A 144,179-nucleotide genomic window follows, 5' to 3' on the forward strand; every position below is an offset into this window, starting at 1 on the left:
AATAAATACAATTTTCAAATCTTTTAATTTAATTTAATTTAGTTTTTTCTATATGGGATGCCTGTTGGCAGAAGCTTGGACACGGTCAGGGTGGTTGGGAGTGTGGGATTTTCCATGAATGTAAACAGGGCAAAAAGAAGGTCAATAAGATGCAGCTGGAGCCTGCAAAGTGTGTTATGTGGCTCCGGGCACGTTGGGGGAGAGTAAATGAGTCCTCATGGAGGGCAGGGAAAGGATAGGCTGGGATGATTTGAGCGCCATAGTGGCTCAGAGAATGGAGGAATCAGACCTGAGGCTTTGCCTCCATGACCACTCTTTCCAGAGGAAGGCCCATCTCCCAGGATCTTGGGAATTCTACAGGATGGTGGTACATCCTACTTGAAACACCTGGGTGACCAAACGCCAGACTCCTTGTGTCTGACACATTTGTAACAAGTCTGGCTCATGTCACCTCTCCAGCAAACTCCAATCTTTGTCACACCTAGCCCCCTAACCCACCTCTAGAGTCCCAATGCAGGGAAGCCTCCCTGTAGGGTGTATGTGTGGGAAGAAATAGTTACTATGATTTTATAAATGGCATGTGAGCTCTTCATGAAAAACTACCATTTCTGTTTCCGCTTTAAAATGTCCAACATAATCTAAACGAATGGCTGGAATACCATCTATTCTTGTCAAGTATATACATAATGAACCAACAAGTTCTAGATTCTCCTTTTTTTTTTTTTTTAATGTTTATTCACTTTTGAGAGAGACAGAGACAGAGCTTGAGCAGGGGAGGGGCAGAGAGAGAGAGACAGAATCCAAAGCAGGCTCCAGGCTCTGGAGCTGTCAACACAGAGCCCAAGGTGGGGCTCAGACTCATAGACCATGAGATCGTGATCTGAGCCAAAGTCAGACACCCAACCGACTGAGCCATCCAGGCGCCCCAGTTCTTGATTATTCTTAATGGACATTTTCGTTATTTGTCACTAACGTCGCCATATTTCCTGAGAAAAAATGCAGGCTAGAAAGTACTTGAAATTGCTCAAGAATTTAAGAGATGATAAGCCTTTCTAGCCACATTATGTTGTTTATCATCATAAAACCTCCTGAGTATTTAAGGCAAATGTCTATGTGTTGGTCATGCTTGCTTCATGATATACACACATAGGTTTTATTGCCCTATTTTGACAGTTGGCTTGCTCTAAGGTATAATGTAGCTGAATCAGAACTTTGTTTCTTGTCTCTTCTGGGGTCTGGTTTAACACAAAATGGAACATTAAGTCAAAATAAATTTCAATATAAGTCTAGAATTATGACAGCTAGGCTTTCTTACGGGGTGGATTTCAGAGAAAAAAAGCGCAGGAGATTCTAGCATACTGAAATGTCCAAAGCTATCTTTTGGCCAGAAGAGAAGTAGATTAAAAAAAATTCTTTGCGAGGATGGGCTTTTATTTTCAATACATATTTCTTAGTATTTTTTTTCCAGAGGATTTCAGAGCTTGATGCAGAAAGACACCTGCTATACCATCTGCAGTAAAACTCTTGCTGCTTCCCTTCCTCAGAATGGATTCACTTATTGACCAGGGCCAGGGAATTAAGTTTAAAAGGCTAAATTAAAAAGGTATCTAATTTATTGCTACCACTTCCAAAAAAGAAAGTGTGAAATTAATGGTAACGTGCCAAATTTTGAAAGCCAATTATGAGCAAAGAATTTCGAATTCAGAGATGGATGACACACAGCTCTTTCCTTCCAGAAAATACATTCTGGTGGAGAAGACAAACACTTCCATATCAATTAAGACCAAATGTGAAAAACTATAAGAACATGCTTATACGAAATAGACTAGGAAAGCACAAGGAAGACAGTGATTAATTTTGACTGGAAGAATGGGAAACTCTAAGAGATGGAGACTGAAATAGACTTTAACGAATGAATTCAAGGGGACCTTCCATTGTTTGAGGATAGAGAAGAAATTCAAGGTATAGGAAATCAGTAACCTGAAAAAGATAGGAAGGGTCTTCCTTATTTTAAATTTTAAAGAGTCAGAATTTTATACCTTGAAAAAGACACTGGACTTCATTTATTTTATGAGTCTTGAAATCACATTTCTTGTTACTCTAAATATAGATGTGTTTCTAGGAGGTGCAGATAGAGGAAAGAATATTTTGCTGCAAAAATTAAATTTTGGTGCTGGAAGTCCTTTCTAACTGCTCAATTTTACTGAAAAGGAAATAGCTGCTTGGAAGAGGCATTGATATCCACTTTGTCAGAAATAATTTTGCCTAAAAAATAAGATTCAGGAGTCCTGATTTGTATTCCAATAAACTCTACCTTACCTTACTATTACCATACATCTTTTCATCTAGAAGGATTGAGCCAATCTTTGAAAATTAAAAATAGAGCAACTAAGTTGTGATAGTAACAGACTTTCATTTTTTTGTCCAATCAGTTTAACATGTGATTAATGAGCCTCTACAGTATGGTAGACATGAGAATTACAAGAGGAATTACAAGAGGAAACAGAGCAGAGTCTTTGCATGAAGTGCATATTCTGTAAGAGGAATTTCTAACAACTTACTAATGTTTACATTATCATCATAATCATCAACACAAATGGCACAAATGTGTAATATATGCAATTAAGAGAAAATATAGGAAATTAAAAATGTATGTTCTAGTACTAAACTGTCAGTGTTTAAATATAGTATCTACTCTTTAATAGCTGAATGACCACATGCAAATTATTTAACCTCTCTGTGCCTCAATTTCCTCTTTTGTAAAATTAAGTAACTATAATACTGAGTTCATAATGTTGTTGTGAAGCATTAAATGAGCTAATACATGAAACACTGAAATTTACCTAAGATTCATTATTATTTTCTTTGTCACAGTCTTTTTTAAAATTTATTTTTGTTGTTATATGCCTTTTCTAGTCCTTTATTTTTAGATCCTTTAATCAAAGAGGTAAAATAGAGAAAAAATACAGATATTTAAAGTGTACAACTTGATAAATTTTGCTCTAAGTATATAGCAATGGAAAATTTTACTACAATAAAACATTGAATACCCTGAATCTATCACCCCTAAAAGTCTCCTCATGTAATTTATAATCCCTCCTTACTTTTCCTCCCATCCCCTACCTGTTCCTAGGCAACCACTAGAGATTACATTTGCATTTTCTCGATTTTTATGTAAATGGTACCATGCAGATGTTCTCCTCTTGTATGATTTCTTTCATTCAGCCTAATTATGTTGAGGTTCATTTATGTTGTTGCATGTAGCTGTCTGTTCCTCTATATTGCTAGAAGTATTTTATTATACCAATTATGCCAAAATTTGTTTATCCATTCACCTGTTGATAGGCAATTCTGCTGTCTACAGTTTTTGGCTAATGCAAATAAAGTTGCAATGAACATTCATATAACAGTCTTTGTAAGTACATAATGATATTGTACAACTTTTCATGAGCTTATTTGCCAGCCTCAGTCTTTTTTTATGAAGTGTCTCATCTAAACTTTTGCTTATTTTTTATTGAGTTTTTTTTTTCTTTTTCAGATTTAGGAGTTCTTTACATATTCTGGATACAATTTTTTTTATGGTTTGCAAATAGTTTTCCCAGCATGTGGCTTCTCTTCATTCTCTTGGGAATGCCTTTCGAAGAGTAGGCATTTAAAATTTTGATGCAGTCCAATTTATTAACATTTTTCCTTTATGAAATAAGATTTTTGTGTCAGCCTTAAGAAATCCAGAGTCATAAATAATTTTTCTATACTTTTATTGATCTTACCTTGAGGTTATACATTTAGATCCTTATTGAGTTAATCATTTTTTATATTTAAGGTATAGATCAAATTTCACTTTTCTCTGTAGGTAGATATCCTCTTTTTAAATTACCATTTGTTGAAAAGACTGTTCTTACTCCACTGAATTCTTTTGCATGTTCATTAAAAATCAATTAACCTTTTCTGTTTGGGTGTATTTCTAAACTATATATTCGTTCCCATGAGACCAATATAACACTGTGTCAAAAGTAGTTTTAGAAAGTCTTGAAATAAGGTATTATTAGTCTTCCATATTTGTACTTTTCCAAAGTTGTTTTGACTATACTAGGCTCTCTCCATTTCCATATGTATCCATATCCATAGAATCATTGTAAAAACGATTCTAAATTCATTGTCAAAAATTGTAAAAATTTTGACAATTTTTACAAAACAAACAGACAAAAAGCACTTCTGAGATTTTTATTTGATTAGATAAAATCTATAGATCAATATTGAGATAATTTATACCTTGATATCAAGTGACCTTACACATGACCACAGTTTATCACTCCATTAATTTAGATGTTCTTTATTTTTTTTTTCAAAAATGATTTTAATACACTATCTGTCTTGTGCATATTTAATCAAATTTATTCTGAAGGATTACATATTTTGTGATACTATCTGTATGGTTTATTTTTATTTCAATTTCTGAATTAGTCACCAGTACATAGAAATACAATTGATATTTTTGTCTACTGATCTATGCAGACTTGCCTACTGATACTCAGCAGACTTACTACACTGACTTTCTTGGTGGTGTTTTTTTTTGTTTTTTTTTGTTTTTTGTTTTTTTTTGTATGTGAGTTTTACAAAATTTTCTACATAAATGGCCATGTCTTCTAGGAACAGAGTTTTATTACTTCTTCTCTGTTCTGGATAACTTTTATTGCCCTTTTTGGCTTATTTCACTGCCTAAAATCTCATAATTTGAGATTTTGATAATGTTGACTAGAAATGAGGATCTTAGGAGGAAAGCATTCAGTGTTTCAGCACTCAGTTTGCTATTAATACTACCAGGCTTTTTATAGATGTACATTATAAAATTGAGGAAATTCCCTTCTATTTCATTGTTTATTTTGTCAAATGATTTTGTACACCTACTGCGATGTTTATATGTTTTCTATTTTCCTTTTTAGTGTTAATATGGTAGGTTTTATTAGTTGATTTTTGGATTTTAAGCCATCCTTGAATTTTAAGCCAGGGTTGAGATAAACCCCTATGATACACTGTTGGGTTCAACTTAATAAAACTTTAAAGATTTTTGTATCTATGTTCTGCAGCTTTCTTCTCTTGTAACATCTTTGTCTGCCTAGGAGGTATTCTCTCCTCATCAATTATCTGGCAATATGTGAAGTATTTTGATGTAGTTCTTTATTAAGTATTTCATAGAATTCATTAGTAAAGCCATTGAGGGCTGGGCTTTTGTTCTCATCTGTTTACCTTTTTAATCTTCACTGTAAACTCCATTAAGGAATATGTTCCTTTCATCTATGTTGTCAAGTTAATTTCATCTACATTGTCATTCATATGCCATGAATTTGTTAATAATATTCTCTGTTTATCCTTTAATGTCGGCAGAATCTCTGGTGATGTCAACTCTCATTTTTCACATTGGTAATTTCTGTCTTTTCTTGTTTTTTTTTCCCCTTGATCTGACAATTTATAAGTTTATCAATTCTGTTATCCTAAAAATTACTTTTAGATTATATCAATCTTTTTATTGATTTTACATTATCTATTACATTATTTTTTCACTTTAATATTTAGTATGTATTTTCTATGCTTACTTTGGATTCAGTTTACTCTTTGCTAGTTTCATAGGATGGAAACTGAGATGATTGATTTGAAAATATTTTTCTTTTGTAATGTAGGCACTACTGTTATACATTTCTTTAGTACTGCTTCAGTGGGCATTTGCAAATTAGGATTTTCTTTTCATTTTAATTCTCTTGAAATATGGTGCAATATTCATTTTGTTTCTCTTTTGATTTTTGGGCTACTTACAAATGTGTTTCATTTCCAAGTATTTGTGAATTTTATACATATCTTTCTTTTATTGACTTCAAACTAAATTCAACTGTGGTCAGAGAATATGTTTGCATGCTTTAAATCATTTTAAATTAGTTGACACTGTTTTATGGTCTATCTTGGTAAATATTCCATGTGCACTTGAAAAGAATGTTTTCTGTTTTCATTTTTGTTTGAGTGGGCAATTAACTTCTGTTGAAATGTGTGATCCAGAGTTTTCTGATCCCAAATCTTTGCTTTAAAATCTCCCAAACTATTTTTACATATAAAATACTATAAATAAATATATAACATATTATTTCTATTAATATCATGTATGAATATATAACTATAATTTATCTTTATATAAGTAATCTATAGATCTATAATTATATATATATACACACATATATATAGGAGTATATAATATACATAAGTAATCTATATCTATATATCTATAAGTATAGATATCTCTTATGGGTATAGATCTATAGTTAGAAAAATATGAATACATATGAACTTATTTTCACAGCATGAGATTCTTCCAGTGTGCAATCTTAAGACATGAAGTTTTCTTCAGTTGGTAACTATCACAGGAAAAGTTTTCTTTCATTATTGTCTTTAAAGGCGTATAATATAGCAAATTCAGGAGAAACATTCTGCCGTATCATTGAGAGTTGTATTTCCTTAGAATAATGAACAATTTTAACTTGGCTTGTGGATCATTACTTCTTTCTTGATATTGCTAGAATTCTAGTATTTTGAACTATGGCTGTCATATAGCAGATCTATGCATTTTGTAAAGTGACCCTGGATAATTAGTTTTCCCTTGTCTTACACAGAGAGGCATTTGATCTTGTATAACCTAAATGAGTTTTCTATGTTCTTCCTTGAGACATCTGGAGAAATATTTTTCCCTTCCCTGGATTTCTAGAATACTTAGAATTTTATTTAACTTTGGAATAATGGGTAATACTCTGCCACCCTTTATCATCGGTGTACATGAAAGATTTAGTTTTCTCAGCACACACTGAAATTTCTTGTTCTGTTCACAGAACATTTGATATAGAGAGACTGCTGGCTCCTTTCCAAAATATATCCTTTTCTTATTTCCTAATGAGAACTCTCACTTTGTTCTAATTTCCCTAGCAAAAAAAAAAAAAGTCTACATTTTCTATCCTTCCTTCATCTTTTCAACATTTCCTCCTCTTCCTGCACAAAATGGAAACAATATGTCTGGTGATAAAGCTGCCACCCCACACATCCATAAGGAAATGACCAAGTACATTGCTAAGACTTTAGATCTGATGTCTTAGGGCCTCTGAAACAATGATATTTTCTGCTCATCTTTATTTCTACTTGAAAATAGTAACACACCATGTTATTTTTCTATCATTATTTAGTTTTTCTTTAAATGCAACTGAACTTATTACTTCATGACCATGGCAGATATTATAAAGTTTCCTATTACGCTTGTTCCATATGACATATGATACATTTTATGTTGAATATTTTGATTGCTTTCATTCTTGGTTATCTAGCTTAAACACGAGAGACAATTGAGGAAGTGAGGGGAAAATAAACAATCTGGCTGTTATTATCAAAGGCTTGATATCAAATATCAAGGCTCTGCCTGTGTTGCTCTGAAACACTTTGTGGGAATTTGAACTTCAGGCTGACATCTAAAACACTACAGTTATTCTAGCCTGTACCTATTCACACTCAATTTACAAAAGAAAGGCAAAAAATCATTTCTAAAGCTTTTCTTCAAAGAGAGAAGGAAAGGTCATTTGTAAATCTTCTATAGTACTAATTTATGTATCCACAGGATTTCCAAGAAGTGATTGGTTTAAGTCTGCCCCGTTCTAAATGAATCTCTAGCAACAGAATTGGATTATTTACACTGGCTAGCTCAGGTAAGTGGATTTAAACTTATTTGGTGACCAACCTCTTCAAGCAAAAACAGGCATTTACATTGTGAATCATTAGGCATATATGTACATAACACAGCACAAACATGCTGCTGAAACCAATTTTTCAGATAATAAGATTCTCACATTTTATTTTATGTAAATGACAACTACCACACTATAAGTAGATTTGACAACCTACAAGTGGATTTGATTGTAAAATGAAGGCTTAGGCCAATTAGTTTCTAATCATATGGACAATATTACCAACTGCATTGTGATAATATAGTATAATAGAGTGGATAAAGAATTAAAATACTGCCATATCCACATTTGTCCTCAATACCCTCAAAATACCACAATGTCACAAACTCAAATATTTTTGTTTATTGACTCTAGGAGTTCATAAAAGTCCCTCAGAGTTCACAGAGCATGGGACCCTCATTATATTGTTCTAGAGAGAGGGAAAAAAAAATCTTTGATAGGAAAGGTGCCTGGTGGGTTATTTTAATTACAGGTTTACTATTTGTAGAAATTTCCATGATAATATATCTGTCAGAAGGTTTATGTCCAATGAAGGCTGTGATCAGCTTGTCTTAAATTTTAGAAATCTAACTAAAAAATAAGAAGAATTTGTTATCTACTTTAAAATGTAGTCTTACTTCTTTTGAAGCTTATTGATTTTCTCATGTATATAATAGAAGAAATGTTATTGAATAGTATGGAACTAATGATGGAAACTTATACGTTTGCCCTTTTAATTTTGGGATGGTTGTATCATGCACAGTCACTGAATATTGCAGGCATTGACTGAAGGAATTTGGAATAGAAATTAATGGTAACAGAACTTTTTTTTCTCAGTTTTTTTTTCTTTTAGCTGAAATAATTTATTTGTTATATTTATTCTGGCAGCATTTTCCTAAAATCCAGTAAGCAACAAAGAGTTAGATGAGTTGAGCTCATTATTTAAATAAGCATTGATAATTTTAGGGTCCCTTCTCCATTTTACACTTTTTTTTTGCATCTTTTACATACAAGAAAGTCTGTTCTTTGTTTTGTGTGAGAAAAGGAAAAGCTGGTTACACTGTGGTAATAAACAAGTCCATGATCTCAGCAAATACTTAAATTTTTTCTCATGTTGCATCATTACTGCCTCTCTTTTAGTAGTCAGCTCATCTTTCTGATTTTAGGATTAGGCTGGCTATCTGACATATTGCAAGTTGCTATTATAAAAAGAAAGGCAGGATGTGGTGAGTCATGCACTAATTCTTAAAACTTTACGCCAAAGTAATAACTCTCTCTTCCATTCATGTTTAAGACACTGAGTCACATAACCCTAATCCAAGGGTTAGTGAGAGCCACGCTACATGGTCCCATAGGGAAAATTTGCAATATTTGGCATTCTGTACTAATGTCTACTTCTTGTCTTTAAAAAAAAAAAAATCAAAAAAAAATTTAGTCAAAATGGCTATACACACTGCAAAATTAGACATATGTGATCCTTGTAGTAATAGACTCTTGGAGCAATTGGAATAATAGATAAACTATTCTGAGTAGGGTTATTTCAGAAGGCTCTATGGATATGACATATAAACTATACCCAAAGGGACAGGAAGTAACTGCAGAGGTATGTGAGTAGTCTGTGCTGAGGATAGTACATAATCATTGCAGCATGAAGGACAGATTTGAGCAGGGTGAAAACAGAAGAAATAAACTGTGAGAAGCCAAATGGCAATAGTTAAGATGAAGGGCAATGAAATAAAGAGAAAGTATAACATGTAAGATTGACTGAATTTGGTGTATAGTAGATGGACAAGTAAGCAAGGGACAAGAATTTCATTGATAAATGTGTGGGTATAGCTTAGGGAAGTGATTCAGAAACAGAGTTATATGGAACCCTAGATCAGTGACATGGCAATTGTTATACTAAGAAAAAAAAATTACCCATAGTCAAATGACATTAGAAAATATTTCACTGGGAGGGCTCCTGGGTAGCTCAGTTGGTTAAGAGTCCAACTTCCACTCAGGTCATGATCTCACGGTCCGTGAGTTCGAGCCCCGCGTCAGGCCCTGTGCTGCCAGCTCAGGGCCTGGAACCTTCTTCAGATTCTGTGTCACCCTCTCTCTCTGTCCCTTCCCTGCTCACGCTCTGTCTCTCTCTGTCTCTCAAAAAGTGAATAAACATTAAAAAAAATTTTTTTTAAAAAGAAAAAGATAATATTTCACTGGATGCCCGGCTATCTCAGTCAGTCAGGTATCTGACTTTGTATGGGGTCACGATCTCACAGTTGGTGGGTTCCAGCTCCAAACATCAGGTTCTCTGCCATCAGCATGCAGCCCGCTTCAGATCCTCTGTACCATTTCTCTCGGCCCCTCACTGCTTGTTCTCTTTCAAAATGGGTAAATAAGCTTTTCTAAAAGAAGAAAATATTTCGCCTATGTGGTTCCCCCTTATAATTTCACCGCATATATTTGCCTATTAAAGTCATGGGAGTTCCTCCAATAAAGAAACATGTTTTATTCAATATTCCAAACTTGATAATATTTTTTTTATAAACATCTGCTAACAGCCCATAATCACAATGAAAACAGTTTAGAGGTTCTGATTAGTACTGAATGTGAGTTGCACTTCCTGCTATGTTACTAGGAGTACTTTGCTTAATACAGTTATACCAATGAAATATCAATATCCAAGGGAGAAAGAAGAACATTAAAGATGTGAATATACACCACAGTCTTTATTAATTCACAAGTTACTTCAGGATATTGCAAAGTTTCAGAGTTCTTATCGTGTGCTATTATTTTAAAAGTAGAAAAATCATAGGGGCGCCTGGGTGGCGCAGTCGGTTAAGCGTCCGACTTCAGCCAGGTCACGATCTCGCGGTCCGTGAGTTCGAGCCCCGCGTCAGGCTCTGGGCTGATGGCTCGGAGCCTGGAGCCTGTTTCCGATTCTGTGTCTCCCTCTCTCTCTGCCCCTCCCCCGTTCATGCTCTGTCTCTCTCTGTCCCAAAAATAAATAAAAAACGTTGAAAAAAATTAAAAAAAATAAAATAAAATAAAAGTAGAAAAATCACAAAATTATTTTTAATCTTATTAATCTTACTATATGTCCTGGAAATAGCATGTTAAAATAGGCTCCTAAAATCAGCCTACTTCTTTGTCATTTTTGTTGACAAAAATGAAGAAAAAACTTTTGTATTATGGATTTTGACACTACTTTTTAAATATTTATTTATTTATTTAGTAAGTAAGTAATCACTATTTCCAATGTAGGGCTCAAACCCACAACTGCGAGGTCAAGAGTCATACGCTCCACGGACTGAGTCAGCCAGGCACCCCTGATTTTGACATTACTTTTTAATATCCAACTATATCTATACAGATATATTTAAGCTCTATCATCAGAAAACACGAATAACTTTGGATCTTTCAAATTCAATAATTTTTCTTCTTCCTCCTTCTGACTGTTGTTTATGAATGTGACAGACTGAATTCTGTTCCTAACTGTCAAGATTTCAGTTGTCTGCAAAAATAAAAAACTATTTTAATTATCAAAAGTAAGAAAAATCTCTGGTACTTTTTCTGATCCAGTCTTGGATATATTAGGTGATCTAATACAGGTTGAATGATTAATTTATTCCCTCACAAATGAGTATGCAGGTGTTGAAGTATAGAAGAGAATCATTTTATTTTCAAATCCATTCTATGCTATGTTATAAAAGGTAAATCTATATTAATGTGAATAGAATCTATTCTTGCGGTCATGTATATGATTATGCACACATATGCACTGAATATATTGGCTCAAAATGGGATTATATTTGATACACAAATTCATAATTAACTTATTTATGACAAGAGCACATTTATCACACATTTATCAGAAAGATAATAAATTAACAAATCCAACTACACCTATATTAATTCTTCTCATTACTCAAAACTTTCTTTTTGCAGATTTCCTTGGCCCTTCATCAATTACTACTTTGTATTTATTAGCTGATGTTCATGTTGATTCAACCTCTGCCCAATCAGATTTCTAGTTCCTTGTGGTCATGCACTGAGTCTCTATGTTTCTGTTTCAATATTCCATTAGATATACTTTCCCAGTACTAATGATTCTCATAGTCGCAATGTGGTCAATGTAAGACTTTGTAGACTGAAACCTCCTTCTGCTCATTGCCTTCCCTTCTACTCCCAGTACTAGCATATACATTTTGTTTAATTCTTTTCTTTCATTTCATAATTTTAAGTACCCAGCGAATATTTTGTAATAATCTAAAGAATACTGTGACTGAGTGTAAATGACCCTTGGGGGAAAAACATCAAATATAATTGCTATGTAAATTAGATCATAAAGAGTGTTTCTACGTATCTGAAAAGTTGTTTGGGGTACCAGATGATAGTGCTGTTTCTTTTTTCATATCTTTTATCATTTAGTACTCCTCTGAAGCCAAGTATTACTTTGTTTGCTTGACTCTGACCCAATAAAATAGAGTTCAAGTGAAAGAACTGAAGAATTATTTAGGAAACAATATGGGTGTATACATTTGCACTCAAACACACACACACACACACACACACACACACACACACCCCACATAAAACTATAATTTAAAGCATGCTCTCTTGAAAGTAAAATGGTGAGATCTAAAATACAATACTTTGTACCACAAAGATACCAGTTTTGAGCATCTAATTAGCCTTCTAATTTTGAACTTACTGTAATTGGGTCTCCTCTGTTATGAGAATTGAAATTGAAAACAAGTGTGTATTTCTTACATTTATATTTCTAAGTTGTCAAGCATAATTGTTTTTTTTATTTCTTCAGGTAATTGACTTGTAATTTTTATGTTATTGCTATATATTTCTGCCTTGGAATCTCTTTATAATCCATATCTCCTGCAAATTCTTCATTTCAAGGACTATAGAATGCTTTACAACATGTACTCACTTATATAGCTTCACAGAAATGGTATTGTCTAAAAAGGAGTAACTTTGTAAATCAACTAATAAAACATTTTAGCACATTTTCTTATGGTCTACAACCCTTTATTATAAACTCACTACAAAATTATAGAGTATCTGGAAATAAAAACAGAGAATATGTAATCATTTTAGTTTCTTGAGATGTTTATATATGTTTACATTGATATGTGTATAATTTAAATTGTTTTACATTTTCAAAAATAACACTTTGAAGGAACTAGCAAGTCTGAGAAAGGATGTTTATTTCCTGAAGACTGAAACTGAAAAATAAAACTTTCCTGAAGTTTGTGGATTTATTTAAGTTTGCCTAAGATTTCTTTAAGTATCAGATTGAATATGATTTATAATTATATTTTTAGTAATATAGAACAGTGGAGCTTTGGTTGGTTCATGCTACCAAATTGCAGATAAAGGAAGTAATTTGATACCACGATATTTGACTAATAATGAGTGAAGGGGAGCCTGAAAAATAAAGTATCTAGAAAGGAAACCTTGGTCATGGTAGGAAAGGGTATGCTACAGGAAAAAAAAAATCTTATTAGGCTCATTCTACAAAAACATTCACTGTTTCTCACTCACCCAACTATCCCATGCATGTTTGGCTGGTTTAGCTCCACAAAATCATGAAGCATTCAGGACAATGAAGGTGACATTTCCTTTTATGTTAATCCATTATCCGTAAAGATGAGGTCTCTGTATCAGGGAAAGAGAGAGAGAGAGTCTCATAAATGATTGAGTCTAGAAGTAAAAGTATATCACTCTGCTTACACTGCTATGACAAGAGTAAGTATGTTGTAATGCTCTGCCTTAATGAAAAGTGTAAGAAAATTTACTTTTCCCTGGGAGTCCAAAAGGAGAGCCAGATGGAGATGGGCACTAATTGTATCTACCATAGACAAATATTCAGTTCACCCCTGAACAACACAGGTTTGAAATGTGTGGGTTCATATATATGAGGATTTTTTTACAGTACTATAAATTATTTTCTCTTCCTTATGATTTTCTGGATATATTTCTTTTCTCTAGCTTACCTTAAGGTAAGGATATAGTATGTAATACATATATTATACACTACATAATATATACTATATGTATAATAACATACAAAATATGTGTTATTCAACTGTTTATTTTATAGGTAAGACTTCCAGTCAATAAGTAGTCTATTAGTAGTTAGATTTTTGGGAAGTCAAAAGTTATATGTAGGTTTTTGACTGTGTAGAGGGTCAGAGTCTCTAATCTCCATGTTGTTCAAAAGCATACTCTATTCTCATCATTCCATCTGACTAAATTATTGAAAAGATAACCCCACTAATTCAAATTATCTTTCTTCAGTGTATTTAGTGTGCTGACTAGTGTCACTCCAAAATTCATGCCCACGAGTAACCTCAAAATGTGACTTATTTGGAAATGGGTTTTTTTTTTAATTTTTTTTTCTTTTTTTCAACGTTTTTTATTTATTTTTGGGACAGAGAGAGACAGAGCATGAACGGGGGAGGGGCAGAGAGAGAGGGAGACACAGAATCGGAAACAGGCTCCAGGCTCCGAGCCATCAGCCCAGAGCCTGACGCGGGGCTCGAACTCAACGGACCGCGAGATCGTGACCTGGCTGAAGTCGGACGCTTAACCGACTGCGCCACCCAGGCGCCCCTGGAAATGGGGTTTTTACAGATGTTATTAATTAAGGTGATGTCATACTGAATCAACAATCCAATTACTGGTATCCCTATAAGAGGAGGAAATACACAGATACACAGAGAAAAAGGACATGTGAACATGGAGGCAGAGGGTGAGGTGACAGAGCTTCAAGCTGGGGATTACCCACAACCACATGGAACCTAAGAGGCAAAGGAGAATTCTTCATAGAGCCTTCAGAGTAAATGTGACCCTCCTGACATTTTTGACATCTATCTTCCAAAAGTGTGATAGAACAAGTTTCTGTTGTTTAAACCACCAACTTTGTGGTAATTTATTAAAGCAACTCTCAGATTAATACAGTATATTTAATCAAATTTCCAAAAACTCAATTTTATCTTGTTTTTCCTAAAAGCTGTATTAATTTATGGTGAAGCTTTTTTTGTTAGAAAGATTTACTTAAAATTGTACTAAAGACTTTAATTTGTATTTGACACTCCTTCAACTTTGGATTTTACTCAAAAAATTGTTGTACCTGCTTTTGGAAGGGAAAATTACTCTTGCAAGTTTAATTTTAATTTCAATTTGAGAGAGAGAGAGAGAGAATAAAAGCAGGGATGAGGGTCAGAGAAAGAGAGAGAATCTTAAGCAGGCTCCATGCTGAGCATGGAGTTTCTATCCCAAGACCCTAGGATCATGACCTGAGCTGGAATCAAGCCTCGGATGCTCAACTGACTGAGCCACCCAGATGTCCTTCCTCTTGAAGTTTAATTAAAATGACTATCTTAATAGGATGCAAAGAACTAAAGGGATAAAAACTTAGAATTACATTCTGCAGGTTTTTAATCCACACAATAGACCATATTTGGGATGGATTAAATTTTAAAATATATTTAAGGAAAGGTAATTGTGTAATATGAGGAAAGTACTAAATATTGCTAAAATGACAATTATATTACAATATATAAATGTATCAAATTAATATGTTGTAATCCTTAAATTTACACAATGTGTCAAATAGATTAAATTAAAAAAATTCTTTGCAGTGTTTCACACTGTTTAGGGGTTCAGAAAAGAGTAAACCATGTTTAAGTGTGATGTAACTAGTACAATTATATATGTTAATGATAATCATACAAAGTACTACTAGATTTAAAAAACCAGAGTTTTATTAGTATTTACCCCAAATTCCATATGTAATATATAGAGCTAAGTATACACACCCACACATACACACAGAGAGATTATACATAAAACTGGCACCATCTCAAATAAGAATGGTAGGTTGTATCAATATCAGTATTCTTGTTGTGATATTGAACTTTAATTTTACAAGATGTTACTACTAGAAGAAACTGTATAAATAGTACTTAAGGATCCTGTATTTTTTCTTTGACAGTATATGAATTGACAAATTCAAAATAATAATTATAAAATATAGTGATAGAGCTACATTAAAACATATAATATTAAAAACAAACAAACAAAATGTTCTACAGATGACTACCTTTGGGACGTAGGGAGTCTGTGTGTGTGTGTGTGTGTGTGTGTGTGTGTGTGTGTGTGTGTGTGTGAGTTTTGGCCAACATAGTAGTACTAACGCAAGAAAAGCATTAAGGAATTTTTATGACATCTATTAAACTACTAATAAAAACAGTTTTAACTGATAATAGTAAATTTACAATAATTTTATTCATTCCATCAAAATTCCCAGTTCTAGTTATGACTATAGGACATGATCAAGATGATTCTACTTAATTTTTTCCGTGTTATTGATAAAATGTGATTTTTCCTAGCTATGTTTCTTAGACTTTTAGTATTACCTTTTATGTTAATTAATAAAAATACCTTGCTGAAATTAATAATGAAGAAGAATATGGAGTGAAAAACCATTTCCACTAAGGAAAGATGAATCACTACATTTAATCAGTAGTTAACATAATTTGGTTGTTATTTTAGCATTCATATACAAAGCCTCAATTATTTTTCTTAATGGTAATTTTAAAATTAAGTATCAATTCCAACATTGAAAATTAAAATTACTGTAAAATTAAATACATGACTCTAAAAACTAACTGTGCATGAATTTCGGTTGAGTCAATTCCTATAGAAGGATGTATAACAAATAATAGCATCTTTCTTGCCCTGAGTCTGCTGCTCTCATCTAACCTCCAGAAACAAAAACTTTTGTTTATTTTTCCAAATTTTCATTTTTAGCTTCTATAACTAAATAATATATAAATGCAAAATGTTACCGATTTATTAACTTTAGTGAACAAAAGACAAGGAAGCTATGTCCATAGAAATTCTTTCATCCCAACTTTTCATGCCTCCTGGGGCACCTAGGTGGCTCAGTCAGTTAAGTATCTGGCTTCGGCTCTGGTAATGATCTCATGGTTCACGAGACAGAGCCCCACATTGGACTCTGCTGACAGTTCAGAGCCTGGAGCCTGCTTCAGATACTGTGTCTCCTTCTCTGCCCCTCCACTGCTGGTGCTCTATCTTTCTCTCTCAAAAATAAACATTAAAAAAAATGTTTTAATTTAAAAAAGTAAAGAAAAAAACTTTTCATGCCCCAACTTCTAATTTGGTATATTTGTACTATATACTTTGTGTATATATATATATATACATATATATATATATATGTATATATACATATATACATATTCATATATATACACATACATACATTTTTATACATATATATTTTTATATTTATATATTACATATGTAAATCTTTAATTCTCATTTTACTAGCCTAAAAGAATCTCATGGCTTATTATGTGACATGACCATCTTAGCATTACCATCTGCCATTACCTCCAACTGCCCAACCTATCAAACTTTTCCCTTCCAATATTTATCCTATTTAGTACTGTATTTTGAGGTACAATACCTCTAAAAGTTCTAATAGTTACAAATCAATAAATGAGGTACACTTTTTCAAACCTTGCAAATAATTTTTTGTTACAGAGCCATGAATGGGTTAGCATTATTTTTGTGTCTCTGATTCTAGTAGCACAATTTCTCTGTTATACAATGGAAATGAGTTCTAGAATGAATACTATTATTGTTCTTCATGTTCCAAAAGTAATACCATGTTTTATTTTGGGCTACTATTTGCGCTGTTTGGACTATTATTTTCTTATATTTGGGTTCCTCTCCCCTCCCCCTCCCCACATATTTATCAATCATTTTTTTTTCATTTTTTGAAAAGATGGATTTCTAAAGACAATTCCCTTCAAGACAAATACCATATAATTTCACTTATATGTGGAATTTAAGAAAACAGATGAACATATGGGAGGGGGTGGGAAGAGAAGAAAGGGAAACAAACCACAAGAGACTCTTAACAATAGACAACAAAGTGAATGTTGATGGAAGATGGGTGGGAGATGGGTTAAATTGGTGATGGCTTTTAAGAAGGGCACTTGTGATGGGCACTGGGTGTTGTATGTAAGTGATGTATCACTGAATTCTATTTCTGAATCCAATATTGCATTGTATATTAACTAAAATATATGTGCCAGCCTAATCCTAGAGTGAAAGATGAGCTGACTACTAAAAGAGATGCAGTAATGATGCAACATGAGAAAAAATTCAGTATTTGCTGAGATCATGGACTTGTTTATTACCACAGTGTAACTAAGTTTTTCCTTTCCCCACACAAAACAAAGAACAGACTGTCTTGTATGTAAAAGATGAAAAAAAAGTGTTAAATGGAGAAGAAGGGACGCTAAAATTATCAATGTTTATTTAAATGAGGAGATCAACTCATCTAACTTTTTGTTGCTTACTGGATTTTAGGAAAATGCTGCCAGAATAAATATAACAAATAAATTATTTTAACTAAAAGAAAAAAAAACCTGAAATAATATACAAAATAAATATATTTTTGTGCATCCATATCCATTTTGCATAACCAACCCTATTATATGAGTGGAAGTGGGGATAATATCAGTGGCGTGGTGGAAAGTTTGGGATTGATTAATACCGTTTCTCTATATAATAATGTATGGTCAGCCATATATGATTATCTGTAATATCAAATAACTTTTATGTCTCTTTATATCCTACTTATTGCAAGGCTGGATCCTCTGATATTTTTCTTGGAAGATGGGCCTACACACACAAAATATAGGTCAAAACCTTTTAACCCAATGATACTAATTATAAAGGTGATCTTCAAGAAATTGTGATGTCTGTGAAAAAAGAAAACACAGACTATTGTGTGAAAAACGACAGCTAAATATATCCCAAAATACAGTAACTTTCCAGATTTTATAAATAAGTCAAGATCTCTCTTTAAACTTTTATACTTTTTTATAATTTTCTGTTTATTTATTTATTAAAATAATACAGTTATGATTAAATTGAGTAATCAGTACTTATAGTCTATTTCCTCCCTAAAAGAATAGGTTGTCTCAATATTGCTTATCATAATATCTTCACATAACAATAGCACATTTTCAGCCATGATAATTACTTGGAGAATAAAAGGATGAATAACGAGGCAAGGAAGGGGCTGCCTGATGTTCAAGAAAATAATTATATATTGCAATTGCCAGAAAGTTCTGGTCACTAGGTAATCTTATTTCTTTTCTCTTTTAATACTAGAAAATCATCTAATAATGCATATTTCAATTAAATTATCACTTTTTACAATACCAACTTCATATGTATGCCTCTATTTTATGTTAATTCTCAATATAATTATTATCTCTCACATTTCCATAACTATGCAATATCTCAATGATTTTTTCCTCTACCTAAGTGGGTATGATACCCACTTAGGTAGATGGATTTAATGACACACTTATCACAAAATAAATAACAGTAGTCTGAGAGAATGGCAACTAACCTATATATATGATCACAAAACTCTAAGACACTTACATGAGGAAACGTTATAATCTAATTCAAATTATTTGGTAACTCATTCAATAAAAAAATAAGTTCTGGTTATAAGGTTTGAACTGAATTTACAGTGTGAATTTTAAAGAGAAAATATTCTATATTTAAAAAAAAAGATTTACCTTTTCTAGAAGAGGAGACAGATAAACTAGCATACATATTAGTAAGAAAAGAGATTGTTAGAATTCATACAAATCAAATAAATAAGGAAATATGTTATAAAACTGAGAAAACTTTTTGACAAGATGATCAAAAAAAGCCTTTTTTGGGGATGCCTTGGTTGCTCAGTCAGTTAAGCATCCAACTCTTGATTTAGGCTCAGGTCATGATTTCATGGTTTGTAGGGCTGAGTCCCATATCAGTCTCTGTGCTCACAGCATGGAGCATGCTTGAAAAAAAGCCTTTGGAAGAATGGACAAATATAGCTACAGTGATTCCTACAAAACTATTTTTTGAAACTGTTGCAAATCAACTATAACTAAACTTTGTCATATTCATCAGCAAAGTTATTATATAGTGTTTATATACATATATTTTTATGTTTTTAAGGAAAAAATAAGAAATTATCTATACTATATATCAAATTCTATACCAAAAAGCCAACACTCTTATGGCTCTGTTTTATGGAATTCAAATCACTGTACAGCAGCAAAGGCAATTAAATATTTTCAAAATGATTAAAAGGTGATTTGAGAGTGTTTAGTAGGGCATACATAAGGGAGAAATAATGTAGAGCTAATATTACAATAATCATGGGAGGAATTAATTTGGAACCACTACAGACTCTACCAACTGCTATCATAGGAGATGTGTTAAACGGGATAGTTACACATGAATTACCTCATACATATGGCGAAGTTACTACTTGTGGGATCTGTCATTTCTGTTAAATAAATATTATTGCTCTAACAAACATCTCTTCTTTCTCCCTGTTATAAGATTGTGTAGTAAATCAATGAAGTTACCCAATTTAATGGGAAATTTAGATTTTATTCCATATGCCATTCCAAGAGCTTAGCCAACAGGTTAAAAAAGAAAAACAACTAGAGGTGCCTGAGTGGCTCAGTCGGTTGAGTGTCTGACTTCAGCTCAAGTCATGATCTCATGGTTTGTAGGTTCCAGCCCAACATCAGGCTCTATGCTGACAGCTCAGAGCCTAGAGCCTGCTTTGGGTTCTGTGTCTCCTTCCATCTCTGCCCCTCCCCCACTCGTGCTCTGTCTCTCTTAACCAACATTAAACAAACGTTAAAAAATTAAAAAAAAATAAATAAAAACTAAAAGTTATCTCCAAGTCAGTACTTGAATGTAATGGTAATCTAGGAAAAAGCTGACAATTAGAAGAGCGATTCATTCAGTTTGAGGTGTACAATAATTTCAGACCAGTTCATAGAATTTCTATTGTAAAGCCTGCAGTCCAATTCAGCTTTTCATTTGTTGATACCTTTATTAAACCTCTATTAAAGAGGAATTAATTTGGGTGGTGATTAACTGGACAGGACTGGTACTGACCTAGGGACAGCTCCAACTAAGGCAAAAGTCAAAGATGGTATAGGATTGTGGATCTATCACAACAATCTCCACATATGGAAGGACCTTTATTATTTGATGCTGTGTCACATTTGCAAACAAGACTCTTCCAACACCAAAGCATCAGCTTTAGCTGTGATGATTTTCAACATAGTATTTTCAATTCTGTAAAATGTTTAACTTTCAATTAGAAGAAGTTGGATGGGGTACAGAGTTACTCATTTATTTTGGCAAAAATTCAACTCAGAGAAATACACACATGAAGTGTCCATCAATTGCTTCAGCACTTTGTGTCAATGCACACTGCATGGCAAGTGGATTTCTGGTAAAGTGGATACAGGTACCTCTTCCCATTTGTTACAACACCATCCCTGATGCTATGATACCAACATAACATCTGGTTCCAGTTAGACAATGAATAAAGATATAGCCACCTGTGTACATATCTTTCTATATTTCTTAATAACTCATCTTGAGTTCTCATTTAAATATTTAGAGGCAAGGGTCTTCTGTCAGTTGCTGTTATTCTGAAACAAAACATTAACTGAAATAAAATGAATTTATTTTGATATGTCAAGTTTGATGAGCTTTTCTTCTTATAACTTTGATCTTCCCCTGGCCATCACAGACCAAACATATTGTTGTGAGGTATTAGTAGAAATCTGGGAATCTTAAAAACTTCTTAGCACACACAGTCTTCATAACATTTTTTTTATCTGCATGCTTATACTTTTTGCAGTAAATTCAAATTAATTTTTTTAAAAAAAATTTAAGTTTATTTATTTATTTTGAGAGAGAAAAAGAGCGCAAGTGGGAGAAGGGGAGAGAGAGAGGGCGGGAGAGAGAATACCAAGCAGGCTCTTCACTTCCAGTGTGGAGTCTGATGCATGGCTTGAACTCATGATCCCTGATATCATTACCTGAGCTGAAGTCAGACCCTTGCCTTACTGAGCCACACAGGCGCCCCCAAACTACATTTTCATGTGTAGCTGAGTCAAGGAGGAAATTATGACTTAAAGATGGCAAATTTGGGTTACTCTAATAAGATTTAAAGAGAACGCAAGTGAAATACACCATTCCGCCCCTCCCATAAAAAAAGTAAAAATAAAATAACACAGGTCCTTGGGGAAAGCTATTAGATAAAAACGAGTTAACCAGTAAAGTCCATTTTCATGCATCACAACAACAGATTATATTTTTATAGGTTGGAACAACAAAAATATATGGAGTTATGGAACTTGACAAAGATATACAGTTTAGATAATGATTATAAAGGTTAACATTTTAAAAGTGCAAACTTTATTAACTTGATATCACTATTTTGGCCTGGATTTTAAAAGAATTATCAGCTACTAAGTCACCACCTGCTAATAAATCATTGGTTGCTTTTGAAACCAATTTATTTCCTTTCCAAAGCAATTTCAGACAAATTCATAGCTATTAAAATAATTAAATACAAGTGACATGCTGGGGAAAATCTGGAGGAAAGAAAACATTCTGAAATACTCATTATTTCTTAAAAGTGAAATCCCACAGAATGGACTACTGAATTATTGGTTTCCAAATCAGCCAAATAATCAGAAAACCTGGGAGTTTTTTTTTCTCCTGCATTTAATTTACCTCTTTAATTGAGGTATGTTGAGCATAAAGTAAACTGCACATAAAGTGTACAATTTGGTGTTTTGACATGTGTGTATACCCATGAAACCATCACCATAATCAAGATACTAAGCATATCTATCACCTTCAAAGTCTTCTTGTGCTGCTTTTTAATGCCTCCTTTTACCATTGCTGAAACCCATTTCCCCAGACACCACTTATCTGTATTCTGTCACTACTGTTTACTTTTCATTCTCTAGAACTTTATATAAATAAAACAATATGGTATGACATTTTCTGGGGGGGGTCTGGTCTTTTACACTCAGCATAACTAAAGACCACCCATACTGTACTCTATATTAATATTGCACTCATGTATTGCTGAGGAGTGTAACACTGTATTGCCATAGGACAATTTGTGTATCCATTTACTTATAGGTAAATAATTTTGGTTATTACAAATAAAGCTGCTAGGTATGTTGTATATACATCTCTGTATAGACTCATGCTTTCTTTTCCCTTGGGTAAATGCTCAGGTGTGCAATGATGGGATCATGTGGGAGATGCCTGTTTACATTTTAAGAAACTGGGGATTCTGGGCACCTGGGTGGTTCAGTTGGTTAAGTGTCCGACTTTGGCTCAGGTCATGAGCTCACAGGTTCCTGGGGTCGAGCCCTGTGTCAGGCTCTGTGCTGACAGCTCAGACCCTGGAACTGACTTCAGATTCTGTGCCTCCCTCTCTACCTGCTCTTCCCCCACTCACACTCTGTCTGTCTGTCTCTGTTTCTCTCTCAAAAATAAACATTAAAAAAAAACCTCTTGGGGATTCTGAAGTGTTGATAACATTTTATATTCTTATGACCAGGTTTGAGAGTTCCAGTTCCTTCGTATGACTCCGTATGAAACTTCATATTTTGGTTGAAGTTATTCTAACTGGTGTATAGATCATATACTATTATTTTAATTTGATTTAACTTGTACTTTGCTAATAATCAGTGATATTAAGTATCTTTTCCTATGCTTATTTGCCATTTATGTATCTTCTTTGATAAAATGCCTATTCAAATTTTTGGGCTTTTAAAAATATTTGGGTCTTTTGTTTTAATTCAGTTTTGAAGATTTTTTTAAATAATATGTGTAAACTGAATACAAATTATTAATCAGACAAATGATTCATAAATATTTCTCCTAGTCTCTAGCTCTCAAACTTATCTTTTTATTATCCATATGGTGTCTTTCAGAAAGCAGAAGTATATATGTAAGATACTATATACATATGTTTGAAATAGCAATGGGAGTCCATGGGAAGTTTTTAAATATACTGATTCTTGAGCTTTACTTCTAGTTATTATGGGTCTGAGGAAAAGGTTGGGGATATCCATTAGGTTGGGTGAAATGTTTATTATTGATTTAAAAAACCCACTGTTGGTTCATTTCTTGGTTAATCACCTTAATAATTTACATTAAATAAAGTTCAGTGATTTTAAGTTCAGAGTTCACTGTGTTTTGATAAATCTATATTCTTGGATAGCTAACATCAAAATCAAGATATAGGATTCCACCTCCCAAGAGTTCCTTCTTGCTTCTAGGTAATCAATACCTTCCTACCCACAGCCCAATGTCCTACAACCAATGTCTTACTTCAACTACAGATTTGACTTTTGAGAAAATGATACAAATATAATCATACTGTAGTATTTTGCGTCTAGCTTGTTTCATTTAGCATAATGCTTTTGAGATGCATTCATGTAGGTGGTGGTACCAGCAATCTTTCCTATTTTTGTTGCTGAGTAGTATAGTATCAGTATAAGATTCTGTATTCATCCATGATTAATAGGCATTTGGTTTACTTCCAGGTTTTGGTTATTATGAATAATGTAAAATATTTGCTTAGCCCATTTTTGTGTTGGCACATGTTTTCATTTCACCTCTATAATAACATAAACTAACTTCAAAAACCTTAAAATGCCTATACTCATGGTCAATCCCCTTTTAAAAACCAATTGTAATTAAATAAAAATATGAGGCAAATTATATACATAAAGATATTCATAGCTTCCTGAAATCAATAATAATAAGCATTGGGAAACAACCTAAATAAGCAATATGAAAATGTAAAATAAACTGTCATATAGTTACACAGTGAAACATTACACATATATTAAAATATCTTAAATATACAAAGGCCTAATAAACTATTCATATCATAAAATTTAGGTCAAAACCAAGAAATACAATATTAATACAAGCAATTATTTAAAAATATACATATATATAGAATAATACATTGAATACACAAAAATTTAGAATGGTTATATTTAGGTGGTGGCATTGTAGATGATTTATGTATTTTTTGTTGTTGCAAGTACCTTATGTTGAGGACCAGCTGGAACAGGTCATGCCTGTTTCATTGATGGGCAGACCAATATATGTGTATGGATGGGAATATGTAACTCATTTCATCTCATCTCAACTGATGATGAGAATAAAGCAGTGGTCCTCTCACTTGGTTTTATCAGCTGACCCACCCTCTATCTGTATGAATTTGGGAGATCTGAGATGAGCTACAAACTGAGAAACTGTTTAACAAACTAAAAACAAGAATTATGATGACAATTCTTGATGAGATTATGGGTCATGAGCTATGCTTTTGGGATTCTCCTAAGTGTACACAATAAATCCGATGAGAAAGAAAATCTTAACCACTTTGCCATAGAGATAAGATTTACCATCTTCGTGTGACTTCATTTGTATCCATGGGCTTAAAGGAAGGGCTTGAGTAAATTTAGCCTTCACCTTTTTTTTTCTCCTGTATTTTGAAAGTTTCTGTACTGTGCATGTAGTGGTTTTATATTCAGAAAAGAAATTATTTCATTTAAAAAAAAAGTATATGTTAAATCATTTTTGGACTGATGAAAAAATGACACAGTGGAAATTAAAGAATGGAACAAAAATTGCTTTACAATCTACATGTTTCATTCTTGATTAAATTCAACATATTTGGAGCTGCAGGGCTTTCTGTTAAGAAACGTAATCATTAAATTGTGTTAAAACTCAGGTTTTATGTATCTGCACAGTTCATGCTCTACTAAGCTGATGTTTCAAATCAAACAGTGATTTTCTCAAAATTAACAGATAAGCATAATGCAGACGAATATCTTGTAAATAGGATAGCCTCACACTTTTTTTTTTATTTAATTCAGAAGAATCTTTGAGAGTATGTCCTTATATGTGGGTGTATATGGATTTTCATCCTTCAGGTCTAAAGTAAAACTAATCCATTTCATTTCTTGTCAAGATGAATAACTTTTTTTCCCCTAGAATGTAATATCTGTCCACAAAGTGGAATTTTTATGGTGCAAATAAAATAGGCTTGAATCTGTCAAAATTTTCAATTTAGGTTCTCATATGTGATAGTTCTTATCTGCTGTGAACTCCTCTGTCTAGGCACTGAACTGCTTTCATCTGACACTCTCAGCAGATGCTCACTATTAGAGTTTTCCCACACTTGCCAACACATTGATTTTCTTAAAAATACCCATTGTTGCCACAGAGCCCTAAAATGAATAATACTTAGTTGTCCCACAATAAGACATGATCAAAATATAAATTTAAATATGTTAGACAATAAATGTCTTATCTAGTAAAATGAACATACTTTGGCTCGGATAGTGAAAAATGAAATAGAGGAAACACAGTATTCTGACAAGAGAAATTTAGGGGAACAGCCCTTTATAATGTACTATCAAGGATTCTTAAAACTAATTTTTCCTTTTTTTTCTTTGAAGCACTTCATATATTGATTTTATTCTATTTTACTATGAGAAGATCATTTAATAGCTTGGATTGACTCTTAGTTTTATTGAGAAAATAGGAAAACCAAAATCATAACAAAACCAAAATATCATGAAACTCCATCATTTCCTGGTGTGTGTGTGTGTGTGTGTGTGTGTGTGTGTGTTACAAAACTAGAAACAAAATACACAAATTTGGGGGACTGGTAGCTTATTAAAATGATCATTAAAAAGCTCCAAACCAAAGCACGGGATCCTAAAAGACACTACTTAGGAATACAAATTAAGGCAAACTTCTCTCATTCTTTCATCTGGATCCCCTTCCTTTTATTATTTTCTAAACCCAAAAGCTTAATTTCACAATTCATATATTATAAACAGACATTAACAATAATTTTAAACTTATGAAATATTTCCTATTGTCTCCAGCACCAAACACTGCCCCACCTGGAATATAGAAAATAAGTGGTTTTTTTTGGTTTAATATTGAAATTGACATCTAATATTTATTTTTTATTAATTCTGAGACAAGAATTATTATGTCTAGCATTTATACATATTCCAGCTTAGGAACCCAAGTTCATTGGAGATTGCTACAAGCCATTCAGGACTAATTCTAAACATAAATATTTGATTAAAAGAATCACCACCATACACTAAAACACAAGATCTGATGTCTGGCAACAGAATATGGTCACAGAAGGATAGGAAAACTAAGCTGAATTTGTCTTAAAGATGATTGTTTTAAAAATTACAGTATTAAAAAACACTACCCACAGTATCAGTTATTATAATAGACATTCATATAAATAGTTTTTTATATATATGATATGATCTGCAGGTATAGAAAGAAAATTTAGAGAGGAAATATTATCATTACTTCTGGACTAGAAACTAAACCTTGAGAGTTTAGGTGATTAACCCCTGTCACATTGCTTAAAAGGCTGTATGTAATCAAGATTCAATCACCTATGCCCTATTTTGCTAAATATCTCCACCCAACAACTGGAAATGTAGGGAAAAAAAAGAGAATATGGGTAAAAAAGAAAGTTCCTGATTATATGAACACTGCATTTCAGATTATGGCAGATCTTAAAATCCCCTAGCAATGAAAAGATACTTTATTGATTATGCTACAGTTCTATTATTTTCTTGTTTACTTTTTAAATTTTGTTTTTAAGTAATACAAACTGTTACATTACCCACTCACATCACTCTGACTCCTTTGTTGGAGGATAAGTAGGATATGTCTGTCCAAAATACCTCTGATTCACAAAGTAAAAATTGTTTCAAATCTAAATTTGCTCCTAAACTAGGTTAAAATAAAGAAAAAAAAATAGGTGCTTTGATCAACACCAATTCAGGAGAATCAAATTTGAAGCTTTAAACTTGATCCTTTAAATTTGAGGGCAAGAATTCCTCAAATTTGTAACAGCAAACGGCTGTTGCTTTAAAACTAAGGGCAATAAATCCACCCTCTATGATTTAGCCATTCTGTGAACAACCACAATGCCATGCACAAGTCAAATCTCATTATAGAACATGATCACTTGTATTGAAAGTCAAAATGAAGCAAGTCAATAAAATGGGAGAATATTAGTACCTGACTGTATCTTAAATGTAATTCATCATTGGATATATAAAATATGCATGAAAGAAAAGGTCTGAAAAGGTATGCTTGTAAAAACTTTAGAAAATTGTGATGCTGTTAATGGAATTGCCTTCATCCTACAGTTTCTTTTATCAATAGGCAGATGACTGGAGTACAAGATCAAGATAACATAGTGCTTTGAGGGCTTGCTTAACTTTGAGGTTTCTTGCCTTGATTTAAGCAACTATATTAGGAGATCAGATATCTTGAAGAAAAAAAAAAGTCCTCTCATCTGAGGCTAGTACTTTTTCTTTCATTCTTTTCTGCTCTGCAAAGAATGTGACATTTATTACTCCTATGTAAAATGCTATATTCCTAAGATCTATATACTCCCAGCTTCAAATTAAATAGCTACTACCATCAACTTCCTTCATTTTTAATAGCAAATTTCATTGGCCTAATGGAAAATAAAAGATAGGTATATATTACACTCAGACTGAGAGATGAAAAGCTAAAAATACTCATAAAATTCACAAAATCTCTTCCTTCAGAGCTTAACTCCAAACACCTTCAGAGAATGTATCTGCTACTATCCCAATTTACATGTTACATAAATCTCTAACCAATAGCTTTTTAACCACAAAGTCTTTGGAACAATTCTGCATAACAGCAGGGAGGTGACCAGTAGTGATTAACAACTTTCTTGTTCAATTTTCTTTCTAGAGAGAAAAAATCATTCAAATTCATCTTAGCCTCTTACCTTGATGTTTATTACAGCAGATGAGATTTCCCCCGCAAGAAATACTGTTACTGCTCTTTTCATACTAAACCCATTTGCTGTTACAGCTGTGTTAATTTTTTCCTTTCCTTTCCTTTCCTTTCCTTTCCTTTCCTTTCCTTTCCTTTCCTTTCCTTTCCTTTCCTTTCCTTTCCTTTCCTTTCCTTTCCTTTCCTTTCCTTTCCTTCCTCTCTCCCTCCCTCCCATTCTCTCTCTTTTTCTGCTAGCATTTTAAAATTTCATATTTTATATATCCCAAATCTCGATCAGGTATACAATTATGATGCATGAATTGATAATTAGTTCCTTTTTTAACAACTTAATGTCAATGTATCTGTACATCTTTCTGGATTTAAATTATGCTCTGAAACTGGTGAAAGGTGTTACAATTAATTGTGTACAGGACCAAACTTCTTGGAGTTCATGCCAGATGATTATGATATCGATACTGATTCCATAAATATTTTTATTGCATGAGTTTCATCATCAATGTTGGGCCTATAATTTTAGCAACGTCATAAAGTATAATTTTCTCACTTCAACGATCTTAACAGATAATGTGAATAGACATACACTTGATTTGAAATAGGATGTGATAGTTTTTTCCACCCCAGCTTGATTTGTACTTTTTATATTCATTGAATTAATCTTTCAATTTTTTTAAAATATCAGTTGTTATTTCCATAATTACAATACTTAAGTCCCTGAAATGATGTTTCTGATTCTTCCTCACATTTCTCATGAAATGAAGGAGTGGTGTGTGGAAAAAAGCCACATAAACTCAACAACAACAACTCCACAACAATAATGCTTTTAGAAGTGATATTTGTGCTTCTAATTGGAACAAAGGCTTATATCCAATGTGAATTCTGAACTTTGTTAAGTCTCTTTTGTTTGTTACTCAAGCAGCATTGAAAAAGAATGCCAAGGACATATAATCAAAAACATTAATATACTATTTTCAACAATTGATCTAGTGGAGGCATTTCTACATATCTGAGTAATCCTCCATAGTCTTTTATAAGTTTACTTTTTATTTTTCAATAAATATATGACTTTTATAAAAATAACAAGCAACTTGAAAAAAATGAAAAGGGAATTACAATATAACTTGAAATCTCTTCACTCACATACAATCATACTAAACCTTTTGTGAGTACCACTATAGACATTTCGCTCTACCTATAAAGAGTTACATATTAGTATAGTGTAATAAACCACATTTGGGTTATATTTGCTTATCAAAATGAAGAAGAAATTCAAATGCTTAACATTTCTTTGTGAGACAAAAAAGAATTTGGAGAAACTATTGAAATTCAGATAAGTACTTTTTTTGTAATTTTAGAGAGGAAGAGCTAAGAGGGGAGAGAGGCAGAGGGAGGGAGGGAGGGAGGGAGGGAGGGGAGAGAGAGAGAGAGAGAGAGAGAGAGAGAGAGAGAGAGAGAGAGAGAGAGAGTCTTAAGCAGGCTGTATACTTAGCAAGGAGTGCGACGTAGGACTTGATCTCATGACTTGCAGATCATGACCTGAACTGAAATCAAGAGTTGGATGCTCAACTGACTGAGCTACCCGAGTGCCCTTCAGATACATACTTTCTTAACAAGAAATATGTACATATTTTTAAAAATCCAAAATTTAAAGAGATTATAAAAATCAGACATTTTATTTCTCTAAGTGCTATCTGTTCCAAATTTAGCTGTATCTATAAATTTTATAGTATAAAATAGAAATTATTGCAGAGTTGACATCTCACACTATCGACTTACACTGTCCATTTCCCAAAATACATCATAACATCACTTTTATATTGTCAAAATGTGTAACATATTTTTATTTATATCTACAGTCATCACAATTAATATTAAATGAATTCAAAATTCAACATCTGTCTGTTGTGGTTGCTGCCTGCATGAAGATACACATGATTTTTGCTGCTGTTTACACAATTTACTAGAGTTTGTTGTCTAGTGACTACCAGACTATGTCATGGTGTTTATTTTTGTTATGTGCCTGAGAAATGAAGTGTCATTTCAGGATTTCAGAAGCATTTTTATTATACCTTCAAATACTTTTCTGTTTGTTATTTTTGTCAAGAAAAAAAAATGATGAATATGTTGAAAAAGTTTTGGGGCCTTCCAAAAAAGTACCTCAAGGAAAAAAATTAATCTGTTCTATTATTCTGTTGTGTCTGGTATTACATTGTCTGCCTAGGTTGGTCATTTTAATTCTTTTTTTTTTTATGTTACTTCTTTTATAACTGAACTTCATTTCTGTAATGTTTCTATTTTTCTGTTTTTAGTTATTGTTCATTAAAAATTTGCAACTTCACTTTATTTCTTTTGGTTTTCTTACAATTTTCTCAATACTATATTTAATATACATTTTTCTCTCTATAGGGTTTTTTTTTTTGAGAGAGAGAAAGAGAGAGAGAGAGAGAGAGAGAGAGAGAGAGAGAGAGAGAGAGAGGATGAGCAGGGGAGGAGCAGCAAGAGAGGGAGAATCCCAAGCAGGTTCTGTGCTGAGAACACGGAGCCCAACTCCACACCCCTGGGATCATGATCTGAGCTGAAATCAAGAGTCAAATGCTTATGGCATAGGCACCCCTATGGTTTTTGTTATTATTTTTTTTTTAGTTTTTTTTTTTTTTTTTGATTTGCTTATTTTTGAGAGACAGAGACAGAGCACCAGTTGGGGAGGGGCAGAGAGAGAATGAGACACAGAATCCAAAGCAGGCCTCAGGCTTTGAGCTGTGAACACAGCTCACAAAACGTGAACACACCAACTGCGAGATCATGACCTGAGCTGAAGTTGGAGGCTTAACCGACTGAGCCACCCAGGCACCTCTAGTTTTGTTATTTTTATAGTATTGTTTCCTTAGAAATATTTTTTCCTAAAATCTACATTTAGTTGGTTGATTTTTTTTTCTCTGAAGGATTATAATTATCTTTCATTAACTCATGTTCCTTTTCCCCCAAATATATGCAGAGAGTTTGTGTTGTTTTCTAATTATTGTCAATAATTTAATGGTGATAAGTATTTATTAAAAAATAGGTTATGGGGTGGTTGGATATTAAAAGTAAAAGAAACAATTTGAATTGAGTTCTTTTCTCAGACCTATTCTCAACCACTTGGTTATTTCTTCTATCTTTCTGAACAGACCTGTACTCAGTTTTGGTGCTTAAAGAGTCAGTGACTCCACCTAATCTTTACATCACAGGCTCTAGAAATGAAAGCTTTCTCTGCATCGCCTCTCTGATTCCACTTTGCCTCAACTCTGTCAGTGTCCTCATATAGGGATTCTAAGCTTTTGAAATTCAAAAGGAGAAAGATTTAGTATTTGACTCAATCCCCTCCTGTTGTGATATTGATCTATGTCTCTACAGGCTCAGCCTTTTCTTTTCCACTGTATTTGCTCTTCCCATAAAACAAATGTCATGTTGATGGCATCCATTTCCTTGTCCTATTATTTCTCACTCTCTCCTTTCTTTCGCTCCCTCCTTCCTTCCTCTCTCCCTTCCTCCTTTCCTTTCCTTTTTAAAATTTGTCTTCCCCATTTTCTTTGCCTCTTTGAAACAATACACCAGTATTTCAAAAGTATTATACTTACAAGAAAATAAGGTTAGCATTCTACTTTGCCTTCATAGAATTGCTCAAAATATCAACATATTTATCATATATTTAAAGAATACCATGTTATGGATGGTCTTAGATATGCTACAGTTTGTTAGGCAAAATTGTAACCATCTCCTTTCATTTCTAAAGACACACTTTTCCCCTTCTTAAACTTTTTTCTCCACTAGGTTTTGGAGAAATTGAGTAAAAATACTTCTACTATGTCATCTTTAAATGGGATTCTCTGCATAATTCATATGTAATGGCTTTTTTTAAAGACATTGTAGCACGTTATTTTTTTTTATCTTATGTGCAGTCATGCACTCAAGCATGTCCACTAAAAGAACTGTAATCAGTGAGATTGCTGAATGTTTACCTTTGGAAAGAAATGAGGTCTGTAGACATTTTTCTTACTTTAAATTATTTCCTCCTCTCTTCTTCTGTTCCCTTAGTTTTGCACATTCTTTCTCCTCTTTTAAAGTAAAATAAGGGTGGAGAATAAATAGAATTCCTTAAGGAAACGTATGCATATTTTTCATCTAAATGATTTGTGCTATATGTAGATTTGTACATGAATGGAAGCACTTTGAAACATTGTTCTCACAACATTGAATGTGAAAATTTATATTTTACACACATTTAAGATATAATTAGATTTAGTAATACTTTGAATTAAAATAGATTATTTCTACAATTAATTATTAGAGGTACAGAACAGCAATATTATCCGTATGGTAGGTCTACTTATGAGGCTATTTTGGTCATTGTTTTAGTATTCTAATGATTTGTTGTTATTAATGTAGGTGGTGATGGCAGAAATGTCGATTAGACTATCTGCCCTGATGAGTATTTGGATAAGATTATTATTTCATTATTATTAAAAGCATATTTCATTCTATAAATTTAAAAAGGGAATTTTTGACAATTTAGGACAAGTATCTATAACGCATTGCCTAAAAGCCAAACCTGGAGGGCAGTCTGCTTTGCAAATAAAGTTTTATTGGAACATAGTGACACTCATTCCCGTATGTGTTAGCAAAGACCGCTTTTGTGCTACAACACAAAGTTGAGTAGGCATAATGCTGCTACGTGACTGCCAAAGCTGAAAATACACAGCCTGTTACAGAAGAAGTTTGTCTTCTCCTGAATTAGGATGTTACATGCAGTACCAAGGATAATTCTTTGCTTTAAATTATATGTTCATTACTCTTTAAACTCATATGCATAATGTTAACAATTTTAACTATGTTTGCATATCATAATATTGCACCATGACAGTAACATGAGAAATAATGAAGACTCATTTCAGTAAGTGGGTATTTTTATATGAGTTAATAACTCATTTTTTAAATAGGAACCAAAGTCAGCAAAAATGCTGATACATCCTGATTTAGTGGTTCTCACCTTTGACCAAATTAATGTTTTTATCTATTAAATTAAATCATGAAAACAAACTTCTCTCACATTTATTTCATAATCCAGATAATGATCATTAAAATTTATCATTAATTAGTACATAGGCAAAATATTTTATATAAAAATATTGATTTATCAATTAGGGTTCTTTGGGTTATAAGCAATAGACAAGAACTAGGGTTTATTTAAGGAAAAAATGAGAAAATTATTCATAGATTCATAGAGCTAATCAGTAGATTAGCTCACATTATGGATTATTATACCAGGATATTTTGGCTAGGAAAAACATGAAAACCAAGACAGAAATCAGGCAAAGGCAAACATTTAGAGACAAAGAAATACTTAACCATATTTTCCAGGTATCATCACCAAAATAAATATATGAATCCCAGTTTTTCTTTTAACCTTAAACCATTTCTCTCATGATTCAAAAATACATTGGAGAGGGAATCAGTTGGCAGTTACAATATCTGCCCTCTGACGTACATGACAATATGAGAAAATATTTAATAGGAAGAATATCTGACAGGACTTTGGGTTTCATGGTGAAAAAACACAACACTTTGATTAATTATCCTACAAGGATGACAGAGAATGAATTAAATGTTGTACCTCACATTAAACACAAAAAGCAATTTTATAAGGAGAAATGGATGCTGGGTGATCAAAATAACAATATTTATTCACTCTCGTCACATTTGCTTAAGAAAAATCAACACAGGCAATGCTGTATGGTTTATTTCTTTCCTGGACATATAGGGAGACCCTATTTTCTTGCATCTATTTGCTACCTTACATCAAAGTAGCACCAAAAATGGAGGTAGAAATGTTGCACATTACAAGTCTAGATGCTGAGATATCCACCATGAATGTCCATCTCCTCTCTCTCTCCTCTAAGGAGCTGAAAGTAAAAAACCAGGAGATGACAGAGACAGAGTAAGGAAGAAACCTACATTGTGACTTCCCTCATGGAGCAAAACACTTAAGAGAGCAGTCTGACCCATATCAGGCTGTGATGCACTTTGAAACTCAACTTTGAGTTAAGCTCTTGGCTTCCTTCCATTACTTATTTTAACCCATACATGAAATTAATGGTAATTGGAATTTAAGTAATGAATGTGGACTATCACACACAGAGAAACTCTCTTATTCTCTTTTTTTTTCTTTCTCTCTAGAAAATATCAGTGAGACTTGACAATGTATGAAAAGGAAGATTTTAACACTAACTCCTACTCTATCTGAATTTTCATTGTTTAATATAAAGTGTGCTTCTTTATATTATAAATGTATTTGGGGGTTACAAATTATAACTTATTGTGCTTTATTGCTCTTGAGTGATATACTTTTTATCACTTTAAATGTATTTCTTTAAAATTATTTTATGGATTGTATCATTGTATCATTTTATGGATTGTATCAGGCCTTTAGAAGCCCTGATGCTATACTATTGATTTGGTATTTTCTAAGGAAGCAATATTACCTTCAACTCAAACCAGAATGTTCCGTCATTGCTTGTTTTCTTTGAGACTGCTTCAGTGTTTCATATGCAGGCCTACCAGCCCTTTTTCCCTTTCCGTTTCAATAGAAAATTTTTCTATCCTGCTCTTGACACTTATCTTATACTTCCCTGATTTGTAGTTTTGTTTGTTCAGGTCTTATCTGTTCAACCAGATTGTAAGTACTTTAAGACAGCAACCATGTTTAAAGAATCTGTGTGCCCTATGGCACTTAAGAGAGATATCTAGTAAATTTTTGCAAAATGGTAGTTGCTATATAGCTCCAAAGTGACTCACATGGTCCTGCAGCCTTGGTTTGATCATTTTCCTACAAGAATATTTTAAATGAACCTGTATTCTGGTATATCATCCTGCATCCTACAAAAATGGAATAAGCTTGTTTTTACTTTTCCTCCCTTCTAGATCATTGGTCTCACAGCTACTATACAGAACTTATTCAATTATTTAGCATTAACTTTTAAATACATTGGTTTGTATCTCATTTGTAGCATGACAAACTTTTACCTTCTTTGTGGACACTTCCTTTTCCTCTATACCCAGAGTTCCCCCAGAATAATTCATTGAGTTATGACATCAGCAGTCATTAAAAAGCGTTCTTTAAAATATTAAGGAAGAAAATTGTATACTTACTGTTATTACTGAGTAATTCTATTGCTTAGTTGTTTGTCTTGCTCTATCCTTAAGTATAAATAACAATAATTAAATATTTAATTTTATTAAGGATAACTATAAAGGCATATTGTTAGAAGTATTGGCACAATTTACCATTATGCTCTTGTGCTTTCATTGGCAAAAAAAAATACACAGAAAAGTTGTTTGAAGTAATATTTTAGATATGTCTGTAAGCAAATATATAAACAGTGGATTGAACTATCTTTGTTTTAATCAACATCTGCTAAAAACCAATCTGATATCTAAGTCTGGATTTATGTCTATATATATACAACAGATATCTAATATTTCTATTTGTATTTCTGATAATTTTGCTAAATTCAGAATGGATGATTAATTTTGAGCCTACATTTTACAAATGCAATGCAGGACATTGTCATATAATAGATTTTTGCACTTTCCGAATGACTCTAAAATTACACACTCACACACACACATACACATAATTCTTGGATATATCAGCATATAACATGGACAGCTAGGAGATGGATTCATTTTGAAATATAATTATACAAAGTTACATTATTAATTTTAGATAAAGAACAAGAATCATGTGCTTGAGATTGACAGCCTCATCAGAAACCTGAAATAGATTCTTTTCTTCCAAGGAATACAGTAGAGTATGACATACAGAGAATATGTGAGCATGTTTAAGACCTAGTTGTAGTCAAAACCATTAGTGTCATTTTGTAATTACATAGAATCATGTTTACATTTTCCTCCTATTAACACCATCCGAAGTTGGATCAGTAAGGGGAAAAAGAATATATAATAATTATTGTAGAAAGAGATTAGTGAGGTTAGCTTTAAAATTATGCTATCATTATTGTTGTTGTTATTATTATATATAATTATCATCATCATCACATGAGACATGAAAAAAATTTCATCATTACTGTAATTGTCATAAACTAGTCAATTCAGCAAAGTTGCCAAATTTAGGAATGAATAGTAATAGGGGTGATTAGTACCCACTGTACCACCATGCCATGCTGGCCAATTTAGATTTTCTAAACATACGTTAATTTTGTTTCTCTTTCTCATTTCTAGAGTATTCAGTTTAAAGAATTCACATTGCAGAAAATATTTTCCCCATCTTTTCAGTTCATCTATGGAACATAACAAATGCAAGAACAATATTAAGCAAGTGTATGTGAACAGATGCTACTATGCTAGGGCCACCGTCTTAAAAGTTGGGGAATTTCAGAGGTGATTCCAACTAGAAAATCTCAGGCAGCATGGATAACATTTAACCTCACCATAGTTCTTGCCATTTTTCTGCAGTATGCTTTGAGATTTATTAAAAACGTTTATAGTAACATGTGCAATACATTAGGAAAGACATCTACACACACACACACACACACACACACACACACACACACGCATGCACATATATTCCAAGAAACAGGTTTTAGAACAATTCAAATATAGAAAAATAAAATAATTCAATGTTTCCAATCCATAATATCTGGAACTTATATCTTCGAATGATTCAGGTATTTGTTTAAAAGTGGCAATTTGAAATAACATGCTACAAACTTTATATGTTACCTTATCCTGATCAACCAACTTGTAAAATTATTATCTAAAATTATGGGAAAGTTTCAGTGTTAGTAAATGTTGTCTACTCTGGCACAAAAGTAAGTCCAGTCATGATGCTTTATTTGGAAGATTCTGAATCAGTCACATGCACACACGTGTACACACAAAAACACACACACAGAAGAAAGGCTTTTGGGTTTGCTCAACGTGGGATTGGTGCAAACTATTGGCTTGTTCCTCGTATTGGAGAAGCATTGGTAGAAATAACACTGTGAGAAAGTTCAGTTTTTTTCTCTTTGACTATCACAGGATAAATTCCAGTGCCATTAAAGTATCCAGAGAGTATTTGACATTTCTCAGTACCTGAAGTGGAATATCATGGCTAGCTTCCTTCAGAACTCTTGATTCAGACTATCCTTTCTTTGATTTATACTATATCAGCAATCTGATTCAGAAAAACATTTTAAATATACAACCAAGTTAGCTTAACATAGAAATTTTAAAATATATGCCAAAAATTTGCCTTAATGTATACATTTTTTTCCTCTTATATAAACTGGTAGACATCAATGATCAAAGACAAGACAGATTTTGGCATAACCTTTAAATAATAGAAATGTAATTATAAATTATACTTTCCATAGGTTTTTTCTCTGCTTCAAATCCTATTATTAGTTTATGGAGCTTTTTTTTTTCTTTTTCTTAGGAGCAAGCATAGAGCCTTTCATTCTCATAATAATTTGGTCTGTCTTACTACTATATGGGAATAGAAAGCTCCAAATATAAAGTTAAAGAAGGACTCTGAGGTTTCTATAGCAGTAACATTGGACTCTTGGAAACAAACTGTAAATAACCTTCCTAAGTACTCTAACTTCTATTAATCTCTCCTAGGACAAACCACAAATTTGTACCCATTACTATGAAATTGTATCTGTATCCCTTGACTGTTAAATAGTCTATACAGTCTGGAATAACGTTTTGTCTTCAAATGCACAAATGTCAACATACAACATTGAAAAGTTACAGAAAATGTGCTTGAAATTTTAACAAATTAGTTGCTAAGACCCAGGGACTTGAGGCTCAGAGCTGAATGTCCTAGCTGTGTCATCTACTAGCAAACTACAGTAACGCTTTTCAGTTGTCCTACATCTTGGTCAATTTTTTTAAAAAAAGTGTTTACATCAGGTACTGAAGGAAAAGGGATATCTATGCCTCACATGGGATCCATGTTGGGGAGAAGGCAGTGAAACACAACAGAGAGTTGCCAAGTTTTCAGAAGTTACAGTGATGTAGCTCTGGAGGTGAAATCTTCTGTAGAGTATTTGTGATATTCAGCTGTGTCTTAATGTTGATGTAGATTTAGAGGCTAAATGACTGATAATATAAGAATAGAAAACTAGAACTTAAGAATGACTTTGTAATAAAGGGGAAAAATACTTATTTTCATTTGGGAAAAGTACTGAGTATGCTAATTTGTCATGGCATTATAATAAGAATGATTAATTATGACGTTTGACAGATTAATTTTAATAGATAAAATTTTTCAATTTAAAAAGTTATATGTAAATAATATGTAAATAATTAAATTTCCTATATTGCTAATTGATCTCAGTTGTCTGCTCAGAAATATTAAATAATCAGAAAATCATTGGTAGAAACCAAAGGAAAATATGATATGAAATTATACATTGATGAGATTTCTGCATATCATTACCCTGTGAATAACATCTTACATATAAAATTTATCATTTGTTAAGACTCACTGCAGTAAGAGATAGTGCCATGTTGACAGTCAGTATTATCTCAGAAGACAGAAACGGGAGGAGAATTTCATAGGGTTGGGGCCTGGGATTTAGTGATTTGAGGTGATTTGAGTGTGTAAAATTTGCGAAATAATAGTTAAGTATTGATAGTCATAGCAAGTGCAGTTCTTGTAGTGAACCTTGCAAGGTAAGCAGTTGTTTGATAAGCAAGCGGTTTGCTCGTGTTGGCCATTGCCCTAAATAAATTAATCTGAATGCATTTATAGAAGTAAAGAATGAAGTTATATAATTATTTACAGTTTTATCTGTAAAGGTTTTTTTTTTTTAAGTAAATGATCTTAGGTGGTCTAGTTCCCAACACAAATGGATTTTTTAAAAAGATAATTATGATTATATAAATATAAAAAGGTAACTAACCATAGATTTATTTAAAATATTATGTTACAATAGTAGATAACATTTACATTATTTTTCTGAAAGTATTAGTTTATTAAAAATGAGAAAATAAAGCAGTAATCCAAATAACATTTTCTTTTTATTTATTTTTTTTTAACGTTTATTTACTTTTGAGACAGAGAGAGACAGGTCATGAACAGGGGAGGGTCAGAGAGAGAGAGAGGGAGATGCAGAATCTGAAACAGGTTCCAGGCTCTGAGCTGTCAGCACAGAGCCCGACATGGGGCTCGAACCCACGAGCCGTGAGATCATGACCTGAGCTGAAGTCGGACACTCAACCGACTGAGCCACCCAGGCGCTCCTAACATTTTCTTTTTAAAATGTCATCATATATGTTCCTAATAACAATTGATGAAAAAATGTTAGTTTCAGGAAACTTGTTTTATGCCTCTCTTAACTGTTAATTCTATGCAAATGTGACTTTTGCCCTCTGAATTGTTGGCAAATATTCTCCATGCTTTCTTACACATATACCTAGGATAATTACCTCTGTTTCAGGGACAAAAGAAGACTGTATTTAAATATTAAAAGCTGCTTCAGGCACAAAAACAGACAGATAGATCAATGAAGCACAATAAAGACCAGGGAAATAAACCCACAATAATTATATGGTGAATTAATATATGACAAAGGAAGCAAGAATATACACTGGGCAAAATACATCTCTTCAATAAATGATGCTTGGAAAAATGTAGTTTACCACTATATGTAAAAGAACAAAACTGGACCACTTTCTAACACTATACACAAAAATAAACTCAAAATGAATTAAAGACCTAAACGTGAGACCTGAAACCATAAAAGTCCTGGAAGATAACACAGGCAGTAGTTTCTCTGACATTGGCCATATAAACATTTTTCTAGATGTCTCCAAAGGTGAGGGAAGCAAAAGGAAAATAAACAATTGAGATGATATCAAAATAAAAAGCTATTGCATGACAAAATAAACAACAAGACAAAAAGACAACCTACTGAATGGGAGAAGGTATTTGCAAATGACTTATCTGGTAAGGGGTTAATATCCAAAATACATAAAGAACTCATGCAATTCAACACCAAAAAAACAAACAATCCAATTAAAAATTGGGCAGAGGACCTGAATAGATATTTTTCCAAATAAGATATCCAGATAGCCAATAGACACATGAAAAGAAGCTAAACATCACTCATTTGCAGGGAAATGCAAGTCAAACCACAATAAGATATCACCTCACACCTGCAAGCATGGCTAAAATCATAATGACAAGAAATAATAAGTATTTGTTAGGATGTAGAGAAAAAGGAATCCTCATACACTGTAAGCAATAATATAAATTGGTACAGCCATTGCAGAAAACAGTATGGAGGTTCCTTATAAAATTAAAAATAGAAATACATATGATCCAATAATTCCACTACTGGGTATTTACCCCCCCCCCCAAAAAAAAAGAAAACACTTATTTGAAAGGATGTATGCAACCATAAGTTTATTTTAGCATTATTTACAACAGCCAAGGTATGGAAGCAACCTAAGTGTCCATCAATAGACAAATGGATAATATAATATTACAGAGCTATAAAAAAGAAAGAGATCATGCCATCTGAGACAAATGGATGGACATACATAGAGGGTATTTTTCTAAGTGAAATAATTAAGATTAAAAAAGACAAATACCATATGATTCCACTCATAAGTCTAATCTATAAAAACAACAAATGAATAAACAAATATAAAGCAGAATCAGAGCTATAAACCCAGAAAATAAACTGATGGTTGCCAGAGGGGAAGAGGGTAGGGGTGGCCAAAATGGGCAAAGGGGAGTGAGAGTTAGAGGCTTCCAGAATGGTATTAATAAATCATGGGTATAAAAGGCACAGCATAAGGTATACAGTCAATGATACTGTAATAGCAGTGTAACAGAACATATGGTATCTATATTGATTGTGAACATAGCATAATGTATAAACTTGTCAGATCACTAAGTTAAACACATGAAACAAATGCAACACTGTGTATCAACTGTACACAAATTAAAAAAAGTATTTAATTTTTTTAAAAAAGTTTAATAAGCTGCTTTGGATGTGATATCTAGTAAGCACCTACTAAAATAATTGTCAACAGTGATTTCTTTTAACAAAAAGCTGAGTATTTTGCTAAAATAATGTTTACAAATGGGTTAAATTTGGGAGTTGGAAAAATAAGCGACTAGTAATAGATCAAGGAGGTTTTACTCCAGTTTTCTAACTTTTAGTTTTACTGATTTGTATACACGTGTAGCACATGCAATTTATTTCTATTTGACAATGTTGTATTTTATACAGGTATTTGATTATTTTTTATCTCTGTTTACAAGTAAAGTCCTATAGAACAAGGGAACTTTTTTTTACCACCGATATTATAGTTAATATTAGTTTAAGATAAGGGAATTAGGGCTTAACAGCCACAGGAAAACAGGAAAATACATATTTTGATGTGTGAATTCCTCAAAATTCTGCTTGTGTATCCCCTAAAAAATTTTTGAAAAATCTACTCTGTCTCATCACCTCCCTTTAAACAATATAGGCATAAGCTCTTAAGAATGAGATATTTTTTATTCCTCTTTATATTTGAATTATTTTCATTCTAATTCTTATGCAGAAATTTTATTCTAATATTAGAATGATATAATTAAAAGTCTAAGATTTGGAACCCTATCATAATTCCCCATAAAATATACATATAAATTGCAATTAAATTTCTTCGTTATTATTTAATAAGATCATACACTGTTAAACTTATTCTAGAATAAGTTAATAAAACTAAAATTAATACACAATTGATCCAAATGACATAGACATACAAATTCTTAAAAATAATTTTTCTTTAAAAAAAATTATTTACTTATTTTTGAAAGAGAGAGAGAGAAAGAAAGGCAGAGAAAGAAGAGAAAGAGCATCCCAAGCAGGCTCCGTGCTATCAGCACAGGCCTGACACGGGGCTTGAACTCATGAACTGTGAGATCATGACCTGAGCTGAAATCAAGAGTCAGACACTTAACTGACTAAGCCAATCAGGTGCCCCCAAAATAAATAATTTAAAACATAAAATTAAAGTGAAAAATTTTACTGAGGATGTAGCACTTTAAGAGACAGGAGAAACTTTATTTTTTCAATTACCCAGATATCTATAGGTTAATTTTAGCTATTGCTAGACCTATACAACACTTTTCATCAGCCTTGAATTTAATTGCTGCAGAAATTAGCTCACATTAAAAACTGGATTCAGATAAAAGCAGATTGGATTTTAACATTACTTCATATTTTACGTCTGAGTTACAAAACCAAAAGGAATGTCTTAGTCATCATCAAGTAATTGTTATCAGCTCACAACTCATTTAGATCCTCCCTTAGTTTTGCTGAAAGTAAGAAAACAGAAATCCCTATTTGCAAAAGGATTTGTACTCACTGATTAGACTCATTTACTTTCTTTACAGCAACATCAATTGCCCTTAGAACTCCAGACATTTTACCTCCGAGAAAATGATAATATTAGGAACAGCTGAGAGGTACATTATGATTTTGTAAAGAAGTATAAAAATAACTGTGAATGGCTTATTAAGAGCTTCAGTTTTGTCCCAAATTTCATATTAAAATTGGGAACATGGAATCGGATTCCCTCAAATCCACTTATGTACCTTATCACATACTTCTGGATGATTTATTGTATACTCTGAGTAATTCTACTCTAATTTGATGACCACTTGTTCTAGAGCAAAGTTGGTGTGATTTGTGGTGAGAGCCCAGTTGAAACTGCAGATGAGGAGATAATTCATGGAAGAGATTCTTAAGAGAGATGATCATGACATTTTATATGGTGGGGAATTAACAGATACACATAATGTCAGAGAATAGTCCTATTCTATCCCATCCCATCCCATCCCATCCCATCCCATCCCATCCCATCCCATCCCATCCCATTCTATCCATGCCATCCTATATCCTAGAACCCAATCAAAGGCTGAAATATTTTACTGATTCTTAATCAATTTTTGTTGAAAGAATGATATGCAGTAAGCTGTTCTGCTGATATTGCCTCTCAATTTTAGGTTTATGTTAAGATCTTAGGATTGGCAGAGATGTAATGAAATTCCCTGAAGCTTGCAGAGATTGACTTCCTACCTGTTGGCAGTTTGGTGGGCCAGTGTCTCCTGATGCTCCTGGGATGTACACAATATCATCATCCATTCATATGTGTACTGAATACATTGAGGTGGTTCTCTGCAACTGAGCCCGTTCCTGAAAGAGTTGACAATTGATGTTTGTTGAATAGCTCTCCTATCAGCTGGGCAAGTAGCTGATAATAACTAAATGTATTGACCTCTTAGTATGCCTCAGATACTATTCATAATATTTTACATTTTTAACTCACTTACCAAAACAATTTTTTGGCTCAAATTTATAAATGAAGGAACCAAGGCACAGAGAAGTTATATATATTTTTATATATTTTTTCCAAGGAGAGAACCTGGTTATAAATTTACCACTTTGGCTCCAAAAGCATGGCTCTTAACTACTATAATATTGGGCCTCTCCTAATCACATGAATGCCTAGTTAATGATATGTAAAGTTCATGATATCTCTAGAAATTCTATAATATAACTGATTATTGACTGCTGAGAAATTTGAGGTATGTTTCTTATAAAATTCTTGGATTCCATACACCCAGAGGAGGGGGCATAATATTTGATGACTCTGAGCATAACTTCATGAAAAAGGTATTATTATTGTTTATTATTATTATTGTTATTATTATTATTATAAGACATATATGAAAAAATTGAGATCTGGGAAAAATAATTAATTTTTTAAAAGCAAGGAGAGAAATAAAACCTTTATCAAAGTCTCCTACTTCAAATCTCTTTGCTTTGTTAATGTGCTGCTTTTTTTTCTTTATTTTAACAAATGTATTGGCAGTCAGACAACCCAATCACCTAGTCCAGTATTAGATTAGGCACTAGAACCATTACTCAGTACTTCATGGGAGTCTGTAGCTTCTGTCTAAAGGCTGTAGCCATTCTGAACAGGGATATAGGTAATGCTACCTTGAAGGGTAAAGACTAGGCCATGCCTTAGGGAAGCAGGCTGGAGGAGACAAACTTTCAAGTCAAGTGAAGAAAGAATGTCAATGCCATTTTGGAAAACAAAGGAGTGACATGTCTGTGCCCAAATTGATGCGTGGAACATATGACTATAGTGTAACAGAAAAGATGAACAGAAGGTGAATGAGTTATAATATGTAATTGATTTCCTACATGTGAATTTGGGTGCACCTGGCTTGGATAGCTTTAGGCTATACTGTTTCCTTACCAGGGGTAAATAGATGCAGGAAACATAAAACTAAAATATATTTCTTGCTGTGGATGCATTATCATAGGTAGACACCTGACAATCTGAATTATAATTTAACTTTTAAAACAAATTCTGCATAGTGATATTTCTCCTTTTTATTAAAGCTCTCTTTCAGTCCTCAAAATGGAAGTACAAGAGGAGAAATTAAAAAAAAAAACCTAAAAAATGATTATGAAATCAAATTCCTATGCTCATAATAAGGAGGTATTTTCCAGTACCAGTCTCCTGCCCAGAAGTCACAGAATATGAGAATATAGTGAGAACAAATTATCGTTTGTACATGCATAACTTTAAAGCAAGTACTTTATAAAACAGGTACTTCGTTCCTATTCATTATTATTACTCAATAAATTACTTATGAGAAACCTCAAAATAGTAAACTGACATCGTGAAGCTCTGAACTGTTAAAGCCAGCATTGGCATCTGAGGTTTTGTGATGCAAATATTTGTTCCGTGCATGTCACAGCTCCCCAAAGGATCTTTGTTATATGTAGAATCTGCATTTTTACTGTTCAGAAGAGAACTAATTTAGGGAATGTTCAAATTAAGCATTATACATAAAATAAACCAACAACATACTGCCATGAATCATTAGATTGTATAAAGAAAAGGAACATGAGAAGAATTTCAGTGTCTCCTATAGTTTAATGGGTGAGTATAGGCATAGCCTCTGTGTTGTCCATGCAATATCTTATTTCTCACCTCCCAAGTGACAAAGAGAAGCTAATTTTATCTTGTGAAATATTTCTGTGGAATCCTTATTTTTCTGACCCATATTTTAAGCTTCAGGGTAGAAATCAATCTCAAAGATGAAACTGAGAAAGTCACCTGGAATAAAAGTTAGCCAGAATCCCAGAGGTTTAGTGTTTTCGGTTTAGACATTAAAAGCTTAGCTACACACCAGGGGAGGCTTTGCAACATTATAGTCCCTACTCTGACAAAATGTCTAGCCATCCTGCCTGTAGCCTACTGTAGCCTAGCTTCTTCTGAGACACAGCTGCTATCACTAGTGATGAACAAAAGACAAACTCAGAGCTTCATCTAAATAAACCAAAGCCTCTTTTAATTTCTGATTGTTTTTTAAAAGAAGACCTGGAATATATTACATTAGAAAGCAAAGAATCTGTTAACTAAATCAGAGAAAAGTGGAAAGTATGTCAACGTCTAGGTTGCTCTATACTTCTTTCAGCCTTAGAATTTCTGCATTGGCTAGTTGCTGTATCTGCTGAGGGTAGCAGGGGCAGAAACTTAGCTTTCCATGGAAATTTCAAATCACTTTAAAAGCAGTCCATCAACTGATGAATGGATAAAGAAATTGTGGTTTATATACACAATGGAATACTACATGGCAATGAGAAAAAATGAAATATGGCCTTTTGTAGCAACGTGGATGGAACTGGAGAGTGTGATGCTAAGTGAAATAAGCCATACAGAGAAAGACAGATACCATATGGTTTCACTCTTATGTGGATCCTGAGAAACGTAACAGAAACCCATGGGGGAGGGGAAGGGAAAAAAAAAAAAAAAAGAGGTTAGAGTGGGAGAGAGCCAAAGCATAAGAGACTGTTAAAAACTGAGAACAAACTGAGGGTTGATGGGGGGTGGGAGGGAGGGCAGGGTGGGTGATGGGTATTGAGGAGGGCACCTTTTGGGATGAGCACTGGGTGTTGTATGGAAACCAATTTGACAGTAAATTTCATATATTAAAAAAATAAAAAATAAATAAAATAAAATAAAAAAAATAAATAAATAAATAAAAATAAAAATACAGTGGCATAAGAAAAAAAAAAAAGCAGTGACTGACAGACAAATCACATTTACTGATGGCAACAAAATAAATTGAGGCAGGCGATTGATCAGTCACAGTGGTGAGATCTACAGTGAGAGAGCAAGGCCATTTGAATCATATTGCTTTACTTAGAGCCTGTTCATACTGGTTTGATTCAAAGTCAGAGTTAGCCACCATCTGCACATAAATTTTTATGTAGAACTACGACTTTACTAAAGTGTTTTTACTAATGGTAATGCAGTATAGAGTTGCTTTTTTAAAAGTGATTTTTTTTTTAAGTAATAAATCAAGGGCTCCTGGGTTACTTAGTCATACTCCTTAACTCAGCTCAGGTCTTGATCTCAGGGTCATGAATTCAAGCCCCGTGTTGGGCTCAGTGCAGGGTGTGAAGCCTACTTAAGTACTCACACCCCACCCCAACACACACACACACACACACACACACACACACACAGTAATAAATCAAAGCACATTCATTTAACCACACACAAAAAAAATCCCCATGACCTTACTGCCTCTACCAAGTATAGTTATCCCAATGATTTAGCTTAGGTTAAAAAAGAATTTGGTATAGATGTTTAAAAAATGTTTAAATAAAAGTATTTGTCAAATGATGTTAAAGCTCTGTTTAAGTGCAGTTTTAAGTACTTATTTTCTTTATATTTTTAATCATGTTGCATTTTTTTCTCTCTTAATTTTTCTTTGGTGGGAATATATTTTATGTTTAGTGAAATTCTCAGCTCTTATGGGTAACTTTCATTCAAGTTTTGGCAAATTCATATTAAGACAAAGAATGTTTCCATCACACCAGAACATTCTCTCCTGCCCTTTCCCCCAACCAGACCAACAACTGATCTGATCTTTATTAACAGAGATTAATTTTGCATAATCTTGGATTCTATATTAATGAAATCATACAGTTTAGTATATCCATTTGGCTGACTGGCTCCTTTCATTCAAAATATTTTTGACTATTCCTCCTGTCATTGTACATATCAGTAATTTGTCCCTTTTTTAATCACTGGGAGGAATTATAACACAGTGTGTTAATCCATTCTCCTGTTGGTGAATATTGGGATTATTTTCAGTTTTTTGTTTTGTTACTATGAATAAAGCTACTATGAATATTATTCTCAAGGTTCTTGAGTCCATACATTTTTATTTATTTTAAATAAAAATCCTCAGAGCAGAACTGCTGGATTACAGAGTGTTATGTTTAATTAAAGAAAATACCAGTTTTCCAAAGGCATTAAACCACATTTCTATTTCTCCCAATAACACATGAGAGACTTGGTAGTTCCATATTCTCTCCAACTTTAATAGTTTCACTTTCTTTTTATATTTATTTGTATTTCATGGTGGATATAATTTTCATTTTACAGGTGATTGACATGAAGCACTTTTTCATATACTTATTAGACCCTAATATATTTTCTGTCTCAAGTGTTGGTTCAACTAGTTTGTCCATTCTTCTATTGAGTTGTTTTTCTCTTTTATATGGATTTGTAATACATTTTTATATGGATACAAGTATTTTGTCACATATATGTGTTACAGATTTTTTTCTCCCAGTCTATTTATGTTTCCAATCACATCTTCTGATGAGTTGAAAATGTCATTATATTGATGTACATTGCATCAAATTTTATTTTGTTTTATGGCTCTTCTTTCTGATTTCTAAGAAATATTCATCTTCCCTACACTTGCAAAGATATTCTAAGTTTTCTTCTAGAATCATAATAGTTTTAAAGACAATTACCAAATTGATTTTTGTGCATATGTCTTTGTGATTATGTGCATGCTTTTGAATATACCCCATGCTTTCCAATTTCAATTTCTTTGTTTATTCTGTATTCTCCTTTTATAGTACCTATTCTATCATTCTTTAAAGTTCATTTCATAGTCCCAGCCCCCTCCATATATATTCCTTATTTTCCCAACTTAGATTTAAAAAAATCCTTCCTTAAGGTTTCTAAATATTTAGTATTTTGGAGTCTATCATAAATGGTATTTTTATTTCATTTTTAAATTTTTCATTGCCAATATATAGACAGACAATTGATCTTTGAATACTCTCTTGATATTCTGGCATTCTGTAACATTGCTAAGTTCACTTATCAGCTCTAATAGATATTTTGGTAAGTTCTTCGTGATCATCTATTATCAAAAACATATCCTCTGTAAATAAAGTCAGTTTTTCTTCTTCCTTCCCAATCTTAATGCCTGTTATTCCTTTCTAATGACTTATTGCAATGGCTACCATTCCCAATACAATGATAAGTAGAAGTGATAAGAGGAGAAATTGTCTTAATTCCTTATAGTACAATTGACCCTTGAACAACACAGGCTTGAACTGGGCAGGTCCACTTACATGCAGATGTTTTTTGATACAGTACAGTATTGTAAATGTATTTTCTCTTCCTTATATTTTTCTTAATAACATTTTCTTTTCTCTAGCTTACATTATATGACTACAATATACAATATACATATACAAAATATGTGTTAATTATTTATCCTATCGGAAAGGCCTCCAGTCAACAGAAGGCTATTAGTAATTAAGTTTTGGGGGAGTGAAAGTTATACATGGATTTTTGACTGTGCAGGTCTGTCACACACCTCACCACCACATTGTTCAAGGTGTAAGTACTCGATCTTTCGCTATTAGATACTAAGAATTTGTCTTATTTTTTTTAATTATAGTTTTTATTTTGTCAAAAAAATTTTTCTGTATTTAATGAAATGATAATTGTTTTCTCCTTGAACTCCTTCATGTGGTAAATTGCAGGTAAAGTTAATTTTCCTAGGTAAAACCTATTTTTTATTCCTAAACTACTTGCTCATGGCATTATGTTTATTATATATTGCTTGACTTTATTTACTAATATTATATGAGGTTATTTATTAAACTATGACATTTTTAATTCAGGAAATTCAGAAAAAAACTGTTTATGAGGCAAGTTGGATATGGGCAATTTTGGTCAAGACATCATGTGTGAATATTGTATTATATTCATAAGATATATCCCTGAATATAAAATATGACTTAATATTCTTTGTAATAGAGATAGAACTTGTAAGCTTGTAACTCTACTAGGACATTGTTTTAGTTCTGTATTTTTGTTGTTAAATATCAGTTATATGAGCCTGCATTCTACATTTTGATAATAGATATATTTATATAAAGATCATTTCTAATTAATGTCCAATTGAGCAAAGAGTTACTGGTTTACATTGTGAGACATCCATAAAATAGATACTACATAGTTATTCTAAAAAAGTAGTTAAAATACATTGGCTAATAAAACAAAAATATATTTCAGAAATATTACTAAGCTATAAAAATAAATTTCAGTAGAATAGCTAAAATACTATATTTCTTATATAAATAAGAAAATAAGATGATGGATAGATACATAGATAGATGTACCAGTTTTTGCATGAATAAACAAACAAACAAACACCAGATATCTTTGGGACTAGAAACTAGAGATATATAATAAGAAAAGGAAACTTTTGCTTTTCATATGTACATTTCTGGCTTAAAAATAACATAATGAATTACTTAAGGATATTGCTAAATAGCCTTATGATGGGATTTGAAATTAATAGTCATTGCCATTTCTATCTGTTTATGTGTATAATGTTTGCGTGGGGTTGGAGGAGGAAAAATAGAAATAAAAGACAATACAAAGGCAATCCCAGCTATGCCAAGAAGATAGTAGTTATTATTTGTTTAAATGAATAATAATTACTATCTTCTTCTACTTTGAACCAATCAGAACAGATGGCATACATTGGTTCTTTGCCATTCAACCAGTCAACATAGAATATTGAATTATTGACATTGCAAACATTTGTGTAAAATGATCTTCATACTATTATAAACTGTGGGGAGAACAAAAGGACACAAAAGGTGGGCTGATAGCTATAGAATACATGCTTCTTCCTAGGAGCTATTACTGAATTATTGCATAACTTTCAATGCATATAACAGCATTGAAAAATATTTCCAATAAAATAGTTTTATGTGGCCCATAAAATAGCATTGATGCTGGCCATACTAATATTAATACCTCTGATTCCTAGCCATATTTGCTAGTTTACACTGCTCCCGATATTAATAGAGCAATATAAATTTTAACTGTCTTTTTTAATTTCTTCATAAATTCTTAGTAAAAACAAACTGAAGTAGAAAAGAGGCTAATTTTTGGTATTTGATCACCCTAAATTGTTTCAGTGCTTTTTCTAGTAAGGAGCTTCTTATTCCCATGAACTCAGAGAATACATTTAGTTTATCCTTTATTCCCTGAATCTCAGAATACCAGCATAAATATCAATGCAGTAGAGAAGTTTTCCATTCACAATAAATAGTATTTGTCTCTCTTGTTATGCCTGCTTTTAGACTGTTTCGCTTCAAGGAAAGTCATTTGGAAAGTTGTGTGTGATACATGAAATCATTCATTTGTGCCTTCATGATATACACTGCACACTTTTCTATTCCATCGTCAGCCTAGGAAACTGAGATATATAAATCACATCAATAGGGTCTTTGTCTTCAGGCTGAGCTCAAAAAATATTGAGCCCCATAAGAAACTGGAAGAAGAGATAGTGAAGAATGAGGTCAGGCTGTTTGTTCCTTTGACTCCCAGCATGTTTCCCTGGAGCTGCCTATTACCTTCCAACAAAGTTTACTGATTTTTTTCAATATGGAAGACCCTATCTAAATCTCTCTCCTTTCTCTGGTTCTAGTATCTGTCCTTCCCTTTGTCTCTTGGTCTTATTTAGTTGCATTTTGGATTACCTCCAAACTCAGTGGGGTAAAATAACCATTTATTATATTCACAGATTCTATGGGTCAGCAATCTAGACAAAGCAGAGCAGGGTCAGGTTGTCTCTGTTTCACAATGTTTGAGACCTCTGATGAAAATTAAAAGATGAAATGACCATGGACTGGAATTTTCTGCAGACTAGAACAAGTCTTACTGGTATTTAAAGCTGGCTATTAGTTGGAACTTCAGCTATACACTGGAATACCTTATTGGAATCTTCCAAATAGCTAAACTTCCTCATATTATGGTGACTGGATTCAACATGTGTCTTGCTTGTGAGAGAGAAACACACATGCAGAGACAGTGACAGAGAGAGACAGAAACTAGATAGAAGTCCTATTGCCTTTTAGATTTAGCCTAAAAAGCTAGACTGGGGTTGTGCCTCAGAAGTCTGGTAGCATCACTTCCACCCCATTCTTCTACTGAGGTATCACAAAGTCTGTCCAGCTTTGAAAAGAGGGAAAATAGGTCCTAACTCTTAATTGGGGGGGGGGGGGTGGCAAGATTCTGAAAGTATAAATAAGACCACAGATACTGCTATGGACATACGAAGAAAACCTAATCTACCACAAGCCTGGGGTAGTAAATGTTTGTCTACTACAAATTAAAGGTTTCTACATGACTCCTGTTGGTCTCTAAATTTTTGTAATAAACTCTCTTGGCTTACTCAGTGTGTTTTATGTTTCTTGTTGGAAACCTAAATGATAAAGTACACTATTGAAGTATAATTTGAAAGAAAAAAAGAACTATTTTCAGCATGTTGAGGTAGTCATAATGTACATAGTGTTCTATAATCTTTTAGTTATTAAGGTGAATTCTTTTTGTTACCTAGAAATTAGGTAGAGGGGAAGTACAACCAAAAAAATACATATTTCTCATTTAATCCATGGAATTCCTAAGGAACAAGTTAAGGAAACCTATCATTGCCTTTTTTTCCACTATGTTTTGCAACTTCTGGGATATATGTAATATGTAAAATAATGGACCAAATTATATGCATTTCTAGATGATATACCCAAATATCTCAAAAGCCTAATATACAATTCTAAAATATCTACAAAAATTAAGTATATGAGATGTGTCTGTTTTTATAATAACCATTTGAAAACACGGGTACCAAATATCACTTTTGTGCTAGATTGATTGCTGCAACGGCCCCAATCAATGGTCTCCTTATATGTATGTGTTTTGCAATGTGACTTTTCAGGTTCTCCCAAGAAGAGAATCAGCCATAGTCTCCACTCTTTCCTCATTCCTTGCAAATGCCATGCCTGTGCAACTTACTTTTACCAAGTGAATAAAGTGAGAAACTGACATTAGCCAGTTTAATTCTAGGCATTGAGAAGCCTTGTGTTTTCATTTCTTATCTTTGAATCCAACTTCCTTCATGAGAGCAGGCTAACCTTTAAAAGAGTGAGTAATTGCACCCCTGCTCACTGTTAGTAAACACCCAGAAACAGAGAGGACAAACCAAACAGCTGCTGATGGCAGATATATGAGGTAGAGCCACTGATACTAAAAGGACAAGCTGAACCTAACCTTAACTGTTGGCTTTCTGAGTCATGAGTTGGTAAAAGTTTGTTCTTTTTGTAATCAGCTGAATTTTGAGGTATTCTGTTGATCAGCATCAATAGTTAACTGATGCACCATTCATAAATATTTCAAAAATATGTAATATCTAACAATATTTAACAGGAAATATCTGTATCTATCTATACATATGTATATGTATAAAACATCAGATATCTGTTATAATTTATATATTCAAATTTTTATTGTATATAGTAAGTTTATCAGGAAATATTATATATGTATAGTATATATAATTTTTATATATATAGTATATAAAACAGGAAACACATATAATGTGAGTGTGTGTGTGTGTGTGTGTGTGTACATATAAATAAGACTTGAAATAATGAAAATTAGTGCTCTGATTCTTGAATAGGAAGATCATAAATATTTCAGTTGTTCAAAATATATTATTTGCAGTTGCACCCAGAATCCTAAAAGGTAATTTTGCTGTTGTATTTTTTTGTTGTTGTTATTCTTTTCCCCTTTTGAAATAGTCATATTCTTTTGAACTCATGTCCAAGAATATCCATGAAATTTTTATTCTTATTTATTTTATATTTTTATACTTTTATTCTTTTATTTTTTAAAATTTATTTATTTTGAGAGAGAGAGAGAGAGAGAGAGCGAGCAAGCAGGGAAGGGCAGAGAGAAAGGGAGGGAGAGAATGCCAAGCAAACTCCACATTGTCAGTGCAGAGCCCAGTGTGGGGCTTGATCCCACCAACCTTGAGATGATGACCTGAGCCAAAATCAAGAGTCAGAAGCTCAACTGACTGAGCCACCCAGAACCCCCATACTTCTTATTTTTTTTAAGTTTTAGACAGAAAGAGAGAGAGAGAGGAGGGGGGAGAGGGACAAAGAAAAAGAAAGAATCTTAAGTAGGCTCCACACTGAGTGTGGAGCCCAACACAAGACTAGATCCCATGACCTCAGGATCAAGACTTGAACTAAAATTAAGAGCTGAACGGTCAACCCCCTGAGCCACCAAGGCACTCCTATCCATGAAATCTTTAAAAATGAATGACTTCTACAAGATTTCTAACCCTAGTCATTCCTTTAACTACCCTAGCCAATCAACTTTAGCAAACCACTGGATTTAGATGTCCTATTCCAGAGAAACTACAGACAGAGCTGCTTGCTTAAAATTCGTATCATATAAGCATTGTCCCATGCATGATGTTCCAGACATAAAACTATTTTTAGCCATTGACTATTGAAGTTCTTTTAGTTAATAAACACATTAAAAGACATTTGCTAAATGTCCACCATGCTGATATTATTATTGATTTATCCAATCTCTTTCTTTGTTTCTAAGCAATTAATATAATAAAAAGTGATCCTTGGAATTATAAGATCAAATATTAGGAAAAGTAAAAATAAATCTGTAAAACACATTTAAGTTTCAATAAATAGATAATGCAAGCATATATGATTTAACAGAAATAGATTGTTCTGCAATGTAATGAGAAAAAGATAGTTTAATAACTGGGATACCGTATCAATTCTCTGAGAAACGGCAAAGAAAAAAAAAAACTTTTATCTTCCTAACTCATGTTATATCCCAATGTAAATCCAGGGAGATTAAATAATTGAAAGTTAAAATAAGAGGTGCCTGGGTGGCTCAGTCAGTTAAGCTACTGACTCTTGATATCAGCTCAGGTCATAATCTTTTGGTGGTGAGATCAAGCCCCAGGTTGGGATGGAGCCTGCTTGGGATTCTCTCTCTCGCCCTCTCTTTCTGCCCCTCCCCCACTTGTGTTTTTTCTCTCTCAAAATAAATACATTAACATTTTTTTAAGTTAATAATAATAATAAAATAAAATGAACTTTTAAAGAAAAGGATAAAGACACTACAACCAAACATAAAAAGATATACACATGAAAGTACACTTCACCTTTAATTTTGAATAATATTGTGGCTGGATAGAGGCTAATTTACTTCTACACCTTAGGTCTCTACTGAATGCCCATATTTTCAACCAGAAATCTTCCACTTTGCCTGGAAATATTCAATGCCTGCATTAGTTATGAGAATTGGTTAGCTCATAACTTCCTAAGTAGTACTTTACTCACCGGTCATTGTTTGCCTGGCCTCACAGAATCTAACCCTACTCATGCACATTTTAGGATTGGGCCAAGTATTTAAAAGTCTCTATGTAAATTTCTGCATATCTTTCTAAGATTAACTTCCTCCTCTGACTGCCAGCCCTACAAATTCCAGCCACCTCAATCTCAAAGTTTCCTCAATTGATAAGAATACCAAGATCTCTTTAAGCCATCCCCCCTACCCCCAAACCCTGGTAGAAAGCCTGTGTATTCTCAGGGTTCTCCTCATTTTTATTCCCTCTGAGTGATCATGGCATCATGGTGTCCAATTTCTAAAAATCATTTATTTGACACACTTTTTTTCAGTTTTCTAATTTATTTTAGAAAGAGTGTTTTGGAAAACAGGTTAGTGTGTCCAAATAATATCCCTGTATCTGAATAGATACCATATATCATGAAGTCAATAGATCAATAGTAGACTTCAAAAACTTTGCAACATAAATATCAAAAAAGAGCTCATATCCCTCACATATAAAGAACTCTTAAACCAAGAAAAAAAAAAGGAATAAAGGATTTAACAGAAAAATAAAATGCATATTAGAAAATTCATAAAAAGGAAAATACACATAGTTATAAGGATATGGAATATACTGTATTTTACTTGTGGTAAGGAAAATAAAAGTAAAGATTGAAAAAAGCTTTTAAAATCAGATCATAAAAAATGTAAGTATGAAATAAGAGTGAAAATATATCTTATGCTTTTGAGGACCTTGAAAACAATTACATATATGTCTGGTGAGATGTATGTTCCTATAACTTTTTTATTATGAATAATCTGACAGTATATATTAACATTAAATGTATATATCCTTTCAGTTAGTAGTGGTAAGTACATGGGAATCTCTATTTTAGAAGAGGTGCCACCAACATGTAAAGATGTGTGTATAGAAATATTTATTCCAGGAGTTACTACCCTGGCAAAGATCTTGAAAAAATCTGACTTTATAATGTCTAGGCTATAGTTGAAGAGATTGCAATACATGCCTGACATAACAATTATTTAAATCTATTTATGGAAGTTCCGGAAGATGGCGGCGTAGGAGGACGCTGGGCCCACCACGCGTCCTACTGATCACTTAGATTCCACCTACACCTGCCTAAAGAACCCAGAAAACCGCCAGAGGATTAGCAGAACAGAGTCTCCAGAGCCAAGCGCAGACGAGAGGCCCACGGAAGAGGGTAGGAAGGGCGGCGAGGTGGTGCGCGCTCCACGGACTGGCGGGAGGGAGCCGGGGCAGAGGGGCGGCTCGCCGGCCAAGCAGAGCCCCCGAGTCGGGCTGGCAAAAGCGGAGGGGCCGGACGGACTGTGTTCCGACAGCAAGCGCGACTTAGCTTCTGGGAGGTCAGAAGTTAACAGCTCTGCTCAGAAAGCGGGAAGGCTGGAGGACAAAAGGAGGGAGAGCTGCTGAGCCCCCGGACGGACGGCAGAGCTCAGCTTGGCGGGGAACAAAGGCGCTCGCCAGCGCCATCTCCCTCGCCCATCCCCCAGCCAAAATCCCAAAGAGAACCAATTCCTCCCAGGGAACTTGCTCGCTCCGCGCAAACACACAACTCTGTGCTTCTGCGGAGCCAAACCTCCGGCAGTGGATCTGACTCCCTCCCGCTGCCACAGGGCCCCTCCTGAAGTGGATCACCTAAGGAGAAGCGAGCTAAGCCTGCCCCTCCCGCCCCCGTGCACCTTGCCTACCCACCCCAGCTAATATGCCAGCTCCCCAGCACCACAAGCCTGGCAGTGTGCAAGTAGACCAGACGGGCCACACCACCCCACAGTGAATCCCGCCCCTAGGAGAGGGGAAGAGAAGGCACACACCAGTCTGACTGTGGCCCCAGCGGTGGGCTGGGGGCAGACATCAGGTCGGACTGCGGCCCCGCCCACCAACTCCAGTTATACACCACAGCACGGGGGAAGTGCCCTGCAGGTCCTCACCACTCCAGGGACTATCCAAAATGACCAAACGGAAGAATTCCCCTCAGAAGAATCTCCAGGAAATAACAACAGCTAATGAACTGATCAAAAAGGATTTAAATAATATAACAGAAAGTGAATTTAGAATAATAGTCATAAAATTAATCGCTGGGCTTGAAAACAGTATACAGGACAGCAGAGAATCTCTTGCTACAGAGATCAAGGGACTAAGGAACAGTCACGAGGAGCTGAAAAGCGCTTTAAACGAAATGCAAAACAAAATGGAAACCACCACGGCTCGGATTGAAGAGGCAGAGGAGAGAATAGGTGAACTAGAAGATAAAGTTATGGAGAAAGAGGAAGCTGAAAGAAAGAGAGATAAAAAAATCCAGGAGTATGAGGGGAAAATTAGAGAACTAAGTGATACACTAAAAAGAAATAATATACGCATAATTGGTATCCCAGAGGAGGAAGAGAGAGGGAAAGGTGCTGAAGGGGTACTTGAAGAAATTATAGCTGAGAACTTCCCTGAACTGGGGAAGGAAAAAGGCATTGAAATCCAAGAGGCACAGAGAACTCCCTTCAGACGTAACTTGAATCGATCTTCTGCACGACATATCATAGTGAAACTGGCAAAATACAAGGATAAAGAGAAGATTCTGAAAGCAGCAAGGGATAAACGTGCCCTCACATATAAAGGGAGACCTATAAGACTCGTGACTGATCTCTCCTTTGAAACTTGGCAGGCCAGAAAGGCTTGGCACGATATCTTCAGTGTGCTAAACAGAAAAAATATGCAGCCGAGAATCCTTTATCCAGCAAGTCTGTCATTTAGAATAGAAGGAGAGATAAAGGTCTTCCCAAACAAACAAAAACTGAAGGAATTTGTCACCACGAAACCAGCCCTACAAGAGATCCTAAGGGGGATCCTGTGAGACAAAGTACCAGAGACATCACTACAAGCATAAAACATACAGACATCACAATGACTCTAAACCCGTATCTTTCTGTAATAACACTGAATGTAAATGGATTAAATGCGCCAACCAAAAGACATGGGGTATCAGAATGGATAAAAAAACAAGACCCATCTATTTGCTGTCTACAAGAGACTCATTTGAGATCTGAGGACACCTTTAGATTGAGAGTGAGGGGATGGAGAACTATTTATCATGCTACTGGAAGCCAAAAGAAAGCTGGAGTAGCCATACTTATATCAGACAAACTAGACTTTAAATTAAAGGCTGTAACAAGAGATGAAGAAGGGCATTATATAATAATTACAGGGTCTATCCATCAGGAAGAGCTAACAATTATAAATGTCTATGCGCCAAATACCGGAGCCCCCAGATATATAAAACAGTTACTCATAAACATAAGCAACCTTATTGATAAGAATGTGGTCATTGCAGGGGACTTTAACACCCCACTTACAGAAATGGATAGATCATCTAGACACACAGTCAATAAAGAAACAAGGGCCCTGAATGATACATTGGATCAGATGGACTTGACAGATATCTTTAGAACTCTGCATCCCAAAGCAACAGAATATACTTTCTTCTCGAGTGCACATGGCACATTCTCCAAGATAGATCATATACTGGGTCACAAAACAGCCCTTCATAAGTTTACAAGAATTGAAATTATACCATGCATACTTTCAGACCACAATGCTATGAAGCTTGAAATCAACCACAGGAAAAAGTCTGGAAAACCTCCAAAAGCATGGAGGTTAAAGAACACCCTACTAACGAATGAATGGGTCAACCAGGCAATTAGAGAAGAAATTAAAAAATATATGGAAACAAACGAAAATGAAAATACAACAATCCAAACGCTTTGGGACGCAGCGAAGGCAGTCCTGAGAGGAAAATACATTGCAATCCAGGCCTATCTCAAGAAACAAGAAAAATCCCAAATACAAAATCTAACAGCACACCTAAAGGAAATAGAAGCAGAACAGCAAAGGCAGCCTAACCCCAGCAGAAGAAGAGAAATAATAAAGATCAGAGCAGAAATAAACAATATAGAATCTAAAAAAACTGTAGAGCAGATCAACGAAACCAAGAGTTGTTTTTTTGAAAAAATAAACAAAATTGACAAACCTCTAGCCAGACTTCTCAAAAAGAAAAGGGAGATGACCCAAATAGATAAAATCATGAATGAAAATGGAATTATTACAACCAATCCCTCAGAGATACAAACAATTATCAGGGAATACTATGAAAAATTATATGCCAACAAATTGGACAACCTGGAAGAAATGGACAAATTCCTAAACACCCACACTCTTCCAAAACTCAATCAGGAGGAAATAGAAAGCTTGAACAGACCCATAACCAGCGAAGAAATTGAATCGGTTATCAAAAATCTCCCAACAAATAAGAGTCCAGGACCAGATGGCTTCCCAGGGAGTTCTACCAGACGTTTAAAGCAGAGATAATACCTATCCTTCTCAAGCTATTCCAAGAAATAGAAAGGGAAGGAAAACTTCCAGACTCATTCTATGAAGCCAGTATTACTTTGATTCCTAAACCAGACAGAGACCCAGTAAAAAAAGAGAACTACAGGCCAATATCCCTGATGAATATGGATGCAAAAATTCTCAATAAGATACTAGCAAATCGAATTCAACAGTATATAAAAAGAATTATTCACCATGATCAAGTGGGATTCATTCCTGGGATGCAGGGCTGGTTCAACATTCGCAAATCAATCAACGTGATACATCACATTAACAAAAAAAAAGAGAAGAACCATATGATCCTGTCAATCGATGCAGAAAAGGCCTTTGACAAAATCCAGCACCCATTCTTAATAAAAACCCTTGAGAAAGTCGGGATAGAAGGAACATACTTAAAGATCATAAAAGCCATTTGTGAAAAGCCCACAGCTAACATCATCCTCAATGGGGAAAAACTGAGAGCTTTTTCCCTGAGATCAGGAACACGACAGGGATGCCCACTCTCACCGCTGTTGTTTAATATAGTGCTGGAAGTTCTAGCATCAGCAATCAGACAACAAAAGGAAATCAAAGGCATCAAAATTGGCAAAGATGAAGTCAAGCTTTCGCTTTTTGCAGATGACATGATATTATACATGGAAAATCCGATAGACTCCACCAAAAGTCTGCTAGAACTGATACATGAATTCAGCAAAGTTGCAGGATACAAAATCAATGTACAGAAATCAGTTGCATTCTTATACACTAACAATGAAGCAACAGAAAGACAAATAAAGAAACTGATCCCATTCACAATTGCACCAAGAAGCATAAAATACCTAGGAATAAATCTAACCAAAGATGTAAAAGATCTGTATGCTGAAAACTATAGAAAGCTTATGCAGGTAATTGAAGAAGATATAAAGAAATGGAAAGACATTCCCTGCTCATGGATTGGAAGAATAAATATTGTCAAAATGTCAATACTACCCAAAGCTATCTACACATTCAATGCAATCCCAATCAAAAGTGCACCAGCATTCTTCTTGAAACTAGAACAAGCAATCCTAAAATTCATATGGAACCACAAAAGGCCCCGAATAGCCAAAGTCATTTTGAAGAAGAAGACCAAAGCAGGAGGCATCACAATCCCAGACTTTAGCCTCTACTACAAAGCTGTCATCATCAAGACAGCATGGTATTGGCATAAAAACAGACACATAGACCAATGGAATCGAATAGAAACCCCAGAACTAGACCCACAAACGTATGGCCAACTCATTTTTGACAAAGCAGGAGAGAATATCCAATGGAAAAAAGACAGTCTCTTTAACAAGTGGTGCTGGGAGAACTGGACAGCAACATGCAGAAGGTTGAAACTAGACCACTTTCTCACACCATTCACAAAAATAAACTCAAAATGGATAAAGGACCTGAATGTGAGACAGGAAACCATCAAAACCTTAGAGGAGAAAGCAGGAAAAGACCTCTCTGACCTCAGCCGTAGCAATCTCTTACTCGGCACATCCCCAAAGGCAAGGGAATTAAAAGCAAAAGTGAATTACTGGGACCTTATGAAGATAAAAAGCTTCTGCACAGCAAAGGAAACAACCAACAAAACTAAAAGGCAACCAACGGAATGGGAAAAGATATTTGCAAATGACACATCGGACAAAGGGCTAGTATCCAAAATCTATAAAGAGCTCATCAAACTCCACACCCGAAAAACAAATAACCCAGTGAAGAAATGGGCAGAAAACATGAATAGACACTTTTCTAAAGAAGACATCCGGATGGCCAACAGGCACATGAAAAGATGCTCAACGTCGCTCCTTATCAGGGAAATACAAATCAAAACCACACTCAGATATCACCTCACGCCAGTCAGAGTGGCTAAAATGAATAAATCAGGAGACTATAGATGTTGGAGAGGATGTGGAGAGACGGGAACCCTCTTGCACTGTTGGTGGGAATGCAAAGTGGTGCAGCCACTCTGGAAAGCAGTGTGGAGGTTCCTCAGAAAATTAAAAATACACCTACCCTATGACCCAGCAATAGCACTGCTAGGAATTTATCCAAGGGATACAGGAGTACTGATGCATAGGGGCACTTGTACCCCAATGTTTATAGCAGCACTCTCAACAATAGTCAAAATATGGAAAGAGCCTAAATGTTCATCAACTGATGAATGGATAAAGAAATTGTGGTTTATATACACAATGGAGTACTACGTGGCAATGAGAAAGAATGAAATATGGCCCTTTGTAGCAACGTGGATGGAACTGGAGAGTGTGATGCTAAGTGAAATAAGCCATACAGAGAAAGACAGATACCATATGGTTTCACTCTTATGTGGATCCTGAGAAACATAACAGAAACCCATGGGGGAGGGGAAGGGAAAAAAAAAAAAAAGAGGTTAGAGTGGGAGAGAGCCAAAGCATAAGAGACTGTTAAAAACTGAGAACAAACTGAGGGTTGATGGGGGGTGGGAGGGAGGGCAGGGTGGGTGATGGGTATTGAGGAGGGCACCTTTTGGGATGAGCACTGGGTGTTGTATGGAAACCAATTTGACAGTAAATTTCATATATTAAAAAAATAAATTAATTAATTAATTAATTTAAAAAAAAAAAAAGAATACAAAGGGGTAACCCAGCAACTGCACTACTAGGCATTTATCCATGGGATACAGGTGTGCTGTTTCGAAGGGACACATGCACCCCCATGTTTATAGTAGCACTATCCACAATAGCCAAAGTATGGAAAGAGCCCAAATGTCCATTGATGGATGAATGGATAAAGAAGAGGTGGCATATATATACAATAGAGTATTACTCAGCAATCAAAAAGAATGAAATCTTGCCATTTGCAACCACATGGATGGAACTAGAGGGTATTATGCTAAACAAAATTAGTCAGAGAAAGACAAATATCATGACTTCACTCATATGTGGAATTTAAGATACAAAACAGATGAACATAAGGAAAGGGAAGCAAAAATAATATAAAAACAGGGAGGGAGACAAAACATAAGAGACTCTTAAATACGGAGAACAAACTGAGGGTTGCTGGAGGGGTTGTGGGAGGGGGGATGGGCTAAATGGGTAAGGGGAATTTTAAGGAATCTACTGAAATCCTTGCTTCACTATATGCTAACTAATTTGGATGTAAATTTTAAAAAATAAATAAAGTTAAAAAAAGAATACAAAGGGGCAAGATTAAAGTTATCCGTAAAGTTCTATTACTATCTGTATGTTTTTTAATGCCTGAAATATTTCATGAAACGAGTCAACTGTAATAAAAAGAATTCAAAATGTAAAAAAAAAAAAAAAAATCTATTTAAATGAAGAAATATCCATTCATAATGCTAATGGAGAAAATCAGGTCCAAAGGAATGTGTAAACTATGACAAAATTATCTTTGCTGTGCATAATTTGTGATCTGTTGAAAGACTTGAAGGTTTCACTAAGCTGTTGATCTTCATTACACTGGATTATTTTTTTTTTAATTTTTTAGTTTATTTATTTATTTATTTATTTATTGAGAGAGAGAGAGAGAGAGAGAGAGAGAGAGCGCGCGCACAAGTGGGTGAGGGGCAGAAAGAAAAGGACAGACAGAATCCCAAGCAGGCTCCGTGACAGAGCCCAGAGCCTGATGCGAGCTCGGACCCATGAACCGTGACTCATGACTTGAGTCAAGATCAAGAGTCAGCTCTCAACCAACTCTACCACCCAGTCTCCCCTACACCAGGAGATTTTTAATAAAAGTCTGTGTGATGGGGTATTAATTTTTCAAAATATACCTTTGTTTCCCTAGTCACAATAAACTATCACTGTAAAATTTAAATTGATAATATGTAAAATTAATTGTTAGAATGTTAAATTTATACAGAAATAAAAAATAAAATACCCGTATATGGTATAACAAGGAAAAACTCAAGTAAACCAAGTAGTAATTTAAAATATCTTGCTATTATGAAGATAAATTCCTCTAAGATATCCCCCTTTCTCGGTCTGGCATATTAATTCCTCTAAAAACTTAACCAGAAGTTTCCTTTAAAGGTGTCAAATAAGAAGGCTGCATGATCAGATGGTACAAAAAATGACTCTACACCCAGTCTCTCTGGTTCTAATATTGAATCTAGCACTGACCAATTAGTTCAACTTCAGAATTATTTGAATCTTTGAATATAGCATTTCTGAGTCTTATGAACAAACACAAAAATTACAAAAGAACAGAGAAGAAGAAAATGAGAAGAATCTAGTTCTAACCTTTAAAAAAAATTCTGAATATGTCTGAAGCTGAATGAAGAAAATCTTGTAAACTTACAATTATAATGCTTTAGAAATTCAGTTTAAAAGTAAATTTACATGTTACAAAAGTCTAATATTGGCATACTTAGTATTTTTTAAATATTTTCTATTTTTCAAATTTGGGTAATATTTTACTTTAGCAAATAAAACCTGATCAGTATATAGCCTGAAAGTTCATCATAGACTTCTTTAGTTGATACTTCTATAGAAAAGCAAAGCTGGAAATGTTGAAAAGTTATTAATTTGAAATTACAAAGTATATGCAATGTGAGCATAAATGCAAATAAGTTTAGGAATATAAAGCTAGAAACTTCTCTTTCAACATATATACCATAAGCTACTTAACACATAATATTGGAGGGTTAATAATATTTTGCTGCCTTGCTTAACAGGAAAGAGACAAAAAATTGAAATTTGATAAATGTAATTCCTTTGCTCCTTCTACTGAGACTGTGCTGAGTGTTGATGACATCCAAGGACAGTTATGATTGCTTCAGTGGAGCAGAGCTCTCTACCTTAACCCCCATCTGAGAAATCTTTTATTAAAGAATGGCCCACTTATCATAAATAATTATTTCTGTTCACACACTGTTAGGAAGGAAGAATGACAGTCATTCAAAGTGATGCAAAGCTCAGTGATTTCCTAAATCACAATGAGAACAACATAGGATTCTTGCAGTGAATTCCAGCCAATTTTCTTGCAATCATCTCTATCATGTAATAAACTGGGACTGGACTGGTCATTATTATACAGAAACATTTTTAAGTTGAGGTAAAACTGCATTAGTTAAAATATCCTTATATTTTCCAAGTTTTCATGAAGATTTCACATAAGCATAAGAGAAAGCAAGTTATTCTTTTCCAACGTATTTATTTATGAAGTTGATTTATTTATTTTGAGAGACAGCATGCATGTGCATGTGTGCAAGCAGACAGAGAGAATCCCAAGCAGGCTCTCACTCTCAGCACAGAGTCAGACACAGGACTCAAAGCCATGAACCATGCACTTTCTTATTACCTTGTGTAGCTGTGTTCTAGTGTAATTGTACATAGTAAACATACAAATAAGTATTGATGAGCTACCATATCCCCAAAGTAAGAAATAGGCAGAGATTTCTGCCCTCCTTAGATTTACTTTGTAGTGTAAATCTGTAGTTCAAGAGAGAGAAGTGGGCTATAAACATGAACGTGGATATCATCAGCACATAGATGATATTTAAAGCCATGAAACTACATGAGATCATAAGGGAAATAGAATTTTTTTCTTTAGAGAGTGTGTACATGTATGGGGCAGGGTCAGAAGGAGAGAGAATCTCAAGAAGGATGAAGGGCTTGATCCCACAACCATGAGTTCATCACCTGAGCTGAAATCAAGAGCCAGACGCTCAACCAACTGAACCACCAAGGCACCCTGGGTAAATATTTTAGATAGAAGGTTTCAAGGACTATGAGAAGGGAGAAAGGAAGGAACTTGCAAGAAGCTTGATAGGAACAATGAATAGCAGGTACACTGAGAATTTGTGGTTCTGTAATGAAAGAGGTTAGACATCAGAAGTAATGAGTAAATCAAGTTTATAACACTGACATGATGGAGGAATTGCAGATACTGGTAATGATGGGGTCTAGTTTATGACCATGCCAGTTAAGAGATCAAATAATTGGAAGTAAGTATCAGTGAAAGAGAAGAGCTCAAAAGATTGAGAGGCCAGGCTGTTAGAAAGATTCTCTAAATTTGTTTTTCTGATTACCGAGGAGTAAAGTGGGAAAAATCCTGAAATATAAGCAATGAGTTAGGAGGTATATTTATTGTGAAATGAGGGAGATGGCTGGGCTTTTACATATGACAACACAATGAGGGAAAGTAGTAATGCTGTGCATTGATAAGTTTTAAAACTTGAATTTTTGTATGGAAGGAAGTGGAAGATTTGAGAAGTGACAAGGAGGAGACAGAACATCAAATTATCTGCTTCTAAGCCCAGGGCCCTCAGAGTTGGGAGAAGGCTGCAGGGAAAGCATTATCCACAGTGGAGAGCCAATGTCACTTTAGAGTGAAAAGGTAAAGGAATACTCAAAATAAAGGTGAATAACATAGCAGATTTTACCTGTTTATGGGGCATGACCTCCAGAGGGCACAAGGGAAGCATTTGTGGTGTTGGGTAGAGATGAAAAAGAGGTCTTAGAGAATGTGCTGAGGGTTATGGGCATTAGAGCATATATACAACTGGAAGTGATCTGGTAGTCTGAAGTTCTTGTGATGACTGACATATTGAAACACAATGGCATGGTCTTAGAGAATTTAAGGTACAGAGGGATAGCAAGGCTCTGATTGTTTGGGATAGGCAGTGCAGTTGAAAATGACATGCAGTGGTCCACTGGTTCTTCTTAACCCCTAATCATGTAGGACAAAAGCATGGAGAGTATCTTATATCAATCCTTTCACAAAGATTAATCTTGATCCTTGTCCATGATGGGTGCATTTACTCCAAATGTGCATTTTTTCCCCCACAATGACCCTTTTGATCAAATTCAGGACTTTTGGGGAAGAAAGTCTTACTACATTCTCAGCCCTCACATGCCCCTGTTGATGGAGGGTAGACATCTTGGGGAGTGATGAAAATACACTTTCCTCCTCTCAAATGACAAGATGTTTTCCACCTATTAAGGTCCATTCCAGTTTTCTCAACACCAGAAGGGAGCATACATAATTTCTCTTTACTTTTTACTTTGCATTTTGTTACCAAATATCACCCTATATGCCTGCTATCTTTCCCATTAGGTCATGAGCTCTGCATTCAAGGACGAGGGATAATCATATTTCCATTTGTGTTGTAAATGGAGGAGTAATTTCTGCTTCTGGAGTTTTGAAGGATCATTCCAACACGGTCATGGAAATTATACTCAGAAAAGAACATTAAATTAAAGGATCTATTATATTCACAGGCCTTAGAAGAGGAAGGCACAAAATACCACACAAGAACAATATGGGAGAAGCACCAAAGAAGTGGGCTGAAGAAAGTAGGCGAGAGCCAAAAGAGAGAGAACTCCAGGGTAAGGGCCTTTATTAAGGGTCAAGGTGGAATACTCAAGTAAAAGGCATGAGGGAATTTCGTTGGTGCATTTAGATGTCACTAGTTTACAATCAGGGAAGAACAAAGTGGGGAACTCTCAGAAGGGACCAGTCAGAACACACTTGATATGCTAGTCATCTGGAGAATTGCTCATAGCCTGTTTTGGGGGGATGTTAAGGCATCAAGAACATATAAAGATTTAAAAATTTACAACACACTATTATTTACCACAGGATGTGGAATATAATTAGAGCTCAGGAAACATGAACAGCTTGTGGGTGGCAGTAAAATACTCCAGAATCTTGTTTCTTAAATATATTTAGTGGATATGGGTGGAGCCTGAAGTTCCACCACTTATAAAAAGCTACCAGGTTATGATAATACCACTTGCTTATGGCCATAGAGTGGCCAGTTTTAACATAGTAGACATATATAAATTAAGACTATGATCAATTACTATCAGGTTATAAAAAATCTATAGTTTTACTTCTTTGTTAACAGATTTTGTTTTTCCATATAAGAGAGCCATTCATTTTTACTTTAGACATTTTTATGATATTATTTTTTCAAGTTTATTTATTTTGAGAGAGAGAGCGTGCACAGTGGGGACAAAGAGAGAGAGGGAGAGAGAGAGAGAATCCCAGGCAAACTCCACTCTGTCAGCATAGAGCCCAATGTGAAGCTCGAACTTACGAACCATGAGATCATAACTTGAGGCTAAACCAAGAGTTGGAAGCCCAAATGACTGAGTCACCCAGGCACCCCTTTGTGATACTATTTTTGATAAAACTTTGGATTTCATTTTGTGCTTCAGGTGAAATTATATACTAGTCCACAGAAACTGAATTAACAAAGCAAGTCACAACAATATATAAAGAAAAACAGAGTGTAAGTAATTAGAAACCATCTAGACTAATGCCTATAATACAGGTACCAAATGTCCATTGTGATCAAGGGGAAGAGAATGTCAGAAGATCTCATCTGAGATAAATACATTTTTATCCCTAGCTCACAGAACCCAGGGCATCAGAAAGGGTAGACATGACAGAAGAGGTTACAGGGTGACTTGTGCTTACAACAATTATTTCAACAACCTATTTCTTGCACATTAAGTTCATTAGATTCACAATAGTAATACTCAAAATGTCATTGACAGAAATCCTTTTGTTGATTGCTACAATTGGCATTCTATCATTAGGAGGAAACTCTCTGGTAACACCCAGTGAACAATGTTTTAGGAGCATTCTGAGGGTGTGTCTCGCTGAGAGTAAGGAACTAATTAATTAAGTAAGGATTTAAGAGTCCCATGATATTTATGACACAAATTAGAGAGAAGAGATGTCACAATTTCCTTAAAATGCAATGTTTGTGACTTTTTTTTTTAATTAATGTCCAGGATCCTTTCTGTAGATACATATATACTTGAAAGTTTTGCTGTGAGTTGATTTTAATCCAATCCAATAGACTGTAAAAGAAGAAAAGGCATCAACATTTAACTTATCTTTATAAAGACTAGAAGTGGGGCACCTGGGTGGCTCAGTCGGTTAAGCGGCTGACTTTGGCTCAGGTCATGACCTCACGGTCCGTGAGTTCGAGCCCTGCGTCGGGCTCTGTGCTGACAGCTCAGAGCCTGGAGCCTGTTTCAGATTCTGTGTCTCCCTCTCTCTGACCCTCCCCCGTTCATGCTCTGTCTCTGTCTCAAAAATAAATAAATGTTAAAAAAAAAAGACTGGAAGTTATTTTAAGACATTTTATATAAATATTTAATTCTTGAAACGCATGAAGCAATGAGCATTTCACTCAAATGGAATCATAATATTGAAACTATATCTTTATAACTGTGTATTTAAACATTATATATCTATTCATACCTTAGGTTTTATAATTTAATCTCTCTGAGTCTTTTTCTCTATCATACACACACACTTACACCCACATACACACATTATTTAATAGATCACAAGGTTTCTAACCCTAGTCATTCCTTTAACTACCCAATCAACTTTAGCAAACCACTAGATTTAGATGTCCTTTTCTAGAAAACCTACAGAAAGAGCTGCTCACTTAAAAATTTATATCATATAAGCGTATGTTCCAGACATAAAACTATTTTTCACCATTGACTACTGAAGTTATTTTAATTAATAAACAAATTAAGACATTTGCTAAATATCCACCATGCTGATATTATTATTGATTTATCTAATCTCTTTCTTTCTTTCTAAGCAATTAATATAATAAAAAGTAGATCCTTGGAATTATCAGAATGAGAGGAGGAAAAGTGGATTACATTAAAGTATGGCCAAATTTCATTTTGTATGTTTCACCTTGGATAACCACTAAGCATTGATATCAAACCTAGTTTATGGTATCAACGAGGTGGGAAAAGGTAATGTGTGTCCCAAGACACATGAAAAAAATTTGAGCTCCTCAGTATTAGCTGACATATCTTCTCTAGCCCTTCATGTTTTCTCCTTTCATACTCTACTAGATTTGGCTACTATAACATCCAGCCTCTATTTTCCCATTTACTTCCCACTGTTGTTTGTGATATGTGCAAGTTGATTAGGAATTTTCTTTTGACAAAGACAAACTACTAACATCTCTTACCTAGAAAACTGCTGTGGCATTTTAGCCAAGAGTAGAAAAACACAATTATTCTCCTACATGTAAAAAAAAAATACCATTCATATAACCATTCCATTCTAGTTCTTCATTGCTGGACAGCTAGAAGTAATGGAGACTTTCTCAAAAATTAAGAGACTCTAGGAAATGGTTTTTATTTCTCTTAGAATCCTTGTGCCTTTGGAGGAGGTGACTCTTAAGGTTCTCAGTTAAAACAAGTATACATTTTAAAGTAAATCCTCACAACTTAGTCTCAATTACAAAAACAATAGCTCATGTTGCTTATCATGTTACAACACTGTTTTAGGCGTTTTATATTTATCATTTCATTTAATTTCCATCAATTTATTTGGGAGTTCCCATTATGTGTCCACTTTTACCAATGTAGAAACTGAAAATATTATCCTTCACAAAAAATGCCCCATAGGTGTAATTTAAAAATATTCATAGAGTTTCACTTTATATAAATTATGAACTGAAATTATAACCAAAATGATAACCAATATTAATAAAAGATTGTGTTTAGATTGCTTCACAAAAAAATGGAAATTAATCTCCAAAATAATCACTTAGACTTTTAGTGGTAAAATTACTACCTGTTAGTTTAGAATTATCCATGTGTCTGATATTGTTAAAATGAATTAAAGCAGGGATTTTATTTGATAAGAAAAAAATTATTATTCTGATTCAATTTGGTCAAAGTAATTTTAATGTTCTCTTGGCACATAAGATGTTTCCTTATTTACTTTTTACTAATTCTGATAAAAATTCTATCATATAACATTCATTTTGAATATGGGTTCACTGGAACTTCCTGATCATTATAAATTATAAAGAGTTTACTACATTTTTTCTTATAATGAGAACTTTTTTTTTTAATGTATATTTATTTTTGAGACAGAGAGACACAGAGCATGAATGGGGGAGGGTCAGAGAGAGGGAGACACAGAATCTGAAACAGGTTCCAGGCTCTGAGCCGTCAGCACAGAGCCCGACACGGGGCTCGAACTCATGGACCGCAAGATCATGACCTGAGCCGAAGTCGGCCGCTTAACCCACTGAGCCACCCAGGCGCCCCTAGAACAACTTTTTATACATTGGTAGTCTTTAAGTGATCCTATAATAGAACCATTTTTTTAAAATAAACCTTTATTAAAATCTTGAATTTACCATTGGTATCACAGCATTTTTAACATTCAAAATCTGATTGTTCAGGGCCTTAATAGAAGGTCCTATTAATAACTTTTATTTTGTATATGTTCCTTATTTATAACGTTTATTTATTTTTGAGAGAGAGAGAGAGAGAGAGAGAGAGAGAGAGAGAGAGAGAGAGAGAGAGAGAGAGAGAGAATATTCCAAGCAGGCTCTGTGCTATTAGAGCCTCCTGATGGGAGGCTTGATCTCACAAACTGTGAGATCATGATCATGACCTGAGCCAAAATCAAGAGTCAGATACTTAACCATTTGAGCCACCCAGGCACCCCTTATTTTGTATATATTCTAATACTAGTTTCCTAGACTTTAGAATTCACTGCTATCTTATGGATATAAAGTTAGCCATAATTAAAGATATCATCCCAAAATAACATATCAGTGCAATGAATACTGTACACAGAACTTCATAAATTAAAAAATATTATAGATACAGTGTGCAGATTTTAAAATGTCTTAAGAAGGAAATACTTATTCTATGACATATTTTATCTTTCACTCACTAGGAATGGAAATTTAATTTGCAGTTTCAGATATTATGTCTTATAGTTTGATGTTCTGGCCTGTAAATAGTTATGGATTATGAAAGCCTGAATTTCTCTATTATAGGAGATTAACCCAGGTTATTGGCCTGGAAATACACAAGGATGGGGTAATGAGAATTAATAACAATATGTCACTTTTTATTTTTTTCTGATTGTAATTATCTCTCTTAGTTTAAGAATAGATTGCCATTTATATTTGTTGTAATCTGTTTACTATATATTTTTATCATTATATTCATCAATGATTGTCATCTTCTTTATTTTGGAAGAACTGCAGCTTTGCTATTCACAATCATTTATTCAACTTTCCACAGAGTAAATGCCTTGTTGGACTCTCATTTCTTTCCTTTTCTTTTCTTTTTTTAATATTTATTTTTGAGAGAAACAGAGACAGAATGTGAGTGGGTTGGAGCAGAGACAGATGGAGACACAGAATTCAAAGCAGGCTTCAGGCTCTGAGCTGTCAGCACAGAGCCCAACGCAGGGCTTGAACTCCCGGGCCGTGAGATCATGACCTGAACCAAAGTCGGACACCCAACCGAGTCACCCAGGCGCCCCAGACTCTCATTATTTTAATCTTAGTCTGAATTTTTCTATAACTTTTTGCTTACATTTCTTAGAGAAGATACTGCTTTATATTCTTCTAAGATAACAAATCTTAAGCCCCCCCCAAAAAAAATCACTTCTGATTTTTTCATAAAGTATGCATAATGATCTTCCCTTTCCTTTGTTCTGTCCTATTTCGCCCCCCCTTTCTGGTTAGTTGTTCTAGAATGAGATAAGTTTAGTCCACGATAGGTGTAAAAAGATGGTGTATGCACCATGCCCACTCACAGCCCTGTGGGTGTTGACAAAATCGTCATGTGAACTAATGGGGCAGCCAGTTGTGCATAGCCACTGTTTTAATCTTCTGTATGTACCACACAGTCAAATAATGTAGATTAATAAGCATGCTAGAGTTATATAGTTGTTTGCTTTTGTACTGAAATTTGAATCTTGGCTTATTCCTGATCACCATACACTAAGCCACAATGCCAGACTTGTATCTTCATTAGAACATATTGCTTATTAAAATTACATTGCTGTAATGAAATGCAACTTGTCATTTATCTTCCTAGGTCCTTATCTTCAGTACAACACACACATATATAGTTTTCTTATAGCTGAAGTTTCATATGAAGATAGAAGATTTAATATTGATATCAAAGTGCAAATCATTCTCTGGTGATTTCATACATCACTGTCAAAATCTCAGAGAGAATTGATAGAGTTTTCTGTTTGGTTTAGATCTTGGGTCTATGCAAGAATGTAGTCAGTAAGAAAGGACAAATACCACCTTAAACTCTTTTAGATTGAGCAGTTTGCTGTTTTACATGGCAGAACTTTCTTCCCCTATTTTCTCTCTCCTTTCAATTTTTATCAAACTCTAAGGTTAAAAAAATATATAGTGATAGTTTCGAAGTCCTGACTATTAGCCAGGCATTGCTTTCAACCAAATTAGCTTTAGAAAAAAATTCTGATAATAGGAGTGCCTGGGTGGCTCAGTTGATTGAGTGTCCAAGTCTTGATTTTGGCTCAGGTCATGATCTTGCAGTTCTTTGGAGTCTGCTTCAGAGTCTCTCTCTCCCTCTCTCTCTCCCTTTCTGGCCTTCCCTCACTCGTGTGCACGCGTGTGCTCTCTCTCTCAAAATAAAAAACACTTAAAAATAATTAAAAAAGAAAAAATTAAAATATTTCTGATAATAAAGCCACATTACAAAGTAAGGAGTATTAGGATAACATATCTTACAAACATTCTTTGAAATACAAATAGATATGTGGACCAGATATTCATGGCCATTATTTTCCTCACTGAAACTTTTTGCCCTTCAAAATGCATAGTATGGTGGATGACAGAAAAACAGTGGCATTGAATTTATGACATTATTTGGGTTATGGAGACCAAAATTATAATTCAAACCACCAAGTCAGTAAGGATTTCAGCAGAGGAGCAATGAGAAGACTATCATAAGTCCAGTTTTCCCACATGCGTTCAAAAAGGTAGAAAAGACAAAGACGCATTATGAGCAAATTCTGCTTTTCTATTACTGTTTTTCCCTAAAACAAAATAGTAAACAAAATGCTTTTCCAGAAACTTTCCTTTAAATAGTGCTTGTTAGGGAGAATGGGTGGCCTCAGTTGGTTAAATGTGTGACTTTGACTCAGGTGATGATCTCATGGTTTGTAAGTTCAAGTACCGCTTTGGGCTCTGTGCTGACAGCTCAGAGCCTGAAGCCTGCTTCCGATTCTGTGTCTCCCTCTCTCTTTGCCCCTCCCCCACTTGTGCTCTGTCTCTCAAAAATAAATAAATGTAAAAAAATAATAAAATAAAGAGTGTTTGTTAGAACTGTCTCATATGTTCACCCATAAATGAAGAAGACTTTGGATAATTGAACATGACTAGAAGTGGCTGCCATTTGAAAATTGTAGTTATACCCAGATTCCTATTTCAACACTGAAGAGTTTGATATAAAAACTATTTCCTGATGAGTCTGTTGTCTCTGAAATTTTTAAATGAGTAATTAAATTTTTTTACGTTTTTTAAAGTTCATTTATTTGATAGAGAGCATTGGTGAGAGGCAGAGAGGGAGGAGGAGGGAGGAGGAGGGAGGGTGGAGAGAGAGAGGAGAGAGAGAGAGAGAGAGAGAGAGAGAGAGAGAGAGAGAGAGAGAGAGCTCTGCTGGTGCAGAGCTCAACATGGGGCTTGAACTTATCAACTGTGAGATCATGATCCAAACTGAAACCAAGAGTTGGACGCTCAAGTGACTGAACCCTGGTGCCCTGACTAAATAATTTTAGCATATTTTTCTTCTTAGCCAAAGGGTATAGAAAAACCCTTTTATAGTACAAAAAAATAACTGATATATGATAGAAAAATTCACATACTGGATATACACAGGTGGGGGAAATCGAGGGAGTGGCATATTTCTTGATACAATTAAAAACACATCTCACAAGCAGATGCTTAATTTAACAGATCTATAGTTTAAACTTCAGTAGAGACAGAAAATTTTCCATTTTCATAAATTTGGGAATATTAGATAGTAAGTACAATAAATAATGCTGAGTTCCAAAATGTTAATCCTGTTCTAAATAGGATATTTGGTTTCTTTCTAAGCCACTACCATTCCCTTGACTCTTTGGAATTCCTGATTCATTAGGCATCATGTTTAGACTCTGAATAAATGGCACTTGTTCCTGGAGCTAACCATCTAACCACACACTGGTGTCAATCAGTTTCAAAAGCAAGACTTGAGAATACTTACAAAAAGGTACTTGATTTGTGGAACACATTAGTCAGATGTTTCAAGGGCTCTATCAAATCAACACACTGCAGAACCTAAACTTACACAGTATGTCAATAATATCTCAATAAAAAAGAAACCAGTAGCCATAGAAATGCCTCCTTCTCCAGTAATTTGTAAATATCTCCGAGAGAAATTGATCTATGTATTATTTATTGCCAATTTCATTGGCATTTGTATGTAGGTATATGTCATTTCAACTTGACTCAAGTATCACTCACTCTTTGTAAAACATCTGGTGGTAGAAAAGCTATTAGTATTGATCTATTGGAAATTTTATTTCTTTAAAAACTATTTTGTCAATAAGAATCAGATATTGAGTTTACTGCTTATTTTATTATATGCCAATCACATAATGGGGTATAGTAAATATTTTTATAGTCTTAGGAGAAGAATACACTACCCATACTTGTTATGTTCAAATAACTCAGTTTTAATCCCCATGTTGATAATATCAATAAAGAGTAAAAAGATGCCAGAATAGGTGAAGCATAGCCTAAATGAAAGAAGATTATCAGCATGCCAACTACACAGTTTCATAAAAACCTTGGAATCTCACATTTTGTATCTGTTTAGCTTATAAAATTGTTGTCTTGTAAAGTTGTGTTTTATTGGAGTCTCAAGATTCATGTCCTTTTCTGAAGTCTCTTTACAGCTTTAACACCTTCAGAATAATAAGGTTGGCTGGTTGTCAGAAAAAAAAAGTTCAATAAAGAGTTTTGTGGTGAGGGCATGTTACTATAACTCACTGATTCTGTTAAAGTTCCAAACGTTCAAAGATTATTATCTATATAATATAAATCTACACACCTATTTGCCTGTGATCACAAAATAGGTCCACATAACCTACAAAATTACCAAAAAGTCTTGTCATATCTTATGGTACTCATTGTCAAATACCTCAGATGACTTCCAGATTGTCTCACATTTGAATATGTATCGTATGTCTATTATTGCCAGTTGCCACCAGGAAAGTTGGATCATCACCAGAGAGACTCCTAAAACAAAACCCCATTGCTAACTTTCAGATGGCTCAACCTCCCAGTCTCTATTGCTTCTAGTTATATATCTTCTTTGCATGTTTTATTGAATACTGTGTGAAAACGATGGGCATTACATAAGGAAGAGAATAAGGCCTATCATCCATTTTTCTGGGCTGCCGCCTTCATTTGCCATGGTCCACAAAAGAGTTTTGGTGTCACCCTCCTAGTCCAGTACTTACCATCTCCTGACAAAGTCACCTACTGACACTCACCAATCTAATTAATGTAAATCTGTCATAATTCCCCTAGGTCATGGTGATTTCTTCCTAAGCCTTTTGCAATGTGAGATTCTGGCGGATCATCTCATGAAAACAATTCCAGACTAGTATAATTAAATTCAGTGAGAATTTTTATTTATGCACACACGAATCATCTTGAAAGTCACAGATGGAAGGAAATAGATAAGGATGGTTTCTAAGCATCAACTGCTGGCTATACAGAACCATGAACCCCTTGCAGTTTTGAGCCTCAGGGTTAATCTGTCACCTGAGTCATCCCTTCACCTGGGAAGTATATTTAATCGCAGAGGATCCATTTGTTTGTAGTCATCTAACTTCAACTATGGGAATCCCAATTTACCAGAAATATTTAAACAACTTGATGTTTTGTATTTAAGTTGGTCATATTTCTCAATCTTGTTGATGAAGTAGAACTATTATTTCTTTATTTTAGAGTGACTCAGTTTCAATATCAAATATTAGTCTGTTATATGTAAATCACTTATCTTTAATGTTTTTAAAAAAAAATTTTGTTATTATTTCTATTGAGAGAGAGAGCAAGAGAGAGGGAGAGAGTGAGAGTGAGAGCGAGAGCATGAGTGGGGCAGGGGCAGAGAGAGATAGAGACAGAACCTGAAGTAGGCTCCAGGCTCTGAGCTGTCAGCACAGAGCCCGACATGGGGCTTGAACTCATGAGCCATAATCACTTACCTTTAATATAAATACATAGTCTTGTAGGCTTCTTTGCAATGTATCTTTCTTTCTTTAAACCAGAGATTCTACCTGAGATCTTAAATAGCTTTTATGCCATGAGTTGTGATGTAGCTTCTACCTTCCTTCCTCTATTCATTCAGGTTCCTTCACCAATCTACAGAAACTTTTCTGGTTTAATGATCTCTATCGGTTATTTTGCTTACACGACGTGCTGAACTCCATGGGCCCTATTATTGAGGTCTTCTTACTGTATGACCTGTTAAGCTCAACCTTGGTCTCTTTCACTCTACCAATGCTTTTGGGACTTCTGTATTTCACTCCAAAATATGAAGAAAATCTCTGATTCCATTTACACCACACCTAGGATTCACTCTTCAGTCCATCTGTCTAGACACCTTCTGCATCAGTAGCCTCAAAAATGTATTTGAATGTCCCCAGATTATGTCCCCAGACATTTTCAATGTCTCACTGAAAATGAAAAACAAGTACCCCTGCATTAGAATGCCTTCCACATTTATTTGACTGCTTTTCTTTTCCTTCCAGCTTCATCTAACCAGGCTTAATATCATTCCAATTAGGAAGAGAGAGTGGCACAGAAAAAAAAGGGAACTTATCTCTAGCACAACAATTCTTAGTCTTTCCTGTAGCCCTTGGAAAATAAAGTTTTATAAAAAGGAATATGGTCGGTGACCCGGTTCTTGATATTTTCCTTTTATTCTAAATTGCTTGGTTGGAAGTTCAATGTATAGTTTGTTGTTATTGATTTATCTGATTTACTGTTAACTTTAAGACAAAGTTTCTTCAATGGAAATAATATCTATTTATAGATAAATATTACTTAAAAATAAAAAAGATTATGTAAGTCTTCAATGTATTTACCATGTCTAAATGAGGTAAAAACTGATCTTCTCTATAGCCCAAAGTATAAAATAAACGTGCAGGATTCCATATTTATAAAAGTAAAAGATTGAATAAATAATAAATTGAGGATGAGACAAATAATTCATGCAGAATAACTCCATTATTCATGTAGATATTCCACCACCCCTCAAGGTGGTGGGACACGACTCCCTACCTCTTAAGTGTGGGCTGCACATAGTATTCAAAGAAAACAATGTGGAAAAAGGGAGAAACGAGTATCTTTTCAGTGAGGAAACCTGATAAACACTACCTCAGTCAGTTGATCAAGATAAATATCAGTAGCAATAAGTTGATAGTATGTACCCTTGATATATAATGAAAATGACAATTTATTCTGTAGTCTAAATCTCCAAAACACATAAGCCTTAATTATGACAAAAACATCAAACAACCCCTCACTGAAGCATATCATACAAAGTACTTGACAAAAAATCCTCAAAACTGTGGTCATCAAAAACAAACATATTTTGAGGAATGATTGAAGCAAGGGCATTCATGAGGGCTGTGAATAATTTGACTCATCAGAGAAATTTCAAGTCATTCAGTATAATAGTAAGTAACATATAATATGAAAAAAAGTATAGTTTATACCAGTTTGGCAGGGACTAAATGGTGATCTTTTATATACCATGTTAAGAAGTTCCCATATGGTGCTTTCTCTCATAGTGTTTAAGCTGCAACCTATGGTGTTGTAATTAATGGATTAGAAAATACAGCAGGAGGAACAAACTAAAGCAAATTGATTAACAGATGATAAATAAATGCAATGAAACTGATCATCTGATTTTTTTCCCTTACTTAAAATGTTTGTACATTAGTTTGAGTAAATATGTTTATCTCTTCATTATACAATGCTCTGTAACCTTCTCAAATGATATCTCATTTGGAGTCTGGACAAGGACTATCACATTTTCCCCTTGTCTTACCTACTGTAGTGTTTGCCATACAAAACTAAGCATACAATTAACATGTTTTTATCAAGCTTTAAGGCAATACATTTCTATGTAAGCTTACATGTAAGCTAATTTTTTTGGTAATTTGTACTGTTTATCTGACATGAACAATTTTTGCTATTTTTAAATTACTCTGAAATTGAAATCAGTCTTCACTTTCAATGTTAAAATTAAAACTAATGGCATAATACTTAACCTTTCATTATTATTATAGTAAAATGACAAATAACAAATAGCAAAGCTTATACAGTAAACAAAACTTTCCCAGTCCTTTTTATTCACACAGAATATATCAAAATCTTAGTGTTATAGAGTTGCATATTATTGCTCATTGAAGCGGATTTCAAAATAATTAGCTTGACAAGACTTAACAGTGGATTTGGACTTATGGCATTATGTGTCCATACATTTTTAAATAGATGGTAGACCACTAGACTATGAGCAAGGGGTCTTTGTTTTATTTTCAAGTTAGGCCATATTTACGTATCTGTAAGCAAGACATTTAATCTCTATACTAAAAAAACATATTTATAAGGGGAAAGGTTTAAACCAGATGACTTCTCAGTTTTCTTTTTATTTTAATATTTAACGATATGTTCATTGTATAAGAAAATGAATCATTTTGGTCACTGTGGTAAGAGATTGGTGATCTATTAATATATTCTTGGCCAATTTTTCATACATGTAATTTTAAAGTCACATTTAATTGTTAGATTTACATCATTATTGAGCTTTAGTATGCTGGATGAAATGTAAATATTGACATTAAATTTCTCTCTGTGCCTGAATTCAGTGACAGTCTAATTCCCCAACTTGTCTCAAGTCCATTATCAATATACCTGACCAAGACAATGACTTATTCCATGTTGGACAAAAATAAGCATATTAAAAAAATCTAAGCTTTTATTTGCCTTTTCTTTTTTTTATACAAAACGTTCTCCAAAGATTACTGGTTACTTCTTATGGAAGATCTAATGTTAACTGATAGGTAAATGGGGATTTGGTAAGAAAATACCAAAAGAGAATTATAAATAGCTATGAAAATAAAATAGTTTTCTTAATTACAGAGAGAAGAGTTTGCACTCGAGATTTCATTTCAGTAAAAACAAATTACACCTAATTTTCTTTCCAGGGTGGGTGAAATAAAGCAGTCACACTAGTTCTGGAAATGGTGGGAATATCTTGTGAAATAGGATTGGAGAACTGGTATGGGTTAATAGTGATGTCTCAAAAAAAAAAATACTAAAAAACTTGCATGTTCAAGAGAAGATCAGAATGGAAGGAGAATGCCAAAACAGTCTCTCTCTCTCTATCTCTCTCTCTGTCTCTCTGTCTCTCTCTCACTCTTTCCCCACTTGTTCATCACAACACAGCTTATATTACTATTTAAAAAAAACAAAAACAAAAACAAACCAGATGCCCTTGACTGCCTGTTCCAAACATCCAGCAAAAGAATGCAGGGGAAATATGCAGTCATGGACTTTATAAACTGATCAAAAACAAGCAGTACATTAATCCTGTTGCCTCTAATCTTAAATCAAATATGGAGCAATTTTCATTCTGATGAGCGTCTGTGCTTCCTGCGTACCCAGTTTCCATTTTACCACTGATAAAAATGTATCACATTGTGGGGAGCCATCGTCCCCAAACTAAGTGTATTGTTCCTTGCAGAACTGACACTGATTCTAACTTCAGCTCCAAGCATGGGGCCATGAGTCAGTCTTAACTAAATGGCACATTCTTATTGCCCTAATCATAGATGGGTTCATGACCCGGTTTGGAACACCCACTGTCAGGCTCACCATTTCACTGAAACTTTTGGTAAAGCAAAATCTCTTTTCTGCAGATTTTGCTGGAAAAGTAAAAGGTAGGTTGGAGCTGTCGCAGCCAACATCCCTTCAGGAAGTGGTAATCACGTGCCTATGAGTGAAGCAAAGACACAGGAAAATAGCCCAGCTACACTTGAATTTCTGAATTAACAAAAGAAGATAAACGTCCTTGTGTTTAAGTCACTTCAAGTAAAGTGGTTCTATCACTTTACAAATAAAATTTCCTCACTAGCATGCTTCCGATGACTCATATTTATAACTTCATGTTTTCTGTCCTTATAGTATGTTGTCTTCATCTAACTGCTTTTGCTTTGATTTTGTTAATTATGGTTAAATGATAAAAATTTCCAAGGGTGCTTTATGACATACTGTTATTGAGGAATACAAAAAAAAAAAAAAATCCACAAGTACATAGCATCTGGTCACTGAGATTTTCAAATATTTTAAAACTCATTTGGCCTAGAAAATAATATAAAACATTTATTAACTTACATAATTTTAAGAAAGATTCATAAATATTATTAATGGCCAGCAAATAAATTAGTTTGTCTGTGGATTTATTTTATTATATTTAATCTAATTCAAAATTTAACATTGTATTTGAAGAAGTATTCTGAATTCAATTATTCACTTTTGAAACATATGAACTTGTTTAGTAAGATTTCACTCTTAATTGGAAGAATACTACAGGGAAAACAATGCATATAATCTATCTGGTGAAGTATTAATGTAAGTACACAGTCGCCGGAGAAAAAACTCCAACTGATTTTTCCTGCCTTGCAAAATAACACTTTTATTATAATGTAGCATAAGCTGGACTACAGCTAATTATATAAAAACTTCCAGCTATAGAAAACCTTTATTTAACATTGAACCTGAAATAGTATCTGAATCCTGCCAAGACAGGATTTTACCCATATTTTAACTGTTATAGCTTTTTCAGCTTCAAAGAAAACACATCCTCTGCAGCCCCCATAATGGTCTCCTCCTTGGGATAGAAAGAAACCGACACACTAATGGAAGGAATAGTTATAAGTCGTTACCAAGTAGCCTGAGGCTAAAAAAGCCAGTGCTAGACAAATTCCTATTATCTGCACTCTCCAAAAATAAGTATGAAGGCAAAAGACTATTCATGCTCTTCATTTCAAGGAGATTAAGGAGGCAAAGCTGAGGAAGTAGAGGTCCTTGATGCAGTTTCAAAAAGTCTTTGAATCATGTCGATAAGCTTGAAATACCAAGAAAAATGGAATGTAAGTAAAGCATTAACACAACCAGAAACCGAAAATGTATGCATTACCATAATATGCTTTCTTCACATATTACGTGTTTCTTAGTCTCAGGTACCTTATACCAGAAACCTCCCAGTCCCTTGTTAAAAACCTGGATTTGTGGTGTACTATGGATCAAGGAACTCAGTATATCTGGGGGTAGAAGAATGTGAATTGTTGTTACGCACCCCAAGGAAATTCTTAGTTCATTGATTCAGAGTTTAGAGGTGACTGAGTCAGCTGTATTTCCGCAATTTTGTACCAACTTCACATTTAACTTCTAGGCAGCCCATATTTTCAAACCTGATCCTCATGATCTGCCTTTTAGAAACCATATTTGGTTTGTACATCAATTGATGCAAAAGTTATTATATCCTGAAGGGTGCCTGGGTAGTTCAGTGGGTTAAGCATCCGACTCTTGAATTTGGCTCATGGTTCATGAGAACGAGCCCCATATGGAGCTCTGTGCTGAAACATGTGCTCCTTCTCTCTATATACCTCCCCTGCTCATGCTAGCTCGATCTCTCTCCCTCTCTCTCTCTCTCTCTCTCTCTCTCTCTCTCTCAAAATAAATAAACTTTATAAAAAGATATTACATCATGATGCTGCCTATTAGCCAAGAAAGAATTCTGCTCCAGCGCTATCAACATCTTTGTCTTTTACTGTATTAAGGTATATTCAATATGTATTTGAATATTTTTTGTATTTCTCTTATTTACTAAGACAGAATACAGAAATAAAAATTACTTGAGAGAAAATACTGTATTTGAAAAAAGATAAAGAACACTATGCATTCAAGAAAGTAACACTTTAACCTCATTTTGAAGGTTACATTATGTTGAAAAATAAAATCAGTGATGAAATGCATGCTAGAAATATATCTTTCATGTCTATGTCTAATAGGCAGATACATTTGGTGATTTCATAAAGCATTGGTTCTTGGTATTGAAAACTGTTCATTTTTTTTTTTGACTTTTGGCTATTTTACATTTTATTCCATATGCCTCTTTCTTCACAAATAAATTATGTAAGAAAGTGGGGATGTCACGTGTATATTTAATACTGAGAATATTCAGTTATTTGTCCACTGAATGAACATTAAACACGTGTCTTAGTTTTAGAAGTTATATATACTGTAGTAACAAACCAGAAAAAAGGACTCTATACATGTAGAGCTTAAATTCTGATTAGGACAATACAGGCCCTAAACAAACAATTGAATATCTATCAGGGCATGATACGTGTTAGGAAGAGGGAAACAGCACAAGCCTGCTCTATAGCGGGTAGGCTACTCCATACTGAGTATACTTTGACTAGAGACCAGAAAGAAGTGAGGGAAGGAATCATGTGGCTACCGGAGAAAGCACAATTCTGGGCACAGCAAGGGCAAAGCCTGTGAGATGAGGCTTTTGTGGCACAACTGAGGAACAGCAGGAAGGCCAGTGTGGTTAGAGCAGGATGACTAAGAAGGTGGAGAAGATGAACGAAGTTAGGGAAATGTAGAAAACCAGGTCACGTAGCAGCTGACAGTCCAACATACGAACACTGATTTTTATGGAAAAAATAAAAAGCCATTAGAAAATTTAGAGCAAAGTGTTAATATTTTAAACTGGGTATATTCTTTTATTAAAGATTTCTGTGGTAACTGAGGGAATAGCCTGGAGAATTGCAATGATGGAAGCAGACAGGCCAGTTATCAGAGTACTGAAAGAATCCAAACTAGAGATAATGATGGCTTAGATGAGAGTAGTTACAGTGGAGATGGTGAGAAATGGTTGGATTTTAGATAATTTCTACAATACTATTTTGAAAAATTGCTGTTGAATTAGATGTTCAATTGGAGAGAGGAAAAATATGTCTTTCACAATTTTTTTCTGTGCATTTCAAGGAAAGGAATTGACAATTATTGAGATGAGAAACACAGCACAATAGAATTTTGGGGGATGGGTGACCATGGTACAAAACACAGACATGTTACCTATGAGGTCTATTCAACACATAAGTGGTTACATGAATAATTTTTCAGAAGAAAGACTGAGATGGAAATATAACTTTATGATAACCATCAAACAAATTACATTTAAAAACAAAAGACTAGGGGTGAGATTGGATGGGTGACCATCCAACAAGTTAATGAAGATAAGATATTCAAGAATTGATACTGAAACAATCTGTTGTTTCGAAATTTTACAAGATGAGAATAAACCCCATAGGAAACAGAGAAGAAATAAATACTAAGTTGAAGTTTGACTGTTTTCTTAACAGTCAAAAACAAAGATGATGAAGAAACAGTCCGAAGTGATGTTGAGGATTCTCTCACTAGAATACTATGGATGACATTAGGACACTGGACAAAGGAGAGGAGGAATATGTAAAATATCCATGAAGGACAAAACCAAAGACAATATATCTCTTCCTTAAACGCTCATAACCTATTTCGTTTGCTACACCAATACAACTAGTATAGATAGCAGTTATTAATAAAAACTGTTGGTTAAGAAGTATTAAGAGAATTCTTTTGATAACTTTAAGTCACAATTTATGTAACTAGAAAATGGACAGTAGTGTCTTTGTTAATATGTAAAGTTGCATTTTTGCACACTAGTATCCTCGTTTCTCATTTTATCTTCTCTTTTATTGATCTATTACACAAAGATTAATAGGGTTATTTATGATTATTTGAATTAGAATGCCTTTGGTAGTAGTTGAGATTTGAAACAGCAGTAAGGAAATACATATTGGTGTTTTATTTTTTTTTTAATTTTTTTTTCAACGTTTTTTATTTATTTTTGGGACAGAGAGAGACAGAGCATGAACGGGGGAGGGGCAGAGACAGAGGGAGACACAGAATCGGAAACAGGCTCCAGGCTCTGAGCTGTCAGCACAGAGCCCGACGCGGGGCTTGAACTCACAGACCGTGAGATCGTGACCTGGCTGAAGTCGGACGCTTAACCGACTGCGCCACCCAGGCGCCCTATATTGGTGTTTTAAAATGAAAGCTTTTGAGAATATACAGCAATTAATTTATTTTAAAAGGTAGTTCCTGAAATTTTAATGATATTTGATGGCAAAGTGTTAGTAACACATGTTGTGGGTTTTGATTAATAAATAGCTATAAGCTAACAAAGCCATATTAGATTTTAGTGTTCTATAAGTATAGTGAATTGATTCACTTATGTACTATAGGGGCAGTACATTTGGGTTTTATTTTTTTATTTTTATTTTTTTTTAATTTTTTTAACATTTATTTATTTTTGAGACAGAGAGAGAGCATGAACAGGGGAGGGTCAGAGAAAGAGGGAGACACAGAATCTGAAACAGGCTCCAGGGTCCGAGCCGTCAGCACAGAGCCCAACGTGGGGCTCGAACCCACGGACCGTGAGATCATGACCTGAGCCGAAGTCTGCCGCCCAACCGACTGAGCCACCCAGGCGCCCCACATTTGGGTTTTAAAATCACTAAAATTGGAAAGCATCATTCCCATCCCTGAGTTTATTAATTATATTGCTTACAGTGGGAAGGATTTTCAAATATTATTTTGTAAATTTAAATAGTCCTCAGGATTTATCGAGTTTCCAAGAATTTCATTTAGGATGATCAAATATCAATGTTGTTCACAAACGAATAAGGATTCTGTATGAGAATAGCAGGTGGGGTTTATTGACTCCAAGCTTGGGCAAACTCTGTGCACTCATTTGTCTACAAGGTGGTAATACTCAAGCACTTTCCATTAAGTTTTATCCTGAACTGAGCTCTGAAGAAGTATCTCCAGTTTCTTACTGACATTTCCAAATAAAATTTCCACCTTGAACCCAACACAAAAACCCAAATTAATTATTTTCCTCCTTTCCAAATACTCTCTTTTTTGATCACTGCCTCACATAATAAAATCACCAGCATCTCTGGGTATTAGGCTTAAAATTTCAGTATTATCTTTGATTCTTCCATTTCCTAGATATCTTCCAAAAGAATTTGCATCAGTTATTCAGTTTATTAGAAACTTTTTTTCTAGTAAAAATTAAATAATTTCAATAGCTTTTTATCTTATTATAAAAGTACTATATTTATTGTAGAGATTTTAGAAAATGCAGCCAAACCAAGAGATTAAATTAATGCTTACTCATAATCCACAAACCAGAATTACCCATTATGTTGTTTATCAGTACAATATTTAATATTCATATTAATGTATACAATCTACAAAATCAGAATCATTTTTATATTGTTTTAACCTGGCTTTCAATGTTTGAAAACATTTTCCATTGTATTCTTTACTCTTCCAAGGCAGTCTCCTCTTTTTGTTTAGTTAAGAGGAGCTACAATTTCTTTTTAAAATAGCATTAACTTAAAATTTGTCTTTGTACTAGCAATGTAATATTTCCATTAAGTAAATGGATTGCAATTTCTTGAATCCATCCCTACTGATAAGCTTGTAAATTATTATGGTTTTTATTAATACAAACAGTATGTCTAAGATCACCATTTTAGCTAAATCTTTCCACTAGGATTTCCTAAAAAATGGACTTGCTAGGGCTAAACATTTTTGTGGCATTTGAAATGCACTGGGAAGAGACTGCTTTGCTTTCCATCTCCTGCAGAGAGATTATATGTTTTTTAGCATGATATTTGAGGCTTTCAACCACTTGGTTTCAAACAATCTGTGGCCCACTGTAACTGTATTTATTCACACAACTACAATTCAGTTATAATAAACCCATTTGGTTCTTTTGATTCAACTGCATATTTCTGCCTCTTGTTTAAAACATGTCAGGGTTTCTGTTGTTTTTTTTTTTAAGCTCATTTATTTATTTTGAGAGACAGAGGGAGAGAGGGGGAAGGGGCAGAGAGAGAGGGAGAGAGAGAGAATCCAAGGAAGGTTCTGTGTTGGCAGTGTAGAGCCCGACATGGATTTGAACTCACGAACCATGAGATCATGACCTGAGCCAAAACCAAGAGTTGGTCGCTTAACCAACTGAGACACCCAGGTGCCCCAACATGTCAGTGGTTATGATGCCATTGAAAGATACGTCTGTGAAACCTACCCAGGTCTCTGTTTTCTTGGATGGCACTTTTTCTCCCCTCTTTGAATTTCTGTGGTATTTCAAGTCTCTAATACACACTTCAGATGAATCTCCATGTAATAAAAGTGTTTGAGACTGTGTCTTCATTCTTGGCATTATGCCTACTAAGTGGCCCAGAGCAGAATTTGTTTCAGTCATGTTTGCGTGTACCAAATGCCTTGCTCAAAAAAGCAATATTTATCTTATGATTTGTATTATATTTAATATCTCATATGATAAGTGTAGCTTCCACCTTATTGAATATGGTTTAGGTGTTTATGATATATGCTAAATATCATATCACCAAGAGTTTTTACATTTCTAAAGAATAACATGAGTTTCAATACTAAAGAGAAAAGTGTGATTATTAAGTCTTTCTGGGACATTTGAGGGTTCTGTGCAGCTCTATATCAGAGAGCTATCTAATAACATTTCCCAGCAAGCCTGATTCTCTATTGAATTCGAAACATCTTAACTGAGCTTTGGGTCAATACATACGTTAGTAAGATATTTGGTATCAATCTTTATTTCTTATTCACCCGTATGTCCTTAGGTCTAAAATATTTTTTAAAATATTTGTTTATTTATTTAAGTGAAGCCTTAAGTCAGCTTCATTGCCCAGAGGACAGTTGTCAATGTATGCAAATTATTTGGCTGTCATAAGTAGAGGGTGCTACTGGCATCTAGTGGGTAAAGGACCAGGAATGCTGCTAAATATTCTATGATGCTAAGATAAATATCCTTAATAATGAATTACCTGACCCCTAACGTCAATAGAGCCAAGTTTGAGCTAGTTTTTATCAGCCCAATGCTCTTCCATGGATTTTTTTTTCTACCTTTAACCAGGCTATTAGCCTGTCTTCATGGCTAAGAAACACAAAGATGTCTCTTAGATCCTATGGAATCTGTGATATTTCCTTTTTTGGTCAAAAGTTACTCAAATCCCTGATATATATGTAAAAAAAAATAAAAGTGATCATAAGCCATTTATCACTTGCTTTCTCATACACTCATACACTTACACTATTTTTTTTTTGTTTTCTCATTTTTCTTCAGTAGTTCATTTTTAAGAGAGAATAAATTGATCACATACTAAGGAATATTAAAAGGTCTTAATTTCAAAGAGTATTAATTCTTATTTCTGAGTGTTCTTTATAGCTCTTGCTATAATAAATGAGAGTGTGAATCTGTAAGATTAATAAGAGTTACAAAAAACTCATATTTTCATGCAAATTTCCTAGACATCCTAAATTACATCAACTTTAAGATTTAGGCAGTCAACTTAGAGAAGCATAAATTTAAAGAAACATGAAATCATTTCCTTAGATGTAGGGTTGGCAAAGCATAACCCCACAGGCCAAGTTCAGCTATGTATGTGATTTTGTAAATGGTATGAAGAACAGTCACTTTCATTCATTAATGTATTACCCATGACTATTTCAATGCTACCATGTATATTTGAACTATATAGCCTAAAATGTTTAAAACACTTACTCTCTGATCCTTTACAAAAAAATAAATAAATAAAAGCAGGAGCTTGGAAAGAGAGCAAATAGGAAGACCATGAGCTCTCACTGACCCACGTTTGCAACTAGATATCATCTACATTTAAGTAAATAAACTGAAGAGTAAATCTACAATATGAGGATTTGTAGAACAAACTCTACATATATAGAGAAGAATCTGCATCTGAAAGTTTAGGAAGGCCAGAAGGGCAGAGGGAGCTGCCATCAGGAAGGAGGGCACTGTACATGCAGAGAGGGCAGAAAAACACTGTCTCACACCAAGGCATTCACACATGTCCATAAGTCCAGACTTAGAGACTAAAGCTTTAAAAGTCAGCTGACTCAGGACTGGGTGAGCCAGGTAGGTGAGTGATAGCTGGGTCACTGCCCTTAAAGAGACAGCAGTCGGTGCAGAGGCAACATAAAAATGGCAGTTTATACAACAATAGAGGAGACAAATGGGAGACAAATCTATTCAGACTGATTTGAGAGAATGATAGGGGACCTCTCCAGATATGAGGGATCTAGCAGGCACCTGCCCCCCAGCATAAACACAGAGCCACCTGAAGGAGGTAGCACTGCACAGACACTTGCTACCTAACCAGCAGCAGTTTGCCATACCCACAAGTTCTCCTGAGGACTTGCCCACAAGTATGATAGCTTGAGCCCTGGGCTCAAAGCCAATTTTGTTAAAGGTGTACATGTTCCCTGCCCAGTAGCTGGGTGTAGAGTTGCAGCCACCATGCCCATCTGTCATGCCACACCCAGCTTCATGCTCCAAGCTGCCAAGGACTTCAGGGAATCTGGCATAGGACTAGTGGCCCAATGCAAATTTTGCTCACATTGCTGCCCTGCTCCCAAGTACCCCGACAGGCACACTACCTCAGAGGTGGCATGTCTGGGTCTCACTAACACCACAGAAAGCAAGCACAGCCCACAATAAGCAGCGAGTCAGTTCAGGAAAAATGAATCAGACACAACAGCAGAGCATAAGCAACAAACATAGGAAATTCTTCTGAAATGCCAGGTTCTGGTGAACAGGAGACACTGCACTGCAGTTTGGGACCTCTTATTCATAAACTCATGACTTTAAAGAGCAGAAGACATAGATGACTTTCTTAACCCACAAAAACACATGGACAGGCAGACCATGTGTAGACCAAAGTAGACAGAAATTTATCCCAAATGAAAGAATAGGATAAGGTCATAGCCAGGGATATAAACAGATAGAAGTTAAATGCCTGATAAAATATTTAAAGCAATGATCATAATGATATTGGGTAGACTTAAGAGTAGAAGATACAAGTGAGATCCTTAACACAGAGATAAAGAGATAAAGGACTCAGTAAACAAAATGAGAAATACAGCAGGATGGAAGAAGCAGAGGAATGAATTAGTGACCCAGAAGACAGAGTCATGGAAAGAACAGACCTAGGGAGATCAACGACTCTATCAAGCATAATAAGAGGTGTATTATAGGAGTTCCAGAAGGAGAAAATAGAGAAGGGGGGCAGAAAATTTATTTGAGGAAATAATAGCTGAAAATTTTCCCAATCTGGGGAAGGAAAGAGATATCCAGATTTACGAGGTACAAAGAACTGCCATCAAAATCAACAAAAGCAAAGCAAAACAAAACAAAATCAACAAAAGCAGATTCACACCAAAATGTACTGTAATTACATTGACAAAATATAGTTATAAATAAAGAAAATTTTAAAGCAGCAAGACAAAAGAAGACAGCAGAAACTCTGTAAGCCAAAAGGGAGTGACATGATATATTCAAAGTACTGAATGGGAAAAGTCTGCAGCCAAGAATATTTTATCCAGTAAGTCTATCATTTATAATAGAAGGAGAGATAAGGAGTATCCCAGACAAACAAAAACTAAAGGAACTCATGACATTAAACCAGCCCTGCAAGAAATATTAAAGAAAACACTTTTGAGTAGAAAGGAAAAAAGAAAAGTGATAGTATAAAGAAAGGAAACACAAAGGCAGTAAAAATGAATATTTGTGTAAAAAATCAGTCAAGGGATTCACAAAATAAGAGGATATAAAATATAACAACATAGACCTAAAACATGGGAAGGAGAGGAGTAAAGAATGGGTTCAAACCTAAATGTCCATCAAATTAATACATATTGCTAGATGCAGAAGATGTTATATAGAAATTAATGGTATTGTCTATCAAAAACCACTAATACATATGCAAAAAATAAAGACAATAAATCCAAATATATTTCTAAATAAAATCAGCAAAACATGAAAGCAAGACAAGAAATGATCAGAAAAAAAATTCAGAAAAAAACAAAATAATAAAATGACAATAAATTATACATCTATCAATAATTACTCTGAATGTAAATGTATTGGACTCATCACTTTAATCAAAAGACATAGGGGATCAGAATGGATTTTTTAAAAAGCCATCTATATGCTGCCTACAAGAGACTCATTTTAGACCCAAAGACACCTACAGATTGAAAGTGTGGGGAGAGAGAAATATCTATCATGCAAATGGATGTAAAAAGAAAGCTGGAGTAGCAATACTTATACTGAACAAAATATACTTTAAAACAAAGCCTACAGGGATGCCTGGGTGGCTCAAAGTACCCAACTTTGGTTCAGGTCATGATTTCATGGTCCGTGGGTTTGAGCCCCACTTTGAGCTCTATGCTGACGGCTCATAACATAGAGCCTGGTTCAAATTCTGTGTCTCCCTCTCTCTTTGCCTCTTCCCTGCTCACTCTCTGTCTCCTGCCCCCCCCCCCAAAATAAATAAACATTAAAAAAATAAATTAAATTAAAAAATAAACATAAAAAAATTAAAACAAAGGCTGTAACAGGGGACAAAGGAGGACATGATATTTTAATAAAGAGGACAATTCAACAAGAAGATAATATTGTAAATATTTATGTCATCAACGTGGTAGACTGAAATACATAAAACAGTTAGTAACATGAGTGAGGGCAACATGGCAGAGAAGTAGGGTTATCCGTACTTCCCACCTCTCTCAAAAAAAGAAGAGCTGAAGCAAAAGGACTTTGAACCCCAAGAGTCTGGTAGGAAATGAGACTGAGTCTAACAAGGAGGAACCGGGGCAACCTGATGGGCCATAGGTAGGTGATTGCAAACTGGGGGAGGTAAAATGGGCCACATAGGCACAGAGGGGAGGGATCCCCTTCTGCGAAGAGCAAAGGGAAGAGAAAGCATCTGTGGAAGCATAGGACTGTATCTGAACAAGAGAAAAACCTGGGACCAGGACAGGGAGGGATCCCATTTCTAACTACAAAGCCTTCTTCATACTGGGGCCAACTGCCCTGTTCATGCACCTGGGGGGGAAGAGGAGCCAGCTCCGGGTTCAGTGGTAGGTCAGGGGCACAGTCCACAGCAGAAGAAACCAGTCCCCTCCCCTCAAATGCTGCAGCACAGGACAAAACCAGCCAGGACCACATATCGGCAGGCATTGAGAGGCACTTCCCCAGTACCAGGGTGCACAGAGTGGGAGTTTAAATCCCAGCCAAGTGTCTGGCCTGGGAGTTGGTGGAGCCAGACTGTCTTGTCTGTACTTGAGGCACAGTGAGGATGGTGCCAAAGGAGTGATTTGGGACACTGGGCCGTGAGAAGAGACTGAGGGGCAGCAATTTTTCTCCCCACCACCACCAAGGTGGGGCCAAAGGGATGGGTCAGCGAGGCCCACAGTGGAGGCAGGACCGCCTACACCAAACCATGCCACTCTGCTCCAGGTAACTGTGTATCTACTGAAGAGGGATAGACACTGTGAAACCAGACAGCCTCCTCCTCCAGACCAGTGCTGCTACATTGTCTGGATTAATTATAGGACAATTCTTGTTTAGATATATTCTCCCTTCCATTCCTCCTTCTTATCTCTTCCCTCCTCTAGGCTGGTTACTTTGTTATTGGTTTGTTTAAACAGACATATTTAATCCATTCTCTTGATACATGTTCTACACCTCCTTCTTTACTTTCCTTTCTCTCTCTCTGGAATAATCAAGCCATATAGTTTCTCTGGCTGGGTAACTTTATCTTCCTTTCTCTTTCCCAGCCTCCCTTCCTTATTTTTCTTTTTCTCCCTCTACATTAAGCCTTTTAGTCTCTCTGCCTGGTCAATGTTTATTTTTTATTTTTCCCAGCTCCTGTCATTTCTCTCTTTATATGTGCTCTTCCACCAGCACCGCCTCTACCCTGTTCTTTACTTGTACCTGGTGTTTCTGGTTTTTTCCTTTTGGATTTTTTTAGTTTTTAGTTTTTGTTTTTGTTTTTCTTTGTTTTATTTGTTTGTGTTTGTGTATTTTTGTTTCCCGTTTGTTTGTCTGCTCATTTTCCTTTCCATACTTCAAGGACAAATCAAAGCACATCCAGTGGAGGGTCCAAAACATCACTACAAGTAGAGAAATAAAATAACCGAAGTCACAACAACAGAGAGCAAGTAACACTCTCCAAAAAATACCTCCTGAAAGGCCAGGTCCTGGACAGTGTATGCCCCCCTTTAATAAAGCAGTGCTCACAGGTGCAGAGCACATAACAAGCTTTTAAAACTCCTAAGGGACATAAAACTAACAAAAAATGATGAAACAAAGGAATCCTCCTCAAAAGAAATTCCAGGAAGAAGTGACAGCTAAAGAATTGATCAAGAGAGATGTAAGCAACATAACTAAATAAGAATTGAATATAATAGTCATAAAATTAATTTCTGTGATTGAAAAAAGCATAGAAGACAGCAGAGAATCTACTGCTGCAGAGATCAAGGAACTAAAAAATAGTTATGATGAATTAAAAATACTATAAATGAGCTGCAAAATAAAATGGAGGTGGCCACAGCACCAGATGAGAGAAGAGGTAGATGGGAGATTAGGTTAATTAGAAGATGAAATTATGGAAAAAGAGGAAGCTGAGTAAAAGAGAGAGAAAACAAAATCCAGGATCATGAGAGGAGAATTAGAGAACTAAGTGATACAATCAAACAGAACAATACCCATATCATAGGAATTCCAGAAGAGGAAGAGAGAGAGAAAGGGGCTGAAGGTATACTTGAACAAATCATAGCTGTGAACTTCCTCAGTCTGGGGAAGGAAACAGACATTGAAATCCAAATTGCACAGAGAACTCCCTTCAGACATAATTTGAATTAATCTTCTGCAGGACATATTATAGTGAAACTGACAAAATACAAGGATAAAGAGAAAATTCTGAAAACAGCTAGGGATAAACAGGTTCTAACTTACAAACGTAGACACATAAGGGTAGTAGCAGACCTCGCCACTGAAACTTGGCAGGCCAGGAAGGAATGGCAGGAAATCTTTAATGTGATGAAAAGGAAAAAATATGCACCCAAGAATCCTTTATTCAGCAAGGTTGTCATTCAGAATATAAGGAGAGATAAAAGTTTTCCCAAACAAACAAAAACTAAAGGGATTCATCACCACTAATCCAGCCCTACAAGAGATCCTATGGGGGACCCTGAGTGTAATGTTGCAAGGACCACAAATTACCAGAGACATCATCACTACAAGCATAAAACCTACAGATAACACAATGACTCTAAACCCATATCTTTCAATAATAACACTGAATGTAAATGGACTAAATGCTCCAATCAAAAGACATAGGGTATCAGATGGATAAAAAAACAAAACCCGTTTATTTGGTGTCTACAAGAGACTCATTTTAGACCTGAGTACAGCATCAGATTGAAAGTGAGGGGATGGAGAACTATCTATCATGCTACAGGAAGTCAAAAGAAAGCTAGAGTAGCCATACTTATATCAGACAAACTAGAGATTGTTTGTTCATTCGTTTATTTATTTATTTATTTATTTATTTATTTATTTATTTAATGTTTATTTACTTTTGAGAGAGACAGAGACAGAATGTGTGTGGGTTAGGGGCAGAGAGAGAGGGAATCACAGATCTGAAGCAGGATCCAGGCTCCAAGCTGTCAGCACAGAGCCTGATGTGGGGCTTGAACTCACGAGCTATGAGATCATGACCCAAGCTGAAGTGGGCCACTCAAACAACTGAACCACCCACGCACCCTAAGACAAACGAGACTTTAAAGTCTGTAACAAGAGATGAAGTAGGGCATTATATAATAATTACAGGGTCTATCCATCAGGAAGAACCTACAATTATAAATGTCTATGCGCCAAATACAGGAGCCCCCAAATATGTAAAACAATCACAAACATAAGCCACCTTATTGATAAGAATGTGGTAATTGCAGGGAATTTAATACCCCACTTATAACAATGGATAGATCATCTAGACACAGGATTAATAAATAATCAAGGTCCATGAATGATACATTGGATCAGATGGGCTTGACAGATATATTTATTTATTTTTTTTATTTTTTTATTTTTAAAAAAAATTTTTTTTTTCAACGTTTTTTATTTATTTTTGGGACAGAGAGAGACAGAGCATGAACGGGGGAGGGGCAGAAAGAGAGGGAGACACAGAATCGGAAACAGGCTCCAGGCTCCGAGCCGTCAGCCCAGAGCCTGACGCGGGGCTCGAACTCACGGACCGTGAGATCGTGACCTGGCTGAAGTCGGACGCTTAACCGACTGCGCCACCCAGGCGCCCCATTGACAGATATATTTAGAACTCTGCATCCCAAAGCAACAGAATATACTTTCTTCTCGAGTGCTCATGCAACATTCTTCAAGATAGATCATATATTGTGTCACAAAACAGCCCTTAATAAATATAAAAGAATTGAGATCATACCATGCACACTTTCAGATCACAATGCTATTAACTTGAAATCAACCACAGGAAGAAGTCTGGGAAACCTCCAAAAGCATGGAGGTTAAAGAACATCCTACTAAAGAATGAATGGGTCAACCAGGCAATTACAGAAGAAATGTAAAAAAATATATGGAAACAAATGAAAATGAAAGTACAAGAAGTCAAACCCTTTGGGATATAGCAAAGGCAGTCCTAAGAGGAAAATACATTGCAATCTAGGCCTATCTTAAGAAACAAGAAAAATACAAAATACAAAATCTAATATCACACTTAAAGGAATAGAAGAACAGAAAAGACACCCCAAACCCTGCAGAAGAAGAAAAATAATAAAGATCAGAGCAGAAATAAACAATATAGAATCCAAAAAAACCCCAGTGGAACAGATCAATGAAACCAAGAGTTGTTTTTTTTTTTTTTGAAAAAATAAACAAAATTGATAAACCTCTAGCCAGGCCTCTCAAAAAGAAGAGAGAGGACCAAGTAGATAAAATCATGAATGCAAATGGATTTATTACAACATATCCCTGAGATATACAAGCAATTATCAGGGAATACTATAAAAAATTATATGCCAACAAACTGAACAACCTGGAAGAAATGAACAAATTCCTAAACACCCACACACTACCAAAACTCAAACGGGAAGATTTAGAACATTGGAACGGACCAATAACTAGTGAAGAAATTGAATCAGCTATCAAAAGTCTCCCAAGAAATGAGTCCTGGACTGGATGGCTTCCCTGGGGAATTCTACCACACATTTAAAGCAGTGTTAATACCTATCCTTCTCAAGCTGTTTCAAAAAATAGAAAGGGAAGGAAAACTTCCAAACTCATTCTATGAAGCCAGCATTACTTTGATTCCCAAACCAGAGACCCAGCAAAAAAAAAAAAAAAAAAAAAAAAAAAAGGAATTACAGGCGAATATCCTTGATGAATATGGATGCAAAAATTCTCAACAAGATACTAGCAAATCGAATTCAACAGCATATAAAAAGAATTATTCACCATGATCAAGTGAGATTCATTCCAGGGATGCAGGGCTGGTTCAATATTCACAAGTCAATCAATGTGATACATCACATTAATAAAGGAAAAGATAAGAACTATATGATCCTGTCAATAGATGTAGAAAAAGCATCTGACAAAATACAGCACCTTTCTTAATAAAAACCCTCAAGAAAGTCAGGATAGAAGGAACATACTTAAACATCATAAAAGTCATTTATAAAAAGCCCACAGCTAATATCATTCTCAATAGGAAAAAACTGAGAGCTTTCCCCTGAGATCAGGAACATGACAGCGATGTCCACTCTTACCACTGTTGTTTATCAGTGTTGGAAGTCCTAGCATCAGCAATCAGACAACAAAATGAAATAAAAGGCATCAAAATTGACAAGGATGAAGTCAAACTTTCACTTTTCCCAGACCACATGATACTCTACATGGAAGACCCAAAAGACTCCACCAAAAGGCTGCTAGAACTGATACATGAATTCAGCAAAGTTGCAGGGTAAAAAATTAATGTACAGAAATTGGTTGTACTTTTATACACCAATAATGAAGCAACAGAAAGAGAAATAAATAAGCTGATCCCATTCACAATTGCAGCAGGAAACATAAAATACTTAGGGATAAACTTAACCAAAGGTGTAAAAGATCTGCATGCTGAAAACTATAGAAAGCTTATGAAGGAAATTAAAGAAGACACAAAGAAGTGGAAAAACATTCCATTCTCATGGATTGGAAGAATAAGTATTGTTAAAATGTCAATACTACACAAAGCTATCTACACATTCAATGAAATCCCAATCAAAATTGCACCAGCATTCTTTTCGAAGCTCGAACAAGCAATCCTAAAATTTGTATGGAACCACAAAAGACCCCAAATAGCCAAAGTAATATTGAAGAAGAAAATGAAAGTGGGAAGCATCACAATCCCAGACTCTAACATCTACTACAAATCTGTAGTCATCAAGAAAGTATGGTATTGGCACAAAAACAGACACAAGACCAATGGAATAGACTAGAGACTTCAGAATTGGACCCACAAATGTATGGCCAACCTTTGACAAAGCAGGAAAGAGTATCCAATGGAAAAAATACAGTCTCTTTAGCAAATGGTCCTGGGAGGACTGGACAGCAACATGCAGAAGAATGAAACTAGACACTCTTTTACACCATACACAAAAATAAACTCAAAATGGATGAGGGACCTGAATGTGAGACAGGAAATCATCAAAACCCTAGAGGAGAAAGCAGGAAAAAAACCTCTCTGACCTCAGCTACAAGAATGTCCTACTTGACACATCTCCAAAGGCAAGGGAATTCAAAGACAAAATGAACTTTTGGGACCTCATCAAGATAAAAAGCTGCTGCACTGCAAAGGAGACAATCAACAAAACTAAAAGGCAACCTACGGAATGGGAAAACATATTTGCAAATTACATGTTGGATAAAGGGCTACTATCCAAATCTATAAAGAACTCACCAAACTCCACACCTGAAAAACAAATAATCCAGTGAAGAAATGGGCAGAAGACATGAATAGATATCTTTCCAAAGAAGACACCCAGATGACCAACAGGCACATGAAAAGATGCTCAACATCACTCATCATCAGGGAAATACAAAACAAAACCACACTGAGACATCACTTTATCCATGTCAAAGTGGCTAAAATGAACAAATCAGGAGACTGTCGATGCTGGCAAGGATGTGGAGAAATGGGAACCCTCTTGCATTGTTGGTGGGAATGCAAACTGGTGTAGCTGCTCTGGAAAACAGTGTGGAGATTCCTTAAAAAATTAAAAATAGAACTACCCTCTGACCCAGCAATAGCACTGCTAGGAATTTACCCAAAGGATACAGGAGTGCTGATGCATAGGGACACATGTACCCCAATGTTTATAGCAGCACTTTCAACAAAAGGCAAATTATGCAAAGAGCCTAAATGTCCATCAACTGACCAATGGATAAATAAGACTGGTTTATATATACAATGGAATACTACTTGGCAATGAGAAAGAATGAAATCTGGCCACTTGGAGCAACTTGGATGGAACTGGAGGGTTTTATGCTAAGTGAAATAAGTCAGTTAGAGAAAGATGGATACCATGTGTTTTCACCCATATGTGTATCTTGAAAAATTTAACAGAAGACCATGAGGCAGGGGAAGAGGAAAAAAAGTTACAGAGAGGGAGGGAGGCAAATCATAAGAGACTCTTAAATACTGAGAACAAACTGAAGGTTGATGGGGGCGGGGGAGAGTAGAAAGTGAGTGATGGGCATTGAGGAGGGCACTTGTTGGGATGAGCACTGGATGTTGTATGGGAATGAATTTGACAATAAATTATATTAAAAAACAGTTAATAACAAACATAAAGGAACACATTGATAATAATACAATAACAGTAGGGGACTTTAATGTCCCACTTAGATCAAAGGGCAGATCAACTAAACAGAAAATCAACAAAGAAATAATGGCTTTGAGTGAATACTGGGCCAAATGTACTTAACAGATATACTCAGAAAATTCCATCCTAAAAATAAAAATACACATTCTTTTCTGGTGTTCCCAGAACATCCTCCAGATTAGACTACATATTAGCCCACAAAACAAGCCTCAACAAATTTAATAAGATTGAAGCCATACCATGCATCTTTTCTGACCACAATGAAACTAGAAGTCAACCATAAAGAAAAAACCTAGAAAGACCACAAATACAGAGATGTTAAGTAACATGCTACTGAACAATGAATGGATTAAGCATAAAATAAAAAAATAAATAAAATTAAATAGAAACAAGTGAAAATGAAAATACAACAGTTGAAAACCTTTGGGATGCAGCAAAAGTGGTTCTAAGGGGGAAGTTCATAGCGATATAGGCCTAAATTAAGAAGCAATAAAATTCTCAAATACACAACCTAAACTTACACCTATAGAAGCTAGAAAAAGAACAATAAAGTTTTCAGCCAGCAGAAGGAATAAATTAATAAAGATTAGAGTAGAAATAAATGATATAGAAACTAACAACAACAACAACAATGATGACAACCACCATCACCATAGAACAGATCAATGAAACCAGGAACTGGTTCTTTGAAAAAAATCAATAAAATTTATAAACCTCTTGCCACACTTATCAAGAAAAAAAATAGAAAGAATTCAAATTAATAAAATCACAAATGAGAGAGGAGAAATAATAAGCAACACTGTAGACATACAAACAATTATAAGAAAATATTATGAAAAATTATGCCAACAAGTTGGATAACCTAGAGTAAATGGATAAATTCCTAGACACATAGCAACTATCAAAACATGTAGAAATATGAAGAAATGAAACAGGAAGAAATATGGGGCACCTGAGTGGCTCAGTCGATTAAGCATCCAACTGTTGATCTCAGCTCAGGTCATTGTCTCACAATTGGTGATATTGAGCCAAGCGTTACACTCTGTGCTGACAGTGCACAGATTCTCTCTCCCCGTTTCTCTGCCCTTCCCCTGCTCTCTCTCTCAAAATAAATAAATAACCTTTAAGAAACTGAAACAGGGGGGCATCTGGGAGGCTCAGTAAGTTTAGCATCTGACTTTGGCTCAGGTCATGATATCACTGCTGGTGGTTTTGAGCCCGACATTGGGCTCTGGGCTAACAGCTCAGAACCTGGATCTTGCTTCTGATTCTGTCTCTGTCTCTCTCTGTTCCTACCCCACTTGCACACTGTCTCTTTCTGTCTCTCTCAGATATAAATAAACATGAAAAAAATTAAAAATAGAAACTGAAACAGGAAGATATAAAAAAATGCACAGACTGATAACCAGCAAATAAATTTAATCAAAAACAAAACAAAACAAAACTCCAGTAAACAATAGGCCAGGACCAGATGGCTTCACAGGTCAATTCTACCAAACATTTAAATAAGAGTTCTTATTCTTCTTAAACTTTTCCAAAAAAATAGAAAAGGAAGAAAAATATCCAAATTTATTAAATGAGGCTAGCACTAATTACCCTGATATCATAGCCAGATAAAAACAGAACTAAAAAAGAGAACTACAGGCCAAAATCTCTGATGAACATGTATGTAAAAATCCTCAAAAAATAATAGCAAACTGAATTCAATAATACATTTTAAAAAATCATCCACCACAATCAAATGGGATTTATTCCTGGGTTGCAAGTTAGTTCAATATTCGCAGATCAATCAACATGATACATTACATCAATAAGAGACGGGATAAGAACCATGTGATCATTTCAATAGATGCAGAAGAAGCATTTCACAAACTACAGCCTGCATTCATGATAAAAACCCTCAACTGAATAGGCTTAGAGGGAACTTACCTCATCATAGTAAAGGCCATATATGAAAAACTCACAGCTGATATCATACTCAGTGGGGAAAAACAGAAATTTATCCCTATAGTCAGGAATAAGACAGGGATGTCCACTCCCACCAATTCTATTTAATATAGTACTGGAAGTCTGAGCTACAGCAATCATAAAGCAAAGAGAAGTAAGAGACAGCCAAATCAGTACGGAACAAGTAAAACTTTCTTATTTGAAGATGACATAATATTATTTATAAAAAACCAAACGGCTCCACCAAAAAAATGCTAGAACTAATAAATTCAGTAAAGTCGCAGGATACTAAATCAATGTACACAAATCTGTTGCATTTCTATACATCACTAATGAAGCAGCAGAAAGAGAAATAGGAAAATAATCCCATTTACAATTGCAACAAAAATGGTAAGATACCTAAGAATAAACCTTACCAAAGAGGTGAAAGATTGGTACTCTGAAAACTATAAAACACTGATGAAAGAAATAGAAGACAACACAAAGAAATGGAAAGACATTCCATGCTCATGGACTGGAAGAACAAATATTGTCAAAATGTCTATATTACCAAAAGCAATCTACATATTTAATGCAACCCTTATCAAAATACCATCAGCATTTTTCAGAGCTAGAATAAACAATACTAAAATTTGTATGGAATCACAAAAGACACTGAATAGCTAAAGTAACCTTGAAAGAGAAAAGCAAAACTGAACGCATCACAATTCCAGACTTCAAGTTATATTATAAAGCTGTAGCAATCAAAACAGTAAGATCCTGCCACAAAAATAGACACATAGATCAGTGGAACACAACAGAAAACCTAGAAATAAACCTAGAACTATATAGTCAATTAATATTCTAAAAAGCAGTAAAGAACATCTAATGGGAAAATTTGAGTCTGTTCAACAAATGGTGCTGGGAATATTGGACAGCAACATGCAAAATAATGAAACTGGACACTTCCTTACAGCATACACAAAAAAAAATTCAAAATGCATTAAAGACCTAAATGTGAGACAGGAGGGGCGCCTGGGTGGCTCAGTCGGTTAAGCGTCCGACTTCGGCTCAGGTCATGATCTCGCAGTCCGTGAGTTCGAGCCCCGCGTCAGGCCCTGTGCTGACAGCTCAGAGCCTGGAGCCTGTTTCCGATCCTGTGTCTCCCTCTCTCTCTCTCTGACCCTCCCCCATTCATGCTCTGTCTCTCTCTGTCTCAAAAATAAAGAAACATTAAAAAAAATAAATGTGAGACAGGAAACCATCAAAATTCTAGAAAATAACATAGGTGGTAGCTTCTTTGACATCAGCTGAAGCATCCTTTTTTTCTAGATAGGTCTCCTGAGGCAAGGAAAATAAAAGCAAAAGTAAACTACTGGGACTAAATGAAAATAAAAATCTTCTGCATAGCAAAGGAAACAATCAATAAAACTAAAAAGCAACCTAGGAGAGAGGGAAGATGGAGGCGTAGGAGGACGCTGGGCTCACCGCACATCCTGCTGATCACATAGATTCCACCTACACCTGCCTAACTAACCCAGAAAACAGCCAGAGGATTAGCAGAACGGAGTCTCCGGAGCCAAGCACAGACGAGAGGCCCACGGAAGAGGGTAGGAAGGGCAGTGAGGCAGTGCACGCTCCACGGACTGGCGGAGGGAGCCGGGGCGGAGGGGTGGCCCGCTGGCCAAGCAGAGCCCCCGAGTCTGGCTGGCAAAAGCGGAGGGGCCGGACGGACTGTGTTCCGACAGCAAGCGTGACTTAGCGTCTGGGAGGTCATAAGTTAACAGCTCTGCTCAGAAAGCGGGAAGGCTGGAGGACAAAGGGAGGGAGAGTTGCTGAGCCCCCGGACGACAGAGCTCAGCTTGGTGGGGAACTAAGGTGCTCGCCAGTCCCATCTCCCTCGCCCATCCCCCAGCCAAAATCCCGAAGGGAACCAGTTCCTGCCAGGGAACTTGCTCCCACCTCGCAAACACCCAACTCTGTGCTTCTGCGGAGCCAAACCTCTGGCAGCGGGTCTAACTCCCTCCCGCTGCCACAGGGCCCCTCCTGAAGTGGATCACCTAAAGAGAAGCAAGCTAAGCCTGCCCCTCCTGCCCCCGTGCACCTTGCCTACCCACCCCAGCTAATACGCCAGATCCCCAGCACCACAAGCCTGGCAGTGTGCAAGTAGCCCAGACGGGCCACACCACCCCACAGTGAATCCCACCCCTAGGAGAGGGGAAGAGAAGGCACACACCAGTCTGACTGTGGCCCCAGTGGTGGGCTGGGGGCACATATCAGGTCTGCCTGTGGCCCCGCCCAACAACTCCAGTTATATACCACAGCACAGGGGAAGTGCCCTGCAGGTCCTCACCACTCCAGGGACTATCCAAAATGACCAAACGGAAGAATTCCGCTCTGAAGAATCTCCAGGAAATAACAACAGCTAATGAACTGATCAAAAAGGATTTAAATAATATAACAGAAAATGAATTTAGAATAATAGTCATAAAATTAATCGTTGGGCTTGAAAACAGTATAGAGGACAGCAGAGAATCTCTTGCTACAGAGATCAAGGGACTAAGGAACAGTCAGGAGGAGCCAAAAAACGCTTTAAACGAAATGCAAAACAAAATGGAAACCACGACGGCTCGGATTGAAGAGGCAGAGGAGAGAATAGGTGAACTAGAAGATAAAGTTATGGAAAAAGAGGAAGCTGAGAGAAAGAGAGATAAAAAAATCCAGGAGTAGGAGGGGAAAATTAGAGAACTCAGTGATACACTAAAAAGAAATAATATACGCATAATTGGTATCCCAGAGGAGGAAGAGAGAGGGAAAGGTGCTGAAGGGGTACTTGAAGAAATTATAGCTGAGAACTTCCCTGAACTGGGGAAGGAAAAAGGCATTGAAATCCAAGAGGCACAGAGAACTCCCTTCAGACGTAACTTGAATCGATCTTCTGAACGACATATCATAGTGAAACTGGCAAAATACAAGGATAAAGAGAAAATTCTGAAAGCAGCAAGGGATAAACGTGCCCTCACATATAAAGGGAGACCTATAAGACTTGTGACTGATCTCTCTTTTGAAACTTGGCAGGCCAGAAAGGATTGGCATGAGACCTTCATTGTGCTAAACAGAAAAAATATGCAGCCAAGAATCCTTTATCCAGCAAGTCTGTCATTTAGAATAGAAGGAGAGATAAAGGTCTTTCCAAACAAACAAAAACTGAAGGAATTTGTCACCACTAAACCAGCCCTACAAGAGATCCTAAGGGGGATCCTGTGAGACAAAGTACCAGAGACATCACTACAAGCATAAAACGTACAGACATCACAATGACTCTAAACCCGTATCTTTCTATAATAACACTGAATGTAAATGGATTAAATGTGCCAACCAAAAGACATAGGGTATCAGAATGGATAAAAAAACAAGACCCATCTATTTGCTGTCTACAAGAGACTCATTTTAGGTCTGAGGACACCTTTAGATTGAGAGTGAGGGGATGGAGAACTATTTATCATGCTACTGGAAGCCAAAAGAAAGCTGGAGTAGTCATACTTATATCAGACAAACTAGACTTTAAATTAAAGGCTTTAACAAGAGATGAAGAAGGGCATTATATAATAATTACAGGGTCTATCCATCAGGAAGAGCTAACAATTATAAATGTCTATGCACTGAATACCGGAGCCCCCAAATATATAAAACAATTACTCATCAACATAAGCAACCTTATTGATAAGAATGTGGTCATTGCAGGGGACTTTAACACCCCACTTACAGAAATGGATAGATCATTTAGACACATGGTCAATAAAGAAACAAGGGCCCTGAATGATACATTGGATCAGATGAATTTGACAGATATATTTAGAATTCTGCATCCCAAAGCAACAGAATATACTTTCTTCTCGAGTGCACATGGAACATTCTCCAAGATACATCATATACTGGGTCACAAAACAGCCTTTCATAAGTTTACAAGAATTGAAATTATACCATGCATACTTTCAGACCACAATGCTATGAAGCTTGAAATCAACCACAGGAAAAAGTCTGGAAAACCTCCAAAAGCATGGAGGTTACAGAACACCCTACTAAAGAATGAGTGGGTCAACCAGAAAATTAGAGAAGAAATTAAAAAATATATGGAAACAAACAAAAATGAAAATACAACAATCCAAACGCTTTGGGACGCAGTGAAGGCAGTCCTGAGAGGAAAATACATTGCAATCCAGGCCTATCTCAAGAAACAAGAAAAATCCCAAATACAAAATCTAACAGCACACCTAAAGGAAATAGAAGCAGAACAGCAAAGGCAGCCTAAACCCAGCAGAAGAAGAGAAATAATAAAGATCAGAGCAGAAATAAACAATATAGAATCTAAAAAAACTGTAGAGCAGATCAACGAAACCAAGAGTTGGTTTTTTGAAAAAATAAACAAAATTGACAAACCTCTAGCCAGGCTTCTCAAAAAGAAAAGGGAGATGACCCAAATAGATAAAATCATGAATGAAAATGGAATGATTACAACCAATGCCTCAGAGATACAAACAGTTATCAGGGAATACTATGAAAAATTATATGCCAACAAATTGGACAACCTGGAAGAAATGGACAAATTCCTAAACACCCACACACTTCCAAAACTCAATCAGGAGGAAATAGAAAGCTTGAACAGACCCATAACCAGCGAAGAAATTGAATTGGTTATCAAAAATCTCCCAACAAATAAGAGTCCAGGACCAGATGGCTTCCCAGGGGAGTTCTACCAGACGTTTAAAGCAGAGATAATACCTATCCTTCTCAAGCTATTCCAAGAAATAGAAAGGGAAGGAAAACTTCCAGACTCATTCTATCAAGCCAGTATTACTTTGATTCCTAAACCAGACAGAGACCCAGTAAAAAAAGAGAACTGCAGGCCAATATCCCTGATGAATATGGATGCAAAAGTTCTCAATAAGATACTAGCAAATCGAATTCAACGGCATATAAAAAGAATTATTCACCATGATCAAGTGGGATTCATTCCTGGGCTGCAGGGCTGGTTCAACATTCGCAAATCAATCAACATGATACATCACATTAATAAAAAAAAAAGAGAAGAACCATATGATCCTGTCAATCGATGCAGAAAAGGCCTTTGACAAAATCCAGCACCCATTCTTAATAAAAACCCTTGAGAAAGTCGGGATAGAAGGAACATACTTAAAGATCATAAAAGCCATTTGTGAAAAGCCCACAGCTAACATCATCCTCAACGGGGAAAAACTGAGAGCTTTTTCCCTGAGATCAGGAACACGACAGGGATGCCCACTCTCACCTCTGTTGTTTAACATAGTGTTGGAAGTTCTAGCATCAGCAATCAGACAACAAAAGGAAATCAAAGGCATCAAAATTGGCAAAGATGAAGTCAAGCTTTCGCTTTTTGCAGATGACATGATATTATACATGGAAAATCCGATAGACTCCACCAAAAGGCTGCTAGAACTGATACATGAATTCAGCAAAGTTGCAGGATACAAAATCAATGTACAGAAATCAGTTGTATTCTTATACACTAACAATGAAGCAACAGAAGGACAAATAAAGAACTGATCCCATTCACAATTGCACCAAGAAGCATAAAATACCTAGGAATAAATCTAACCAAAGATGTAAAAGATCTGTATGCTGAAAACTATAGAAAGCTTATGAAGGAAATTGAAGAAGATATAAAGAAATGGAAAGACATTCCCTGCTCATGGATTGGAAGAATAAATATTGTCAAAATGTCAATACTACCCAAAGCTATCTACACATTCAATGCAATCCCAATCAAAATTGCACCAGCATTCTTCTCGAAACTAGAACAAGCAATCCTAAAATTAATATGGAACCACAAAAGGCCCCGAATAGCCAAAGTAATTTTGAAGAAGTAGCCCAAAGCAGGAGGCATCACAATCCCAGACTTTAGCCTCTACTACAAAGCTGTCATCATCAAGACAGCATGGTAATGACACAAAAACAGACACATAGACCAATGGAATAGAATAGAAACCCCTGAACTAGACCCACAAACGTATGGCCAACTAATCTTTGACAAGCAAGAAAGAACATCCAATGGAAAAAAGACAGTCTCTTTAACAAATGGTGCTGGGAGAACTGGACAGCAACATGCAGAAGGTTGAAACTAGACCACTTTCTCACACCATTCACAAAAAGAAACTCAAAATGGATAAAGGACCTGAATGTGAGACAGGTAACCATCAAAACCCTAGAGGAGAAAGCAGGAAAAGACCTCTCTGACCTCAGCCGTAGCAATCTCTTACTCGACACATCCCCAAAGGCAAGGGAATTAAAAGCAAAAGTGAATTAGTGGGACCTTATGAAGATAAAAAGCTTCTGCACAGCAAAGGAAACAACCAACAAAACTAAAAGGCAACCAATGGAATGGGAAAAGATATTTGCAAATGACATATCAGACAAAGGGCTAGTATCCAAAATCTATAAAGAGCTCACCAAACTCCACACCCGAAAAACAAATAACCCAGTGAAGAAATGGGCAGAAAACATGAATAGACACTTTTCTAAAGAAGACATCCGGATGGCCAACAGGCACATGAAAAGATGTTCAACGTCGCTCCTCATCAGGGAAATACAAATCAAAACCACACTCAGATACCACCTCACGCCAGTCAGAGTGGCCAAAATGAAGAAATCAGGAGACTATAGATGCTGGAGAGGATGTGGAGAAACGGGAACCCTCTTGCACTGTTGGTGAGAATGCAAATTGGTGCAGCCGCTCTGGAAAACAGTGTGAAGGTTCCTCAGAAAATTAAAAATAGACCTACCCTATGACCCAGCAATAGCACTGCTAGGAATTTACCCAAGGGATACAGGAGTACTGATGCATAGGGGCACTTGTACCCCAATGTTTATAGCAGCACTCTCAACAATAGCCAAATTATGGAAAGAGCCTAAATGTCCATCAACTGATGAATGGATAAAGAAATTGTGGTTTATATACACAACGGAATACTACGTGGCAATGAGAAAGAATGAAATATGGCCTTTTGTAGCAACGTGGATGGAACTGGAGAGTGTGATGCTAAGTGAAATAAGCCATACAGAGAAAGAGAGATACCATATGGTTTCACTCTTATGTGGATCCTGAGAAACTTAACAGAAACCCATGGCGGAGGGGAAGGAAAAAAAAAAGAGGTTAGAGTGGGAGAGAACCAAAGCATAAGAGACTGTTAAAAACTGAGAAGAAACTGAGGGCTGATGGGGAGTGGGAGGGAGGGGAGGGTGGGTGATGGGTATTGAGGAGGGCACCTTTTGGGATGAGCACTGGGTGTTGTATCGAAACCAATTTGACAATAAATTTCATATATTAAAAAGGAAAAAAAATAAAAAATAAAAAGCAACCTACATAATGGGAGAAAATAGTTGCAAATTATAAAAGGTTAATATCCAACGTCTGTAAAGAACTTATAGAACTCAACATCCAAAAAGCAAATAGTCCAATTAAAAATGGGCAGAAGTTAGGAATAGACATTTCTCCAAAAAAGACATACTGTTTGACAATAGACACACAGAAAGATGTTCATCATCAATTACCATCAGGAAAATGCAAATCAAAGCTACAATAAACTATCACCTCACATCTTTCAGAATGACTAAAATTAACAACACAAGAAACAACAGGTGTTGGAGACTGTGGAGAAAAAGGAAACCTCTTGCACTATTTTTGGGAATGCAAACTGATACTGCTATTGTGGAACAGTATTGTAGTTCCTCACAAACTTAAAAATAGAACTACCCTAGGATCCACGAATCAGACTAATAGCTATTAACCCAAATAATACAAAACTAATGTAAAACAAAACATGCACTGCTATGTTTATAGTAGCATTATTTACAATTGCCAAACGATGGAAGTAGGCCAAGTGTCTATCGACTGATGAACGGATGAAGAGGTGGTATATATATACAATGGAATATTATTCATCCATAAAAAGAATAAAATCTGGCCATTTGCAACAGCATGGATGGATCTAGATAGTATAATGCTAAGAGAAATAAGTCAAAGAAAGACAAATACCATATGATTTTACTCATATGTGCAATTTAAGAAACAAATGTGTAAAGTGAAAAAAAGAGATAAATCAAGAAACATACTCTTAACTATAGAGAACAAACTGATGGTTACCAGAGCAGAAGTGGGTGGGAGGATGGGGGAAATAGGTGATGGGGATTAAGGAAGGCATTTGTGATGAGCATCCGGTGATGTATGGAATTGTCAAGTCACTATTTTGTATACCTGAAACTAATGTAACACTGTATGTTAACTACCTGGAAATAAAATAAAAACTTAAAAAAAGAAGGCAGTTTATTGATCCCTTTTCTATAGTCATGGTTTACAAACATTCAAAGGCAGCCCTTCTAGCCACACAAAACCTGAAGAAAGAGCTTTGGAGACTGAGTGGTCTCTTTTTCCCTTACAATGTCTCTGAGTCTGTCTGTAGAAACTGAGGATATTTTACACAGTTCGAAAATCAGTGTCTTAGATCTTTAAGTGCCCAATAAATAATGGTTTTGATGATGCTATTGATGACAATAACAATGCTGGAGAGACAGTGATTAAACCTCATGGACACAAGCAATAATTGGATATAGTAAAGTTCAACAAACATTGTCAACCACGTGTTATGTACCAGATATCTAATGGAGGAGTGACAATGTGATTCTTTCTCTAGAGGTAGTTATACTATTTATTTTTTCTAGGACTTCTATATTTTGTTGACTTTAGGGGCACACGTTTTATTTCTTTCATCTGTAAAATTTGAATTTTAGTTAGTGAACATACAGTGCAATTTTGTTTTCAGGAGTAGAATTGAGTGATTCGTCACTTACGTATGACACCCAGTGTTCATAACAACAAGTGAGCACACATTTTAAATATACAGTTTTAACAGAGAATTACCAATGAAGAAATGAATTAATGTTTTTCCACTTCTTACTCTTTTCATTTTTACCATATATTTACCAAATATTCTTTTATTCAGAAATTCCCTTGAAAGTCTTTAAAGCTTGATTTCAGACTTAACCCTTGGGAATTTTGTGCTGCTCTTTTTATACTTTCCTTGTGGTTTATTTTGTCTTCTTTTTATTTGCTAAAAATGCTACATCAAAAAAATAAGAAAAAAAGAATGCTACATCATAAAATATATACTTTGATTTCTGTCACTAGAAATTTCTGGGTTTAAGTGGATGCAGAATGGAGAAGAAAAGGAAAGAACAGTATAAATTGGGTGGAAAAATGTATCCAAAGTTAAAGTAGAAAAAAAAAGTTACCATATATCAAAATACACAAAAATATATCAAAGATGCAGTCCCTCCTTCACTTGTGGCAAAGTGATTCAGCCATTTCTGCCTCACTATGTTCTCCTGTGGGGAGGTAATTTCTCCCAAATTTTGCTGTATGCATTCCTTTGAGAGAGTTTAAACAGAACTGGAGAAATTTTAGCATGATTCTTGCTATCAGAACTAGTGAGAGGATCTGCATTTGTATTATTTTTTTAGCTTTAATATTTTAATTTTAAAAATATATCATTTTCTTGGATAGGTCCTCCTTGTTGGTCAACATATATACTAGCAAATATATACAGGCATATAAACATCACCTTAGTCAGATAAAGAACATTTCAAAGACCTAAATGTGAGACTAGAAACCATTAAAATCCTAGAGGACAACACCTGCAGCAACATCTTTGACCTTGGCAGCAGCAACTTCTTACTGGACACATCTCCAGAAGCAAAGGAAACAAAAGCAAAAATGAACTATTGAGACTTTATCAAGATAAAAAGTTTCTGCATAGCAAAGGAAACAATCAACAAAACTAAAAGGCAACCTATGGAATGGGAGAAGATATTTTGCTAATGACATATCTGATAAAGGATGAACATCCAAAATCTATAAATAACCCCAAAACAGCACCCAAAAACAATCTAGTTAAGAAATAGGAAGAATATATGAATAGACACTTTTCCAAAAAAGTCATGCAGATGGCTAACAGACACATGAAAAGATGTTCAATATCACTCATCATCAAGGGAATACAAATCAAAATCACAACGAGATACTATCTCACACCAGTCAGAATGGCTAAAATTAACAATACAAGAAACATCAGATATGGGCGAGGATATGGAGAAAGAAGAACCTTCTTACACAGTTGGTGGGAATGCAAACTGGTGCAGCCACCCTAGAAAACAGTATGGAGTTTCCTCACAAAGCTAAAAATAGAACTACCCTATGACCCAGCAATTGTACTACTAGGTATTTACCCAAAGGATATACTAATACAGATTCAAAGGGTCACATGCACCCCAATGTTTATAGCAGTATTATCAACAATAGCCAAATTATGGAAAGAGCCCTAATGTCCATCATATACAATGGAATATTACCCAGCTATCAAAAATAATGAAATTTTGCCATTTGCAAATATGTGGATGGAACTAGAGTATATTACGCTAAACGAAATAAGTCACTCAGAAACAGACAAATACCATATGATTTCACTCATATATGGAATTTAAGAAACAAAATAGATAAACTTATGGGAGGGGAGAAAAAGAAAAAGGGAAACAAACCATAAGAGACTCTTAACTGAGGGTTGATGGAGGGAGGTAGATGGGGGATGGGCTAGATGGGTGATGGATATTAAGGAGGATACTTGTAATGATACGCACTGGGTGTTGTATTTAAGTGCTGAATCACTGAATTCTACTCCTAAAATCAATATTACACATAGTTTAACTGGAATTTAAATAAAAATTTGAAAAGAAAAAAAAATATAAAGACCATTTCTGTAACCTGCTAATCAATAATCTGCCTTCAAATAAATGAAATAAAACCATATGTAGTGTTTTGTGTCTGGTTTCTTTCATACATGATTATTTGTTATAAGTTCATCCATTTTGTTGAATCAATCTGGTGTTCATTTTTTTTCATTGCTTTTTATCCACTAGATAGATACACCACAAATCTGTTTATATATTCACCAGGTAATGAACTTTTAAGGTTTTTTAATTTATTAGCAATTACACTTAAAGTTGTTATAAACATTTGAGTCATTGTCATAGGATGTAATTTTCATTTCAAGAGGCATTACTGAGCTGTATGATGAAGTGTGTGTGTAAATTTGAAAAAAAAAATCTTCCAAAGTGTTACATAATTGATTTTATGTTCATTATTGTACATAGTCTGCATGTGTAGTGTTTATATTATTCCCACAGGAACGTAAGAACATTGTACATTGAAAATATTATCTCTTCCATTGAGTTACCCTGGCACTGTTGCCAAAAAACAATCATCCATATATGCAGAGGTCTACATCCGGATTCTCTAATCTATCTACTGATCTCTATGTTTATCATCACTTTTTTTTAATGCAGCTTAAGAGTGAGTCTTAAAATTACATAGTGTGAATCATCAATTAGTCCCTTTCTAAAATTGTTTTGGCTATTCTAGACCCTTTACCCTGTCATATAAATCTTTGAATATGCTTGTAAATTTCTATGAAACAGTTTAGGGATTTGTGATTGGGATTTTATTAAATCTATAAATCAAGTTGAATGGAACTGATATCTTAGCAACATTGAGTCTTCTGATCCGTGAACATAGTATATATTGTCATTTACTTAGGTCTTATAATTTTGATTAAAAACCAATGCTTTCATAGCTTTAGGTGTACAGATCTTACTCATATTTTATTAAATGCATCTTTAAGAGTTTAATATTTTGATGCTTTTCTACATGGTATTTTAAATTTTAAATTGGCATGTTTTGATTCTTTATATGGATCTTATTGCCATTATTATTGCCATCCAGTTATTTCTCTACTGGATTTTTTAAAACTTATTTATATGGCTTGCTTTTCCCATTGGAAAGTAAGCTTTGTCACAAGTACCTTTGTATCTTGATCACTACTAGCTCCTCTGTCCTATAAAAGTACTGGTGGACAGTAACTTCTCAGTAATTATTTGTTCTTAAATAGATGAACTATGTAAGTGAGCTTGGATAAATTCTTTAATCTCTCTAGGTCTGTGTTTCCTTATGTGTGTGTGTGTGTGTGTGTGTGTGTGTGTGTGTGTATAAACATTTATATATGTATGTAAATATAAATATGTATATAAATATAGACATATATGTAGAAACAGTTAATCAATAGTACTTACCTTCCCTGAGATTATAACTTACTAGGCTACTCTACAAATAACAGCCTGCGACTGATTTCTTAAATACATGAAAAGAAAAGACTCCTATTTTTAAGTAATTTTTTTCAATTATAAATTTGGGACTGGTTCTCCAGGATTCTTGGTTTTGTTTTGTTTCGTTTTCTTTTTAGAGAATCCCAAGCAGCTCCACACTGTCAGTGCAGAGTCCAATGTGGGGCTCAAACTAACAAACTATGAGAGGACGATCTGAGCTGAGAGTCGGATACTTAACCAACTAAGACGCTCAGCCACCCCTGGACTCTTGATTCTGAGATCAAGTTCTTGCCAGTTTTTTGTTTTATAAAGATGTTTCATTTTTTCTTTTAGAAATCATGTGAGTGGTGATTTCTGAAAGATAGACAGCTCTGCCAGCTCACCTCAGTGATTAAGATCTTTCTGTTAACAGGGGAGCCTGGGTGGCTCCGTAAGTTAAGTATCCAGCTCTTGAAATCAGCTGAGGTCATGATCTCACAGTTTGTGGGTTCGAGCCCTGCATCAGGCTCTGTGCTCTCTCTCGCCCTCTTGCTCCGCCCCTCCCCTGCTCACACTTTCTTTCAAAAAATAATAAACATTAAAAAAAAGACATATCTATTAATCATACAACTGCAAGTACTCAGCTTTCATACCTCTTTTTTTACGTGTAGGAGATCGGTATGAGAATACACCAAGGTAACACAGATTTAAAAGCAAATCTTTGTATGCTTATTTTTAAAACCTCACAGAGACTGGGCCTCCATGAGTTATTAAATAAAAGTGGCTTGGGTTTAATTACATTTAGAAAACTCTCAAACAAAAATACACAACTGTTTTTACTCGTTTAGCCATGAGCTTGAATGGTGTCATTTCTCAGCCATGCCCTGAGTAAATGTCAAATGATTGGGCATCTTGAGTACAAGACACAGTGCCAGATTTCATTTCCTTGTTCTTCATAATAAAGTGTTACAAATGTTCTAAACGTTTTGTTCCCTTGGTTTTGTATCCAAAGTGCTGGGGTAAGGGAAGAGATATTAGCTATTGGGACCAAGTTCCTGGTCTATTTTTCTTTCTTCACTGTCACTCTGGTGCCCTGTGATAAACAAAACTCAAGTAGCAAGGTGCATGGCCAGGTGCCACACAGTCCTCCACAAACCAGCACTAGGTAGGAAATGTTGCTGACACAACACATGATATCATTTCCTTTTTTTTGCTACTTTATCCTTGATATTTTACCAGTACAACAATTATACTAGGAACTCCTGCTTCCTCCTTAGCTCTAAGAAACATTCTTGATTCTTACCTCAACACACCTGTACCTTTCTCAGGATACCAGGCCTTATATGTTTTTATCACATTTCCCTAATAACCTTTTATCCTAGATATCACCCTATCACTATTCACCAGTCCCTGTCCTTATCTTTAGTCAGCATGACCCCATAAATATCTTTTCAGTGCCAAATATTATGCTATCACTCTGATAAATGCCAGTGATATAAAAGGCCAACTAAGATAGAACTTCTTTCTTTAAGGAGCACATACTGAAATGCAGGACAGATTGTTTCAATATAAAGAGGAAGAGCTAATGTAGAGCTCACATTAGATTCACCTATGAAGTCTTTAAAATTCCCATAACCAAGTCTTCATCTAGGAACAATTAAATGTTAGTCTCTGGGAATAAACAGAAGCATCAAAAGATGATTCCAAATTGCAGCCATTAATTGAGAACCACTGAGGGTCAGGCATATCAAGTTGCTAGTTAGTCTAAGATTTGATAAAGTTTTGTGCAGAAGGGTACTTGAGGTAACACATGAGGGATGAATGAGAATGAAACATCTTGACCATGGAATACAGAATAATTACTCCAGGCATAGAAGATACTATGAGATAGGCATGATCCATAAACCCATTGGCTTATCTGAAATGTTGACAAATTTTTTTAAATATATGAGCTGTGCAAATAATTCCTGAATTCTTGGCATTTTTAGAGTCTGGATCTCTAGATATTAGTAGATGGAAAGGTAAGAGAGAGTTGTTAGAATGGTATGGTATAGTGTTCAATAGATACTATGAAAATTGACTTACTACACAGACTTGAACACACCGAAAACATTTCTTAAAAATAATTTGATCCTTCAAATAGAGCTACAAAACAGTTTTACTCTATTGTACTTTCTGTAAGTGTATAAATAAATGTAACTGTTACTTAGATATTATTTTTACAGGACCTAAAGGAAAATAATCTTGACAGTTTCATATATTTACTCCCTGTATGTCTGGGAAACACAAACTTGGGCTTTTAATATAATTTTTTGTTTATAAACATGGTTGGCTGGTTAAAACCCCAATAAGGCTGAGTTTTGTTTTTATTTTTGTTTCTCCTGTGAGGAACAGAGAAAGTATTTAAGTCAAAACTTTTGTTCCTTTTGTGAATATACTTAAAGGCACTTACTTTCATGTACCTAGATTTCAACAGGAAAGAAACCAAAAAGGTCTTTTTCTTTTCTTTTCAGAAAGAATAAATCATGACGATTTAGTAATAAAATTCCTCAGAATAAATGCCTTCATGTGTATAGAACTCTGCATATGTCATAAAGTTAAGATTTTGCGTATTGTACAGAGTATTAATAATGATTTAAATTTTTCACATGCCTCTGCTAAATGAGTTTTTAGGCACTGAGAACAAACAGTAATTCAGTAGATGACAAAACTTCTACCTACTCATTTTGCAACCAAATTCTGACTGTGTTCCACAACTACAAGTGTGTACTATAAGAAGGAGTGTTTTGTTTGTAAGTTGAGCTCGAGAGGCGTGAAATGTCAGGAACATAAATGAAGCCACTAGATGGTGCGCTGTATCCTGAACACATGAGAAATGGCAGCAGCTTTAGGAGAATGACAATTTTGAACCTGGTGTTACCATGGTGACCTGCTTGGCTTGTTCTAGCTTTTCCCTAGGCCACTTTTCCTCTGTTCTTTCTAAATACATGGATTCACTCTTTTATTAACGTGGTAATACACTGTGCCACTGGAAAAAGAAATAAGAAATGTACCGACTACCTTTAGAATCAATGCTATGTGTAATGCCCTATGCTAGGAGCATCTAAAGGGGGATTGAAATGAAGTTTAAGCCACGGTATTTGTCATAACACAATTTACAATCTAAGTTAAACATAATAGGAGAATATTTTTTTAAAAAAGCTAAACTAAAAATAGCAGGAAGTACTTGATTGTGTATTAAATAGGGGGCTGTTCTTGATAAGTATGGTTGGATTTACAGGGCTCTCTCTGTGTCATGAATTACAGGATATGGTTCTTTATTCTATTTGTGTCATCGATTTGCTGTGTTTCCTGAGGTGTGTGTTGTTTTTTTTTTTTTTTTTTAATCTCCTATTGTCAGTTTTCTCAAATACGTGGATTGGACAAAGAAATCTCTAAAATCCTACTCAATTCTCACCTGATATAATTATTCTGGCATGCCTGTCCATGTACTCCACATTTTAAAACATAAAATACTGAAGAATAAACAGGATTCGGAAAGGGGAGAAAAGAAAAAAGGCTATCAAATCTATTCATCTGATGTGGACCTGAGCTCATTTACATTGTTGTATATCTGAAATTCTAAGTGTTTCAATGGTTTGCATGGCAAGGACACTAAGAAACAAGAAGGAATATGATATGTCTCTGACACGGCAAATGAGGTTATAAACCTGAGAGTTATACTAATAAAATAAATTGTTTAAGTTAAAAATGATATTCACAAGCCAAAACAGAAGAGAAAAATCCAGAAATCTAATTATAGCATGTATTCCATTTTTAAAAAATGCATAGCTGTTGGGGCACCTGGGTGGTTCAGTTGGTTAAGCGTTGGACTCTTGATTTTGGTTCAGGTCATGATCTCACTGTTGGTGAGATGGAGCCCCATGTAGGGCTCCGCGCACTGACAGTGTGGAGACTGATTAGGATTGTCTCTCCCCTCTGTCTCTGCGCCTCCACCCACTTGCACCCTCTCTCTCGCTCTCTCTCAAAATAAATGCACATTTAAAAATTATTTTTAAAATGCATAGCTCTTTTCCTCAATGTACTATATCAGAATAAACTGTATGTGTTAGAACTGGAGATTCCTGGCCTCTACGTGAAACCCTGTGATAATCTGTAATTTTTTTAGTTTGAATTTCTTCACACTCTAATCTTTGAATGAAAGAATGAATGGATTGAGTAAATCAGGGAGCAATGAATGAGGATATAGGAATAATTTATACCTGCTACTAAAAAAAGAAGGTGATTTCATGATGAATCAGCAGAATAACTATTTTAGACAAAGTAGAGGCTACACATTCTTCACAAAGAAACATCTGACTACACATGGCTGGGTTTGTTTGATTCTTTAATCTCAAATCTTAAACCCTCAGAGATCCCTTATTAGCCACCCTATCTTAAGTAATTCACCCTAGTTTCCTGTGTCTCCTATCTCCCTGCTTGTTTCTATCTCATTTATGTATGTGTTTCTTTACACATTGCCTTCCTGTCCTCATTACAGGCAGGCTCCTAGAGAACAGCACTCAGTGATTTCCCTTGTGTTTTGCAGTCAGTCACTTGTGAGTCTGAAGCTGGAACATATAGATTCTGTTTCCCAGGTAAAAATTAAGTTCTTCTACAATCTGTCCCTGCAAAATGGCCTTGAACACTGTAATATTACTGGGAAACAAATTGACATTTTGTAACTATAAATATCATAATAAATGTTATTGATTTTAGTTATTTATACATTGAGATTTTTTGGTAATCTGCATTTTAAAAATATAAAGCATAAAAAACTTACAGTAAATAACACACTACAAATCAAACACCTATTATTTTTATCTTCTCAGAAACTTCCCCAGTGACTTTTTCTAGTCTGTACCCACTCAGAGGTAACAATCACTAACTTCTCTAACTATAAATTAATTTGCACCATTTTGAACTTCCTATAAATTAAATCATAAATATGTACTTTTTTGAGTATAGCTTCTTTAGTTGCAGACAATGCTTTTGATATTCATCAAAATTGCTTTGTGTATTTGTATTCCATTCTTTTTTATGGTTGAGTACTATTTCATCTTATATATATGCCACATCCATGTATATATTGTAGACTTATAAACTTGTATAGTTTTCAGTTTGAGACTACTTTTAATTAAGATGCTATGAAGCCTTATTGCACATGCTTTTCTTTTATGTGAATGATTTTTATATTTTCTCTACACACTTGCTATGTAGTCATATATATTAGACCTTTTGACAATGTCACATATTTCACTTCAACTCCATCCTTTTTCATACTTTATCTCTTCTTTGTGCCTTAGTTTGGGTCTGCTTACCTGTCTTGGAAATGACTTATCATGCTTTTTGTTCATTGAAGGCCACTACTGCATCTATCCATTGAGTTCTTAATTTCATATATTGCATTTTGCAGTTCTAAAATTTCCACTTGGTTCTTTTTGTGTGAGAGTTATATTCTCTTTTGAATTTTTCCATCTTTAAAATATCATTCATAGTCATTTTGAGGCCCTCATCTATTACTCCAAATCTGGACCATTTCTGGGTCTGCCTCTCTTGCCCATTTTATCTCTTATCAGTTGGTTTACTACCTGCTTTCATGTCTAAAACTTTTATACCATATTTTTCCCATTGTAAACAACCAGATACTGGAGTGATAGATTATCATATTATTCCTTAGAAATGTTAAATTTTATTTTAATTTGTCCTAAAATTACCAGTAGTTCATCTTGATTCTGTCATTGGCTTGGTTTTAGATTTTGTTAAAGTGGTTCCAAATAACCTTTGTTCTTATTTCTAGTGGGTGGCCCTCATGCTCAGTGTGCTAAACTATTCTCAAGCCATGGCCTCTTTGGATTTTCACTTGGAAGCTAATAGTGTCCAAAAAGCTTTCTCTACTTTCGTTGAGTTGGAATTTCAGTAACTCCTCAACACTCTGAGATATTTCTCTGTTTTCAGCCACTCAGTACTGGTGTCTGCTAGGCATTCCAGAACATGCTTTCCATATAAGAAGTCTAGAAGTTGGCCCAGACCCAAGGTAAGCTTTTAACTAGATTTTTGGCATTCCTTCTCTGTGTCTTTCTCAGAATTCTGACCCCAAATCCCAATAACTTTGGAAACCCATGCAGAAATCTCTGTGTCCTGACTGGGTTCTATTTTTCTGAATTATGGTTTGGAAAATCTCCTTAAAGAGACAACGAAAGAAACTGCATGACTCCCTGCATTGTGTGATGTTCAAGGCTTGAAAAGAACTGTTAAGTATATTTTGTCCAGATTTTTTAGTTTTTTTATAAAAGCAAAAGTGTAAATTTAATATTAACAATCCATCGGGACTAGAACTAGAAGTTCTCTAAGAGATTCCAATTTGTAAGTTTCAAGCCACAGAGAATCTATTATGCCTGTTTTTTCATTATTTCTTCATTAATTTTTGAGCAAACATAAATGTAGCACCTATTATTTGCAAGAACTAAGCACTGAGGATATGGAAATATAAAAACAAATATGGATCATGCCTTCATGGAGCTTAGAAAGGAAAATATTCATTAAATAATTAAACATGCAGAAGAATAATTAATCCAAATCTTATAAATGGAACAAAATTAGAAATAGAAGTTGCTAGAAGAATGCATAATATACAGGCTCCCAAAATCACTATGTTATAAAATCAATCTAGCATTGTTGAGTCTGAATTGTACTATAGAAGTGCATGTAACTATAATATTTTGGGCTGCAGTCACTTAAATAGAAGTGGGGGCAACGTGTTTCTTCCAACTAAGAATATTTATTTTTAAATTTCAATCTTTGCAATGTTAGCTACCAACATATGAGCAGAAAGAGAACTATCTGCCTAAAATATTATGTGTTCTGCAAACTATGAATTCAACTTCATCCATGTGAAGGAAGCAAGTAAATAAACTTACGTGAAATGTTGACAATGGGGACCAAGTAGGACATTTGAGTTTCCAACTGAACATAGGCTTCTCTTGGGGGATAAAACAGTTCCATGTAAACAATCTTTTGGCAGATGTTTTTAAAATGTCTGTTATTCATTGAAAAGTGAATTTTATTATATGAAAATGATAAACATTTCCCAGAACTGAGCACAAAGCCATTTTCCCATAACCTCGTCTGTCACTATTAACAAAAAATAGAGATTTGATACAAGGTTCACAGGAAGGTCAAGAGATCATTTAATTACTTAAATTGAATGTTTTAAATAGGATTTGAACCTTGATTCATTTAGGTATAACAAAATGCAGCCACTATTCCTCTAATCATTCCTATATCATTAATGGGCAAGCCTTTATTGAGTTTTTTCTAACACTAGCACCGTGCTGGGGACATAAAGGTATGGGACAACCAAAGTCATGGGTCCCGTTCTCAAGGGAAACAGTGTTTTGAAAACACTGACAGCAATTCAGAAACTAGTAATACCAATGAGTTGCTAACTTGTGTGACATAAGCAATAAGCATAATATAAAAAGCTGAAAGAGAATGAAGAACAGAGAGAAGTTTGAGTGGCTTAGAACAGTCCAAAAAAAAGGGTTGGTTAAGAAGGCAGCATGAAAACAGAGTTGACTCTAAGTAATAATGTGATTGAAAGAAGATAACACAGAATCGTTAGGTGTTCAGGTTCTGACCTGGAAGGGCCTAACTGGTCTCTGTTGTGGAGCAGAGAGCACCTCAGGAGTTTATTGTGCATCTTAGCCCACAAACTTCTCAGAAGAGACTCATTTCAGAACTTGTGTCTCCTATATAACATTTCTTCATCTGATGCACAGAATAATAAGGCCAGTTCAAAACATTTCAGGAAATATTTATTGGCTGGTAGAAGGTATCTACTTGAAATAGCTTGAGTTCACTGTGCCAGGTTAACTGAGACTCCAATGACTGAAATTTGTGACCATGGAAACAAGGATCCTAATTTCAAGTTTAATTATCTTTAATAGACATGGGAATCTTTTTTTGTGGTTCTTAAAAAGGGATATTAAGAGTCAAAGTTGAATGTATTAGGCATGTCAGTGTAAAAATAGAAAGGAAAAAAAAGTGTTTTTGAGAAACTATAGGCAAATGATTTGTAAATAATTTGTGAAATGTTCAGTCTTTCCTAGACCTTCTGAGTTAATTTATTTGGTTCAATGGAATATGTAAACTCTGAAAAAGCTATGTTTGTATTCTTCCCACAGGTTAATAAAAATTTCTTAACTATAAGTGATTTAACACAGTATAAAATAGCAAACACACCTACAGAAATATAACTTAGGAAACTGAATAATACAAATACCCAGGTCATACTCTCCAGTTGATTCCTTTTCTGGTTTTTGATACAAAGTGTCTGAGTACAGAATGAAATAGAAAGCCATGCTGGGAGAGGGACCAGAAGATCAAGCTGCCCACAGAAAAAGACGCTTGAGTGCTTGATGAAAGAGAGAAGATTAAAACTCCAGCTTTCTCATGGGCGACAAGGAGGAAAGATTGCTACATCACCCACCGCTCAGTGTTGTTTGGAGGCTGATAATGAGGCAGAATACAGCCAACATGGAGCCTTTCGTCCAAGTTGTTCACAGAGCCAACTGTGACTAAACAGCACCATGAGCTGGCAACAGAGAGTGCCACTTGGGGCTTCGTTTCCTTTTGTTGATTTTCTTTAAATCTCAGTTGTCAGCTAAGTAAACCGTTGACTCAGTGAAGCAATCCATTGAACATGCAGGAATCAGGATGGCAGAGTAAACTTTCATCAATATTTTGGTTGTCCTTACCAGAGACAGGAAAATATCATACTCTAGAGAGGCCTCCCATCCATTAGCAGAATCACTGCTAGTCACAATTGCCCAGCATTGTGACATGTCCCTCTGCAAATATCATAAAACTTTCAATTTATATACCCAGATGGAACCTCACGCTGAATACTTCATTCAAATGGTTATTTTATATGATTTTTTAAAATTATCTAAAATATTTCCAAAATTACAAACACATACATACGCGCGCGCGCGCACACACACACACACACACACACACACACACTCCACTGAATGGAATCTAGGAAAAAATAAGTCTCTTTTCTATCCTGTCTTCTATTTCACCTTTCCCTGATAACTACTTCTATAATAGTAATGTATCCTTCAAGAGATATCCAATGCATATGCAAATATCATCTTGTTACACAATTATAGCCTCCTGTAAATACTGTTCATCTTTATTTGACAATGTAACTTGAAAATAATTTCACATCAGTATATATAGAGTAGCCTCACACCTTTTAATGACCGTATAATATTTTATATTATATTATGTACAGATATATCATGATTTTTTTTCAACCAGTCCCATATGGATAGATGGATAACTCAGGTTGCCACTAGTCTTTTGCTTTTACTCTTAAGTATAAATGAATACCATTTTACATATATACTTGGGCCCATATGTGAATATATCTGTAAAACATATTTATCAGATTTAACATCCAAAGAAGACATGGTTAATTTATAATCTCACCAGTAAGAGTGTAAGAACAAGATGACCCATAACTGCTCTCCTTTGCTTTTCTAATTGTATATTCCTTTATCATACCCAAATTTCATCTGTTTTAGTGGTTTCACTTCTATAATTTTCTCTAACTACCAATTGTGCCTCAGAATCAACACTGTGGAACTTGACCAAATACACTATTATCCTAACACTTCTTTCCCCTCCATAGGAACAATCACCAATATCCCAGAAAGCCTAAGCATAGAACTGTAAAAGCATATCTCTATTTGTTTTCTGTTACTTGGTATACTGCTGAATCACAGAAATAAGGATACATTCAGCTCTTTGGATTTAGTTGAGTTTACCCTTTCGTGTCATTTTAAGTTTGTTTTATAATAATCCTTCAGGTTTCAGGAAAAAATTAATAACTGAAGTTTTTCACTTCAACGAGCACTGAGCTGGATATGGAGAAAAGGGAACCCTTGTCCACTGTAAAGTAAACTGGTACAGCCACTATGAGAAATAATATGGCAGTTCCTCAAAAATTAAAAATATAACCACCATATAATCCTGCAATGTCACTTCTGGACCCCAAAATAGAAATCAGGTTCTTGAAGTTATATTTTTCATTTCCATATTAATTATAGCACTGTTCACAGTTTCCAAGACATGGAAGCAATCTATGTGTCTATTCATGGATGAATGGATAAAAATTCCTTCAGTGGTCACAGACTCCGGCCTGAGGTCCATATGTGTGGCCATGGACTGGCTGGCCTTCAATGATTTGCTGGAGCTGGCTGTCCACAACTGCCAGAGCTTCCACCTGCTGACTTTCTGCCTGCAGCCTTACATGTGCTCTTCACCTCCAGCCACATTCAGACCAATTCTCTTCCCCACCATTCAGTAGTAAGATGAGCTGGATGAAGAACCTGATCTAGATGCTGGAGACACAGACCATGCCAGGCACCTGCCGCCAGTTGATGCCTCAGCCCTTTGTCCCAGATGCCCTCTGTCTGCTCCTAGATGTCCCTGTGCCTAAGCTGTGCCCAGTGAACATGCAGCTGTACAGCGCCCATGAGAAGCAGCAGCTGGCAGCCTCATGGTCACCATGCTTCCCTACTCCTTAGCCTACAGCCAGGAGCACACACCCCACCAACAGGCAGTAAGACTACAGATGGTAGCCCAACATAGAGTTTTGCCACTTTTCCAAGCTGCCCACCTGTCCACAGGACCCTCATCTACCAGCCAAATAACTCATCACCTGAGAGATGGATGTGGAGAAGACAAGGCAGACAGAGACTTTTGGCCGGGCTAGGGACAGCTTCCAGGTAAGTTGGGGTCCACCAAGGCCTAGGATCCAAAATGGGGGACACTGGAGAAAAAGGAGCACAGCTACGCACCCCATGCAGCCATGAGCAGTGAGTGGCTGGAGCACATCTTAAAGAGCATAGCCTTGGAAGAGGAGCAGGCTGAGAGGGACTTCAGTTGGTGGTCATTAGGAAAATGGCAGGCCACAGAGCAGGATCCTCACCCAAGAGGGACATGGGCAAGCTCTCCATAGGAACACAATAGTGGCCAGAATCATGTCTGGCTCCACCTCTGGGAGGGCATCCCCAGTGCTCTGTAGCAAAGCAAGTACTGGGGGAGCTTCTGTAGCTTTGTAGTCCATGCCTGAAGCCCAGACCCATACTGGATATAGGTAATTTAGCTTCTTCTTCTTTTTTTAATTTAAAATTTTATTTTATTGTGATAAAAGCACTTGGCATGAGACTGATCTCCTTAACGGATTTTTAAATGTGAATGCAATATTGTTTACTAGAGGCATAATGTTGTACAGAAGACCTCTAGAACTTATAAATCTTGCATTATTGAAACTCTATACTCAATGATTAGCAACTCCTCGTTTTCCCCACCCCCCAGCCACTGGTATCTACCATTGTGCTCTCTGCTTTTCTGAGTTTAAGTATTTTAGATATGTCATAAAGTGTCACCAGTGGAATCATAAAGTATTTGTCCTGGGCCTGGCTTATTAAATTTAGATGAAGTCTTCAGTGTTCATTCATCTTTTCACATATGGCAGGATTTCCTTCTTTTTTAAGACTATATCATATTCTATTATATGCATATACTGCATTTTCTTCATTTATCCATAAATAATTTATTACCAGAAATATATATTTGAGGATTACATCATGATTTTTTATTTCCTCCCCAAGAATATTTTTAAAAATCTAGATTAGTGACTCTTTGATTAAAACACTACTGTAATTTAATCATATCATATGGGCTTACTGATGGTTAGGAACCCAATTTTGTTGTGAAAATTTTAAATTAAAAACATATTGGGGCACCTGAGTGGCTCAGTCGGTTGGGCGTCCGACTTCGGCTCAGGTCATGATCTCACAGTTTGTGAGTTCGAGCCCCGTTGTCAGGCTCTGTGCTGACAGCTCGGAGCCTGGAGCCTGTTTCGGATTCTGTCTCCCCCTCTCTGTGCCCCTCCCTTGCTCCTGGTCTGTCTCTGTCTCTCTCAAAAAATAAATAAACATTAAAAAATTTAAAAAAAAGAATATGTTAACATAATTTGCATTGTAGTTTATTTCATTTTTGATCTGGTATCCTTTTCCCATGGATAATATTATAGACTTCTGATTAATGTAAACATGTGCTCCTTTTTAACATAAAGTGAATAAAGTATTTTAAGCTTAAAAAAACATATTAGAAATTAAACCAAGTCAAACAAATATAAGAATATTAAAAAAGAGCAAGAGATTCTAAACATATTATATAGTCCCAAAATATAATGGAAGAAAATGTATTTAATACAAAAGTTAAATATTTCTGAATTAAGTGAAAATAAGGCATGCCTATGTTAATAGCATATTTATATAATCACCAAATCCTTATATGATTTATATAATCATAATGAGATAATTTTAAAGATACTAGCTGATGTAACATACTTTAAAAAACTTAGTAGGGTGACCTTGGTGAGAATATTCCAAAATTCAAAACCAGAGCAGTGTTAGTAAGTTCTGAAAATTGACATTTTTATACTTATATTGAAAATATATTTTCATATATATTCAGTATATTTCAAAATATATTTCAAAGAAAATATTTTCTTATGAATTGAAGGAATTTTATTTTTTTTTTACTTTCTCACCTCTTTCAGTGCCCTTGTTCTTCCTTCCTCTCTCACTCACATATGCCCCATTTTTCCTTCCTAGTAAAGAAATTAATTTTTTTTAACCAAAGAGTTGTCATTCACTTGATGTAGAGTCCTTATGCATCACCAGAGGGTTAAAACTTATTAGTAAGTTTAATATGAATGAATAAATTGTATTAGCTCCGAGGTACTTTTCTGACCTCATTGAGATGTTCTACTAGCTGCTTAATGTTTGTGCTAAACTGCTTTTATGCATGAATCTTGACTCTCTCCCAAGGGAAAACTAGAGAGGTTGGTAAGTGGAACAACTAATTAATAGTCCATTTAGATACATAAGGAGTATTACACTGATAAGAAAACCCAGTTGGGAACAAACAAAATGCCCTTTAAAAAATGAAAGAATATGAACAACACAAGCTATTTTAAATCTTCATCCTTTTTTAGCAATAATCCTCAAAACATGGTATATGTGTTATTTTTATAACATTTACTCATAAATGGCTAGAAACCCCTGAGAAATACATGTATTAAAAAGCACACTTGTGAGATATTATTCTCAATGGTAGAAAAGAGTACATTTTAGAACTGTACATAGAAAATAGTGTGATTGTTTTGAAGAAGTGTATCTGAAAAGCAGTAAGTGATCAGAAGTTCTGTGACAGAAAATATACAACCTAGTCTCCAATTCCATAATTCACTGGTTATCTTGCAATAGTTTTTTCAAGGCTTATTGAGGCTTGAAAGACAGTTCTGTTGCTTTCTTTCTTATAAGAACCCACCCTCAGTGAGCCATCATTTCCATGGTCAGCTGCTATGATATTCTGCAATACTCAACCATCTCTCCACAGTGGAATGTATCTTTCGAGTGTCCCCCTTGAATATACTCCTCTTTAGGCCAGTTTGTAAACTGGGGCCCTTCAGCTTCAGACTCCTTGGTCGGCTAGTGGTCATCTTTTCTGCCCAGCAGAAACTGGGCCTCAGGAAACTTCTTTTCTATGCTGTTAGCTATACTCCATACTTTTTCATTATTTACTTTTCACTTATTATTCTTAATTTTCATATTTAAAAAGGGTCATGGGTGATTCTTTACACCTGGAAAAGCTTTGTCTTCTAACCTTTAATGTCTAATCCCACTTGATGTCTGTGGTGATAAACAGAGGCAAAAAGTCAAATTTATAAAACAAGAGAATCATAGACATGAATCTGTAGAACGGAAAACAAGCTGGACATCAAGAATTGGATATGCTTTCTTGCCTTTGTGATATCTTGGAAACCTTGAACAGCTCCACTTAAAAGGCTCTCCAATATTCATTTAGTAATTAAGCCAATAAATTGGAGGCAGGGAGTGTTTGTTTTACAACAAAAAGTAAGCAATATAATCTGTTGGTTCCATCACCATATATTTCAGTCACCCCTCTTTGGAGAGGGGATACTAAACTCATTTGCTTATGTGCTGGAAGGATTAGCACCCTTCGTCACAAAGCTATAATCATGGCTAAGATCTATTATAACAACACTATAATACAGAAAGAGCAGAAAAAGAAAAGATACACATATGCAAAGGAAATCACACACAGGCTCCCAAGTTCTTCCTCTTTCTCTGCTAGCATAAGATGCAATTTTCTCCTGTAAGATATCTCCACACAAAGAAGACCACCTGACTCTTGGGGTCTAGAATTCTTAAAAGTACAAACTCCAGTCCAGAACCAAGTGTACCATTACTCTTAATATCTTCTTTAAATATGGTGACAGTTTGGTTCATCTTGACCCATCATATTACACATTCAGGAAGAGAACCTTACAGTGTAATGCTTAGTGTTTGACCCAAGGGTTGTTGACATGGCTACAGAGACAAAGATCTGAGTAAGCTAGCCCTGCTGTAGTAACTATTTCTTCCACCTGCCTAAGACTAGACATCCAATTGAAAAGGTAAAAAAGAAAAAAAGTGATGTAGAAGATTTTTGAGTCAAAGAAAGTTTTCAGGAAATGAGACAATGTAGTGTAACAGTGAGGGCACCCGGGTTAGTCTGTAATGCCTCTCTTTGTCTTTTAACCTCAGCAACTAATTGTTGTGTGATAACTTTTTTTTAAGTTTATTTAATTATTTAGAGGCGGGGGGCGGGGGGAAGGGAGAGAGAAAAGGAAAAAGAAAGAATCCCAAACAGGCTCTGCACTATCAGCACAGAGCCCAATGTAGGGTTCCAACCCACAAAATGTGAGATCATGATATGAGACAAAATAGTCAGATGCTTAACCAACTGAGCCACCCAGGTGCCCCGTTTGTGTTATAATTTTGAAGGAAGATTTATCTCTTCCACAATCTCAGTTTTCTTCTTAATTTTTAGCTCACACAATCTTGGGGAATTAAAATAAATCAACATGCAGATTTCTTTGGCATTAGGAGTTCCTCCTGAAATGAATGCAAATATTAAACCTTCAAACAACTTAAAATTATTGTGGATTTCACCGAAAAAAGCAAACAAGTTAATTAACTTTTCTTTTTTATTTGACCAAGTGCATTTTCATTCTAATTACAACGTTGTGATGAAGCTCTTGTTAACTTGCAAACTGAATAAGGTGAGATGCTATGTGCCAGGTGGGGTAATATTTATCCTGGACTCATCTGCCCTTTGCTTGCACACTGTGTATGTTGACCAAAATGACCTCAAGATCTCCTTGGCAGGCTCTTCAGGAAAGAGGACACACTTGACTCATCAGTGTCTGGCCTTGAATATAAAATATGTTTTCAATAAGCACAAAGTGTCTTTTTAGTTATGCTGTGCAGTAGTGCAGGAGACCATGTGTTTTGGCTTCTAGAGGTCACGGCTGACTGTTTAACAAGGCTTACTCTTCCTTTAGTGGTCCTTCATTGAATCATTGGAATGTTGAAATATGACCTTTCAACTTTTGTTGTTTGCTATTGTCCTTATTACTATGCTTCAACAAACATCAAGAACATTTTTTTACAAAGAGCATATCCAGATACCAAAGCAGTTATTTTCCTTATATAGAGGACAATTAAGTTGAGAATGTATTTAAATTCCTAGGGATGAACACTATAGCCATGATGCACATTTCCCTACAGGATAATAATCTTGATGTGTACATTTTATTCTATAATGGTAAGGACATTGATAAAGCATATGTCCACTTGTCAAATATTTGTCAGGCACTATTATTTTCTTTATGAGCAAATATACTTCCCTAAAAATATTACTGTTCAAACCTTAAGGCACCAATGTACAATTATTAAGAAAGTAAGAAGAAAGTGAGATATATGGGGAAAATGACACTGTTAAAAAATTATTGCAAAATATATAGGCTATACAACAACTAATGTGAATTAATATTCAGGCTTCATATGCAGAAGTTAACTTTGGGTAAATTTTCTCTCTTATTCTGATTGTAAAAATAATTGCTTTGCTATTAACTTAAATGGAATGTACATTCTACATAATTTTTTAAAATGTAGTGTAGTGGCTTATTCTATTCATTTTGAATTCAGGATTCAATTTTTCAGGACTTGATGTTACAATCTTTTTAACACTTAAGAATGTACTGGAAAAAACTGGAAGATTCTAGCCATTTTGCAAGAACAGGCTATTTTGAATAATTAAAACATTTTAAAGGCACATTAAAAAATTTTTTATCTGCTTTATCCAAGAAAAATGCAAGAGAAAAATATTAGAAATTAAAGTTAAAAATACATTATTAGATATTAATAAATTTATTTTCAATGTCTTTCAGAGCTTAAGATAAATTCTTAAAAAATAAAGGAAAAAAGTTTATGAAGATTTTTTTTAAATGTTTGGAACATTGTTGCTCTTTAAAATTGGAATAATTTGTAAATTGTATTATCATTGACTGTAACTATAAAAAATAAGAAAAGTGATTAGCAATAGAAACAATATAGAAGTGATTTGCCACCTAGAGATATACATAAATATATTTAATGCCTTTAAAACTTATTGTCAAAATTCTTTTGTAAGTATTTCTAGAAATTTGCATCATCACTAACTGAAAACTCAACTAAATGTTTATTTTCATCACAGATTATCATCAGTTTTGGCTTTTGTCAGTATAGTAAGGGTAACATAGTGTCCACTAAGACACTTTTAAAAATGTTTGTTCCTGACTACTTTTAACTGAGTGTTTCACTCCAGTGTTGCTTAACTTTCAGTGCTCAAGAATAAAGCAGTATTGGCCTAACTTGTGAAGTTTTTAGATAAAGAAGTCTTGCTAGTGCTTTTCTTTAGAATGTGTTTAGGTTTAAAGTCTTAGTTATTCTGACGGTAGTCTTAATGATCTGTATAGAATTGCCTAGGGAAACATAAAAGTGCCTATTTTTAGAAATAGGCAACAGTAGAAAGTAATATGAAAATATCAGCAATGCATCACTCTTATTTGAAGATATAAATCACAACTACCTAGTAATGGAGAATCTTCTAATTAGGGGTTATGAGGTTAACTTTCTTAGCTTCATTAGGTTTAGTTAAAATAGAAACAGCTTAAATATTCATAACATTTACATCCATAACTATATTAAAAGGAATTTGCACACTATATAATTCTTGCTTGTTTTAACCCTGGGAAGAGTCCAAAGTAATTAGAGGACAAGCAATAACACTTTTTATTTTGTTTTTTAATTAGCTAGTATTTTTAAGTAGATAAACCCAGTCACCTTATCTTCGATGATTTTTGATAAAGTACAAGGCATAATGGGAAATGTGACTAAAGATAGTCAGGGATGACTAGCACCTGCTCTCAAGAAGATGATGAAGCAAGTAAGAAATGACGGGGGGAAAAAAGGGCCATTATTTGTTTCAAGTTATCAGGAAGACACATCTGTTCAATTGTGTTTTTAACAAGGTGCTGTGAAGGATAAGGAAGATTCTCTGTGTTTCTAGACCAATAGAAATGATTAAGATTCAGGATTTTTTTTTTACTTGTTGAAGTATATGACCCACCTTTCATTATACCAAGCTGTGACCCCTGAGCAGCATTCAGCTGCTACCATACTATCATCTTGTTAGTTTCTATTTCTGCTATAAAAAATCACCACAAACTTAGTGTCTTAAAATGACAAATGTTTCTTATCCTCTATCTCTGTACTTTGGAAGTCCAAAACAAATCTTACTGACCTAAAATCAAGGTATTAACAGGGCTGCATTGTTTTCTGGAGGCTGTAAGGAAAAATCTGCCTCCTTGCCTTTTCCAGCTTTTAGAAGCTGTTCATAGTCCTTGACTCTGGGCCACTTTCCATCTTCCAAGTCATCAATGGCCAATCAAGTCCTTTTCACATCATATCATTCTTACTTTGATTCTTATTCTGCCCCTCTTCAACTTTTAGAGAATCTTGTGATTATACTGATCTCACCCAGGTAATCTGGAATAATCTCCCTATTTTTTCACCTGATTAGTAAATGTAATTACATCTGCCACCTATTTCTCATTTGCCAGGTAACCTAACAGATTCATAGATTATGGAGATTCTGTCATGAACATCTTTGGGTGGGAGCCATTACTCTGTCTGCCACAGCTGTGAGCTATGAAGATGGAACATAGATGGATATAGTTCAATGTTTTAATGAAATGAATCTTAAACTCTTCTTAAGCATGTTTAACATTTTACTGAACTTCAGGAAATTTCTGTTTGGTCTTCCAGTGTTTCTTAAAATAAACACCTGCACTCCACATTCTCTCTGTCTGCCTAAGAAACTATTTGTGTTTTTTGTTTGTTTTATGAGATTCAAATAATGTCACCCACTGAGGTCAGCCTCTGATGCCTAATGAGTTTCTAAAAAAACTTCTTGATCAAAACATTCCTGGCCTTGAAATAAAGTTGCTATTGTAGGTAAATGAGATTCTGTATCTTCTCAATCTTGTAACTCTCTACTGTATCTATTGAATCCAAGCTCTGAAAGGCAGGTTGAACTTGAGGACAGGACACAAAGCCCTCTCTGCTGTAAGGAATCATATCCATGTAGTATTATCTGGGTGTGTCAGATCAACACCTGTGCAAACATTTTGATCTCTGGCTTATATGCACCAACACTTGAAATCTTTCAATATTGAAGGAGTTCTGCAACCATTTTAATTAACAATAAGTATCTTCTCGTTTTTGGAAAGGTTCAGGAGCCTGAGTCGCTTAATTTTCTGAAAACCATGAAAAGAGCTTCTGTAAGTTCTCCAAATATCTGACATTTTTCTTTCATTTTGTTTTGTTTGGTCTTTCCCTTGGAACATTAGAAGTCATATTTCTTACCTAGATCATGGGAGACACAATTACCCTGCTTAGCCATTTAAATCAACTAGAATAGAGGACCGTGGGTGCCTCAGTCAGTTAAGCATGGGACTCTTGATTTTGGCTCAGGTTATGACCTCAATGTTGATGAGTTCAAGTTCCACATCAGGCTCTGTGAAGTGCCACGCCTGTTTGGGATTCTCTCTCCCTTTCTCTCTGCCCCTTCCCTATGCATGTGTGCACTTGCTCTCTGTCACTCTCTCTCTCTCTCAAAATAAATAAATAAACTTAAAAAAAATCAACTAGAATAGTCCTTAATTTTTTTTATTATTTTCTTCCTAAGTCCTTCAAAATATCTCCCACTGTATTCTGATCTTTGGAAACATCCTCTTTGAAACGACCCTCAAAGGCATTCCCTTTCTCATGTATATCTTAATCTTGTATATTTTCCCTGGGCTTCAGAATTTACTAATCTTCCACTGATCAACTGTAACTAGAAATTATAAAAGTTTAGAAGGATTGTATATGACATGAGGACCAATGAAAGGTTAACTATTTTTGGAATTTACTCCTTCCTTGCCTAAAAAAACTCCAGAAAATCAGTCAGGAGACCCTGGACTTAAACTGGGTTAGCAGTGGCTAAAAAAAAAAAAATACACAAAAACAGTGAACCAAAGTGAGTGATTCAGACATATTAGATATAAAGAGGCAATAATTCAACCTTTTTTTAAATTGAGGTATAATTGACATTCATTGTATTAATTTCAGGTGTACAACATAATGATCAATATTTGTATATAGTGTGAAACAATCACCACAGTAAATCTAGTTAACATCAATCACCATATATAGCTACAGAATTTTTCTTGTGACACATTCTTAATATAAAGCTTGCCGTATTGTGATTTAATTCTATTTTGGGCATAAATGGCTTCCTTTTAAGGTAAGCAAAAATAATGAATATTTTTTGGAAAGCTAAAAATACCCCTTTCTCATACTAGAATCAGCTGAAGACAACCTTAGTGAGTTAGATCATGACTCTGAGTTATCTGTTCTCCATACTTTTGCCCATTTTCTTTAAGATTTATTTTTTAATTTTTTAAATTTTTTTAAATGCTCATTTATTTTTGAGAAAGAGAGAGTGAGCAAATGGTGTGTGTGGGGGGACAGATAGAGGAGATGAAGCAGGCTCTATGCTGACAGAAGAAAGCCCAATTTAGGGCTCAAACTCATGAACTGTGAGATCATGACCTGAGCCGAAGTCAAATGCTTAACCAACTGAGGCACCCAGGTGCCCCTTGTCCTTTTTCTCTCTCTGGAATGAATTCTATTGAGAGATGGATTCATGAAATGATATAGTTTAAGAGAAGTTTCCCTAAGCCTGAAATTTCTCTAAAGTAGTTTTAAAAATCTTCTAATAGGAAATATATTGGGTTCAACAGAGATGCAGGAGTAGATTCTTGGAATTATCAGTCATTCAAATCTCAGTGTGCAATAATTTGATTGTTTTTATTTTTTTCTTTAACATCTGTGCTGATGGCAGTGAAATAGTAGGTTTTTAGAAGGGAGGAGGTCACCATGATAGGTAGAGGGCAAACATGAGTTGTTTGGGCCAATTAGCAGAGGGAAATACAGGGGTTGGTAGAAGTGTCAGTGTTTGCTGTGGGTGAAAGAAGGCCAGATGAAGGAGAAATGTGGGCCACACTCATGTCAACAACACAACTTCTGCCTATCTTCACACTGGCCCACCAAAGGGGAATGATAACTTGATGCTCAGAAGAAAGGATTATAAATTAGAAAAGCCATCAGAACGGATTAGAGTATTTATAAATGTTTGTATGATTTTATGAAAGAATACAGTGAATACCTTTTCGAAAGATAACTACAACTATTAAAATGTGCACATTTTCTGAAACTGCTACACTCAAATGAGTATGCACTGAACTGAATGAATAACTAAATGAATGTAGGATGTAACTCTAAGAAAGGGATCTCACACCACTGGCTTTTGGAAGGTTTTATGGGTTGAATTATATTCCCCCAAAGATGGTAAAGTCCTAATCCTCAGTACCTCTGACTGTAACTTTATTTTGAAATAAGATCTTCGCAGATGATCAAGTTAGGATGAGATTATTAAAGTGGGCCCTAACCCAAATGACTATGTCCTTATAAAAAAAGGTAAATGTGTTGGGGCACCTGGGTGGCTCAGTCGGTTAAGCGGCTGACTTCGGCTCAGGTCATGATCTCGCGGTCCGTGAGTTTGAGCCCCGCGTCAGGCTCTGTGCTGACAGCTCAGAGCCTGGAGCCTGGAGCCTGTTTCAGATTCTGTGTCTCCCTCTCTCTGACCCTCCCCCGTTCATGCTCTGTCTCTCTCTGTCTCAAAAATAAATAAATGTTAAAAAAAAAAAAAAAGGTAAATGTGGACACTAAAGCAGACATGCACAAAGAAAGATTATGTGAAAAGACAGAATGCCATATGCTATATGAGTATTGGAGTCATGTTGCCATAAGCTAAGGAACATGTGAGACTATCAGAAGCTGAAGAGGAAAGAAAGTATCCTTCCCTAGTGCCTTCAGAGGGACACGTCCCTTGAGGCCCTTGATTTATTGAGACAATAAATTTCTGTTGTTCAATGCCATCCAATTTATGATACTTTGTTACAGTAGCCCTGGGAAATTAATGTAGGTGTCCTTTTAAAAATAATTAAAAAAATAATTTAAAAAATTATGTTTATTTTTGAGAGAGAGAGAGAGAGAGAGAGAGAGAGCGAGCATGAGTGGGGGAGGGGCAGAGTGTGAGGGAGACACAGAATCTGAAGCAGGCTTCAGGCTCTAAGCTGTCAGTCCAGAGCCTGGACATGGGGCTCAAACTCACGAATGGTGAGATCATGATCTGAGCTGAAATTAGACACTTAACCAACTGAGCTATCCAGGTGCCCCTAAAAAAACAATTTTTAATGGAAACAACTAAGTTTATTTTGCTCAGCATTAAGTTTTTTTGATTTGTAAGTTTTGTGTTTTAGTTTCTCTGTTATTTTCTTTCTTACAAAGGAAAATCTATGGACTACTCTGATGACGTGTGGCATTCAGGCTACATATATGGTATACATTCAAAGTAAAATAGCTAAATAACAATCTAATATGTGAGGTGGAATAAAGTAAATTAATTTTCACAAGTTTGTCTCTGTACATGGCCGCTATGCTATCTAATGGGAAATAAGCGATTTCACTCTATACCTCTGAGCTGAAAATAAAACACTCCATAATGTTTATATTCCTTTATATGGCATTTTTCTTACTGTTGTGATAGTGATGCTCAGGTTTCCCTAATGCTTTATGTCAACTGCAAAGATGTGACCTTGCAGGGACATAAAAGATCCCATCTAGGCCAGCCATCTGCATTATCTGATCTTTTCTCCCTAACCCACCTATCCACACACACAATTTCACTAAAGTCTCTTTGCTGTGACTGACTCAAATTCTGAAAATACGCAGATTAGATAGATGATAGAGGGGTGAGAGAGAGCAAGAGGGCACAGTGGAGTAAGAACAATGATATGCAATAAGATATATTTGCAAATAAACCTAATCTCACAATGCACAGTGTTAGGAAATTCTGACTTTTAAACATATATCTATCACTTCTTAGAAATTTCTATTTATTTACTGTTTATATGTTTGTTTTTTGTTCATTTTACCTGTTGGCTTGTTTGAGTACATAATGATTAGGTGATGAACCAATATAAATATTTAATAACAACACCCGAAAGATTATAAAATTAACAAACCTAACATTTTTCATAAGAAAATAGGAAAAGATGAGGTAAGATTTTAAAGTGAAAAGAGCCCACAAGATGAAAAAAATATATATGAGGTGATGAGTAACTTTTTAAAAAGCATCATGAATGTATGCTATTCTTATTTCTTGAAAGTCCTTGAGAAAATCTTATTAGGGTGCAAATGACTTTGTTATGGATCAGAATGATAAAAGGTCTCTCATCCAGAATAAAAATTGCTTTTTACTTATAAATTCTATTGTTGTAAGCATCCTCTGTCTCTTCCTGCTAATGAAAATAAAATTAACATTTTCCAGGTAAACAGTATTTCCCTTACATGTGTTTAAGTAGCCAAGTAATCTTGTCACAGATGTTTTTTCCATCAAGCATTTCACTTAAAAGTTTCTAATCGTTCTTCAAACCTTCAGAGTTTAATTTTGGTCTTCTCTAGTTCTAGCATTTTGCATTAGCAGGAAATAGCATTGTGCCAAATATTTCTAATTGACATCTGCAGAGTATCCTGTAATTCTTCCCTCATCTGTCAGGTAATTCAACTTCTGTAGTCCTATTTTTAAATTAATGAAGCAAAGGAATGTTGTTTTCCCCTTTGTGAAACTGAAAAACAAGATAAGCTTCATCATGGTTATATTAGGGGCATAAGAACATGCCTTCATTTGGGGAAATTCTATACATGCTTAGAAGAGACAGGCCATAATCCAGAATATAAAAGTGCGAATGTGTGATTTTGTTCAAAGGTATCGCTAATATACTTGTCTTATTGTCACAACTTCTAAATATAAAGCTTTGTTTTTCTTTTTCAGCATGATTTAGCATCATTAGTCATACCTCACAAAGTCACTGCAGGGAAGATTTAGATGTCAGAGTCATTTTACAGGTGAAGAAATTTAGAGGAAGGAAAAAAAAAAAGCATGTGAGACTGAGATACAGACATTAGTTGGTTGGTTGGTTGGTTGGTTGAGTTTTTTTCCCCAAATGGTTTTCAGTCCTCCTCAGAAATCCATGTAGGTTTCTTATTGTGTTGTGTCAAAGCAAAATACTTTTTTCTGGACTCTTCAAACACTGTTCTATTCTTCAGAGCCAAATAAAAAGCCTAAAATAATCTCTACAATGATTACGTTACTACAATAATAATTATTTCTAAATAACTTATGGACACTTATGATAGAAACAGCTTTAGCAGAGTGAATCCAACTGTAGAAGATTGATAAAGGTATCTTAGACAGATGAGGGAGACCCAAGAGTGAGAAAGCAATGTGGACCATGGAACTGGCTTTGATCATGTTCACAGCACAGAAATAAGCAATATGCTTCAAGCATTTTAATGTGATCTAGAGGGATCACAGGCAGTCAAGCCAGCCCAAACAGAAAGAAGAGCTGGCACTCTCTCTGGTGAATTGCAAGAGGCCATTTTAGTTTCAGTTCCCCCTCAGGGTCATATACTACAATTCACTATTATGCAAATGACTAAATTTCCAAGGTGAGTTGTAACTGGCAATGTAGCTACCTGTGTTACAGGTGATATAATGAGGCCTTTACAGGCCTAACATATACACTTAATTATGATATTTCTCTTCAGCCTGGAATGGTGCTGTGAATATTTCTCTCTGCTGTAGTTCTTGCTATGAAAATTCTAATATAAAATCTATTCAAATTAAAGAAATTTTTTATCTGATAAGAATAAATCTACTTCGAGAGCCTAACTATAGAAATTACTTTTTTATATCACATTAAGAAAAGGATAAAGTCACCTAAAAACCTAAAGCAAAAAAAAAAAAATGAAAGGGATATTGATCAAGTTGATCCATTATTACAAAATTGGATTAAAAAAACATAATTATGGATTTTAATCAAATGATCTCACTAATCACTGAGTAAATTGCCTCCTAAATTTAAATCTATGAGTCTAGTTCCTCTGACTTAAAAATGTGCCTCTACCAATTTTCAGTTGAGTAAGTTCTCTTAAAATTGAGCTAGTGGGTTCATATTGTAGACATAATATTTATTCCTCTTATAGTTTTATAGCCCTTTTTGTGACAAATTTTTATTGTATTTTGTAAAATTGTTGATTCCAGTAAAAAAAGAACATACACTTTTGAACTAGTGTTTACAATTGTCAAAGAAACAAAGATCTTTTTTATAATGCTTATTTTGCTTCTAATTAGCTATGTGTGTTCATGAAAAAATTTACTTAGTTCTCACATATTTCCATTTCTTTGTATTGCTATCAAGATAAAGAAGATGGATGGAGAAGATGGATGGAGAAGATGGATATAAAAACACTTATAAAGCATTCAGAGTACATAAGTTTCCTGTGAGATTATTGTTCCTATTTCGACTATTACTATTTATTTTGATTCAGCCATCTGTACATTTCTTAAGTTGTGTTGAGCAATCTCAAAAATGGTAACAGTCTCTATTTGTCTTTCTCAAATGGATGTGAAGAGAATACAGCTGTTAACAACAAGATGATAATTCTATCTCAAAATTTTTCAAATATTAGGGGCGCCTGGATGGCTCAGTGGGTTAGGCGTCTGACTTCCTCCCCGGTCATGATCTCGTGGTTCATGGGTTCGAGCCTCGCATCGGGCTCTGAGCTGACAGCTTGGAGCCTGGAACCCGCTTCAGATTCTGTGTCTCCTTCTCTCTCTGACCCTCCTCTGTTTACACTCTTTCTCTCAAAATGAATAAATGTTAAAAAAATTTTTTTCAAAAATTAGAACACACTGGCAGCTATAATCAAAACAAAAAGAAGAAGAAGAGTTTAATAAAACAGAAATGGGAAAAGTCAGTAAGAGTTAAATATGATGGTAATGAGGGTGATTAAATATTTGGGAAAATTGCTAATAGCATGGTCCACTTTTAAAAGTTCATTGTACAAGTGATGTTGGTGAGAAAGAGTGTTTAAGTGTGACTTAAACTAAGGAAATCCATCTTAGAAAAAAGACCATTATCGTGGAAATGTTAGAAAAGGTCAAATTTATTATCATTTAGGTATGATTTCCACAATGATCTTAGTATGATATTCTTTCTTTTATATTTACTCATGTGTCTGCATTTATTTTTGGAGTGAGCAACCCACATGAAAAGACAAAACTATTACACAACTAGCTGCTTCGAGAGGGTTGTTTCTGTCTGAACTTAATTAGCCATTACCTAACACATACTTACTGAAACTAAATAATATAAGAAAGTGAAATTCTGAAGTAGGCACATGAAGGAGAGGACTGGGTACAATTATATTGTATTGGATGGTTCTGAATGGTATTGCTCTTCTTGTTTCCTTTAATTATACATATTCCTCTATATCCTCAATTTAGATATTTGGTTAGTCAATTTCCTTCTCCAATCACCAGGGCGAGTCCCCAGATAATTTGAATGTGTTCATTCAAATGAAAAGACAGTGTATTTCTTTCTTTCCTTGTTTATTTCTTTCCTTTTTTATTTGTAATGTCTCAGTTGTTAAAGATCAACTTAGTATGCAGTCTTGAAATGTTGGAGAAGCTGTTCAATTAAGTTTGACAGCAATAGCAGTATGACAACATGCTCACTGGAGACTAGAGTACTCTAATTATAATAACTGAGATCGGTTTGAATCCTAACAGTGATTAAGCTCTCAATTCTCCTGGATCAATAAATTTTGACATTAAAATGAAAGGAAACCTAGTCAATACATGCCTATGTCAAAATGTACGCAGTTACCCTAGGAGAAAATTCATGGTGTAAGAGCAACTCATTTATACAAAAGTGATAGAATGTCTTACTAAGCATACTGGAAGAAAATTCTGACACTGAAAATATATGAGAAAATTGATTATTTAAGCCAGGCCTTTGACATGTAAACAGTGGGCTGGAGATTAAGAGAGAAGCATTCTGCATGGATTACTAGAATGATGTTAGAAGTTCTACAGGGATACAAGCAGTATACAAGTTACCTCTTCATAAGGTTGTAGATAGGTCTGAAGAAGTGGGCCTGAATAATAGCACTAAATTCAAGTAGCTTTATATATTAACTCATACCACTGCTAATGAGTTGAAGGGTTTCAGAGTCATGGATACTACTCCGTTTACTATGATATCGAACAGGTATCAGATTACAAAGAGACAGAAATATAAGTAAATACAGGACCATCAGTAAATAGTAATTAAAAGTGGTACTTTAGAAACTAAAAAAAGAAAAAAATGTAGACAAAGGAGCAAGAGGAATGATTACACAGGTCTTGGAACAGCTATTGACTCTGGAATGTCAGTAACCATTGGAAGAAAAACTGCATGTAGAAATACTTCACTTGGCAAGATGCTTGAGTGAAAATAAAAAGGATACTTCCTCTTTCTTATTTATCATGAGGCTGGTGGTTCTACCTAGGAATATGTGAATGTGAGTAAAGAAAAACATAATGCTTCAGTATGTATTGTATGGTATAATACTATCCTTGATATAAATGGGCATTCTGTTAAAAGAAATGTATTATTGTCAAAAAAGTTGGAGAGACATTGAGATAAATGTTTATTGAAAGATATGCCAGAGTATCTTTGACAAATGAATGTCCAATGTATCATTTTTGAATAGGTGCACAGTGAACAAGTTTTCCTTAATGTTTTTATTGATAAACTTCATTTTTAAGAACATTTTTATGGTTACAGAAAAACTGAGCAGATAGCATGGGGTGTACATATATACTTTTGTTTCTCCCTTGCCATTTCTATTTTAATATCTTACATTACTGTGGTACATTTTTTAACAATGGAACAAATTTCTCTTTATTTGTAATTTGCTAGGTTTTTGTCAGGAATGTGTGTTGAATTTTGTTAAGTGACTTTTCTGCATCAATTGGCATGATTATATCATTTTCCTCTCCAGCCAGTTGATGTAGTAAATTACATTGATTGATTTTTTTGATTGTTGAATCTTCCTTGCTCCCTGACATAAATCTGACTTGGTTATGGTATCTAATTATTTTCTTAAAATGTTGGCCTTATTTGCAAATATTAATTAGGATTCTGGGGTCTGTGTTCATGAAATTATTGGTCAACAATTTTCTTTGTCATGTCTTCAGCTGATTACTGATTACAGCTATTATTGTAAGGCTGGCATTACAGAATGAGGTGGGAATTGTTTCTTCTACTTTTCTCATTAGTTAAATATACTGCATTAGCTTTCCAGGTCTGCCATAACAAATTACTACAAACTGGATAGCTTCAAACAACAGAAATGTATTTTCTCATAGTTTGGGATGGATGGTAGACGCTTATATTCAAGGTGTTGACAGGGCTTTGTTTCCACTGAAACCTCAAGGGGAGGATCCTTCCTTGCATCTCCCAGCTTATTCCACCATGATGATGATGTCATTCCTCAGTCTCCATTTCTTTATGGTCAGTTACTGGAAATTTATTTTGTTCTGTTGATTATGTCCCATTTTCCTATTCTTTGAGTTCTTTGAAGCTTTGCATAGGTGTCTGCATTTGGAGAAACAGCCACTTCTCTTGGCTTTTATAGACTGGCTTTGACAAAGAAAACCTTCATTAATCAGCATAGCTAGATATTCTAGGAGCCTCTCAACCTTTTCTATGGAAAAGGTGTCTTCTCTGGACTTGTCTGTGTAGATTCCTAATTAAAGAGTATATACTCTTATTTTCAGGAGCTTAGAATCTCCTGCTCTCTCTCTCTGGGGTCTCTCACTGCTCTAACACAGGCCAGGACTTTGGAGACATATTCCACTCTTCTACCCCCTTTCCTATGGAGAAGCCTCAAGCTCTGTTCCGTCCCCTAAATTTATTGAACCATGTTGGGCTCAGCAGATTGCCTGCTCCTTTTCCTTTATTCTTAGTTTCTCCTATGAAACTATGAGAGTTCCATTGCTCCAGTTGGGGAAATAAATTTACTAGACTGTCAGCACACCAAAATGCTGGGGACATTGGAGGAATGCTCTCCTTCACTCTCTCTCCAACCTGGTGGAGAAACCACAGCTTTTATATGTCTTCTCTCAGTCTTGTAGAGCTATATCAGTAGCAGCCTACCCTTTTTCCTTTGTTTTCATCTCTCCCCAAGCATAGATCTGATTTTCCAACAAATCGTTTTCCTTCTTTCTGAAGGATTTTTTAATGCTTATTTTGAGAGAGAGACAGAGACAGAGATTAGATGAGTAAAGGAAGGGCAGAGGGGGAGGGAGGGAGGGAGGGAGGGAGAGAGAGAGAGAGAGAGAGAGAGAGAGAGAGAGAGAGAAACCTAAGCAGGCTCCTCACTGCCAGTGCTGGGGCTAGAACTCACAAACTGTGAGATCATGACTTGAGCCAAAACCAAGAGTCAGACCAGACCCTTAACTGAGTGAGCCACCCAGGTGCCCTTGAATAATTTATTTTGATTTTACTTGCAATATCGCTTCACTCGTGACTAATTCTCTCATTTTTTAAATTTGTTTTAGGAAGACTTTTTCCCTCTCCAGTTTGGAAAGATAATCACGCTGGATACAGAATTCTGTTGTGCTAGACTTTTTCTTTCAACACTTCAAATGTTTTCCTCCACCTCTCCTCTCTCTCCTCTTGCTTGCAGGTATTTTAAAGAGAGGTCCAAAGTAATTTATATCTTTGTTCCTCTATAGGTAAGTTCCCCACCCACTCCCCAACTCCTGGCTTCTTCCTAGATTTTGTGTTTATTTTTGGTTTTCTGCTGCTGCAATATGGTATGCCTGGATCATACATTTTAATATCTGTCCTTCCTGGTCTTCTTTTTGATATTTGTTTCATTCAGATATTATTGGATGATTACTCTGAGCCAGACTGTGTAGTAAGTAACTATGTTAAGAAAAATAGACATGAATCAGACAAAGTCACTGTCTTCTAAAAGGTAAAACAGAGTATATATATGCATGCCTGTATTCCAAGACAGGATATAACCAGTGTCATAGCAAACTCATAATGTTCTCTGTTAGCTCATTAAGTAGTGACCAAAATGAATACCTCATTTTTGTCCACATTGGTTCTTCAGTATTTCTGAGAGGAAATCACAACCTTGTATGGTGTGCAGAAAAATTATTTTCACTTCAGAAATGAAGTACTTTACGTGTGTGTAGACCTACATGATCAGGGATGATATTATGGTGCAGCCTGATCATCAGAGGCTCTCTGTCCAGACAGTAGCTCCAGAACCTCAGTGGGTGTGCACTTGGAGATAGCACTAACTTGCTACAGAAGTATGTAGATATTTGCAGGGGTCCCTAAACATTTTGAAAATTTATCATCCGTATTGGCTGGAATTACAAATTCAGTTGCTCAAGGATATATGTGTAAATTTATAGCTACAGCTTCAAAGGCAAATAAACAAACACTTGCTACAGGCTTTATTATGTTCACTATTTGTTGTTTTTGAAAATTTATTTAGTGGTTGTGAAAGATGCCAGATTGAAAAAGACACTAAAAAGAGAAATTCACAGTTTATTCACAGATGACTCATTAGTGGTTCAGTTTCCTCAGGAGTCTTGTTACCTCTAGGCTTCTTATCAGTGTAATGTAAGTTCCTTGCTGCACTTACATATCTATTTGGATTTGTGGCGGGTGGGTGGATGGGAAAAAAAGCATGAGTCACCATGAAGAGTCAGTGATCAGATTTTAGAGTTGACTTCCTATGGGCAAATCAACTTAATTTCTCTGTGCCTCAGTTCTTCATCTGTAATAAGGATAAAATGCACTACTTTGTAGAGTTGTTTTGAGCATTAAATTAGTCAATATGTGCAGCACTTGAAAAACTGGAATGATACTTTTCACATATTCAGTACTTTCTGGGTGTTAACTACTTTATGAATTTAGTTAAGCATATAGCTTGTTGCAAAAACTTCATTAACATAACATATTCCATGTTTAAATCATACAGCAGTGTTCACTCTTTGATTTTTGATTTTTGTAATGGTAGTAATTGTACTACAATTAGCAAGCAGTGAGAGAGAATGGAACAGCTGTATTCACTGAACTCTATGGCATCATCAGTTGGTTGTAATAGGTCATTATTCTCCTTATTACATTTCCGTCCATCATACTATATCCTAGTCATTCCTTCTGTGCTTGGTCAACATCTTTTTAAAGGCATGTTTTCTATAGTGGCTTTTGAGACTACATTCAGTCAGGACCCTTTGCCCCCTATTCATGAGAGAATGAATTCTGCCACCCTGTTGTGCTCAAAAGACCCTGTGGAGATCCACTGCTTTGCTCCCAGGGATGTGAGAGGAAGTGCTGAACTATATTTATCTTTTTCCTGAAAGAGACAGGTTTCAGTTCAAGAAGATCCTGCCAAGCTTTAGGGTCAACAGTTCAATCCCTAATCATTAAAATATTATTATAATCCCTATCATTTTTATTTCAAGGTTGCACTAATTTAGAAAGGAGGGTCTTCTGCAGGTTCTCATAGTCATGAATGACATTCTCACATGATACTGACTTTATCTAAACTTTATAAAAACAACAGGATTCACCCACTTGCTAAGGGACCTAGGCCTAAGTTGAGATAAAGTTGTAGGGTGATAGAAATATGGAAAACATGGAAATATGCTCCTAGGAATGAACACATCAGTAAGAATTTGTGGCTCATGCATGAAAATCAACATAATTCAACAAATTTTAGAAGATTCATAGTTTATACCTATGAGATCAGAGGTGAGAATAGGATATGCAAAAGGGATTATCATGCAGTGTGTTCATGTTATATCACATATACCTCCTTTATAGATACTATATGGCTAACTCATTGTTTTACTCTCTTATTTTATCTACCATTTCATCTCCAATGTTGGGCTTATCTCCTGTCACATGACTGTACATAGCTTGTTTACTTTCCTAGCTCTGGTCTGTATCATTATCTGGGCAAATAGTACATATTAACTATAATCTTTATCTCCTTGTCACAACGTGTGGTAGTATAAAAAGTTTAGACAGCAGATTACAATTATCATCATCATCACTCAGTTATTT

The sequence above is a fragment of the Neofelis nebulosa genome, chromosome 1 (assembly GCF_028018385.1).
Source record: "Neofelis nebulosa isolate mNeoNeb1 chromosome 1, mNeoNeb1.pri, whole genome shotgun sequence".
NCBI classification, from domain to species: domain Eukaryota; kingdom Metazoa; phylum Chordata; class Mammalia; order Carnivora; family Felidae; genus Neofelis; species Neofelis nebulosa.